Below are 109,320 nucleotides of genomic sequence, written 5' to 3'. Positions count from 1 at the left end.
AATGAAGAGAATTCGTTGCAGTAGTAATGGGTGACTTCTAGACCAGTGTTTCAGCTACTGTTAAGCAAAATGATGTGTCTCTGCATATCACCCTAGACAAGTTGGATGGGTCCAACTATTCCTCGTTGTCCCAAAGTGTCTGCATCTATATCACTGCCAGAGGCAAATGGTCCTTATGTCAGTGGAAAAAGAAGGCACCAGCAGAAGCCAATGCATCGTATGCTATATGGGAGGAAGAGAATGCCATGATTTAGTCTTGGCTACTCAACTCCATGACCAGATATTTGTGGGCCATTTTTCTCTGACTCTTTACTGCAAAAGATGTTTGGGATGCTGTTACCCAAACTTACTTGATTGAAAAAATGCATCAAAATTATATGAACTTCGCCGTTAAGCACTGGCGACTCGCCAGAATGGTGAGCCTTTATCTGCATATTATGGTAAACTTCAGCAAATAGGGCAAGAAATAGATTTCTTGCGTCTTGGAAAATTGAAATGTGCTGATGATGTTTGCTGCTCGAGAGACATAAATTTCAGAAGAAAGATTGTATGATTTTCTGGCTGGCCTTTATCCTCATTTAGATCATGTTCACAATCAAGTTTTGACTCAAACACCTTTGCCATATGTTCATGCTGCTTATGTTCTTTTGAATGTTGAAGCAAGTAGGCAAACCATTATGTTAGTTGGCCCACAAGTGGAAGGATCAGCCATGGTAGCTACTCCGTCTCGATTTCCCCATGGAGTTTCAAATTCTAGATCAGGTGGATCTAAAGCTACTGATACAAGGAAGTGTACTTATTGTGACAAGGAAAAGCATACTAGAGACACTTGTTTTAAGTTGCATGGATATCCTGATTGGTGGGTTCAAAAGAAGGAAAATCAAAAGAAAAGTGTTTATACCATACTTGACCAATCCCGAAACTACTGAGCACCGGTCAACGTTATACCGTCAAGGACTCAGAAAAGTTTCCCTCCAACCAGGAGGCCAATCACAGCGCGACACGTGTCGACATCAGAAGCCTATCATAGCGCGACACGTGTCAATGTCAGAATGAAACTAGAAACTCTCTTCTATAAATAGAGATCATTCTCTCACAATATTTCCTAATGTCATTTGTACTACATCATTCACTAATACTCACTAAAGGAGAGCTTCAACCTATGTACTTGTGTAACCCTTCACAATTAATGAGAACTCCTCTACTCCATGGACGTAGCCTATCTGGGTGAACCACGTACATCTTGTGTTTGCTTCCCTGTCCTTATCCATTTACTTACTTATCCACACTAGTGACCGGAGCAATCTAGCGAAGGTCATAAACTTAACACTTTCTGTTGTACCAAAGTCCTTACTGATTTTGTGCATCAACATTTGGTGCCGTCTGTGGGAACGACACTTATTCCCACTCTCTTCAGCTTTGTCAAGCTGGTTTCCACCATTCGTACATTCTCTTTTGACCAGGCATCCCTCTCCAACATGAGGAGCGAAGGAAGCCACAGTACACAGAATGACACATCTCTTGCACTTGTGCGAAGTAACGAAAGAATGAAGGAAAGAGGGTTGCTCTTCAAGCTAAAATCGATTAGCTAGAAGCTCAAAACAACAAAATAGCAATGAAGAATGAGGTCATCCAGGAGCAGTATGAGAAGCTCTTTGAGATGCTCCACGAAACTATGCGTACTCAAACACGCGAGCTTGTTACCCCTGTGGACATCAACCATAATCTGTGTGCCCCCCAACACGGAGGGTCACCTTCTTTCGACATAGGTATCCCTGATAAGGAGCGAGCTAATCATCAAAACATTGATCAACATGAGACTTCTCTCAACCCAACTACTTCGACCCGAAGCAGGAGAAGTGGAGGAAGACACCTCCTTGCAGAAGGGTTGGAAGGATCGAAAGTCGTTTATCGTGACTGCCGAGACTTCCTAAAGCAACGTCGAGAGAATCCCCTCCACATATGCTCGAAGATCAATGACCCAAGGGTTTCTGAAAGACTCGGTCCCCTCCCACGACCCAGGCCAACTGCCAATCTAGGGAAGGAACGACATGTCCTAGAGGAACATGAAGGTACAGGAGACTATGAGGTATTCCGACAGACTCGCCCTAAAAGTCAGTACGGCGAGTCTAAGGAAAAATCACAAGCCCTTGCTCAAACTTTCCTACTTCAAAGAGGCGATGGAGACTTACGAAAGAAAATCTCAGTGGTACATGACTCCACTCAAGACCCCTTTATCCTACAGCTCATTGAGGAAGTAAACAAGTTGAAGGCCGAACGTCAGGCCGAGATACCTGACTGGAACCAACCCAGGCTTGGCCCTCTCACAAGGAGGATCCTTGACACCCCCTTCAAGTGAAGACAAAACAAAAGCTTGGTTTACAACTCTATACTGGAAGGGAGGACCCAACTGAACACCTTAACCTCTTTGAGTCCACCACAGCATATCGGATGCACACCGACGAATAGCGATGTCTTCTCTTCCCCTTCACCCTCTCTGGCGGAGCTCTAAACTGGTATTGTCGTCTTCCACCTAAGACAGTAGACTCATTTGAGGAACTAAGGAAACTGTTTGTCTCTCAACACATCTTCCAGACCGATCGCTTGCATTCTGCAGATTACTGGTACACTATTCACCAGAAACCGGATGAGTCACTACGAGAGTATGCTGGTCGTTTCAGCTATGAGTATTCTCGCTGCGCTGAGGCAGATGACAAGACCGCTCTCAAGGCCTTCACGGCAGGGCTACGTGATTGTTTCTTCAAGTACATGATCAATGCCAACACTTGGAAGACTTACTCTGAGGTGATGGCACAGGCTTACAACCATGCCTCCGCCGAGGTAAGGACATATCAAGGGAAACCCCCCACAACCACCCCTTATCAGCAAGTAGGGAATGGAAGCCAGATCCAACCAAATGAGAAGACCTCGACTTTCTAAACGGTAGCGGTGCCTCCCCTTGCCTTACTTAATACTTTGCTAAGTCAACAGAGATATCAATCTCAGGGCAAAAAGAAAGATTTTCATCCTCACCAGTCTCATTTTAGTAAAAATAGTAAGGGACACTACCGTGATAACAAAGGGTATCGCCATGATAATCCCCGACCCCAGGCAGTCAACACAGTGGGTCAAGCACGTGTCAGGACAGCCCCTACCCTGAGGTATGAGGCATACACACCTTTGAACACCACATGCGTGGCCATTTACCCCAGCATAGCACATTTGATATCGAAGTCAAAGCCGAGGCACCCGGATTACAAGCCCACGAAGAACACGGGCATGTTTTGCTGCTACCACGAGCATAACGGCCATGACGGCGAGAAGTGTATCACCCTTCGTGATCATATTGAAGCTTTGGCACGTGAAGGAAAAATTGATCAATTCCTTCTTCACCCTCCAAGGGGTAACCGTAACCAATGCCAGGTAAATGTGATATATTCCATAAGTGGTGGTACACCCATATCTAAATCTTCCAACAGGGCCATGAAAAATAGTGAACGAGCTTTAAGGTCTGGCCACCAAGTGTTTCACGTGGAAGATATCAGGGGAGGTAAGTATCAAAAGCCTAACTGGGATCCAATATGTTTCTACCCTTAGAAAGAAAGAGGTATCATCTACTCTTATAACGACCCACTGATCGTGGAAGCTCACATAGCCAACTTTGAAGTACGATGAATCCTGGTAGACACAGGGGCTTCGGTCAATATCATGTTTGCTGAAGCTTTCAGGGCACTTAATGTAGCTGAACACTTGCTCGACCGCTCGATTTCCCCTCTGATAAGCTTCTCCGGTGATATCGTGCAACCTTTGGGGAGTATACACTTACCTTTCACTATTGGTACAGGCCCTTACACAGCTACCATTACCACTAACTTCCTAGTGGTTGATTGCCTAACGGCATACAATGTCATCTTCGGACGCACAAGCATCAATGATCTCAAGGCCATGGTATCCACACATATGTTGTTGATGAAATTTCCAACCCCCTATGGCAATGGTTACATCAGAGGAGATCAACTTAGTGCACGATCATGTTATAACACTTCGGTCAAGCAACAGCACCTGCATGTGCCCAAGGAAACCCTTTCTATACATGACTAAGTCATAAAGACCAGCCCAGACGAAGCCAACTTGGATCTTCACCGTGGCAACAGTCAACAAGACGATCCTCGAGATGACTCTTTCACCCAGCAAGCACAACCCGCTGAAGAGTTAGAGAAAGTCTCTATCTCAAAAGATTATCCGGATCGCATGGTGAAGATTGGTACCACCTTGTCACCACCCATTCGGTTGGCATTGATCTCTTTTTTGCAAGAGAACACTGAAGTATTCGCCTGGTCATACGAGGACATGCCAGGCATCTCTCCCGATATAATCTTTCATCGCTTAAGTATTGACCCCAAAACTAAGCCAGTGAGACAGAAGCGAAGATCTTATGACGATGAACAGTACGAGGTAATGAAGGCAGAAGTTGAAAAACTCAAAGGCATAGGCTTCGTCTGCGAAGTTAATTATCCAACGTGGGTAGCAAATGTTGTCCTTGTTAAGAAAAATCCAACCAAGGAAAGTCTCCTGCTCCAAAAGGTCTTGTGGTGAATATGTGTCAATTACACCGACCTAAACAAAGGATGCCCGAAGGATAGCTTTCCTCTTCCTCTCATAGACAGACTTATAGACTCTATGGCAGGGTGTGAACTTCTGAGCTTCATGGATGCTTACTCAGGATACAACTAAATCCTCATGAACCCTCTAGACCAATAACACACAGCCTTCACTACTAACAGATGACTATATTGCTACAAAGTCATGCCCTTCTGCCTAAAGAATGCAGGAACGACTTATCAGAGACTGGTCAATTCAATGTTCGCTGAACAAATTGGGAAGAGCATGGAAGTTTACGTTGATGATATGCTAGTCAAGAGCAAACATGCTAACCAACACATCACCAACCTATCTGAAATTTTCACCATTCTGAAGAGGTATCGAATGAGGTTGAACCCCAACAAATGTGCCTTCGGTGTAGGTTCTGGCAAATTATTAGGCTTCATGATAAGCCAACGAGGCATTGAGGCTAATCCCGAAAAGATCAAAACAATCTTCGACATGAAGGAATCGGTAACTTCAAAAGACATCTAGAGCCTTACTGGCAAGGTGACAGCCTTAACTAGGTTCATCTCTAAGGCCACAGACAGATGTGCTCCTTTCTTCAAAGCACTTAAGGGAAGTAAGAAGTACATTACATGGACTGATGAATGTGCTGAGGCATTCAAGAACCTCAAAGACTACATAAGTAAAGCCCATTTGCTCTCCAAACCTGAGATTGGTGACACTCTCATTATCTATCTGTCGGTATCGGCTTCAGCAGTAAGTTCCGTTCTCAAGTGAAGGAGTCCCGAGTGAAGGAACATTTAGTCCCGAGTGAATGAACACTTAGTCCAAACTGGGATGGACCGTTTGAAGTTGTTGGCATCAGTCGTCCTGGCTCCTACAAGCTTAGAAGCTCCGATGGCAAAACCTTGGCCATCCATGGAACGTTGATCACTTGAAATACTATTACAAGTAAATTCACATTGTACAAGTGTTAAGCTTCAGCCGTTCGGCATCCTATGTAACGAAGACTATTTGGCATGAATTCAATAAAGAGGCGATTTAGACAACTCGGTCTTAATCCTCTTACATTCCTAGCAATGAAACACTCGGGTTAAAAGCTTCGACATGAATGCTTCCAACAGGAAATCAAGTCTAAGTATATGTCAACAAGACTATACAAATAAACAAACAGTACTAGACAGAACTAGTACATCCAAGTTATGGCTTATATCTAAACAAAGGATTTACTCAAACATAGCCAGGCATTCATCAATGATAGTGCAAATACTTGGTAATTAACAAAAAACTAGTACATCCAGAGTACATTACACATGCCACACAAATAACAAACTAGTACATCCAAAGTACATGGTACAAGCCACATAAACAACAAACTAGTACATCCAGAGTACATGGCACATGCCACACAAACAACAAACTAGTACATCCAGAGTACATGGCACATGCCACACAAACAACAAACTAGTACATCCAGAGTACATGGCACATGCCACACAAACAACAAACTCGTACATTCAGAGTACATGCAGAAAGAGAGGGCACTACGAGTCATCCTCATCTGAGGCCAAACCCCTGACAATATCACTCTGTGTTTCAACCCCATCGTCATCACCACATTCCTCAGCATCTCCAGGACCATCCTCACTCTCCTGAGACTGCTCACTGATACTAGCCTCATTATCAGAGTCATCATCACTATTAGGATCAACTACGAGGACGAAGGCTTCACCCTTTTGTCAGTACTCATCCATCTCATCACGGTACTTTCGGATAATGCTTCCATTGTCGTAACACTCAATGAAGGCCATCAATTTCCTTTTCTCAAAATTAGCCGCTCGGATGCAGTGAGGTCTAAAAGCATCGTGAAGGGCCTGGGAACCTAAGAACTCCTGCACAGCAGCATCCCTCTCAGTTGGGATACTCATCTTTAGCCTAGAAACCTCAACCAAGGCACTATCCAACTCCCCTTTAACCTTGGAAACCTCAAGGATGGTTGTCTCCAACTGTTCCTTAGTCGCTTCCAATTGTTTCTTGAGCCTCACGTTCTCACCATTCCGCCTCTTCAAACTCTCAAAGTTTTCATCCTTAAGGCGAATGGCATCAGCCAAAGCTTTGCTCATTTTTCTAGCGTCATTCACAAGCTGTTTGTTCTCTTTAAACTTTGCCTTGTACCGCTCGACTTCTCGTAATCTGTCATTGTACTCGGTCATGACCTACATGACAAGATAATCATCACTACCAGGAAAAAAAGGGGAGAAAGCAAAGAAATGACAAAGTAACACTTACATAAGAAGATAGCCTCATCATCTGGTCATGATCTGATTCGTTATCATCTAGCGGCTCGCCAAGCTCATCAACAGTGGATCGACGTCCTACCAGGCAATTATTGACATACCTAAAACTACTTGGCTGCATGGCAACCTTCAAGTCCTTCCAATGAATGCTGCCAACCTCTTCCTTGTATTTTCTCTTACGGCTATAACTAGGGCCACCTTCTTGGTCAGTAGACTCATGGTTGGAGGAAATATGGGATTGATGATAGGAAGAGGAGGCAATAGTCGTCTCTCATCCCTTGCAACTATGGTAGCAGCACACCCGATGACCTCAGCTTCAGCCTTCTTTGAGGCAGCAATCTTGAGAACCTCCTCTTGCGACTTAGGTTTAAGGGTTGGCCCCACCCGATGCTTACGAGCTCCCTTGTGAAACAAAATGTCGTATAGGGGAACTAACATGGGTGCTTTCCCTTTCTTGGCGTTAGTCTCCCCTTTCTTGCCCACTTTCTCCACTGAACAAGAAAAATCAAAGTAAGGAATGCAACTTTGTAAAAGAAAGAGGGGGCGAAATGAAAGACACAACTTACTTGCTCGTCTCTAATAAGGGTCGTAGCTTGCCCAAATGTCTATCCTCTTTGGGCACCCTCAACACCTTCTCTATGTCAGCTAGCTCCCGTCCAGACAGCTTGATGGTCCCTCGTGTCACTGCACGAAGAAAAAATGTTAGAAGCAAAAGAAAATCACAACAAATAGCAAATAATGCAAACAATGGATACATTACAACCTACAGTCTAGAAATGAGTAGGAACACGTCGCTCAGGCGTGACACCTTTAGCATACTCCCAATCATTATAAAGAAGGCACCAACGGTTTTTCCAAGTGCAGTACGCCTTTTTCTTACCAAAGACAATACGCTCTCTCTCACTCCGACATGCACACTAGGCATACCCAGTGCATGCTTTCACCAGGCGCATTTTATAGCAGTAGCGCCATTGATGAAAAGAAGGCTCACCTAACCCGCATTCCATCCAAATAATATAAAACCTGATCAAGGTATCCCAAAAACCAGGGTAGAGTTGCCCAGGCGCATATCCAAAGAAAGACAGCATCCGTTGCAACCACGGGTGCAAAGGCAGCTTCACCCCTAAAGTTAATAATATCTGGGTATAGAACATAACATGACCCTTGGGTGGTTTAGAGGACAATTCTTCATGATGCACCAAACGCATTCCTACACTACGGGGGATACTACATGACTGCCTTAGGGCCTTAAGCTGCTTTTCGCTATCTAACAAGTTTTGCACTAAATGGTCTGCTGTGAACTCAAAGCGAAATATGGGTATGGCGTCACAAACAACCCTCTCACCCACTGACATTAAGGAGGAAGAACCAATATTGGCTAAGGCTTGGCAATTGCGAGGATCACCCAATCTTGAATTTTTTGTACAAAACTCCAACAAAGGCCCTGAAGACTCCAACATTGCAAGCTCAAACCTAGAGTTAGAGTTAGGGGAGCCCCCATCACTAGGACTTCCAAACTCTGACATTTACAACAAACAGAAACAAACTCTATCACCACATGAAAGATCGAAACATAAGGAAGTTCCTAGGGCGTGGAGAAAAGCTCAATCAGTTCATTATGTTCTCAACCAAATACATGAACACTCAAACAATTCAACAAGAATGAAAGCATGTGATCTAGTGGAGAAGATTACCAACTTGAAGATGGTGCAAAGCAATGTCGGAACCCCTCTCAACTATAAGAGCACTCTATCTCCAAAAATCACTACAAAATGATCAAATGAAGACAATGAAAAGAGTGAAAACTTCTCATTCTTATAGGGTTCAACATGGCCAAAGAAATTCAAAATTCAAAATTCAAACCATGAGAAAACCCCACATGGAAAGTCTTCAAACTTCCACACAAGCTAGGGAGTTTTCAAATTTCAAACTTGCAGCACCCCCTCTCCCCCTCAAAAAAAAAAAAAAAAAAAAAAAGGTGAACACATTAGCTTCATCAATTTATGGTGCCAACAAGAGCATTATCAAATGAGTTCAACCACAATTCTCAAAAACTTCACACACTCTTGATCAAGACAGTGTAAAGCAAAACCAATTTATGGTGCCAACAAGAGCTTCATCAATGGAGGGCAACCACCATTTTTAAAAGCTTCACACACTCTTGATCAAGACAGTGTAAAGCAAAACCAATTTATGGTGCCAATAAGAGCTTCATCAATGGAGGGCAACCACAATTCTCAAAAGCTTCACACACTCTTGATCAAGACAGTGTGAAGCAAAACCAATTTATGGTGCCAACAAGAGCTTCATCAAATGAGTTCAACCACAACTCTCAAAAGCTTCACACACTCGTGATCAAGACAGTGTAAAGCAAAACCAAATTATAGTGCTAACAAAAGCTTCATCAATGAAGGGCAACTACAATTCTCAAAAGCTTCACACACTCTTGATCAAGACAGTGTGAAGCAAAACCAATTTATGGTGCCAACAAGAGCTTCATCAATGGAGGACAAGAACAACTCTCAAAAGCTTCACACACTCTTGATCAAGACAGTGTGAAGCAAAACCAATTTATGGTGCCAACAAGAGGTTCATCAAAGGAGTTCAACCACAACTCTCAAAAGCTTCACACTATCTTCAAGATATTGTGAAGCAAAATCAATTCATGGTGCCCAACAAAGCTTCAACCTTAAAGCTTCACCTACAAAGCTTCAACACAAAAGCTTCATCAATGGAGGACAACTACAAATTCTCAAAAGCTTCACACTATCTTGATCAAGACAGTGTGAAGCAAAATCAATTCATGGTACCCAACAAAAGCTTCAACTCCAAAGCTTCACCTACAAAGCTTCACCCACAAAAGCTTCATCAATGGAGGACAACAAATTCTTAAAAGCTTCACACTATCTTGATCAAGATAGTGTGAAGCAAAATCAATTCATGGTACCCAATAAAAGCTTCAACTCCAAAGCTTCACCTACAAAGCTTCAACACAAAAGCTTCACCTACAAAAGCTTCACACTATCTTGATCAAGATAGTGTGAAGCAAAATCAATTCATGGTGCCCAACAAAGTTTGACCTACAAAAGCTTCACCCACAAAAGCTTGACCCCTAAAAGTTTGACGCACAAAAGCTTCACCTACAAAAGCTTGACTCACAAAAGCTTCACTGACAAAAGCTTCACCCACAAAAGCTTCACCTACAAAAGCTTCACACTATCTTAATCAAGATAGTGTGAAGCAAAATCAATTCATGGTGCCCAACAAAGCTTCAACCTCAAAGCTTAAACACCAAAGCTTCACCTACAAAGCTTTAAAAAAAAAAAAATATATATATATATATATATATATTTAATTTATTTTTTTTCGGAAAGTTGAAAATTTAAAAATTTGGAAATTCAAAAATAAAATATAAAAAAATTCGAAAAAAAAATAAAAAAAATTGCCTAGGCCTTCTCTTCTTTAGGCCTAACAACTTTCATAACAAATATATATGAAGAAAGAGTTTTGGGCTACCACTTAGAAAGGAAATGCCTCATTTGTCAACTCCCTCGACCGGAGACTTGGAGGACTCCTACCATATGCTACTGCACCTTGATACTCGGAAGTCTCACGACCACTCAGTGACTTTGATTTTTCAAGTCTCCAAACGAGAAGTTTTCCTCACTCGGGAAATTAAGGGAGCACTACCTCAACCTACATGTTTCACTCACAAAGCTTCAACATACAAGCTTCAACAAAATGAAAAATTCAAAGAACTTAGTGAAGAAGGCCTTGGTGTATTTAACACAATATGTTGAAATGAAGCAAAGCTTGTTTATTGATATCTCCGATAAGTTACAAATATGTACATATACATGAATCAAAATAAACAAACAAGAGGGAGCCTTCATAAAGGTTGCTCAGGAGAGGTCTCAGCAGTCGGCAGAGCCCCAAAAAGAGGAGGCACCAGATGGTGATTATTTGGAACCTCAGTACTAGGCAGAACCCCAGAAGGAGGAGGCACCGAAGGTTGATCATTTAAAGCTTCATTACGCGGTACAGCCCCAGAAGACGAAGGCAATAAATGCCTTTGGAACAAACCCATAAACCTCTAATGATCAAGTAAAATTTGACCATCAGATTCCTGCAGCTGGTCGAGCTTCCTATTCATGTTTGTAGCATAGTCATGTGTAAGCATGTGCAACTGTTTATTCTCATGCTTGAGCCTTCTGATCTCCTGTTTGAGACTTATCACTTCAGCCGCCAATGATTTAACTTGGCGGGTTCGAGCAAATAGGCGTTGGGCTATATTAGACACAGAACCTGCACACTGAACACTGAGAGCCAGATAATCCTTAATAGCCAACTCATCAGACCGTTTGGAAAATAGTATGTTATCTTTGAGAGTGAGAAGATTCCTGGCCACCACCGTAGCGGTCATATCATTCTTCATCACAGAGTCCCCAACGGTAAGAGGACCAGTAGGAGATAAGAAGGATGGGCGCCATATGTTGTCTTGAGAAGGCATTGCTGCCTCTTCACCAAAGTTCAAGTCAAAACGACGGTCGGATGGGCCAGACATTCTTAGAAATGATGAAGGAGAAATGAGGTGCAATAAATCTCTGAAGTAAGGGGAAAATTCCTACAAGCAATAACTCTCTGAATGTACTTCTTGCACACAATTGGTGCCCTTATAAAAGAAAGGGCAACATGGCCGTTGGTTCAAAAATCGAAGAGGCACCACTCTCCAGATTTCGAAGAAACACCACTTTCCACACGCAACATCAGCTCATCGGGTACCACTTATAACTTTGCCAAAGATCTCTGACAAAGTTTATACACATAAATTTTGAAGATCCAGCTACCTTACTATTACCCACAAGGGTAAAGGAATAGCACAACTGCTTGATAACTAGAAAGTCCCAATGTGTGTCAACCTCGGTGCTCCGTGGCAAGGCAGACTGGCAAAAATGCCTAACCTTTACTCACATTCGAGAAAACACTCCCAACAGGATTGCTTTCTTAAAAATCAAAGAGGCACCGTTCTTTGAATCTCGAAAGCCAGACTCCCAACAGGATTACTTTCTCAAAAATCAAAGAGACACTGCTATCTGAATCTCAAAAGTCAGACTCCCAACATGATTGCTTTCTCAAAAATCGAAGAGGCACCGTTATCTGAATCTCGAGAGCCAGATCCCCGACAGGATTGCTTGTTCGAAAACCGAAGAGGCACCGCTCTCCAAACTTCGAGAGCCAGATTTCCTTGGATAAAGCTTGTCTGCAATCTTCACACGCAACATCAGCTTTCCAGATACCACAGCCACTTTTTCAAAGCGCTATGACAAAGTTAAAACATGTGAGGCTTGTAGCTCCCACTACATTGCTATGACCAAGAAGGGTAAATGAATAGCATTATTACTTGCTCAAAAATCAAAGAGGCACCGCCTTCTAAATCTTGAAAGCCAGACTCCCAACAGGATTACTTTCTCAAAAATCGAAGAGGCACTGCTCTCCGAATCTCAAGAGCCAGACTCCCAACAGGATTGCTTTCTCAAAAATCGAAGAGGCACCGTTCTTCGAATCTCAAGAGCCAAATCCCCGACAGGATTGCTTGTTCGAAAACCAAAGAGGCATCGCTATCTGAACTTCGAGAGCCAGATTTCCTTAGATAAAGCTTGTCTGCAATCTTCACACGCAACATCAACTTTCCAGATACCACATACCACTTTTTCAAAGTGCTCTGACAAAGTTAAAACACGTGAAGCTTGCAGCTCCCACTACATTACTACGACCAAGAAGGGTAAAGGAATAGCATTACTACTTGTTGTTAGGGAGACTCCTATATATGTCGACATCTATCCTCCACGGACAGGCAGACCTACAAAAATGCTTAACCCTTCCTCATATCTGAGAGGGCACTCCCAACGAAGCCTCTCGAAATACTCAGCTTTCTTCCCCCTCCCCAAATAATACATATGCAAACTAGCCACACCAGAGCAAGAGTATCTCATATTATCATGGTCAAAAGCAAGAGTATCCCATATCATGCTTTTTCTCTCTCTTTTTCTTTGCCCTTGTTCTTACCTGCAAGACAAGGAGAAAGAGAACAATCAGTCAGCACTTTGAATCAAGCTTCCAGTTAGGAACTGACTGCTTGGAACCCCTTGCCTGACTACTTACCTGGCATTGCTTTCGAGTACTCATCTTCAACATCTTATGCTTCCAGAAAAGATACCACATCTGCTTGAGGAACAGATAGGGCAAGTGAGAATGATACAAGGAAGCATGTGGAGACAAGCGCAACAGAACACGTGCCGATTCATCCACTCCTTCGTCAACAGCAAAAGTATCCCATATCATCAAGGTCGAACGCACTTTTGATTTGATGGACTTGTTTTGACCCTCAAATTCTTGAGTCGGCCTTATACTCATCTTCAGCCAGTTTAAGAATAAGCATATGGAAAGTTACTTCTTCAAAAGCAAAAGTATCTCATATCATCTCTTCTCCATTTGCTTCTCATTATCCTTGTTGCTGTTTACGACACAAAGAGAATGAGAACAATCAACCGGAAGCCGAAGTCGAACCTTCGATCCAGGTTGCTTGCTTGGAAGTCTGATTGCTTACCTTGTCTGTTACCTCTTTCGGCAAATCTCCTAGCTCGGCGACTTGGGGAACTCCTACTATAGGGTTTTGTATCGCACTTGACCAAGCCCGAAACTACAAGTAAGCTTCAAGTGAAATTGATACATTACCTTGTGCATCTTCATCGGTTAAAGGTACCACCCATGGATGGAGGAAAAGTACTTCCAAAGAAGATGGCACATTTACGTATGAGACAGATAAGGCAAGTGAAAATGATACCACACTTCGGTACTTAGAAGTTTCGTGATTACTCAATGGCTTGGATCTTGCAAGTCCCCAACCGAGGAGCTTCCCTCACTCGGGAACTTAGGGGAGCACTGTTTGTACCATACTTGACCAATCCCGAAACTACTGAGCACCAATCAACGTTATACCGTCAAGGACCCAGAAGAGTTTCCCTCCAACCAGGAGGCCAATCACAACGCGACACGTGTCGACATCAGAAGCCAATCATAGCGCGACACGTGTCAACATCAGAAGCCATCACAACACGACACGTGTCAATGTCAGAATGAAACTAGAAACTCTCTTCTATATATAACGATCATTCTCTCACAATATTTCCTAATGTCATTTGTACTACATCATTCACTAGTACTCACTAAAGGAGAGCTTGAACCTATGTACTTGTGTAACCCTTCACAATTAATGAGAACTCATCTACTCCGTGGACGTAGCCAATCTGGGTAAACCACATACATCTTGTGTTTGCTTCCCTGTCCCTATCCATTTACTTACTTATCCACACTAGTGACCGGAGTAATCTAACGAAGGTCACAAACTTAACACTTTCTGTTGTACCAAAGTCCCTACTGATTTTGTGCATCAACAAAAAGCATTGTTGGATCACAAGCACACCTGACTACACCAACGCCTTCTGTGCCTCGAGTAGATCAACTGCTCACTCAGTTTCTTCTACTACTGCTTCCACTTCCTTAGTCGACGCAGGTAACTTTGGTTTTGCCTTGAACACCACATTTGGTGCTCCAAATAAACCTTGGATCATTGATTCAGGGGCTTCTGACCATATGACCAATAACTCTTCATGGTTTGCTTCTCACACTACTCCACCTTTAAATACTGTTAAGGTTGCTAATGGTATTTCCACTCCAGTGCTTGGAGCAGGCCCCATCTCATTAACACCATGCCTATCTCTCTCATCTGTTTTACATGTTCCTAATCTTTCTCACAATTTGCTTTCCATTGGTAAACTTACAAATCAACTAAACTGTCTTGCCATCTTTTCTCCTACCCATTGTTGGTTTCAGGATATTCGAACGAAAGCGTTGATTGGTCATGGTAGAGAGAGGGGAGGTTTATATTACTTGGACATACCACCAGATTGTAAGAAGACAAGTTACAATTATCAAGTAGAGGCTAAACAATTTGAAGCTTCTGAAAAAATTGGTTATGGCACAAAAGATTGGGACATCCTTCCTTTCAGCACCTGCAATATCTATTCCCTTCTTTATTTTCTAAAGTCAAGGTTTCTGATTTCCATTGTGAAACTTGCATCTTTTCTAAAAATCATCGTGTCTCATTTCCTTTAAGTTCCAATAAAAGTGATGTTCCTTTCTCTCTTATTCATTCTGATGTTTGGAGACCATTTCATATTCCTACTTATATTGGTGCTAAATACTTTGTCTCTTTCATTGATGACTGCACTCGAGTTTCTTGGGTATACTTACTAAAAAGTAAGAGTGAGGTTATGTCTATTTTTCCAATCTTTCATCAAATGATTCAAACCCAATTTAATGCTAAAATTCAAGTTGTTCGATCTAACAATGGGAAAGAGTATTTGAATTATGGACTTGGAACATTTTTTTCAAAAAGGTATCATTCAACAAACATCTTGTCCACATACTCCTCAACATAACGGTATAGCAAAACGTAAAAATCGTCACCTCTTAGATGTGACTCGATCTTTATGTTTTTCTATGCATTTTCCTATACGTTTTTTGGGTGATGTCATTCACACAGCTGTTTTTCTTATCAATAGCATGCCATCACGTGCTCTCCAATTTCAAACACCTATCCAAACCCTTTCCCAATATCATTATGTTCCTTCACCCCTTCATATTCCTCCAAAAGTGTTTGGTTGTGTCTGCTATGTCCACATCCACATGCAAAATCGTGATAAGTTGGATCCTAGAGCCATCAAATGTATGTTTATTGGCTATTCTGCTACTTATAAAGGGTATCGATGCTACTATCCTCCCAATGGGAAATTTTTAGTCTCTGTGGATGTTACATTTTGGGAACAAGAGGCTTATTTTTCAGAGGGAGATTTGGCCATTTCTCTTCAGGGGGAGATAGGGAGTAAGGAGGAAGAGCAGTTGCCACTTGACATTGGTGGTATGCATTTTTAAGATGAATACTTGTCTGATGCTAGTGATGGTGCAAATTTTCCTAATGATGAGGCAAAGAGTGGAAAAATATTGAAGGTGTATGAGAGGACAAGAAAAAAGGGAGATAAAGGAAAAGAAAAAGAAAAGGTGGATGATGAGATAGACCACCCACAGACAGATCCCCTCATTGACCAACTCTCTAAGCAATCAGCTGCTACTCGCACGAATTATCCTGAGGTAACTACTTATTCTCCCTCTCTTCAACCTACTATATTTGATGAGTCCAATCATGAGATTTCATTAAGTGCTGATCCAAATGATTCAAATGAACCACAACATAAGTCTCAGGGTTCTCGTTATCCTATTCGAGAAAATCAAGGATACCCCCTATTCGTTATGGTCATTCTTCTACAAAGGGTATTCAATATCCTATATCTAATTTTGTTTCATCTCATCGTTTGTCAGACTCTTATATAGCTTTTGCAAACCAATTGTCATCAGTCTCAATTCCTAATAAGTTACAGGATGCTCTTAAAAATCCTAAATGGAAAAAAGCTATGATTGAAGCTCTTCGAAAAAACTCCACTTGGGAACTGGTTAAACTTCCTGAAGGCAAGAAACATGTTGGGTGTAGATGGGTGTTCACAGTAAAGCATAAAGGTGGTGGTTCGGTGGAGAGGTACAAAGGTAGATTGGTAGCCAAAGGTTATACTCAAACCTATGACATTGATTATCAAGAGACATTTGCTCTGGTTGCGAAGATCAACACTATCAAGGTTCTTATGTTATTGGCAGCAAATATAGGGTGGCCTTTACGACAGTTTGATTTGAAAAATGCAATTTTACATGAAGACTTGGATGAAGAGGTATACATGGATCTTCCTCCTAGATTCACTACCACTTGCAATATTGGCAAAGTATGCAGGTCTAGAAAGTCCTTGTATGGATTGAATCAATCACCAAGGGCATGGTTTGGCAGGTTCGCTCAATCAATGAGAAATTATGGATTCAAGCAAACTCAAGTTGACCATATTTATTTCTTAAGCATGATAGACGTAAACTTACAGCCTTAATTGTTTATGTGGATGATATGGTGGTTTCAGGTAATGATGTTGAGGAAATTCAAAAACTTCGAAAGTATCTAGCCAAGGAATTTGAAATGAATGACTTGGGTATTCTGAAATATTTCTTGGGTATTGAAGTTGCAAGATCAAAGCATGGCATTTTTCTTTATCAAAAGAAATATGTTATAGACTTATTAACTGAGATTGAGATGTTAGCTTGTAAACCTACAGACACACCAATTTAGCAAAACCATAGTTTGGGAGACTATCCTGATCAAGTTCCGGCTAACAAGGAAAGATACCAAAGATTAGTTGTGAGGTTGATTTATTTGTCTTATACACGACCTGACATAGCCTATGATGTAAGTGTGGTGAGTCAATTTATGCATAGGCCAAGTAAAACCGACATGGATGTTGTACAACGCATTCTCAGGTATTTGAAATTTGCTCCTGGAAAAGGCTTGATATTTTCCAATCATGGACATCAAGAAGTTGAAGGATACACTGATGCAGATTGGGCTGGGTCAATAATTGATCGCAGATCGACTTCTGGATACTTTACATTTGTTGGAGGAAATCTAGTTACTTGGTGCAGTAAGAAGCAACATGCAGTGGCTAGATCCAATGCTGAAGCTGAATTTAGAGGTATGGCACATGGCGTGCAAGAATTGTTATTGCTCAAGATTTTGTTGAGAGAATTGGGTTTCAATTATACAAAGCCATCAAATTTTTATTGTGATAACAAAGCTGCTATTAGCATTGCTCATAATCCAATTCACATGATCGTACTGAACATGTTGAAGTGGATAGGCACTCTATTAAGGAAAGGTTGGTTGATGGTACCATAAACTTGCCTTATGTGAATAGTGATGACCAGCTAGCAGATATTTTAACGAAGGCACTGTCAAGTAGGATTTTTCATCTTTCACCTAGCAAGTTGGGCATTCGAGATATTTATGCACCAACTTGAGGGGGAGTGTTAACTGAAGTAGCCATTGTTGACTAAAGAATTAGGAAATCAGACATGAAATCCATTGTAATTAATAGAGTAGTTGTAAGCAGTAAATTTAGATATAGACAGTAGTTTCATAGCAGTTTTTTATGACTTCTTGTACTGGTTTCATACATGATCATCATTGCTTGTATTCCTATATAAATCCTCCGACTAGGAGATGAATATATCAAGAAATTAACTCTATTTTGGCAAACCCACACCAATAATCTATGCAATTCTTAAAGAATTATTAGTTAATTGTCACATTAGCATCTGCACATATGCAATGTCGTCATCGTTTCCATTAGCAAACACTTGTTTCAACATAAGCCATACAAAATAATGACCTTCATCGTTCATTCAGTAATTGTTATTTATAAGATTTGAATTCAGTCTTCGAAGCATGCACAGAAGCAGTAAGTTCTGCTAGTAAAATCTTTTGGGAAACTTCATATGTGACATCATAATTTATACATGAGTTGTAATATGCCACCTCTGAAAAAACCATACAAGATTTGTTACTCAAATTTTACTAATTAAAAACGTGTTTCCGACACTAACTCCGTCTAGTTTCCTCCCATGATCAATAGGAATAAAGAGTGAGGGTGGAACATGCTTCCTTGCTGACAATGTGTGACCTACCCTATTCTAAAGCGCATTGTACAACTACAAAAACAGCCCCAGCAAGCTCTTACGTCGAAAGCTATTGAATCATCAGAGCAACGGCATAGTTCGCATTCGCATTGCAGAAGAACAGTTTTTCGTTCACGTATAGTGTTTCGGATGGGCTATGTTTGCATGAAGCAGAGACTTGAATGTGAAAACTTAGCAGTTCATGCTTCTCAAACCTGCTGTAATTAAGCTTCTTCATTTGGTTTTAATTTACTTGTTAATTTACCGTGTACATTTACATTCTTCGGTTCTAGCGGTTAAGGTAAATTAGGTTAAAAATTTGTATAACAAGTTTCATCTCTTCTATTAGTTAATTAAATCTACAATGGTTACAAATTTATGTTATAAGATTTTCATTTGGTAATTCGGTATCAATTTACGCATCGTTTCCTGGAAGAGTTTCAGCTAGGATTGTTCAGGAACAGCAAAACACAAAGTCTGTTTGAAGATGGTGTGAGCTTCGAAAATTTAGTTGCATTACCAAAAGCGAAAAATATACAACGCACTTTTAGTTGCATCAGTCGAAAATTTAGTAATGCCACTTGTATACTGAAATGTACAATTTAATTTTGTAAGCAGTTGATGCAGAAAGTATAGTTCCAAAAATTTCGAGAAGCTTCTCCGTTTGATCTTTGTTTTATAGAGAGTATGACCATTGCTGCAGCTTCTCTGTCGAATCAATAGGAGCTCGATACTACCATATCCTCTAAGTTCATCGGATAGCACATTTTCGCATGCAGGCCATTCCACACATTATCAGCTAGGATGGCATTGACTGCATCCGTTGGATGGAACTGATCCCACCAGACATGATTAGAAGCATCATTGCACGCCATATCTGGCGATAAACACATGACAAAACCCTTGTGCTCCCCCAACCCACAGCAGGCATCAGTAGTTTCATTGAAACCTGAACAAGATCATAAAATTCACACATCATTAGCATGCAGGCACCTCTAACAAATTTTTTGGTACCTGACAGGAATTTACAAGTTTAGAAAAACCTCTCACCGTAACGTGCAAAGTTCTTTATAATATCAATGGAACCTTCAAACACATCGCAGAAGATGATGTTGGAAGCGGGAAGCTCTTCACGTAGCTCCTCGATCATATACCTCATCACAAAATTGAACTCCATTACCATGTTGTTTATCTCCTCAATACATTGACCATCCTTCACTCTGTACTGAAATAAATAGTGAGGCGCACAGCCTATCGGTGCCAGCCCCATCACTACCACCTTCTTCACATTTATGTTGTACAAGTTCTGCACCATCAAAAGACCAAAATCTCTAAGTAATCGGTTAAATTCCAGATTGGGAAAATAATTCAGTATGATTAGGACTTTAGGAGATCATCACCTTAATTTCCTGCCTCAATGTGGATGCTAAAAACTGATTGAAACCCCAGGGCAGATACAGATTTTGCACGTTGGACACGTTACGCAAATAGTAATGTATGTAGTCGTTGATTCCAATCGAAATGTAAAGCACCGAATTTGAGACGAGATCAATTGCAGCTTGCTCTCCCAAACTTAATATAAAATGCTGATAGGTGTCTGTGAACTGCTGAACTTGCTGAGTGAAAGAAACATGTTGACCCTGTAAACAAATTACATTAGTACTATAATTAAGAAGCCGTAAATGCCAAATTAAACATATTAATTGAAGAGACTTATAAAACTGCTGAAACAATGATTCCGGCATACCAATTCTGAGCCACTGGTGAATATAATTCCGGCACCAGCAGACGCAAAATTCAATCCGTGAATCATCTCTTCCACTCTTCCGTTCTGCCCAAGATAACTTGGTACGAAAGGAAGCCCGAGACGGAGCGCTGATACAAAATTCCACAGATAAAAACACTTAAAAGAGAAAATCTTGATACAAAATTTCATCAGAAACATTTGTTCCATGGATTCTCAACACTCAAATTTCATTTTTAACTTAAACATTTCACCCAAAAAAAAAAAGTTTTGACTTCATCAGAAACATTTTTTCAAGAAAACACACTCAGAAATCAATCAAGTCCTTCAAGAAATGAAAATTGGTGACAAAATCCTTGAATTTTAGATTTCTTCCATTTGGGGTTCCAAGAAAATTAAAAAATCATCGCAGCCTCTGCATTTCTTAGAAAAATAAATACAAATTTACAGATGAATCAAGAATTAGATAAAACCCAGATGAAAAAACTAGAATTTAAGCAAGAAAATGGTTAAAAGAAGCAACATTTACCAAGATAATCGACAGGGATTCTACCATTGCAGAACCTCCCAGTGGGTTGGTGGGTATCGAAGTCTCGACCGTAGGGGAGGCGGTCGGCGCGGGCAAAGGTTCCGAGGAAATTGTTGGTGCCACAGTCGACGGAGGAGTCTCCGATGATGAAGAGCGCCGGGACGAGGGGAGTCGTCTGGAATGACTCGGTTGAAGCTGTTGGGGCCGGAGGGAATGAAGAAGAAGAAGGTGAGAGAATCGGGCTGATGGAATTGATGAGTTCTTGGGAATACGGAGGAGAATACGGTTGCGAAACGGCGGTGGAGATGAAAATGCAGAGCAAAGAAACAAGAAGCTTGATCGCCATGGTTGTGTCGTTTGGAAGGAGAGAGAGGAAGAAGAGGGGGTTTTGGCGGGTAAAAGGGGGCAGTTACGGAATGCAAGTTGCAATCTTGCCATTGGGTTGAATACCACGGGCTTATGATTTCATCTCTGACCCAAATGTTTTTGTGGGCTGGGCTTTGCAATCGTGGGATTTTTCTTTGTGAGATGTCGTATATTCAAATATCGTGAATAACTTGTTTGTTACCAACATTCATTTCTTTTGCTTTTTATCATGAATATACATCATTGTATAAAAAAATTAAGAGTCAATCTCTTAACTTGAATTTGCTCTAATCAAGGGTGAAGACTGAAGCAATTCAAGTGAGGCCTGGAGAGTCACGCCTCTGCTTGATTTTTTTGTTCCTTTTGAAAGAATTTACATGAAAAATATTGGCATCTTCTAGCGCATCTAGGAAATAGTCTTTTTTATCCTCATCACTTGAGTTACAAGTCATCATGATAGTACTTCTCATTTACTTACTATAAGAATAAGGATGTGTACGAGTCCTGCTACCTTTCAATGTTTAAATTAATGATGTCCACTTAAAGTCGAGAACTAAGTGGGATTCTCACTTCTTCAAATCTCCTCTCCTCTTTTCTTATTTTTCTCTTTTTCTTTTTCTTCCTATAAACAAGTCAATACAAGATGTTGACGCGGCTTAATCATGATCGTGCAAATAAGAGAGGATTGGAGGAGAAGAAATTTTAGAGAAAAGAGAATCCTACTACGAACTTAACAAAGGTGCCCTTATATTTTTTTGGGTGATGCTATTTAGAGTCAAAACTGACGGGTGACACACTCTTAATCTCAAATAAAATGTGGACACATGGTACAACCCACCTGTTATAGAGTGTGTTAACAAATGGGAGAAGGGCAATTTGGATATTATGGAAGTTTCACCCTTTTTGCTTGAGAGTACAAGACTCACTCTAGTGGCATATTTTTCTCACCCATAATATAATCCCACCAACAATGAAGTCTCTACAAATAAATGACACTCCAAAAGCTCTGCCGTTGGGTGAAAAATTATCCCATTGAGTTGTGAGTTCGTTCTAGTGAACTATATAAACATGCATAGCTTTGTTTTATGGGGAACCTTATTATTATGCACTCCAATAACTACCAACAATATTAAATCATCATCAGTTGCTAGCTTCTTACCCTTTAAATTGGAAAGTGCATCCACACTTTTTTCATTCCAGAATTCCTTTTATCCTTATCTTTATGTCTTTTTTGGTGATACGGCTTACATATTGTCTATTCCTTTCACAACCCAATTATGATTATTATATATATAGGGCTCATGTTACTTTTTCGCGTCCAACCTATTATAATATTATTGTTATATATATTAAAGTCTTTATCAGCCATTTTATAAATGAGAAAACTTGTAATTAAAAATTTCTTTAAAAAGTGGATGGGGAGATAAACAACCCATTAACAATTAATACACAACCTATTTATAGTTCAAGCGATTAAGATCGTTTATCATACTTTCAAGTTCTATGTTTCAATTCTCGAGTCTTTCGATATCAGTTGGGTGAGGAGATTGATCATGGTGCTACAATAGTAGTGGGCATTTTGAGCATGCTTCAAAAATCAATTTATGTAATGCTTCTTGATGTGAGGGTTTAGATATGAAGTGTAGGGTTGTCTGGCACATGAAGGGCCATGATACAATGCAATCAGACGACTCATAAAGCATGATCTTCCTACACTCACTTTTAATTATATTTTTTTCCTGATCATAAAATAATGCAACCACTCCAATTAGCTTTGCCCCAAATAAATTTAAAGAGGAAAGTTAAAGGTCCACACATCAAGCATTAAGTTGCATGACAGACTATAATGTTGTTCTATAATTAAAGGTAAAATTATTTGCACAACAAAGTGAACAAATCGCTTATACATCTTTTCATGAAAATTGTGAACTTATTGATAGAATTACACTTAAAAAATTATTATTGACACTTTAAAGCAGTCGTGCTTTATCTATTGAAACGCAATTTTATCTTTATATTTTTAGGATTTATGAATTAATACGACTTCTAAAGTGTCAATAGCTATTCTCCAATATAGTGTATGTTTATTAATATACTTAGAGTTACAGTGCACTGAGAGTCTGGGACGAGTGGTTTTAAAGTTCTATGAAACTTAAGTTAAATTTTTAGAAATGCATTATAAAAATCAAAGATGGACCTGAAGTGAATTTGTAGTGTTTTCGTAGTTTTTTTTTATTTTTTTTTATTTTTTATTTTTTGGAAATTTGATCCATTTCTGCAGTACTTATCTCAATGCAAACGTAGAATATACTATATAAAGTGATTAATTTGCACCCACCAAAGCACATCTTAATGATACCAAACTTAGCTTAAAGGCATCCCAATATTATTTTAGAAATTGGATCCCATCCCATGTTCAATGTATCTACCAATTCTTTCGAGGAATCCTACCTTCTTTAGCCTTTACAAGCATACAAATGCCAGATGAAATGAATAAGCAATGCTTAAGCTAAATAAGCTTAAGTTATCATATTTTCCAAAAAAAAAAAAAAAAACTTAAGTTATCATTACTTTGGTAACAATTTGTATTTTATATATTATATTTTGGATTCCAACTCAGCATATGGCTTCAAATATTTGTAAAGTATGAGAACCAAAAAACATCAAGATACGATTTGATAAAAAACCAAAAGAGTGCTGATTAAATAGGGGACCCTATTCGAGTTCACCGGCGATCAAGTTGGTTATTGGACCCTAATCCTTATTAACATAAATTTATAGAATAATTAAGGAAGGGGGTTTGAACCTCAAACCATGTGAAATTTTGTACGTTACTTTGATTAAAATTTGTTATTAAAAATCGTATTAATCTTTCTGCTAAGCTAGCTAGAGACAAATTGGTACACTTTAGCTTTATGGTGATGATAATTACACGTCTGTGGACAGTGCACATGTGGACTAATTATTTAGAAACCGACCACATAATTACAAATTATACTAAAGGAACTGTACTTTTTAATATATAGAGTAAATTACATTAGACTACCTCAGTTTTGAGTCATATAGTAAATTCATACATCGTCTTCAACTTATGATTTATTGTAATGTCATACTTCCGTCAAATTTTCTGTCAATTTAATCATTAAACGATGACATGGTAGATGCGAGGCACACTCCCTCACACAAAATTTTCAAAAATAAAAAGGCAAATTACATTTTACCACCTTAATTATGGGTCACATAACAAACGTATACCTCATTTTTTACACATTGCAATGTCATGTATCAACTTACGAATCCGTTGCAATGTCAAACATTGTTTCCTTGTCGGTCAATTTGTCTATTAACTGCTGATGTGGTAGACACGGAACCCACTTCCTCACCTTATGGAACTCCATGTTGCTCATATGTCCACTGTGAAGTGTGGCCAATGGCATTCGTTAAGTGTATCCAAAATCTCCCAACAGGATCCTCTCCAGATCCTTTTGGTGAGGATCCTGGGGATTCCTGAATCATGTTTATTCATCGTACATCGTGCAGTTAGTTTTTGTCAGATACTGTTTGTGTTTAATTTTTAAATAAAAATAATTAAAATAATTTATGACCGTATGATGTATGATGAACAGACAAGATTGACGGATCACCGGAATCCTCACAAAGAGGATCCGGATTCCAAAATATCCTCCATGTCCACCCATTTCTCTTGTCTTTTTCCAGTTTCCGCCACGTGGCTCCCTCTCTCGCTTCCGTCCTCGGCTATTTCCTCTTTCCCTTGGAGGCAGATTGTCTGCCCTCCTATTTGGATGCCTTTCTCATCCCCTCTTATTTGTGCGGTCACGGTTAAACCACGTCAACATTGTATAATAATTTTTTTACAGAGATAATAAGACAAAAAGCAATAAAAATATAAAATGTTGACGTGGCTTAACCGTGACCGCACAAATAGGAGGGCATGGGAAGGGCACCTAAACAGGAGGGTAGACAATCTACCTCATTTTCCCTTGTTCTCTCCCTCAGAAAATCTGAACCTAAAAAACCGTAAAGATTTTCAGAGCAAACAAAAAAAAAAAGAACTTGAAACTTGAAGCTTTTTTATTACCTTATGAGTTATGCAAAAATGGTGAAGGTTTTTGAAGTGGGATTGAAAGAGGATGAGACTGACTCGGATTCAGGATTGTCGATCGACGACCACTTTAAAAAAATTAGAGAAATCGAAGCTTGCCAACATGTTCAATTTAGAGCGGAGAGAGAACAATTCATCAGAGTCAGAAAGTCCGCTTGTAGATCAGCAGATGAAGCAAGAGATGCAGGGGTTGAGAAAGCATTAACTGAAGAGAAAGTCGAAAGAAAAGTGGGGGGCAAAATAATTCCCAAACAGAGGAGCATCCAACGGTAAAGAAAGAGAGGTCGGAGACGAGACAAATGTGAATCTAAATCTGAATTTGAGCAAAGACAAATGGAACTGCACTACCCGGTTCAAAAACCGAATCAATACCCATACCTGCCAATTTATCAAATGGGATATATTAGTGAATAGGATTAGCCACACTTCACCGTGGACAAGTCAACAACTTGGAGTTCTAGTGGGCGAGGGAGTGGGCCTCGTGCCTACCACATCAGCAGTTAACAGACAAATTGACGGACAAGCAATCGAGGTCTGACATTTCAATGAATTCGTAAGTTGATGTATGACATTACAATGTTTAAAAGATGAGGTACAAGTTTGTTATGTAACCCAAAGATGAAGTCGTAAAATGTAATTTTCCAATTTTTTTTTTTTAATTTGGGTGAGAGAGTGGACCCCGCGCATGTCACGTCATTATTTAACGGTCAAATTGACAGAAAATTTAACAGAGGTTTCGCATTGCAATGAATCGTAAGTTGATGTATGACATTACAATGTTTAAAAAAAGAGGTATGAGTTTATTATATGACCCAAAATTGAAATAATAAAATATAATTTACCCTAATTTATAATATTTTTCTCAAAATTAATATGTGAATATGTTGTTGATACATCGTTCATATATAATTTTTTTTTTTAAGGAAGACAACTGGTGGTAAGCTATGGTTATCCACCCATTTCGGGGGTTGGAAAGACTCATATAGGCATTTCATCCTTTTCCTGGCCACAAGTCTGGCTTCCACACCAGTAGTGGATTTCGAACCTAAGACGTTCAGTTGGTAATTTGAAGAAATTCTCGTAATCCACCTCTATCATTAGACCACCAACTCGTGGTTCATCGTTCATATTATTGATATTGTTCATAGTCCATACTTCAATCCCCGATTTATGATATGCAGAGATAAACTTGACCACACTTAAGAAAAATTAACCACTTTTCAGAAGAAGCCTAAAATATTAATTTATAAAAAAATAAAAAATAAAAAAAGAAGAAGATTCATGTATCATCTAAATGCTCATGTAGTGTTGTATAATACCATAGTAATAATACAATAAAGTGTGGACTACTCACTTAACTTATTTGTGCTTTGATAGAATTTTTCAGATATTGTCGATTACTAAAATATTATAGTGACAAAAATTATTTCGTGTAAAAATATCCTTCTTAGTTCCAATATAATATTCCAACCCTCACTTAATAATGTCTGCCGTTTATTATCAGTGTGACCAGTGACGGAGCTAAATTGTATTTGTTGAGACAACAAATAGCTCAATGGTGTAAATTCTTAAAATTATCCTAAAATTACATGCGCTTTGACGGTTTTTACTCCTAAAATTAGAGAGATTTTTAGGTTTCCTAGTCGGAACATCATATGTTATTATATAATTGAAGGTACTTAAAAAAAAAGTTCTTCAATTGTTTAATGACGTATGGTATTTCGTTTCATGTTCCGGGTACAATGATAAACCTCTCATCAAATTATCCTAACCCTAAATGACACACCCCGACCGAGGTCAAGACATGCTAGCCGTCACGTGAGAGTGACGTAGTCATGTGCACAGTGCGAAAGCGATAAAGATAGCAAATATACGAACAATTAAAAACCAGATTACTAGAGTGCACTTCTAAACATAAAGTGATAGGAGTATAGTACAACAGTAACACTCCTAGTCAGAACATAAAGTCTAGGTGCAGTCCAGTAGGACAAGTACTAGTTATACAGTACCAGGAATGTCCTACTATTATATGGATGAGTTAGAACTGCCGACGTCCTCTAGCCACCAACAACAATCTTACTTAAAACCTGGAGGGGCGCAAAACAGAAAACGTGAGTGGGCAAAAACAAATGTTTTACAAAACCATTTCATTTATTAACATAACTAACCTCTCGCTATAAAACATGTATTATTTTCCCAAAATCAAGATGTAAGCATATATACATATATATATATATATATATATATATATATCTGAAATCATAACCATTCAATTCATGCTTCACATAATCATTTTCATATGTATGCCATGCCAAAATATAATACGTAATAATCCAGGTAATAATGATTTCATAGAAGTATGACATGTTAGCCGGAACTCCTCAGTAGTTTGTACGGCTGAATTCATAGCTCAACTCAATCTAGCCGGAGTCACTATTATGACCTATACGGCAATATATTGCACATAAGTCGAAACCACTAAAAAGGGTATGTACGACAAGGTTGGGTGAGATACAGTTATGCTGAATTTTACTTTCTCAATACTAGCTGTGCGATAATACGTTAGTCACCTATGAGTCTGAACCAACTATAGTAGTCAGTACGACAAGATTGTGCACCTAATTGGATCCAATGTGAGCATATGGTGCGGGAGGTAACATAATTTACAGGCCTGTGCCAACTCTCTCTAATGAAATCGCAATCACCTGAGGTGCAGGTTGATGAGCTCATCGTTTCTCAGTCACATCTCAGATCCAACCAAACATGTTCATCAAGCTACTATATTCTTCAAATAAACTTATATCTCATTTATTTCATGTCATATATTTTATGGCTGCACTTAACATTTCGTTAGGCTACCTACGTACCCTAAACAGGGATCAAGCCGTTCGTAGTTCACATAATCAAACTTAACTACCTGAACTTACATGTGCCTCCACAGCACCACAACTATATATATATGCAACTATGAAATATATATTCAGAATATAAAGGCATTTGGCATATTATTTCAAAGCATACTTTCATTTAAAACACATTTCTGGGAAATATATCAAGTATATAATTATATACTGAAAACAAAAGCCCACTCACTGGTATGTCGACGGGTCGTAGCCCCCAAGTCGCCCGTGGATACGCTCGTCCTCGGAATAAGTCTCACCTATATGGGAATTAACTATAAAAACATTATTTTAAAGCACATAGACCAAACTAGCTAATAACTTCTCATACATTGCTCAATTTGGGTATATGAATATACCACAGTGATCTACTCGACGTCGCGGACGTCGAGATATTTTTAAAATAATTTTCCTAGGGCCCGCGCGCCCTTATGCGCCGGGGAGGCCACGGTGCCACGCGCCCCCCACGCGCATCATCTTCTTCGTCTAGACGCCGGAAAACTCACCGGCGCTAAAAAACTGGGCAACCATGTAATCGACGATTTCTCACTCGTTTCTACACCATTTTCCATGAAACAAAAGCCAAAATGAAGCTTAGGAAGTAAGAAACCAAACCTTACCACTTTCAAGCCTTAAAACTCACGGCATTTCACCGGAGAAAGTTCGATAATCCGGCTAAAAAGTGAAACTCCGTTCTACTGCTCCCCGATGTCCAAAACACCTTAACGTTGCACTCCGAGCATCGTGAGGACGTTCTAAAGCTCACTATGGTCCTGAAATTCAATGAAAACCTTCCGTTTAAAAGTTGATGAATAGTGACCATCTCGGAGATTCGATTTTTGGGGTTTTTTCACGTTAAACTTCAACCAAAATCATGCTAAATGACTAAGTAAAGAGACTAGATACCTTTCTGAACCTTAAAATTGAGTGAAACCTCGATAATCGAATCGATGCTACTGTGCTTCGACGGAGCCCTCATGGTTTCTGGATTTTTCAAAGATGATTCAACCAACTAAGGGTATGGTTGGATTCGTACTCTTGCAAGGAATGCAATGGTGGATCCTGGAAGCTTGATATGTGAAGGAATGGAGGTCAACGGACTGCGTCCGTACAATTTGCAGAGAGAGAGAGTTCAATGGGAGGAGAGAGAGAAGGGATGTGGATGTGTGTGTGTGTGGTCCAAATACAACTAATCTCAAACTAAGAAAAACTTAGTTCCAATTGGTTCCAATTATTTAGGACATAACATAATTGGCCCAATTTTTTAACCCAAAACACAAACACACCCACGCTCAAGGGCATTTTCGTCTTTTCACATCAACGATAACAAAATAATGTATATTTTCGGGACGGGTTGTGACAATCTTCCCAACTTATAAAATTTCATCCTCGAAATTATACATAACAAATACATCCACTAATAATCATAAAACAAGCGTGGATACATCTCTCTCATCCGATCCTCTATCTCCCTAGTAGCTTCTTCCACTTAATGATTTCTCCATAATACCTTCACCAGGCGCACAGTCTTGTTCCTCAATTCCTTATCTTCCAATCCAAAATTGTCACTGGCTCCTCATCATAAGTTAAGTCCGGATTGATTTCCAAAGGTTGAGGAGGAATCACATGCGAAGGATCTGAAACATAATGTCCAAGCATCGAAACATGAAACACATCATGTACCTTGGACAACTCTAGAGGCAACTCAAGCCTGTAAGCTACTTCACCAACTCTCTCGGTGATCATATAAGGTCTAATGTACCTAGGGCTCAGCCTTCCTTTCTTTCCGAACCGAACAACACCTCTCTAAGGCAACAGCTTCAAAAACACCCAATCACCCACTTTATACACTCGATCAGTGGCATGCCTGTCTGCTAAACTCTTTTGTCGATCTTGGGCCGCTTTCAGGTTAGACTTAATTATCTGAACATTTTAAGTGGTCACATCCACAATCTCAAGGCCCACTAAAACTCTTTCGTCAACCTCTGACTAACGTAGAGGCGTACGACAAGATTTCCCATAAAGTGCCTCAAATGGTGCCATACTAATGCTTGAATGAAAACTGTTGTTGTAGGCAAATTCCATCAAATCCAAGCAATCATGCCAACTATCTCCAAACTGCAGTACTGAAGATCTCAACATATCCTCTAATGTCTGAATGGTCCTCTCAGATTGTCCATCTGTCTGAGGATGATATGCAGTACTATAAAGCAATCTCGTACCAAGAGCTTCCTGGAATGCTATCCAGAACTTAGAAGTAAATCTGGGATCCCGATCCGAGATAATATTAACTGGCACACCATGGTACTTCACAATCTGTGAAATAAATAGCTTAGCTAATCAGCTTAACGAATACTTCTCCCTCACTGGAATAAAATGTACTGACTTCGTAAGTCGATCAACTACTACCCAAATGTCGTCATAACCATTCTGTGTGCGAGGAAGCTTGTACACAAAATCCATAGTAATATTTTCCCATTTCCACTGTGGAATGGGAAGTGGTTGCATCAACCTAAACGACTTTTTCCTTTCAGCTTTAACCTGTTGGCAAATGGCACACCTACTCACATATTCGGCAATTTCTCTTTTCATACATGGCCAAAAGTAAAATGGTCTAATGGTATGATACATCTTAGTGCCTTCTGGATGCATCGCATATGCCGAAATATGTGCTTCATCCAAAATCTCTTTCTTTAACTTAGCATTGTTTGGCACATACAGTCTGCTTTCCTGCATAAGCATGCCATCAGATTCTCGAATCTCAAAATCTTTCTTTTTCCCTTGATTCCTTGCTTGAATTATTTCCTAAGTCTCCTTATCAATCATCTGAGCCTCAAACACATGGTCAATTAAAACTGGCCTAACCTGAAAATTAGCAAGCAAGGTTTTTTCTTGATCTTCCACTCCTAGCTCCACTCCAGTGGACCTCAAATATGCTAAAAGAGGAACATGACAATCATAGATGGCATTAAGTCTGGCTGGAGTCTTCCTGCTAAGTGCATCAGCCACTGCATTTGCACGACCAGGATGGTACTCAATCGTGCAATCATAGTCACTAAGTAACTCAATCCATCTCCGCTGACGAAGATTAAGATATCTCTGAGTAAACAGGTACTGGAGACTCTTATGATCTGTGAAGATCTTACATTTCTCACCATAAAGATAATGTCTCCAAATCTTCAAGGCAAAGATGATAGCTGCTAACTTCAAATCATGCGTAGGGTAATTCTTCTCATGAAGTTTCAACTGTCTCGAAGCATAAGCAATTACCCTACCATGTTGCATCAATACGCAACCCAAACCATTTAGAGAGGCATCACTATAAACCTCATAATTACCGATATCATCTGGAAGCGCTAGAATAGGCGCATGAGTGAGGTAATACTTCAACTGCTGGAAACTTTGCTCACATTTACTATCCCACTCAAACTTAACATCCTTCCGAGTCAACCTCGTCAGTGGCAAAGCAATTACTGAAAAATCCTTAACGAACCGTCTATAATAGCCTGCTAAGCCAAGAAAACTCCGTACCTCTGTGACGGTTCGAGCTTGCTCCCAATTCTCCACAGCCGCTACTTTCTGGGAATCTACTTGAATGCCTTGAGCAGAAATAACATGTCCCAAAAATGCCACTTGATTAAACCAAAATTCACATTTGCTAAACTTAGCATATAGTTGGTGTTCCCTCAAACTACTTAACACCAACTTCAGATGTTTAGCATGCTCAGCCTTAGACTTAAAGTATACCAGGATATCGTCAATGAAGACAATAACAAACCGGTCTAAGTATGGCTGGAATACTCGATTCATCAAATCCATAAAAGCTGCAGGTGCATTAGTTAACCCGAATGGCATCACAAGAAACTCATAATGACTATATCGAGTCCTAAATGCGGTTTTTGGGACATCTTCATTTTTAATCTTCAACTGATAGTATCCAGACCTCAAGTCAATCTTAGAAAATACACAGGCATATCTGAGTTGATCGAACAAATCATCTATACGAGGCAATGGATAACGGTTCTTGATGGTTACCCGATTTAATTGCCTGTAATCGATGCACAGTCTCAAAGTTCCATCTTTCTTCCTCACAAATAAAAATAGAGCTCCCCAAGGTGAAGTACTCGGCTGAATAAAACATTTATCCACTAACTCTTGCAACTGCACTTTCAGTTCTCTTAATTCAGCATGAGCCATTCTATAAGGAGTCAAGGATATAGGATTCGTACCTGGAAGCAAATCAATAACAAACTCCACCTCTTTATCTGGCGGAAATCCAGGCAAATCCTCAAGGAATACATCCAGAAAATGTCTGACCACACGAACATCATCCACACTACTAGAAGTATCATCATTCAGCACCACATGAGCCAAATATCCCTGACAACCTTTCGACTACATTCTTTTTGCTTTCATGGCTGAAATAATACCATGTCTCACACCACTAGGCTCTCCTACAAACGTAACTTCAGGTAATCCAGGACAATGAAACGTGACTGTCTTCCCATAACAATCTATCTTGGCACGATTATAGTGCAACCAATCCGTGCCCAAAATCACATCAAAATCCAAAATATGATAACATCCTCTACTATCACTGGACATCCTGAATATACCCGTTCCACAAAACATCTATCCCCTATAGGCATAGAAAACTCTAAATCATATCCTAGCGATGTAGGATAGGGTTGCGTTACTTGAGCAAATGTATGAGAAATAACATAATGTGTAGCACCACAATCAATCAACACTCTAGCAAAATGACCAAGAATATTTAACGTACCCATGATTAAGTCTGGATTATTTTGGGCATCTTGCAGTGACATGTTGTGGATACGCCCCTGACTCTGTTGTCGTCCACTACGACCTCTGTTGGCATGAACACCATGTCCCTGCCTCTGCTGACCTGACTGCCTCGAAGATCCTGCACTACTAGCAGCAATCTCTCCCTGCTAGGGTAGTCCCCCTTGATACCACTGAGATCCTTCGACTGAGTGAGGCTGATAAGACATAGATCATCCCTGGTACTGAGGATACCTACTCTAATACTGAGGATCCTGAGAGTACTGCTGCTGCTGTCCTGAGGTGTAGGGAGCGGTATCGCCCTAGTAGTGATAGGCACCTTCTCGTCCCGTCTGAGTATAACCACTAGATCCTGAAGCATACTAGGTAGGTGCAAGTGGTATGAATGAAGGTTGCTGAGATCTCTGCTAACTCTGAGGGCATTAAGCAACCCTATGACCCATCTATCCACAAGTATAACATCCATGGCTACCTCTCTTACACTCCCCAAAATGCCGATTATTACACATGTAGCATAAAAGAGCACCAGATCCACCTAAACCACCAAAATCTCTCTGCCTCTGGATCCTAGGGCCTCCAGTAAACCTGCCACCTCTCATCTGCATATTAGTACTCAATCCCCCGCTAGAAGACCTGGAACTGCCACCACTCATCTTAAAGTTCTGAGTTTTGCGAGGTCCCTGAAATGCTTGCCCTTTTCCTTTGTCATCACGTCTCTGACCCACATTTTTTCCTTCCTCATCCTCACTTTCACTAGGCATGTTCTCTAAGGCCTCAATCCTCAGTAGAATCTCATAAAACTCTTGGTAAGAGGCACAGTGAGTCGATGTCGTTATAGAACACCATTTCTTTTTAGTACCCAAACTGAAACAGCGAAGCATCTCTACCGGATTAGCAGCAACCTCCGGATCATATCTAGACAGATCAATAAACATCATGTAATACTCATTAGCAGACATCTTTCCTTGCCTCAAATGAGTAAACTCATGTTTCTTAAGGTCGATATAAGCAGGAGGAATGAACCTTTTCCGAAATCGCTCCTTAAACACTCCCCAATCCACAATCTCCTCCGAGGTTATCTCGTAAGACTCATGTCTCCACCAAGATGCAGGTTGTTCTCCCAAAAATCAGGTAGTCGTCTTGACCCACCCATTAGGATGAAGATTTCCTTGACTCTGCATCACCTGGAAGGTCTTCTCTACATGATTCAGCCATTTTTCTGCCCCCTCATGACCTTCATTACCCATGAAGTGAGTCAATTTCAGATTATGAACTGTCTCAAAAGGTGTCCTCTGAGGAGTACGGAATGCTGTCTGAATGGCAGAAACTATAGCTTTCCCTAATTGAGCAATATCAAGGAAACTAGATTCAGCTGGTTGACAGGGCTCTCTATGAGGCGGCATAGTTCTGACATAAAACATCACAATGATTAGAACATTCAAAAATTATACATGACTGCTAAACCTAGGCTCTGATACCAAACTGACACACCCTGACCGAGGTCAAGGCATGCTGGTCGTCACGTAAGAGTGACGTAGCCATGTGCACAGTGCGAAAACGATAAAGATAGCAAATATACGAACAATTAAAAACCAGATTACTAGAGTGCACTTCTAAACATAAAGTGATAGGAGTATAGTACAACAGTAACACTCCTAGTCAGAACATAAAGTCTAGGTGCAGTCCAGTAGGACAAGTACTAGTTATACAGTAACAGGAATGTCCTACTATTATATGGATGAGTCAGAACTGCCGACGTCCTCTAGCCACCAACAACAATCTTACTTAAAACCTGGAGGGGCGCAAAACAGAAAATGTGAGTGGGCAAAAACAAATGTTTTACAAAACCATTTCATTTATTAACATAACTAACCTCTCGCTATAAAACATGTATTATTTTCCCAAAATCAAGATGTAAGCATATATACATATATATATATATATATATATATATCTGAAATCATAACCATTCAATTCATGCTTCACATAATCATTTTCATATGTATGTCATACCAAAATATAATAAGTAATAATCCAGGTAATAATGATTTCATAGAAGTATGACATGTTAGCCGGAACTCCTCAGTAGTCTATACGACTGAATTCATAGCTTAACCCAATCTAGCCGGAGTCACTATTATGACCTATACAGCAATATATTGCACATAAGTCGGAACCACTAAAAAGGGTCTGTACAACAAGGTTGGGTGAGATACAGTTATGCTCAATTCTACTTTCTCAATACTAGCTGTGCGATAATACGTTAGTCACCTAGGAATCGGAACCACTATAATAGTCTGTACGACAAGACTATGCACCTAATTGGATCCAATGTGAGCATATGGTGCGGGAGGTGACATAATTTACAGGCCTATGCCAACTCTCTCTGGCTAAATCGCAATCACCCAAGGTGCAGGTTGATGAGCTCATCGTTTCTCAGTCACATCTCATATCCAACCAAACATGTTCATCAAGCTACTATATTCTTCAAATAAACTTATATCTCATTTATTTCATGTCATATATTGTATGCCTGCACCTAACATTTCATTAGGCTGCCTACGTACCCTAAACAGGGATCAAGTCGTTCATAGTTCACATAATCAAACATAACTTACCTGAACTTACCTATGCCTCCACAGCACCACAACTATATATATATATGCAACTATTAAATACATATTCAGAATATAAAGGCATTTGGCATATTATTTCAAAGCATACTTTCATTTAAAACACATTTCTGGGAAATATATCGAGTATATAATTATATACTAAAAACAAAAGCCCACTCACTGGTATGTCGACGGGTCGTAGCCGCCGAGTCGCCCATGGATACGTTCGTCCTCGGAATAAGTCTCACCTATATGTGAATTAACTATAAAAACATTATTTTAAAGCACATAGACCAAACTAGCTAATAACTTCTCATACATTGCTCAATTTGGGTATATGAATATACCACAGTGATCTACTCGACGTCCGCGACGTCGAGTAGATCACTGTGGTATATTCATATACTCGACGTTGCGGAAGTCGAGATATTTTTAAAATAATTTTCCTAGGGCCCACGCGCCCTCACGCGCCGAGGAGGCCATGGTGCCACACACCCCCCACGCGCATCATCTTCTTCGTCCAAACGCCGGAAAACTCGCCAGCGCCGAAAAACTGGGCAACCCTGTAATCGACGATTTCTTACTCGTTTCTACACCATTTTCCATGAAACAAAAGCCAAAATGAAGCTTAGGAAGTAAGGAACCAAACCTTACCACTTTCAAGCCTTAAAACTCACGGCATTTCACCGGAGAAAGCTCGATAATCCGGCTAAAAAGTGAAACTCCGTTCTACTGCTCCCTGATGTCCAAAACACCTCAACGTTGCATTTCGAGCATCGTGAGGACGTTCTAAAGCTCACTATGGTCCTGAAATTCAATGAAAACCTTCCGTTTAAAAGTTGATGAATAGTGACCATCTCGGAGATTCGATTTCTGGGGTTTTCTCACATTAAACTTCAACCAAAATCATGCTAAATGACTAAGGAAAGACACTAGATACTTTTTTGAACCTTAAAATGGCGTGAAACCTCGACCATCGAATCAGTGCTACTGTGCTTCGACGGAGCCCTCGTGGCTGCTGGATTTTTCGAAGATGATTCAACCAGCTAAGGGTATGGTTAGGTTCGTACTCTTGCAAGAATGTAATGGTTGATCCTGGAAGCTTGATCTGTGAAGGAATAGAGGTCAACGGACTGCGTCCGTACAATTTGCAGAGAGAGAGAGAGAGTTTGATAGGAGGAGAGAGAGAAAGGATGTGGATGTGTGTGTGTGGGCCAAATACAACTAATCTCAAACTAAGAAAAACTTAGTTCCAATTGGTTCCAATTATTTTGGACATAACATAATTGGCCCAATTTCTTAACCCAAAACACAAACACACCCACGCTCAAGGGCATTTTCGTCTTTTCACAGCAACGATAACAAAATAATGTATATTTCCGGGACGGGTTGTGACAATAAAGCAGGTTTATCTTACAATGATTAATCAATCCAGAAAACATAAAACTGGAAAACAAATTTGGATATTACAACCAATGCTTACATGCTCATCTAAGCTGGATAATACTCTTCTTCCTTTTTACCAAGATTGTCTTCAGATTTATATGCTACCCTATCTTAGATTGTCTATCTATAAACAAGTTTTAAGTCTTAATCCATGACTTATTCAATCTCCTTATTAAACAAGTTTAACGGAAAAACGGAAACTTAAGTTTGTAACATAATACGTCAGACATATGTGAGTTATGTTCGAGGTTAACAAACGAAATGCAGTGAAAACGATTCATCCATAGCTTTGTAACAATAGATTTTCTCTATATTTTAGATTAACTAGCATAATTTTGATTTTTCAGTTAGAATGGTCATTGAGATTGTCACAACTCTTTAGTTTGATCCCTGAGAAAATTGATAGAAGTGGTTCTGAGATTGTCCACCGTCAATCATTTTCATCATTCTATGAAAAAACAATCTTCGTTAAATTGAAGAAACCACTAATTCAAGAAGAGGGGTTGATTTGACAAAAATAGCCTTAATTTAACAAAGTTTTTTTACAGAAAGACTAAAATGATTGAGGGTTTACATTATCAGGGACTACTTCTATCGATTTTAAATTTCAAAGATCGAATTGAGGAGTTATGTCAATCTCAAGAACAATCTTAAGAAGAAAAAAAATCCATAATCATTTGATTATTATCTTTTACAGCAATAATCTCAATTTTTTCTTCTCTTTTTTCATTTTCCCGGGAATTTCCTACTTACCACCTAAATGTGCTCCCCCACCCACAAGACAAACAAACAGACGGCCGTTACAAAAAAATAGTTAACGTCGTCGGTATCTCGGAATTTTCAAACACACAAAAAACCGGCTAGCACCTCCCGTTATAGTCGTTCTGGTCAAACCTTTATAAAAAGCCAACGGCTATAATTCAGTGCCCTCTCTCTCTCTCCTCCCTTCTTTCTCTCTCCTCATTTCTTCAGTCTTTCACTCTCTCTCTCTTATCGACGACAAAATTTTCAGACCCAGAAAAACTCGGGAGAGAAGATCGCTCGAGCTTAGACTTTATTACGTTCCATTCTGGGAAAATGCAAAAACTCGGCTGAATTACCCGGCAATTAATCGCCACCCCTGGAAGGTCATGCAATTTAAGCTCTCACCCCATGCCCATTTCATTTGATTCTTTCCCTTAAGGTGAGAATCCACTCTCTCCTCAAATTGCAATTCTCTGCCCCCCATTATTTTTTATGAGAGTTTTTCGATTACCCGCGCATTAATCTAATTAATTTTTCGATTTAGAGAGAAGAATTCCCAATTGTGTGTCCTAATTTCTAAAGACCCCAACTTTCACATCGTGATTGGATTTTGAATCGATTGAATATCTGTGGGAGCTTTCAAGAACAAGTTGGAGTTTTAATTTTTTTTTTTTTTAATTTGATTTAGGGATCTGGGTTTGATTAATCAAAGGGTTTCTCTTGAATCCCGGGGATTTGGAATTTTGGATTTGCGAAGTTCAATTGTTTCTGGGGATTTTCGATTTTTTCCCTTTTGGTTTGGTTTGGTTCTGTTTGTACAGATTTTGGTCTTTGGGTCTTGTTTTAAAATTAATTTAGCATCTGGGTTTTTGATCAATGTGATCAAAGGGCCTTGGGTTTGAAGGGCCTTGAATTTGGATATCAACAGGTGAAAAAAAAAATTAAAAGGGAGGGTCCTGGTTTTTATTTTTGATTTGGGGGTTTGAATTTGAAAGAAGAACAAAAAAGTTTTGTCTTTGGAAAATGTCTCTTGCTGATGTTGCCCTGAGCCCGGGACATTTTGCTTCTGCTGCTGATGGGGTTTTCGAAAGCCAGCAGGGGCATTGTTCTAGTGAATCAATCATGTTGTATCTCAGGGTTGCTGGCTCCGTGACCCCTATGCATGTTTTGGACTCCGATTCCATTGCTTCGGTGAAGCTAAGGATCCAAACGTGCAAAGGGTTCGTGGTGAAGAAGCAGAAGCTTGTTTTCGAAGGCAGGGAATTGGCCCGGAACGACTCTCTCGTTAAGGACTATGGCATCACTGGTGAGAATGTGTTGCATTTGGTTCTTAGGCTTTCTGATCTTTTGCATATCACTGTTAGGACCATTGGTGGGAAGGAATTTGATTTCCATGTAGATAGACATCGAAATGTCGGGTACCTCAAGCAACGGGTTTTGAAGAAGGGGAAGGCTTATGATCCCGAGGATCAGGAGCTTTTCTGCAATGGTGAAAAGCTTGATGACCAGAGGCTCATTGATGATATTTGTAAGAACACTGATGATGTCATTCACTTGGTGGTTCAGAAATCTGCCGAGGTTAGGGCTAAGCATTATGAGAAAGATTTGGAGCTTTCAGTTGTGGCACCGCTTTCGGATGAATGCAGAGAAGAGGTCAATGGAGTGGCCAACCACCGATCCGAGAGGGTTCCATTTGTAACATGCCAGTTACCTTTATTCAATCCAGATTTCTTGTTGGAACCAATTGTTGTGAATCCCAAGGTTAAGCTTCCCTCTTATGTATGGGACATGCTTAATTCCACATTTGATGGTTTGAAGAAGGGCAATCAACCTATTAGGTCATCCGAAGGCACTGGAGGAACTTATTTCATGCAAGATTCCTTCCAGGAGTTTATTTCTGTTTTCAAGCCTGTGGATGAGGAGCCTAATGCAGTGAACAATCCCCATGGCTTGCCCGCATCCCCAGATGGTGAAGGTTTGAAAAGGGGAACAAGGGTAGGAGAAGGAGCAGTGAGGGAAGTGGCAGCATACTTGTTGGATCATCCCAAGAGCGGGCCTCGCAATTTATCAAACGAGACCATTGGCTTTGCTGGGGTGCCTCCGACCATTTTGGTTAGGTGCTTGCATAAAAGTTTTAATCATCCGCAGGGGTATGATTGCTCATCAAAGAATGTTAAGATGGGATCATTGCAAGTGTACATGAAGAATGATGGAAGTTGTGAGGACATGGGTCCTAGTCGTTTCCCAGTAGAGGAGGTGCACAAGATTAGTGTTTTTGATTTAAGAATGGCAAATGCAGACAGGCATGCTGGCAATATTTTGTTTAGAAAAGGGGAAGATGGTAAGATACTGCTCATTCCTATTGACCATGGGTACTGCCTTCCAGAGAATGTAAGTGTCTGTTCTTTGCTTTCTTGCTTTCCCATCTTAGTGATATTTTTAAATGCTTGCATCTTTGTTTTCGCCATCTCTTTCCTTTCATAATTTTGTGCAAATCATGAAACTTTAACAGTGGAATTTCGTAGATGGGCAGTGAGGTTCACTCAATCTCCATGTGGATGCAATGCAATCTAGGTGTGCCAAAAGTAGGGTTCATGTTAGACAGACATGTTGAAATTTCAACTAACAATAGCTAGTGTTTAGGTTGGGAAAGATTGTCTAATGCGTAATTGAGTTTTTCAACTTAAATTAGGGTGGTTTTTTGGTTCCTGCAATCTCATATCTATTTAGTTGTAGTAGTATGTGTTAATGTGAACTTTGTTTTGATTCGATGTTTTTTCTTTACCTGCTAGAATGATTTCCATACACATGTTTTTTTTCTTTCACTAGATTTTCACATATATAATTGGTTTAATTATTAGTAAACTTTGTTCTTCGCTGTCTCTGCAGTTTGAAGATTGCACTTTCGATTGGCTTTATTGGCCACAAGCTCGCCAGGCTTATTCTCCTGACACCATTGAGTACATAAATTCTTTGGATGCTGAACAAGATATTGCACTTTTGAAATTTTACGGGTGGGACATTCCAATTGAGTGTGCCCGCACGCTCCGTATCTCCACCATGCTTCTGAAAAAAGGGGTAAAGAGAGGTCTCACCCCTTTTGCCATTGGGAGCCTCATGTGCAGAGAAAACATAAACAAAGAGTCAGTGATTGAGGGGATAGTGCGTGAAGCTCAGGATTCCTTGCTCCCGGGCATGAGTGAAGCTGCATTTCTTGAAGTCATCTCCGAGATCATGGATTCCCAGCTCGACAAGCTTACAAAGTAAATTTCTATGTTATAGGTACATATATGTATGTAATGAATGAATGACCAGTCCATTTTTGGATGGACTGGAAGGTTGTATGAAATGTGGATGGCTTATGTAGTTTCGTATAATAAGCCTGAAAGTTTCGCTTTCATTTCTGTCAACTGACGGAGATAATACAAAGACTTATGTCAACTGTTATTTAAGATGGTCATGAATAAGATCTATTCCTATTTATGGATTACACAGGATTGTACTACATCACTTGATGATATAGGATTTTGAAATGTGGTGTATATACACATCTTTATCACCAAACCGAGAGTTGAAGCGTTTCTCGCAAATAGGGTAAGTTCTGAACTGGAAGCACTTGTGTTTTAGATGTTGTAACTCTTGTGTTTTATACATGAAAACAGCAGAGGTTGAAAGCACTCTGAAATTTCTTGAACTGTATTGTGGTAAATTCTGCTTCGGTTTGATGGATACCTTGACGGAGGATTCTCAGGTACAGCAGGTTTAGCTGTGTACATTCATATATACCCCTCTTCATTGACATGTTGATAGTTGCTAATTTCTTGTCGATGCGCGATTTAGATTGTTTGATGCAGGTTTTTAAACAAGAGACTCCAGTTTGTTCAGAAATTAGGAAGTTGGTAACTTTTCTTCTAAATTCCATTAGTTTCTATACTGGCATTGTTCCTCTTAAGGAATTAAGCCAGAAGACATGGTATCTTCTCACCTATGATTACCATCCTCCATGGGCTCAAACTAATGAGAGAAATTTCGATAGGACTGCTTGACTCCCGGTGGGATTAGTGGGGTCGGGTGTAACGCTTACAATACGAGGGGTTTCTATTAAGTGAGAAAGCAGTCAGACAATACACGTGGTCCAGTTTCGCTGCACAAGTTTTTCTCCAAACTCTAAACTCAATATTGCTTCAATTCTGCCCTTCAATGATTAACTGGAGAATGATAGTTACTGGTTGGTTCTCTGCCAAAACCCATGTGAGTTTTCCGCTGTTAGGAAAATTGAAACCATCTCCTTTGGCACTATATGAGCCCCAGAAAAAAAGTGTGGGAAAAGTGCTTTTGAATAAAGTAATTTTGAATTCCTTCATCTATTTTTTTACGGAAATGGATTCTCTCCTGAGCATTTGCAGATGCTCGGGATCCTACTGACCCACACACAAGGGCTGTTAACGGTTACAATTATTATAACTTTAAAGAGACCTTCTTATTTGTAACCGTCATCCAACGGTCCTTGTATGTGGGTCAGTAGGATCCTCAGCGGATGCTTAGGAGAGAATCCATTTCCTTTTTTTACCCCCACAAGTAAATTACAACAAGAATATTATGTCAAATAGAAGCTGCAGTATCGAATTTGATGTAACTTCTACTTGCTGAATATGATTGATATGAACTCAATTCCTCAGCATTTTCAATCTTTTAATTAGTGAAAGATTAGCATACCAACTTGAGGGAACATAATCTCCAAAAATAGGGTTTAGGTGGGCCCCATTGCAAGAGATTATCAACGTCAAATTAAGATTCTAAACCCTTCCACCCCTTTTGTCCACAACTTTTAGGCTAATGTTAGGAGACCGCTATTTAGACTGAATTTTGTAAACCGTATAACGTGATTATTAATAATTGAATTATTACTTAAATATTGATTAAAGTCTTTATTTTTTCATTAGTGACACATCACATTATTTATAAATTTGGTCCAAAAAATTAGTCTGTCTAACATTACTCAAATAAACCCACATAAATTTGTGTTTTCCATTCATTACTAAAATAAGAGTTGTTTATTCTTAATACAGACATATTTGAGTGAATTAGAAAACAATATTGTTGATATAAGAATAAACGCTCTTAACCATTTGAAGAAATTCAAAACTTCAGATGGAGGAACAAATGCTCTTGACCGTTGCGCTGCAGAGGCTATTACTCTTCTGCATTAATAACACCTTCCGTTTTGGCAAAAATATAACTAGGATTCAAAGTGTAACAAAGCTATAAGATATAAGTTTTTTGTAGTCCACCTTTTTGGGGACCGAAAAAACTTACAAATGTATTTTAGCCTCCTCTTAATTATCATCATATGATTTATTCAAAATTGAAACTAAAACGTGCTGTTTAAAGTACCAAGTCCAGAATTTATCCTCAACTGCTAGATCGTACCGCGATAGTTAAACTTACATGGATATAACATCCCAACTTGTAAGAAAAAAAATGTAAAGTTAAACCTATCCGCATGCTGTAAAATTGGACATTGCTTGTACAAACTTGTCAGACGCCCACTTTCCTAACTTTTCTTTGTTGGGCCCACCCTTCCCTTTAGTCCTTCAAACCTTCAAGTTATGGACCAAAGTCTATGCACTAGAGAAGAGATTTTTTTCGAATCTCTTTCACCAAGGTTATCAGATCAAGTAATTTAGATTTTAGAAATTTTATTCAACGATAAAAAATTATTATAATTTCTAAAGGGTCAAAGCTGACAACCATACAAATAGCAAAAGCCCACTATTCACCACCCCCGAAAAAGAAAATATTAAATGTCTCCCTCTTTCCTTTGTCCCCGCTTGTTTTTACTTTTTTTTTTTATTGTCACAATATATTTTGTTAGAATAGTATTGACGGAGTTTGAATCTATCCCGTCATGTAAAGATGCAACACTTTTCCACTATTGTAGTAAAGCATCACTAGCCCATGCTTGTTTTACTTTGCTTTGGCTAATTTAACATGAAACTAACTCAAAAATTGTTGTGGCTCAAATTTCTTTGGATTTTTGGTTATCTTAACTCTATTAATGCTGACATAACAACGTCTTGTTAACTTGTCTTACATGCTCGACAATATGACACTCCTGCCAAAAATTCTCTCTAAGCTAAATGCTATTGGAGATGTGAACTAAACAAAAGTGAAAGAAGATTCATAACATTTTTTGTTACAATGTGTGGAGTGTTACATTCACCATTCATCTTAAATTTATCAAATATAAAAATGGAACCAAACAATATAGAGGATTCAAGTTCAAAGAAATGTTTCTCAAATCCAACACTCTAACAACGTAAAGTATTTTCGCGACAAAATTGTGAATTTAAATTAACGATCAGGTTAATTTGATCCGATGAGGTGAATTTAAATTTAAAAAAATATATATTACACTCCAAATTTAAAAAATTAATTAATTATATAAATAAATAAAAGACAAAGACAAAGACAAAGTGTCTCTCTCTCACACACACAATTTCACACTTTTGTCCCGACTGTGAAGACGACAATATTTACTCCCAATCCCACCTCCAAAATCTCCCCTAAATCCTCTCTCTTTCTCTCTCTTTCACACAACGATCCCACTATTCCACCGCTTCTCTTAATTCCACAATTAAGCTCAATTAATCAACCATGAGCAAGCCTCAGCGGCCCAAACCGCCGCCGTCCGGCCGCACGAACCTCGCCTCCTGCATCGTTGCCACCATCTTCCTAATCTTCGTCGTCATCGTCATCCTCATCGTCTACTTCACCGTCTTCAAACCCAAAGACCCCAAAATCTCCGTCTCCGCCGTCCAGCTCCCTTCCTTCTCCACCCAAAACTCCACCGTCAGCTTCACCTTCGCCCAATACGTCTCCATCCGCAATCCCAACCGGGCACCCTTCAACCACTACGACAGCACCCTCCAGCTCTTCTACTCCGGCAGCCAAGTCGGGTTCATGTTCATACCCGCCGGCAAGATCGAAGCGCGTCAGACCCAGTTCATGGCTGCCAACTTCGCCGTCCAGTCGTTCCCGGTCTCCGATCCCAATCGGGCTTCCGGGATGGTCCAGAACCCAATGGAGCCCACTTTCGGAGATGGGTTCAGCGGGTTGAGCGGCACCGGCGCCGGACCCAGCGGGCCCACAATGCAGATTGAGTCGCGGTTGGAGATGGCGGGTCGGGTTCGCGTCATGCACTTTTTCACCCACCATGTGGAGGCAAAATCTGAGTGTGAAGTTTCCATTTCTGTGAGTGATGGATCTGTACTGGGTTTTCACTGTTAGCTGTTAATTTTATTATTATTATTTTTTAACATTTGGTGAGTGTGAAATTAGAGAGAGTAGCTTTTTGTAGATTTTGGCAAAATTGGTAACTTTGGGTGTCCAATTTGTTAACACGTTTCATCAAGGGAAATGAAAAAAATAAAAAAAAAGTAATTTTTTGACAAATAATTTAAGTGGAAGTCTGATGCATCTGGGTTGGTTGGTTGGTTTTTGATTTGGGGAAGAATTTAGGGTTCTTTAATCCTTAATTAATTAGGCTAGGTGGTTTAATTCATAAAGTTGAAGCCTTTGGGTAGCAGAAAGCGTACTAGGCTACTAGTAGTAGGTGGGGATGATTGGGGTTCGGCAGTGATGGGAGGATAAGGATCCGGATTCTCTGCCGTTCCACTTTCAATACACTTTCATCTTCTCTTATTTTATGCAAACATAGTTAAGTTACGTCAATATTTTATATTGATTTTTTTTATAGAAATAATAAGATAAAAAACAATAAGAATATAAAATGTTGATGTGGTTTAACCGTGATCACACAAATAGAAGGGGATGGGGGTGTATGTGAAGTGAGAGGGCAAATAAGCCAAGTTCGGAGGATAAGCTCAAAGGATAGAACTTGGCTGCTGAAAGAATCAGCAGCACCCTGCTGTTCACCAATCACAGCTAGTTGTGATTAAAAAATCAACAATTTGAACACGTGTTCAATTGTGATTGGTTATCAGCAGGAGGTGCTCTTGATTCTTCAGCAACCAAGTCCCAAAGAAGAAAAAAGAGAGAACCCCTAATCTCTATTTATGACCGGTTACAATTAAAACACATTAACTTTTTATATTAATTTTTTATAAAAATAATAAAACAAAAAATAAAGTACGAGAAGAGGAAAGAGAAAAAGATGAAAATAAGGGAGAGAATCTTGAGAAGCAACTTAAATAGAACGGTGTTCTGTTTACGTAGCGTTAGCGTTCTAATCTAATAATAATAATGTATTAGCAATTTAACATGTACAAATTTCTCTTTTGTATAACAATGATTACTGAACTGCAACGGTACAACAACGGTTTTAATTAAGTTGAATAAAAGGGAAGGAGGGAACAGTGGAAGGTGTGGTTCATAGCTTTATTTATTTATTTTATTTTGATATCTGAAGGGCGTGACTAATCTCGAATGAGGACCGAAAAAGCTAAAGGTTTCAACTTTTTTCTTTTGACATTTTATCATTGGGTTTAATGAATGTGGAGACTTGAGAATTGAGAGATGGATTAATTAGTGTTTAAGTAAAGTTTGATCCTACGATATTCCCCAGTGGAAATGTTTAGCTGATCAGATTTTTAGACCATGGTAAATAAAATAAATCTGCCCAATTAATTAATTATTTGGGGGGTTTAAGGCAGAGATTTTGGGTTATGGGTCCCGACTCCCAATCACCAAGTAAAGAATCTCATTTGTGCCTAATAATTTTGTTACATAATAACATTTAATTAATTTAAAATACTATCACAATGTATTGTATTACGCGGAAATGGTAATTCAGTAAACACTTGTCTTTTATAATTATGTAGTAGGGTGTGAAGTGTGAATTCATCACTGATGTAACTAAAGAGAGAGAAAAACAAGATTTGGCTACTCAAAATATGAGTAGAAACTCCTATTCAAAATTTCTTAAAATTATTTGTTGTCAATTTATAGAACTTCGTGTTTATAATCAGAACGTTAATATTATAAATTACCCTGTAAAGATCGCCTTTGCAAAAAACTAATTAAAATTAAGGTCGTTTAATCATCAAACTATTTAAAAACAAATAAACGATATTGGTAAAAGCATTACAAACTATCTATGTATTTGCTACAATCTAATACTTTTACCAATATCGTTTATTTGTTTTTAAATAGTTTGATGACTAAACGACCTTAATTTTAATTTATTTTTTGCAAAGATGATCTTTACAGTGTGATTCATAGTATAAGCAGTTCTGATCATAAACATAAAACTATGTGATTAAAATACTAAGAGTTTTAAATAAGAGTTCCTATTCATTTTTTAGTAACCAAGTATCGTTGGAAAACCAAACAACAAATTGGCAGAGTTCAATGGAGAGCCAAACAGTAGACAGGACTCCAACGATGCCCGGTTGGTCATGGCATTGAGATTCGAGATTGCTTTTTTCACTATTTCCTTGTTTGTTGCACACTGTCGCGGTAAAAAACAGTAAAAAGGAAAGGTTGTACGTAATTATCTGCCTTGTCACTCACATGTCACTTTGTGTCCGGTTAACAGAGAAGCCATCGCCACGACGGAGGGTCCCAACCGGTAAAAGGGATGTGTTTGTGTCCGGAAAACTGAGAAGCCATCGACACGACGGAGGGTCCCAATAGGAGTTGCACTTTCGATTACAAAGTACTTATGTGTCCATACTATATAAAGAATTGTACCCTTCATTTCGGAGGAATTGGAACCTTTCGAGAAGTGGTATACTAACTAACTCTAGAACAACGAATCACGAATGCAAACTTTCACGTTTACCATGATGCACTAGAACAAAGGCATTTTAGTAACCATCAATATCCGTCACGGTGCGGTTAAGGTAAATGAATAAACAACTTATATGAGATCGGTATCATTTCAACTTACTCCGATTGTTGAAAAGTTCAGTAAACCGCTTCACATCTGAGTAATGTAGGATACCCCTTGTATGGAGAACTCTTCAATCTCCAATTGCTCTTCTTCCTCATTTCTTTGCTGTGTTCTTTCCAAACTATTGGTTGATGTAAACAAGCTTGGAGGCTGCTGCTTTACTGCTCACCATAATACCGAAACGCTATTTGTATCTGTGGACCTCAGAAAGCAATTGCAGGTCGTCTCTCCACCACTGATGAATTCCATGGGCTTCTTTCAGATCCCTTGAAGGGGTTAAATTAACAGTCAGCTTTGCAGAAGGAATGAGGTGCAATGGCGGCTCAGGTGCTGCCTGCTTTCCCATTGCGTGCATTAGTAGACCCCCCAGAGAGTTCTGGGTTGCTAACCGCTCAATGGCTCCTGCTCCAATGTCCTCCATCTTTTTCCTATGTTCGAAATACCCTATATATTCAGAGCATATGTCATCAGCTGGATTGACAAATAGACCTGGGAGCCATGCAGCCAGAGTAGTGAATGGTTCGTCTTCTGGTTTACTTCTATGTTGTTGTTGTTGTTGTTGTAGCTGCTGCTGCTGTTTAGCCTTCATAGCAAGAGCGAGTCCAGCAGTAATCACACTGCCTGCAAACCGAAGCCCATGCTTCACTCTCGTATCCTGAATCCTCTCTATTGGGGCCGACACAAATGGCGGATTGAAGAGAAAAGATTCAAGATAATTGCCAGAGCTAGCCATAGTTTTTCCAGCAAGCATTGCCATGGCTGACCCCAGGGAGTGGCCAGCTAACCAAACAATTGAAGGACCTGATGTAGCAACCATATTTCGGACAGCTTGCATAGCAATCTCGAAGCGAGATGTCCTGTGAAGTCCATTTCGGATCACCTCAACATCCAACTCAAGATCTCGTGAGACTGAGTCATACTTTGTTAAGGTGCCTCGGAAGGCAATTACATAACAAGGGCTTCCTTCCGATGGACGGTTACAAAGAGACGGTGGAGGTTTAAACTCGTATAAGGCACCAAAGATAGAGAAACCAACATCATCCACAAGCTTACGGAGCAGCTTAAAATGGAAGAACTCCCACCAAGGAGGAGCGAGGGCTTGGGGCCCTTCTCTTTCCTCTTGGCGGTCCCGTTCAAGAACATAGACACCCTGAACCAAACAGGCAGCAACAGATCCTTGATGCTGAGTGTTCTGCCTGCATAGGATGACACATATTTTAAATCCCATACCATCTTTCAAATTCAAAGAGAAGGAAAAGGTAGCTTCTAAGAGATAGTACTGGAGGCAGTGGAATTCTAGATAGAAGCAATTTTCATCATGACCAACCTTGATAACATATAGACAGGTACACAATCATTTTAAGTTTCATGCACGAACTTTGTACAATTGGAGGCTTCTTGTGTAAGATAGAAAGCAACTTCCAGATCTTACATACTACATGGAAATGTGAATAATATTAATATGACATAATCGTGTGTCCGAGTGCCAACGCAAGTTACATAAATTGTGCAGATAGACTACGTGCGATATAAAAGAATACATTAAGTACCGATCTCAACCAAGAACACACAAGCCAGTATATTGAACTTCTTGTAGTCAGTAATTGACATTGAGATAACCATAACATAAGGACTAAAATTCACATCTTCATCTATACTAGCTTTTCACTTTGATAAAAGTCGAGGTGTTCGGATGGCTCAAACAAGGATGCAATTAATTCATGTCGACAATTTGGAAGCGGATTGCCCTAATGTTGGAAACAGAACGCCTTCAGCGATAATCGAAATTATGAGAGTATGATCGATGATTACATAATCTAGTAAACATCTCACTTCAAATAACAAGGAACTAGCTCTACACAATCCATCTTCATGTAGCTATGTTATCATCTTAAGATACAAATCCATTAAAAACATGCTCCATACCATTTTCGTAAAGATAGAAACGAATATCAGATTCATTTACACCATACGCTAGGTGCAGTCGTTTAGAGTTTAAGGGTTTAGGTGCAACGATCTTACCAGTCAATGGAAGTTAGGTGCAATGGTCCTGAAAGGTCGAAACTTTCCCTCTCCGAGGCCATTTACGCCATACGCCACTCTCCCCGTTTCCTCGATATCCTCCAAAGTCTTTCGGGCAGGATTTGCACTTCTGCATTCCACAATTCCACAAGGAAAAAGTCACTACTCATTGATACAAAAACTTGAATACTAAATCAAAAGCACACAATACACTACAGAGAAATTGAGATGCACAAACAGTATGAACCCAATTCGTGCTTCATGCTTTTTGTCTAATTTGATTAAGATCTGACCACATCCATTAACTTACATAATTTTGAAACTAATTAAAATTTGCTAAACCGGGCAGATAAACAATTGGAAAATGAAGGAGATTAAAAAAAATGTACCTGAAGAAAATAAACGAGATTTCCTATGAGGGCTGAGCCGGCTGGTGCTTTTTACAGAATAGCGAATCGGAATAATATGAGATCCGAAGCTTCCTTTGGGTCGGGTTTGGAAGTTCAAACTGTCAAAACCACCCGCTTTCGAAATCTTGGTCCGCTTTGTCGAAACGACCCGCTTGGCTTGACCTGTTTTGTCTCCGTGTTGTTTTCTCCTCCTCGTACGTCGTTGGGTCAAAGGTATGGTAGTTATATTCTCAACGGTATGTCGTTCGCTCCCCCTCCCCTCTCCCCTCTCCCCTCTCCCCTCTCCCCAGCGGCCAACGAAGCTTACTTTTCGCATTTGTCATGGACCCATGTCATGTTTGAAATGAAGATAAATAAGTAGTGTAGAAAGCGGGACCAACCGTTAAGTAATACCAGTTTATACAAAATCTAACTGTTGCATAACTCAATAAGATCTCCATATGTCGAAAAAGCTTTCTCAATCTTTAATCCCATAAGATTCACCGTTCATTGGCCCACTAAAAGCCTTTCCTCTACCACCAGCGACAACTGAGGCTTCACCCGCAATTGAGCTCTCGGTCTCACCTAGCGTAAAAGAGAATCGATTCTCTTGAGTTAACCGTTGGAAAAGAAGACCGTCAATTTTTTGCACAATTCAAAGATACATACCATAGAAAAAAATTTGCAACAATGAAAAGTGTAGAAAGTTTTCCTGTGTTTCGTAGGGTGTTGATAATATTTTCATTATTTAAAATAGTGAAAATTGACAGCTAATAGCAAGTTTGCCCTCTATCTCAATGGTGTAGAAGAATATTACCCTTGCATCATAACATGGGTTTAAAGTTTAAACTCCATCAACGACTAATCTAACAAAATCTCTCGTTTGAAAAAAAAAAATAGTGAAAATTGATAATTGGCCTAAAACATTTACCAATAGTGGTTCAAGTTCCGACTGCTCTTCTTGCCGAGCTCGTTTTAAACTTCCATTTTTCTATGCACCTAAGTTCGAATCCCACATATTTAAATGGACAACGGAGTGTCGTTCGTTAAAAGGCCCAACTTGCACCACAGGCACGCTCGAAGCAGAAGCAAGTTGCAAAAATGGCACATCTGAAGCAAATCATATATATATACTATAGAAATGTTGCAGTTGAAAAACAGGCATAGCGATATCAAGTGAAAGATGGCATCACCTCACACAACTCGTTAGTACATGAATAAAAATAAACAAGATGCCTCCGAACCCGCCTTCCTTCCCACCATTACAACTAAATCGTAAATGAATGAATCGTGTGGCCATCTCGACAAAATCCACGTTCGAAAGGTATAGCAGATGTGTGCTGCAAACACATCTACTTCGCCCAAGCAACTGAATCCATTTCTGCTTGAGCACTCCTGTATAGCTCCAGCCTCTTTGCAAGGGAAGTACGCCTCTCCATTACTGCCGGATCCTCATTCAGTAACGACGACAGCCGCTTTGTCTGTTCAAAAAATTCAGAGTTAATCCAGAGTCAGCATCTCTCTCTACAAGGACCGTCAATTTTCGACGAAAGGACAACTAGCAAAGACGGGTAGAGGATATCTCTACTTACCTCCAGTTTTCCCAAGTCAGTGAAGAAATGGTCAAGTAAGCTTCGTTTCGCCTCTCGAACTTGGCAATAGACCACAGACTTGGGGATGGAGTTACGCAAGCTTGCGCATACCATATTGACATACGCCAGAACATTAGACCCTGTTTTTTATGAGCAAAGAATTTACCAACAGAATAAGGTGTCTAGATATTGGTCCAATAGAAAAGAATAGCAATGTGTAAACCTCCATAGAATACAAGTGAGCCTAATTTTTAATTCATGAGACTCACCAATCCGCCTGAGATATGAATCATTGTATCTATCAAAAAGTGAATGCGATGGGTTTCCGCCCTTGTCAATGTCTTGGGGAAGTTTACGGAAGAAATCAACCGTCAGGTAACTGCATTCCATATCAACTAGCTGTAGTGTTGCCTTCTTGCTTTGTTCTCTCATTCTCTCGAGCGACTCAGTAGCTGCATTTGTAACCTCTACTCTGAGAGCAGGATACTGCTTTAACTCCTGTAAGACAATGAGGGCAGCGTTAATACAAGATGAAAACAAAAAACAAAAACGAGGAAATGGACAGTAAAACGAGACTAACACCAAAAGATAACAAAAGGACAGAAAAATCAATGGAAGAACTAATTGAACATGGTTGTGAACATACTGGAGTCTCACTGATAGCCTTGTGAACCAGATCCTTCAAAATGATGTGAACCTGGTATAACAAAAAGTTCAAAATAACTCATCTTAGCACAAGCAGCGTGATAAAGTAATTACCAACATTTTGCACAGAAGGAAAGGAAACCTATAATCATACCGCATCAACAGCTGCCTCAGCAGGACCTCTTATGCTAACTACAGAGGATTCAATGAGACGACGATAACCTTGTTCAGGAGCTATAAGATGAGGTTGATATCCATCAGCTTCAGTAATGAGCTTTCGTATATTTTCCATTGAAAGCTGCTTGTCAAATTGCAATCTTTTCAGAGCAGCAGGAAGCTGATTATCAAAAACATTGTAAATCTTATCACCACCTGGACGCCTGTGGATAAGAAGAACATATTAGTATAAGACTATAAAATCATAACAGACAATAAATATTGAGCCAAGCACCAGTATTGTAAAAGATTAGTGTGGTAGATACATACACGCCATCAAGATGTTCTTTATATATCCCATCAAAAAAGCGACAAATCTCCATGATGGTATACAGTTTACCCTGCAAGGCCAAAGCAATCAATCAGTAGCAACTCTTGTAAAAGTTAAAAATAGAGGTCAATCTTCATAATCACTTGACTTTAAAAGCAAGACATTTCAAAAGAATACAATGAAAAACAAAGCAAACTTACTCCAGCGTCAGCAGAAATGGGCTTTCCAAGACGACTCAGTTCAGTTTCAAGTTCAGCAACAGTCTTGCTAATAAGGGACTGGATGCCCGGAATTTTTGACTTAATTACAGTTTCCAAATGCTGAGACAGTAACCATCACAAGAATTTAGTGAAGGCAACCACGATTAACCCAAGGTAAATATAAAAGAGCTACTAACTTGATTTCTTGTTATAGTATACCAAAATCAGATTGAAGTAGGGTATCAGTTTCATACCTTAGAAAGCATTTTTGCTAGATGCTCAGAACCCATTCTGTGAGCAAGGTGCTTGTATTCTGGGGTGGTAGAAAAATACTCACGTTCTCTACGCCTGGCAGCAATCATGTCAACATTCTTGTTAATATCTGCTTGTGAGCGATTCACAACCCCAACCCAAGGAAACTTTAGCCGATATGACTTTCCTTCCAATATCTAAGAAACCCAAAAAGGAACAGAAAATCAGGAGTCAGGATATAAAAATGCAAAATTATGCAGCTTCCATCTATTAAATAAGGTTATCCAAAATGTATGTATTGCCAAGTGACCACTAAAATTTGAGATTTGCTACTCATTGTGACTCAAAAAGAGACTAAATATGTATGTTTATATGCAGGCTTGATCTGGAGTGGACACTGTTATATGTATGTCATAATTGAGTCTAGCACTCCATAAAAAAATAATAAAGAAAATCTCAAAACGGGAGGAACTTGTTGAAGATATAGACTTTATGGACTTGTGATATATTTGAACTCTCATAACAAAACCAAGAAAATGTATGACTAAATAAAACTTTTCATATGGATTGATATGAATCAGCCAAGATACCTCTTTATCCTAAACGATTCTTGAAATATGTAGCTATAAATAAAACTTTTCTGGACTATAAAAAAGTCAAAGAAAGATATTTTGAGCAATAAACCAAGAATTCTTTAATACTTTATACTTGTTAATGGTTGTTTACCAAATTATCCAGTCTCAAACATTTAAAACAAGATACTAGGCCAACTTACTTCAACTGCATCAGTACCCTTGTCCATAAGATCAATCTTTGTCAAGACTCCAAGTGTCCTCTCCCCTGCAAAAAGAAAGGGAATATACTCAATCCTTCCACATCTATAGTTTCCTACATACTTTTGCAAGACATGGTAGTCAATTGTGGCCACGACTACAAGATATCACATTTCAGTATATTGATATAATGATTCCTTGATTAGCTGAACCTTTTCTTAGAAAGCATGATGCACAAGAATATGAATATAGCAAGAGAATATTTACAATATTTAGAAAATAGTATTAGGGTTACCTGTTGGATCCACTTCGCGAGAGATCCTAATTGCATCAGATGTAGCAAGATCTTGATTGGCAGGTGAAATAGCTAGAATTATACAGTTGGGCTGCATAAAATGTTTATCAGACAATATGGTTCAGGATAGTAAAAATTTGAAAAAGAAAACATTCCAATGGATATTACCTTCTCAATGTAGGAGCGAACCATGTTTTCAATATCTTGTACAATATTTTCCGATTGACCCTCTACATTCCCACGAAAGGTTGTTAGAAAATCTTTTATAAAGTGCCTACATAATAATTGCCAAATCTATGAGATCCAAGATACTTACCAACAGCGACTTTTGTAAGCCCGGGAAGGTCAATAAGTGTCAAGTTGACAACTGCCAAGAATCAATATAAATTTGATACATCAGTAAAAGAGATCATCAAAATATGCATACATAAAACAACATTACATGAAAATGTTATACTGCGGACGTATTAAAGAAAGGAAATGCTGGACCTCATTCCCTGATATTCATATTTCATTAGCCGAGGCCCAAGGCCTTAATATTTTTTTAAGTGGACCAAGTAGAAACATCATTCGAATTTATCTGTTGTCTATTGTTTTGAAAATAAATGCGAAACTAATACGTACAGGACTTCAGCAAACTGATATATTTAGTGGGGAGAAAGGCCGGTATTATAAAAAGACATTTGACCCAGGATTGTCTTATCACATTCAAACTATTAATCAAACAATCTATGATATTTAATTTGAGTCTACCAACTCTACCCCAATTGTTCCTTGTTCCAAGATACATGGCAGTACCACATTCTCATTCCCATTCCCTAAACCATGATGCTCCAAGTTTTAGGTAACTATAAGCCACCAATTAAAATAAAAAGAAGTAAACAAGTCAACAATCGCTTATCTTACCATTAGGAGAATATATGCTAAGATGAATTGGAACGCTAGAGATTTGTTTACTGCGGCCGGTTTCTCGATCTGTCTCGTCTGAAATCTCCTTTCTCACAGCAGCTGCACAGATGTTAATTATTTAAAATGAAATAAATATGCAGATAGCTCTGTGTGTAAATTTACACAATAACATAAATAAAATATAAGTCTTCTTCTTTGTGATATAACTTTGAAATTTTCATATGGGGAAAATCATCTAAGATGCAAAATCTTTACAGCAAAATCTGGATACCAAGAAAATTAGTGGCATTTGTCACATTGCGACAAAAATGCAAACAGGCAAATTAGAACGAAGAGAAAGAAACTTACCAAAATCGGTGAACCTCTTCCTTGGAAGATGGAGAAACTCCGCATATTCTCTGCTTCCTTCGTCAATCTTATGAAGTTGCAAGACAAGTGGACGCCGAGTAACAATTCCTGCAATTATTTCCCATTCAAAAATATCCAAGAACAATAGTCCATGTTAAAAAGTACATACACGAGAACTAACACCACAAGAACATCTAAGAAACTGAAGTCAACATACTGAACGACTAAACAAATATCACCAACCAACAGACAACCAAACCACACAAAACTAAGATTGCTTGGGATTTGATAAACTTACCAGAACCACGCGGTAAGAAATCCTTCCCAACAATGCTCTCCAAGACAGAAGACTTCCCGGAACTCTGCAGAACAGAACAAAATCATAAGGACACATTATATATACGAAAATAAATCCATTCCCTCTACTTTTTCTTCTACAATTTGCTATTGTATTCGACATGCCTTATCTCATTTTCATTTTTGCTCCAAATTAAGCTAGTTTCAAGTTTCAAACTTTGGATCCAAATTTTTGTAGATCTGTGAAAAATCAAACTAATTTACAACTCCGCACCAATTTGTGCAACAGTGTTCAAGCAATTAAACCAAACCGCCATAATCAGCACTGCTAAATACACAATTAAGATCTAAGCTACAGAGCGATTGAACACACAACCAGAATTCATATGCATGAATCAATCGTAGAGGTAAGATTGAAGGTGAGGGATCGGGAGCTGACCTGGCCACCGACGACGGCGATGGCGGGAAGAGAGTCCCAAAGAGTCGGTAATGCGCTACCTTCGCCATAGTCACCTAGAGCAGTACAAGCTCTCTGGATTTTGTTCACCAACGAGATCAGGTTCTCCATTCTTGGCTTCGGAAGTTGGTGGCAGCGGCGACGACTACGGCGTCAGAATCAGATCGCCTGGATCTGAGGCGAGCTCGAAACTTTGACGTTCAAAGACCTAGATCTGCGGTGGTGACGATGATGACGGGCGAGGAGAGAGAGAGAGAGAGTTAGCTTTGAAATTTCGAAATGTGTTTGTGTTTTAAAAGGAAAGTGATATGAAAGTGCGACGGGTGAGAGAGCGGTTCGAATGGGAATAAACGACTCAGCGTTGCGTTGAATTGAACCTGAACTCGACACGACTCGACTCGGCTCGACTCGCTAGATCCGCGTTTCCTTGTTACTCTTCACTCTCCACTATTTGTGGGTTGGACATTTTCTTATTTTTATTTATTTTTGAGAATTTATGTTTTTTTATATAAGGTCGAAAAAATGATGAGTTTGATTCTAATTTTATAGAAATTAAACTCGTATTTTCATCAAAAAAAGAAAAGAAATTAAACTCGTATAGTGAGTTAGAAAAATTTGAGTTTTATGATAGCAATTTCAATTATTAAGTTTAATATATTAAACACATGACCAATTATTTTACCGAAATAAAAGTGAATAAACCAATCATAAATATAAGAAAAATAAATAAATAGATCAGTCGCATGATTAATAGATAGAACTAAACTCTATCAAATTCATACCATTATAGCAATAGTGTTATAAGAATTAAACTTAAAGTGTTATATATAGAGTCAAACTTACGTAAATGACGGTGGAAGACCTAAGAAAAATAAAAGCCGGTTTGGGATATATAATATTTTTATACAACGACATAAGAGTGACGGGAATAAATTTGTATCGAACTTAACATCTACGATATTTGAACCGAACTATCACCCTACTACTCTACTCTCCCTATCCGAATCGATCCTCTCCCCTCTTCCCTCTCCGTTTCTCTCTTGATCCTCTATTTCAATCCATTTTATGAAAATGAAGGTCACGAGAAGAGGAAATTGTTACTCAATAGAAAAGGGGAAGGGTGTGTGATCATTGGCATCTTGCCCGTCAACTTCGATTGGTCTTTTTCTTTCCCTTTTAAATTTAAAAGTTCGAAAACAACTTTTATTTCCCAACCAAAAAAGTTTTTGGATCTTAATATTCAACTTGAAAATACCTCTTCTTAGAGTCATAGTTTCCTACTTACTACTAAAATAGAATACCAAACGGATCCTAAGTTATTAACATTAAAAAACAATACAGAAAAATAAACAAAAAATTAGAGCACAAATAAAACTCGGTGACACGTTCATGCTTATTGTTGTAATGAACCTTTACAAGGCGTGGCCCTCTACTACAGTAGTGGAGATGAGTGTTGCCTTTACACCACAGCATGAGTTCGAATCTTGTTGGCTTTCTAATCTAACATTTGACCTAACAAAACTATCGTTTTAACATAAAAATAAAGGGAACTTTAACGAAAAATTTTCAATATTGTTCACTTTAACAAAAAACCACATTTTTACACTAAAAAGTCAATTCTGATATTTACTTTACCCTTTATTTTGTCATTTTTGTTAAAACTCAAAGTTTTCAAGCTATTTTAATTAGTTTTCCTAAAACTAAATAAATTAAATAAAAAACACATTTACAAGATTCATTAGACGTCTTATAACTCATTTAACAATTTTTGTTCCCCTTGTCATCCACATCATTTTAATTTCACGTTAAAAATGTCAACAATCATTTAGTACTACAACATAGTAGTATTTTTTTCATTTATAAGTGAGAGATCTTAATTTCAACTCTCATTTTGTTAGACACATTTTTTTCATCAATGTGTGCAAACTTAAGTCGTTTTTCTCGGAACAATCTTGAGATCTTAAAACGATAACATAAGATTGACTAACAAAGAAGAATATCGAAATTTACTTGGCCTACCAAAATCCCTACCAGTTGTTGTATAAGGTTATCAAACACTAAAAAGAAAGAAGGATTTCAATTGTAGTGTGCCAAAACCAGTGTTGGAGTTTGAATCATATCCTACTATTGTTGAACCGGTGGGCACACTTTTCCATACACAATCATTCTGCCTTCTCTAATTTCATATGTTATTTTTTAATGAACATTTTTTATATGTACAAATTTTCCATTAATGCGTTGCGATAGTTCGGTTAAGTTACACAATTAGCAGTCTAATTTGGTATCGAATTCGCCATCCACGAGATTCGAACCTAAGACTTCTCACTTTCGAATGAAGAGGAATAACACCAAACCGTAGTCCTGAGTGACTGCGGTTTTAACAAAGTTAAAAGCGAATTGTCCAATTATAGACAGCCAATATTCTTTTTTTATTTTATATACCTTGGTTCAACCGACTAGTCTAAAATTGTTTGAATTCACATCCTTGTACTTTAGTTTTCCAATAGAATATTGCTCGAATAAAAAACAAATTGACAGACAACAAAAGTCAAATAATGACATTGAATTATAAGAGAGGCGCAACATGCAATGGCCACAAGACGAAGGAACCCATTTTTTTGGAAGACGGTCGGCCAAAGGTTCAACAAGATTCAAGAACTAACCAAAACAAACTGCAAGGGGCCTTGGCCGACGGCCATGACATGAGAGATCTCAAGAATTGGTGACGTGATACGGTTGTCCGTACATAAAAATTTCTCCTTGACTACCTTGTACTAATAAAACGACGCATAATCTTTGCAAGGCCACTAAACCTAAATATAAAGCATAAGAAACCATCACCCTTTGGAAAGCATAATAATCATTAAGAAAACATATGAAATTCAATAAATTAAGAAAAAATATTAACGTAATGAGAGTAAATTTGAAAAAAATCTTTTCAACTTTCCAATTCATGTCTATGTGAATTTGAATTTGTGCTCTATTTTGAACAATAAAGAAGGAAGGTCCCCCATTTTTTTGGAAGTTCAGGTGCATGCTATATTCAAACTCCAACCCAACGGCACAATGCCAAGTCCCATGAAAATGTCTCTTGTTATTACCTCCTTTGTAACGTTTAAATCGTATATGATATGCTAATTCAGTTCAGAGATTCGTTTAACTCGTTAATTCAGTCTATATATTTGTCCAATCTAAATAGGAGATAGAATTTTGAACTCTCGAGCATCTTCAAATTTATAGAACGAAGTACCGTCACACTAAAATCGAGTTGTCCAATGTGATTCCAAACACAAACCTCAGTACAATACTCATAACTATTTGTATATGTTTCTTGATATGAAATCGTATTTGTATCCCACTTATATATGTAGCCATCTTCCCAAATGATGGTTACATGCCCCATTTCTACTAGTTTCGAAGAGTATGTTGTACATTCTCTGCACTTTAGTTTGAATTTACCTCGTTTATATTATAGTGTGGGCTCATCTCTTGACACATCACCATGGAAGAATTGTTAACGAATGGTTATATTACAGTTGGAAAAGATCCGTTGGCCTTACAAGGTCCATTCCTGCTACGTTAACGAGAGCAATTTATATGGCACGAATACACCGACGCCATAATATCCCGTATCAATAAATCAAAGACATGTGAACAAAAAATTGTATGTCTTCATTGGTAAGAAAATTACTGTGTCATATAAGTCTGCATTGAGTTTACCAAAAAAACGACGCTTTGACTTATAACTTCATTATCGTTAGATGAAGACCTATCTGACGAAGACTTATTCAACACACAAATATCTTGTTTTGTAAAGCACATGATACAAACACGCTCTTTTACTTGATGGGCTGTCCAGAACCGCACATTTGACGTACCACACCAAGGTCAGTAGGCCTTTCTCCTACACTCTCCCAAATTCTATGTATACAGTTTTGAAAAGTGTTACCTACACATTCATTTTCTATTTCTCACACCCCTTTTAATTCTTGACGATCGAATTAAATGAATTTTAGAAGATCAATAGCTAAAATGGGTGTGTGAATAACATGATCCAAAGTTTTTACATCTCTAATTTAATGTATGTATACACTCAAATATAATACAAAACTACAAAGCGTACACAAATTCATGGTGCCACACGCATAAGCAGCACGAATGCAGCCCATTGGTACATGTAATTCTACATGTACAAGTTAGTTGTGTTCGTGTTGCTTCCGGGCGTGCCATGGTGCCATCACGCAACAGGCCGATCCCCATTGGAAGGAATGAGCAGTCACTTGTTTCTGCTTGGCTAAGGGTTTAAAGATCAGATAAGTTTCTCGTGTCTGTTTTATTGTGTTTTCTATTGCTTTAGAACCACGAAATTTTTTATACACTGCAGTTAATAGTGTACCTAATTTGACTTGGAAAATGCTCGGAATTCGAACTCCGAGCATTTTCCAACTTAACTTGAGAAAACAAGGGTAGCCAAGCAGTACAGAATAGTTTGGTCATGGCTTAATTATCTAGTAGAATATCGCGCAAGGATGAAGGAACCCAGGCACACAACAGAGAGATGACAAATCAAAAGCATATATGTATCAAACAACACGGTCTCTTCCGGAATTTCCGAATTCATGTATTGCAAATAACGGTAAAAAGCGGTTCGATCTCATGAATTTATTATTCAAAATACATGTAGGAGCATCAGTAACAGCGATTGGTTAGAACTGCACTACTAAAACTGTGATGATCAAGTAAAACTGTAAAACCAAAACATAACATTAACTGGCCTGAATCGTAACACCGCTGTGACCTACAGCTTAAAGATCTACGATCGAAGCTCATGAGAGAAAGAACCTAATCTCTGCAAGGCCACTAAACCTTTACATCGAGGGTGAGAGATGACGACCACTAAACCTAAATATAAAGCATATGAAACTATCACCTTTCAGTTGCTTAGAGTCTGCATGTCCAAAGCTATACGGATTTTTGGCTAGTCTAGTTCCACTGTCGATAAACACTAAACTAACATATAAAGCATATGAAACTATCAGCTCTCAATTGCTAGTCTGAAGTTTCATAGCCATATGGATTTTTGCTAGCCCAGTTCCACTGATCCCGGCACATGTCGTCAATGGAATATTTCGCCCTGCAAGGTAATTACAAATGTAAGATATAAGGGTTGATGGCACACTGCATAATTTTTTCACAAACACTAGGTACTCACTTCCAGTTCAGCTCTCTCTCCGCCTTTTCTGTCGATGCATAGACAACTTCCGCATCTCCAGGACGCCTCCCAGACGTGAGAACAGGAAGTTTCTGAAATATTAACAAGTACACAAATAAGCTTAACCAAAATAATAAATGGTCGAACATAACCAAACTAATAAAAGCTTTTCTGTATACTGTGGAACTGGAACAAGATCAGAGATTCTTCCAAAGAGTGAGTCGATCAAAAGAATTGAACACAATATTCTCCAACTATATAAATTCTAGAATTCGCTTATTTAGAATAATCTCATGTCAAAACTCTGAAACGTTAACCACACTTTTGTCCAATTTGATATAAAATATTTGACTACGCAAACACAAGTCACCTCTATCCTAAACAAAATATTTGACTACACACTCACATAATGAGACCCCAATTTTACATGCAGCACAATGTTCACAGCAGATTAGGGTCCAGAAATCAATACAACAACCGATGTTTCTAAGCACGGAAATGTTTCTAGGAACCAGGAGGATAGCGAGGGAAGTAAATGGGAAATATTTGCAAAAACAAACCTTTCTAGATGCCTTTTCAAATGCTGCAACCATCTCCAAGACTGATGTTCCTTTACCCGTTCCTAAATTGTACACCTCACAACCTGTGGATTAATACAGTGTGTTAATAGATTCATCATCTCTGTGAAACAAAAGCAAAATAAAATGTGAAAGTTCAATATTGAAATTTGTCTGAACCACATTAACATGAGATAAATAAACACCAAAACATCACATTTGAGGCAAGATTTTTTAAATAGTCTGAGGGTGTGGTCTTGCATAAAATAATCTCCGGGTCAAACTAACAGAAACAAGACAAGTATTACAGACAAAGAAAATGGTGATATAGAACCCCTACCCATAGTATCCTCATCTAACTTGTGCAATGCAGCAATGTGACCATCTGCCAAATCACATACATGAATATAATCACGTACCTGAAAAGGAACAAACACCATCAGAATTAAACCTCCAACAAAAGTATTCAGCGTAAGACAAATAGAAAAACCAAATGATACCACCCTAAATCCCCATAATTCATGATTAATCAATACCAGAACAAAGATGAAGTATTCGAGATATCTCAAGTAATCAAGTAAACTGAGCATCTATATAAATTCGGATATAGCCCAACCAAGTTATTGCAGACATGAAAAAAATTGCTTAAAGCAAAAGGCTAAAATGAATACATACCCCAGTACCATCTTTGGTATTATAGTCAGTTCCAAACACTGTCACGGCTGGACGCCTGCCTACAGCAACTTGCTGCACAAACGGCATGAGATTGTTTGGTATCCCACGGGGATCCTCACCAATAAGGCCACTAGGATGTGCACCGACTGGATTGAAATATCTCAGCAATATGATTTTCCAGTCAGAGTCTGAGCTGTAAATATCTCGAGCAATTTCTTCAATGAAAAGCTGAAAGATAACCTCATTAGACCTCATAGAAAAATATACAGGGGATGAACAAAAGGTACATCTTCTGAAGAAAGAAACTGCTAGTGATGCTCTCACTGAGAACTTAACCAGACATTTTGAACTAGATGTACATTATTCTGGCCGTATTATACCTTCGTTCGTCCATAAGGATTTGCTGCAGCAAGTGGGAAGTCCTCTGTACATGGGACCACCTTCGGCCAACCATAAACAGTTGCTGAAGATGAGAACACAAGCTGAAAACATTCAAAGTATGCGAAACCCGTGTCAATGAACGATCATATACATCCAAAATCTGCATTTAAAATATTCTCCGAAGAAGTACCATCTATATAATTTGGGAACTTGAAAATGATAAACAAGGTGTTTGCAATCAAAATTATATCAAGGCTGAAGGAACATAAGAGAGAACCTTTTTGCATCCATGGGCAGCCATGACTTCCAACAGAGTAATTGTCCCAATTAAATTGTTGTTATAGTAAAGCAATGGTTTCTGAACACTTTCACCAACTGCTTTGAGTCCAGCAAAGTGTATGACAGCATCAAATCTGCAATTTGGAGAGATGAACAAGGGAGGTTACAACAGGAACACCATAAGTTAGATGGCAAAGTCAAGATTGGGGGCGCTTTTAGGTGAAGATGCTTACGGTGTTGAACAAAAGAGATTATCGAGTCCCGCTTTGTCCCGGAGGTCCATCTGCAGGTGGAATTGGAAACAGAGTTATGATAAATCATGATCATCCATGAATCAATGAAACAGTATGTCTGTCTAATATGATACCTCAGTTCTGCATAACTTTCGCAGCAGTTATATTAAGGCACAAACATCAAGAAATTTCCTAAATTTCCCTAATTTTCAAATATAAAAACACAAACTTGGAAACCCAGAAAGCAGAATTAGAGTTCTCCAAAAATACCCACCAAAACAGAAAATTAGAAGTAACCCAATTGTATATATTTTTGTTGTTTATCCAAGCCAATTAAAATACCAATTTCTGAAACTTGGGTATAAATATTCAGTCCAAAAACCCAGAGTGTCGGTTTCTGCCAATTGAAAATTCGAAACTACAACTGATCAAATTAAACGAACAATCACCCGATTATCAAAATTAAACACAAAAATTCAAAACCCAAACCTTGTGGAAGGAGAGGTTTTTGCCGAATTCACGAGCGAGTTCCCTGACGCGGTTAATGGCGACTTCGGAGGAGTTGTCGAGATTATCAACGACGACGGTTTTGAAGCCGCCGAGTAAAAGCTGAAGCACGGTGTGGCTGCCGATGTAACCGGCACCGCCGGTGACCAGTATGCACTTGGCCATGGAAGCAAGCGAATTAGGGCTGTCAAACGACAGCGCAGTACACGAGGCAGAGGAGGAAGAAGAAGTGGTGGGAATGCTGGAAAGCGTGAAGATCTTTGGGTGCCGCAGCAAAAGCATGAAAAGAAGACCAATATATAGGAATCGCCAATGGTACCAGTCGCCAGCGGTTACTTTAATTAAACAATTAATTTAATTAATTAATTGATTAATTAATTTTCCAGAAGGAGGACGAAGAAGAAGCAGCAAAAAAGCAGTTTAAAGTCTCTCTCTCTCTCTCTCTCTCTCTCTGAGAGAGGGAGTAACTGAAATTTTGGAGTAATTAAATGATTAAAAAACGTAAAGAAATTAAAAAGGCGGTTTCGGGGTGGACCAGATCTGACACGTGGAGCGATCTCGGGTGGGGTGGGGCTTTGTGAAGGTTCGAAGACTCACATGTCCACCAGCGGAGTGATGGCGAGGACTTGGGTGTAAAGTTACGGAGGCGGAGGAGGAGGCGGCGGGCGGTGATTGGTGACTGCTTTTGTTTTAGGTTAAAATCTGGGATTAAAAAAAAATCTGGGATTAATTGATTGAGTTTAAGGTTGGGCCCATGATCTCTTGTGTAATCGCTGGCATTGATTGGGTGAGATTGGGAAATTAATTATGGCGTTTAACGTTACTATATTTGAGACAAAGAAAGAAATTGACATAATTTGACCTTGTTTAAGGAGAACTGTTTAATGTTTGACACTACGGAAAATGAAATGAATGATGAGAAAAGTCACGTTTTTTAGGAAAATATTATGGAATTATTTTTTTAAGCTATATTTTATAAATTACATGATGTTACTGTCGATGATTAGTTTCAATTTATAATGGTTAAAAAAGGAAGTCGAATCATAACCTGCTACATAATATAATTTAAGTGAATGATCTCTTTAGCATCATCCTATTTTTTCATGGAATCGATTTTAAAAACTCTTTTCCTTTCGAATATTGTTTATCAACAAAGGGAGTGTGAATATGATTCTTATTGGGAACTTTTTACAATTTCATTACACTAAGAACTAGTTTTTTCTTTTTGTCTAACCACCAAGAACTAGTTAGTTTAACATTTTTTTTTTCCAAGGGAAACCATTGAGGCTTCTTTCCTCCTGCTAACAACTAACTATTTCAGGCTCGTTTGGAAACTCTTTTAAAATGATTGAAAGTATTTATGGAGAAGTGTTTTTGAGTTCCAAAAGTACTTAAAGTGCATTATGCAAGAAACACTAATTATGTGTTGGTGTTTCTTATAAGAAGCACTCCAAATTCTTTTCAAGATGCAGGCTTCGGGTACATCGTAGATGCTTCTGTTTTCAGCCATTAAATATGCACCCTATCCTACTATTTGTACGTATTCTATATCAATCTTAATGAATATTGTACTTTTTTTTCTCAAAAACCTCTTACCAAAAACACGGTAAATGCTTCTGTTTTTGTTGTCCTACAACATATAGGCTTTGGGATTATTGTGCGTATGTTATTCACCTATAACTTTTTTTAAGATGATTGAAACCGCTTTTAGTAAAAATATTTTTTTGGTTTGCAAAAGCACTTAAAGTGTTCTACAAGAAGTATCAATTATGTGCTCCTTGCATGAAGCAATAAAGCGTTTTTCAGGATTCACTTGTCATTTTATTATAAATTGATTTCAAGAACACTTTCAACCATTATGAAAACATTTTCAAACGATCCCTTAACATTGTATTATTCATTGCCATATAATGACTCCAAAACTATTGTAAGTGGATGCAACACCACATGATGTGCTAGCTAACATAAGCGTTATGCATTCCATACCAGCCATAAGGTTGATCATTTTCATATTAAGTTTACATATTAATATTAATAATAATAAAGGAAAACTAACGAAAATAGCTTAAAAACTTTGAGTTTTAACGATAAGGACAAAATAAATGGTGAAGTGAATAGTACCATGATTGACTTTTTAGTGTAAAAATGTGGTTTTTCGTTAAAGTGAATAGTACCATGAGCTTTTCGTTAAAATTCCCTAATAATAATTGTACAAGTGCTATAATATAAATGAGCTCATAAAACACTATGTCAACATGTCATATTGTGAATATTATCTCAGTCGATTTTGCACCATATATAAAAAGAATATAATTTTATTAGCTTTATCTAAATTTAAATGAAATGATGCTTGGATGTTTACATAAGTGATTGATATCAAGAATTTATTCTCTTTCATTTTTCATGGCTAAAAGTTGAAGAACATATTCTAGATATTGAAGATATCTCAATTAATTCCGTTTCAATTTTTTGATTCGCTTTTTAGAGCCAAGAGTACAATAATAATGCCAAAATCATTCTAAAAAGGTAAAAATCACTTTTTAGTATGTTAACAACTAATAACACACCCAACAATGATAGTGTTTAATAGTTCGTTTGGAAGCGTTTTTAAAATAACTAAAAAAACGTGTTAGGTAAAAATATTTTTGGAACCAATCTTTAGTAAAAATTAAAATGAATCTTGGAAAAGAACTTGAAGTATATCCTGTAAAAAAACACATAACTGGTGTTTGTTGCAAGAAGTCTTTCAAATGTTTTTGGAACACAAAAACATTTTCTTTGAAAGTATTTTCAATTATATCAATTGCACTTCTAAACGAGCCCTAAATACGTTGAAAACTAGTGCTTCTTATTATTTTTTTTTCTAACAAACTATATTATCTACATTAAAGGGGAGGAGTGAGCTTTGCCTCGCAATGAGATAACAATAATATGGTCAAATTTGCTTTTGACGAGAATCGAACTTAAAACCTCTTACATTCCAGTGAAAAGAAAAACACTTTAAATGATTTTAGAACTAAAGAATAAAAACTTTTTCATTTATTTTATTTACATTTCTAAACGAGTCTTAAATACATCATGAAATTACTTCACTATCCAATAATTCCAAAAAAGGAAGGAAAAAAAAAAAGGAAAAGTGGGGGTGGATATATCTTTTCAAGTTTTGGAAGTATTGGGTGGCTTTTTGGATGACTTTGAAATTGTGAGTCACAAGGAAGTGTATGGCTTTTTGTGGAAGTGCAGGACACGTAACTGCAACAACAATGTCAAAATCGTGAATATTCAGGAAGCAGGTAGATAGATCATGACATTGTCACCACCCCACTCAACATGGAAGAAGTTATAAAATTCTACGAACTTTATCCATTCACCAAGTAAGCCAAAAAGTCTACGTAACTAAGGCCGCCTAAAAGGATTGTTAAGAAGATTGTAACTCAATCGATTATTATTTTTTTAAATATTATCTTAACCTCATAATGGATTAGTATTAATGTTATTCAAATTTGCATTTGACGAGAATTAAATCTAAAACTCTTTACTTATAAGTTAAGAGGAATGTCACTAGACCGTAGTATTAAATAGCTGAAACATAATCGATTTAAAATGTAAATTATGTATTTGAGATTGTGAATTTTTAGTTTTTACTTGAAACGACATACAATTATAAATAAGCTCCTCAACGTATTTTTAAACCACACGTCTAATTCTAATTCTTCTAACTTTATTTATTCACCAAGTAGGGCAAAAGGTTAGCGAAAATGAGTTGACGTAAAAGGGTTGTCAAGAGGTATGTAGTTCAATTTGCTTAGAATGTAAATTATATACTACAGATTGTGAATTTTTAATCATTTTTCACTTGAAACGACATAAAATTATTCATAAAATTCATCAACGTCACATCCCGGTCCGGGGTGGACCACTTCCCGAGCCCGCTCCACCACCGTAGCACGATATTGTCCGCTTTGGGCCCCGACCACGCCCTCACGGTTTGCGGTGGCTTAGTGTACTAATTCTTCAAATCTTGAAACGTTTTCTTTCAATTACTAACACCATTAGCATTCCCTTAGGACCTGGAACAAAGCCCAAACATTAGTTTGAGCATCGGAGTGGTTTTGGAGGTCGAATTGAAAACACTCATTTCTAGGATTCTTCACGGGTTTGATGAAATTGGAGCATTTCCAGGCCAAATTGGCCTTGACCACAAGTATAAAGTTTACTCTACTCATTGAGATCTTCATTTCTGTAAATTTTGCTAATTTTTGGAAATCGTTGGATTTTCCGACGAGCCGTGACGGCCAACACGTCTTGATTCTAGGATCAGGGTGTGTCAATCAACATATTTGTAAACCACACATGTCTAATTCTAATTGATAAATTATATCACCAAGATAAATTAACAAATCATACTTAAAGATGGTCGTATTTATACCCTAGCTTAGCCAGTTATCTGGTTTCGTATTTGAATATTATTCTTTCCATTACCCATTTAATAACTATTTTAACGTCAAAGATTTAAGAAAAGAAGTAAGAAGCAAGTATAGTACTAAAAAAAAAAGTGACGTAAATTGGGTAAAAGGAGAAGGAGATAAATAATTAAATATTTTAATTTTACTATAATGTATTCGTGGAATGGAAGCTACTTCCTTCATTTCAAGGATCTAAACTAATCAAAATTCGAAGTTTTTTTGTTGTTGAACAAGTGATATTATTTACCCTAAGGGGAGAGGGTGAACTTAGTCTCACAATGAGTTAGTAATAATGTGATTCAAACTCGTCTTTGACGAAAATCGAACCTAAGACCTCTTATTTACAAGCGAAGAGAAATATCACTAAACCGTAGTACTAAGTGGCAATTCGAAGGATCTAAACTAATCAAAATTCAAAGGTTCTAAACATATTTAAGAATAAATGACGTCACATTGTATCAATCTCCATGTGGATTGTGGGAGTATTGACAAAAAGGAAGAAGAATAAGGAATCGAATCTCCACGTGGAATTGTGATTACCATATTGGCACATTCTCATATACAATAACTCCACATTCTCTAACATTCTTTTATTTTCTTTGTTTCAAGAACGATTTTTTTTTTACACTCTTTTGCTGCTACTTACGGTAACTTTCAACTGCTAGATCGAATAAAACAAAGGATGATCAAATGACTGAGATAAACATAATATACAAAAACAAGCAGAGACGAATGCGCACTGGGACCTAGGTGGTTCGAGGACCACTTGGAGTTTTAAAAAATATACTTGTGAAGGTCTTTGAGGACTGCCCGAATGTTTTGTATAGGTCCTTTTGTACTTACCAAGTGTTTGATGTAATACTTGCAAGGCATATCTAGACAAATTGCGTGAACAACACGACAAATTATCTCGATATCATTAATTAAGTGTTCGACAATGCTTCAGTGAATAAACTAGAAAAAAAAATTTTGTGCATTTTGAGCTGTAATTTCTATCTAAAAAACTTCGGACCTTTAAAACTGGGGCCATCCAAAATTTGAATCTTGGATCCGCTACCATTAACGAAAAAAATAAAAGTGTGCATAAGTCACTTGTAACATTTAGAAAGTATAAAAACTATTAACGTATAAAGTTTGTGAAATTTTTTCACATATATTTTCTTCTATGCGCCTAAAATAAGACTATGTGAGTATGTAGCATTCCAAATCAACATAGTTGAATTAGTGGCATTGATTATCTTGATTCTTGTGTTGAATTTCACAATTTGTCAAAAATAGTTTGGCATTGATTACCTGTGAAATGTCAATACCGTTTGTTATATTATTTGATTGCATAGAATATTCTCTTGTCAAATAATTTGCCAACATAATAAGATTGTGGATCTGATCAAAGGGCGGGTCCACATAGGAAACAAGATGGTCATTAGATGACTCGGAGGCCTAGAAACACGACTGTGAACAATCTCTAGGAACCTTCCAACTAATTATTTGATATAATATTTGCTAAGCATATATTGGTAGCGTTCATCATGTTGCATCGACAGTTACTCTTGACAACACTCAACAGATTGCTTGGACAAAAGTCAAAATCTGTTAACTTGTGTGCAACATAACTTGTCTCACGACTACAAGCCTACCAAATATTCAACGAACCCGCAGAACAATATAAAAACATATTTTTCTTCTAAAAAGCTTAAACATTCAACACTTTGACCCCCACAATTTGAATCCGAATCCTGATTCTGCCCCTAGATCTGAGTCAATGTGAATCACTTGTTCAGGTTGATTGTTTGGCAGCAAAATTCAGGGTACTGTAACATACGCGTTTAACCGACAACACAAATGTAACAAAGACCTTTCTCCGACATTTCAATTCACACACATTTGTGACCTTCATCACATAAAACTAGATAACAAATATAATAATAATAATAATATGTACTGTGCACTACGACAAACGTGGCTGGCTAATGCACATTACAGCTCCTCATCAAAATAATTAATCACACTTAAGCCAAATGTCACACCTGTTTACAGCCCATAATCCTCAAATACGACAAATCATTCCCTGTCGTAAACCAAATGATTGAGTCCGGTAGCCCAAACTTACAAAGCTCATAGGCCCAAATAAGGCCCAAAGCCGGCCCAATCAAGCCCAAAGGTTTCGGTCCATAAATATTCTCTTCTCTTCTTCCGGTCCCTGTGTCGTTGCCTGACACTCGTCCTTCGCTCATTTCTTCAACATGTAAAACGATGTGGAGGAGCACCCGCGTCCCCTACCGCCATGTATCCCCGAGGGAATATTCTCGAATATGCCCTCCGCCGCCCGCGGGCGGCGAGCCGCTCATCCGGGTGTCAAACCACGTGGCTAAATTGGGCCCGCCGAAGGAAGGCCCGAAGCCGAGGCAACTCCTGTCTTTGCCGCCTTTTCCCGGCCACCCTTTGCCGGGGAAGAGGTCACACGAAGACGGCGCCGTTTCGCGCGTCACCGCCGTCAGCTGGGTTAAGTATTACTTCGACGAGATTCGTGACTCTGCCATTCAGTCCCACTTCAACAAAGGCCTTGTGAGTGAACTACTGGAGCGTAATTATTTTTAAATTTAATTTTCAAAAAGATCTAATTATTTAATTTTTTGAATTTCATAGGTTCAGATGGAATGCCCAAATTTGATTGAAAAGGAAGGGCGAGTGAAACCCATGAGACAGGTAACGATGCTTGCTTGTAAATTTGCAATCTTTCAGTAGCTTGAGCTTTTTGATTTGTGTTTGATTTGAATTTTGATGCGGGTTTCAATTCATTTGCAAATAGATTAGGCCTAGTGATGTAGTGGATGTTGGGGCAAGAGTGTTTGTGCCGGTTTCGGTTGCCGAGAGTAGGGTTTCGAGGAGATTCGACTGCATTCCAAGCGGAACATTAAACCCGAATGCTGATGAGATTAAATACTTGCAGAGGCTTGTCAAGTACAAGGCATGTTTTTGAGTTTAATTCCTACTTAGTCTGTGTTTGTTTGATGTTTTTAGTGCAGGCATTTTGTTTTTTCAGTGCGTTTTTGCTTCTTACTATTGTTTTTTTTTTCGTGAATTTTCAGGACTCTGCTATCATCGTGCTGAACAAGCCCCCGAAATTGCCGGTCAAGGTTGGAATCTATATACAGTTCCGTTCGACGTGTGTTCAGTGTTCTACTGTTTTATTTTACCAGCTTAGTGTTACCATTTGATTTCTGAAGTTCAATGATTTTGCTAGGGTAATCTGCCTGTACATAACGGCATGGATGCATTGGCAGCGGCAGCGTTATCTTATGATTGTAAAGAAGGTCCTAAGTTGGTAAGATTTTAATTTAGTGACTCCCTTCAAATAAAATTGCGAGGAAGGCTAAGAAGCAAATTTGTTCCTTCATATCGTAACGACTAGTTGTATTATTAAACTGTTTGTATGAGCAGTCTAGGATTCTTGTTTTCCTTTGAACTTATTTCATTCTCCAATACATTTAGCGGTTGTTGATTATCTTGTTTTCGGTGTGCATATTCATATCAGGTTCATCGGCTTGACACAGAGAGCAGTGGCCTCCACTTAATGGGGAGAACAAGAGAGAGTGTTTCTCTTCTGCAATGGTTATACACTGACATCAATAAGGGAAAATCGTCATGCAAGGTAACATACCCCATATTGCCATGCACTCTGTGTTATACCAAGCAGTGACATATAATATCGGATATTAAATTATGGTAACAAATTTTATTCTTAAGGCTGATATGTTTCTGGGTAATTTTAGGCATGGAACAATGCATGCGATGCAAAATATCAGAGTTATTGGGCATTGGTCATTGGCTCTCCGAAGGAGAAGGAAGGCTTGATCTGTGCTCCTCTTACAAAGGTTCTCTATCTTTCTCTATCTCTCTCTAAATTCAGTTTCCTAGTTTCTAATTTCTAATGTGTTGAAAGAAAAAATGTGTTTGCAGGTTGTTCTTGACGATGGGAAGACAGAGAGGGTCATCTTGGCTCATCAATCAGATTTCCAAACTTCCCAACAGGCTATAACTCAATACCGGGTACTTGGTCCTACAATAAATGGATGCTCATGGATTGAGTTACGTCCACTCACTAGTCGGAAGCATCAGGTATAAAGTATAGTAAACATTGGCCGATACTGAATTTTGGGGTGTCACTGATTTCATTTCTTCTGCATTTGTACAGCTCCGTGTCCATTGTGCTGAAGCCCTCGGTACGCCAATTGTGGGCGACTTTAAGTACGGGTGGTTTGTGCACAAGAGATGGAAACAAATACCCCAAGTTGATATTGAGCCAACATCTGGGCTACCATACAAGTTGCGGAGGCCAGCAGGCTTGGATGTGCAGAAGGGAAGTGTTCTGTCAAAAGTTCCTCTGTTACATCTACACTGTAGAGAGCTCGTACTTCCGAATATTGCCAAGTTCCTTCTGTTATTGGATCAGAAACTGGACGACCAGCACCCTGCAGTTGTTTCGAAACCAGATCTCCTCCGGTTTTGTGCCTCAATGCCTTCCCACATGAAAATTAGTTGGAATCTCATGTCATCCTACTTAGTTTAAAGAAGGGCAGTTCGCGTTGTAGAACCTGATTTTCGATACCGTAAACATGATTTTCGTAGGGTCTACTCTTATTGTATGTAAATTTGTTGACTTAACAAATTATTTACAAAGAATCGAATTTTATGATTGCTTTCAGAATTGACGAAAACTAATAACAGCGATCAATATTTCGATACGTCAATTACATTGAAAGAATGTCTGAACCTTTATTCATAATCTTCACAAGAAGAAACGAAAACTCTTATGTATGTCAAATGGGGGCTCTTTCTTTGAACACTTACAAGTGTGGTGATTAATTTGAAATTTGTAATGAACATTAGCCTTAATCCTCCCTTAACATGAAATTCCTTCGTAAATCGAACACCGACATTTACTCAGTGTCACAAAGACGATCTCCAGGAGGACATGAACAAGCAGCACCTACATGCTGAACTGACCATCTTCTTTTCCCGGAGTCATGCTTAATATTGATTCCTTTCCCGGAGGTATGATATTACCGTTTGCTTCATCATTTCGCTTCATTTTTTTGGAGTAAAAATTCTAAACCTGTTCTGTTGGCATCGGTTGGGAACTAAGAAGTCTTTCTGCCTCATCATTTGCTTCAACTTGTATTCTCCATCTCTGCAGAGAAAAGCAATCGATACACAAACAACATGGATCAGAGGAATGCGATATTCGTTCTCAAGGTTACGAAAACGAGAGAATTCGAAGTGAAAGGGGATGCCTCTTCAAGGTTTTCTAGCTCCATGGTTTGCTGTATCTGTTCAGCAATATTTTCCTGTGAACAAGGACCCCCTCGTTAGCTTGTTAGGCATATACAGGGAGAGGAACAACTATGTAATCAGTTTGAGCTTACCGCATTGCTTGCTGCTTCAGCAGCAAGAACATCGGAGTCCAGTTCTACCTCAATTTCGATCATTGATGAAATCTGATAAGTGGATGGCATGACTATATTAGTTGATAACATATTTTGGGGAGAGAGGGGTGGTTAAGTTGTGTCTAAAGAGAAGAATCATACCCTTGCATAGCTGTCAATAAGTTCAATTCGTCCCTTGAGAGAATTTTCCAAGCCTTCTCGGACCCTTTTGACTTTACTTCTTCGAGCACTAGATATTAACAAAAACAAAAGAACATTGTATCAGAGTAGCGAACTACATCAGATAAAAAAAATTATCACACAGGCGAGCTAACTTGCTATTCGCTGCATAGCTTAAAGGACGAGCAATAACGTTGAAGTGTTTTACCGATAAGAAGGCTCTCCTACAGCAACAATTTTGTTCTCAAGTTGGCACATCCGAGCCAACATCCAGACCTGCACAGGAAATAAGTGATCATCTATCTGATATCTTCAATACATTCTGTTAACTTATGCATGAAAAGAAAAGTGCAAAAATTGATTGGTGCCGCAAAATCGTTGAATGACAATTTCTATCATTGATGAATACCTCTCTTAGCAACTATTTTGAAATATTTCTTCAGATTTGTGGAGACTAGGTTACCTTTTTATGATCATAAAGCTACTCACTTGAAAACTTTACTAAAGACCCACAACTAGCATGGAGCTTACCTCTTTTTCAGCAGATTCTTTTAGGCCCCTTATACGAGATTGGAGTGTGTCATATTGCGATAAAAGTTGCTGCTTGATGGCAACTGTATCCACTATTCTCCGAGGAAGCTGACAAAACAACCAAGTATAAGAACAACATCCATTTCTCAGTTCAAAACTTTCTTGACTAGAATATATAGACTGAGCAAACAAAACTACTTGCATTGCCCGAAAACATCTAGAATAACTTAAGAATTTAAAAGTTAGATCCTCAAAGAAGGAAACAGATACTAGTCGCGAGGAAACTGAAATCTAAAGAGCAAAATTATTTTTCATTTCCTTTTGAAAAGGGGAGGACGTGATTTGGGAATCACCTATTACAGTTTTTATAGAAGAAAAAACTAGCTTACTGCTTACACGATTTAATTGGGGGACAACCAATGTGTTCAGAGTAACTCCAACAGCAAGAGATGCTACTGCAGCAACTGGAAGGAATTGGGGGAAGGTGGGGTCTATAACTCCAGAGGCGGCATTTCCAGAGGCCAAAACAGCAACAATTGGAAAAAGTATGGAGGGGTTAGTTAGCAACGATCCTCCATCCTTTAAGGGGGCTCTTAATAGTTTTGACTCCCGGCCATCTTCATGGTTTGTCAAGCAGATAGGCTCCCCAGGGTAAAAATTTGGTGCCTTAGGACTAAATTTTAAGGGACCAACCTCTCTGTAAACACTTGATGGAGCTGCTAGAGCAATTGTTACCCTTTCCCCTTCCTGTGCTGGGAGATCAACTGTTTCAGTAGCAAACCTGTTTGTACGAGCTATACCAGATGGGGTTTGTACCTGAAAAAAGAGAGGGTAAATGATGATCAACAATAATCCAACATGGTCCAGGAATGCTGTGCATCTAAAATCGGAAATTGAACATTCATAATGAGTATAGTATACCACAATGGAGTGAACAGCCGCAGGAATACTTTGCTTCATTATGTTCAGGAATCTTAGTCCCCTTTTCCAAGCTGGAACATCCATGCTGCGTTCGTCATGAGGAGATCCTTAGAAAAATTCAATATCCCAGGATCAACACCACACACATATTAGCTGTGTGATTTACATAGAATTAGAATGTGATAAGTTTGATGTATATTCCCAATATATAACACTACTTACTGTACAAATGATTTTGGCCATGTTCACAAGCATAGATAGACAATAGATAATGCTAAATTTAAAGCATATAAGAATTCCAACCTGATTTCTTCCGACTCAATGCTAGCTATGTTGCCAGAAATAAGTTCGTATTGGTAGCAGCACTTTGCACACGACACTACCTGAACATTAACTGGCATGAGCAGCAGCTGCTTTTCGAACAAAAAATCCCAACTAAGGGAGTAGGATTAATCGTCAGAAGATGGGTTCAAAGATTTTTGTCAAGGATACCTGAATACCATGCTGTGGTTGTGCAACAGCAACAGCTATCATACAGCTAGGACACCTAACAACCTTCCCAAATGGAACCTGCAAACACCAAATCAAGTGTGATGGTCTTCACGTGGCCAAGAAAAAGTGAATAAAAGAAAACAAGACTAAAAGGTGCATACAATGCTTTCTGACTAACAATTTTAGGAGTCCAAAGTATAAAGCTCAACACATTAAAACCAACACAGCCAACATAAGCCAGTGAGAGGTAGTTAAAGCTAGCAATTCTGGTTTCCTTAAAAAGTTGCAATTCTAATTGCTTGGAGCAAATCCAAACGTGGAAAGACAGAAGCAAAACAATAATTGCTTTTACCTCCTCAGCAGGAGATACTCCAACTCGGCAAACATTGTTGATCATCCTCATGGCATCAGAAACCCTAAGTGACGCAGCTAGACCCAGAATCAATGATGTGTAAACACGCACATCTGGTCTGGACCATTTCCACCTCTCAACAAGAGGGCCATCTTCATTAACACCTGCCCAAAAACAAGTGAGCAACAAATTCAATGCCCCAAGATAAATTCCCCACCCAGTAAATTCCTAAAAACACCAGATGTCAATAAATTAAATTCATAAAAAAAAAAAATTATAACAAACACATACAATAGCCTAACGAGTTAGTAAGTTAATATGGTGTTAACCACTCATCTAGACCCTATCCATTATGTTTTCCATGAACTGAACCGATCATTGTTTACTTCATCATTCAAAGATCATCCATAAAAAGCTCATTCAAATAAAAAACCGTTCAGTTATCTAACTACAAACAGATAAATACACAGGCACGGTGTTGATAATCAATGAAATGTTCATAGCAATAATCAATCACATGGGTACACGTTTTAGTGAAATTTTGCAAGGATGATTTTTGAACGAGGCCCTAAAATAAGAAGGGTTCGAATCATGAGATTAAACTGTCTGTCGGGCTAACCCAAAATAAGCGGTTAGTGCTGTATTAAGTTACCAATCGGTTAGTGCTAGAGTGCTATTGTACATATATGTGTGCAATAGCTAGGCAAACTTTGCATAGAAGAACACTAATGGCCAAACCCATTTCCTTTTTGCATCCAAAGTTGAAATCTTTGAGTTTAAATGCTGGGTTATCATATAAAACAATTGAGCCTAAAACCATACCTTGATCAAAACTCGCACGCATTTCATAGAAAACAGAGAGAGCCAAGTCGCGGTTGTTCCGCTTAAGGGCAGCCGATATAATAGCACAGCAATCAGATACACTCACTACACCACCATTTCTGTCAGGCATTTCAGCGATCAGCTGGAGTGCTTCCTGGGCATCTTTAGTACCCGATACTCTTCCAAGCAACTCAGCGTCCAACAGCTCAGAAACAGAGTCCTCTGCCAACCCACTGCCGTTTTGGGTCTCCCCCAATGAGGCTTTTACTCTGAGGAGCTTTGAGAAGTTGATGGAAGTGGATTGAATATTTCTGAACAAAAAAGTGGTGGTGGGAAAGATGGGAAGGGGCGGAGAAGGGTGGTGAGAGAGGCGGGAGAGCCATGGGGAGAGGGAGCTGAGGTTTATTAGAGTCATATGTGAGATGGGTTCGAAGCATTAAGCGTGGAGAACAGAGGTATAGTCTGTAATGGTGGAGGTCTCTATCTATCTCTAATCTCTCTGTGTGTGTATGGGCAATGGGGGTTTGTGGTGATAAAAGATGAGGAACGAGAGGTGGTTGTTGCAAGTTAGGAGTTGGGACAAGACGAGCGACGGGTATGGAAGTTTTAGTAACGCAGCATGAGGAAATATTCGGAAATGGATCTCTCCGGATCCATTATGTGGGGATCCTAAGAATCCTCACATCTCAGCCGTTCATCGTGGATATAAATTATTTGACTTTTATTATTTAAAATTAAACATAAATAGTACATGATGAAAACTAATCGTACGATATACGATAAACGGTTGAGATGTGAAGATCACTAGCATACGGATCCAATATTCAGCCATCGGAAGAATAGGTCCAACATTTGAAAGAAAATTACACAAGTAAGCAATTTGTAACTTAATTGGTTAAAAGTTTCTTATGTCTTCATCCCTATTCATTTGCATCTTAATGCATAACATGATACATGACAAAATGTGTAAGCTTGAAATACATTGTTAGCATATTCTCTGATGATTTAAGCTTTGAAGCTAGTGGTTGTCTCCTCACAAATGCTGAGAAACCAATACGTAACTCTTCCTTATACCAAGAAAACTTGTGTGATACAGAAAAAACTTGTGTGAGATTGTTCTTGTTACGTGACAATGTTTGAGTAGAAAAACTTAATGATGGTACATAGTCCCAAAGTTAATGATAATTTTGAGTTTAAGTCATGTGTTGATTGAATTATTCTCCCACTCAACAGTACCAAGCGACAACACAGCTTGACACAAGATTTCAACATTGTCTTATCATATTGTAAACAAATGAGTTGAGTTGTTGCGTTTTCATTTGTTATAATTAAGCTTAGAAAGATCTAGTTTTTCAATAGCGTCTCCCTAAATACGCGTTTGGACATTGGATGGATGAACGATGACGGAAGATCAAGCACTGTAGAGCAATATTATTTAACTGGACGCATGGCGAATGATGAAATCATATACCAATTAAGAATTTGACTTGATCAGAAATCGAACGATTTTAAATGATGCGGCCAGATATCGTAAAAATACCTGACGATATCAAGAAACAATGATATATTTGAAAGCATGGATTGCTAGTTCACAACAGAAGAGACCACTACTATACACACAATTTTGATTGCGAATGAAACGAAATGAAAACCCTGAGTGTTGCAAAGTCGCGTAAAAACAGAAAAAATGAAGGTGACAAAAGTCGGTCAGCTACGATACATTCTGCATATCATCTACACACTTGCATCCAGACGTAGACATCAATTCTAGCACTTTGCCTTCTTCCTTTCACCAAGAATAGAACCCCTTTCCAGCAGGGCATTTTTTGCGTATGATGAATTAGTTGCCAAACCGTCCGCCTCTTCCCCAAGGGGGCCTCTGCTGGCCACCCCTATTGGTGCGTGGTACGCCATTGTTCTGGCGTGGTTGCGCTCTCATCCTCTGCTCCTTCATGTTTGCAAACAGCAAATCGAGTGTTTGAGGCCTCTGCTTAGGAAGTGCATTCTCTTGCAGCCGAGGGTGCTGATGCTGCTGCTGCTGCGGCAGTGGTAGCTGACAAAAAATAGAGACTTCATAAGACGGGACATTAAACATGATTTCACGTAGCAGTTCTGACGCAGACCACCACTAATAATACAAGTTAAAAGCCATTTCTAGCGGATGATCAACTATCAACCAATGCCATACATGTACGGGACTCTACAATACACCAAAGAATCCCAAAGCACAGTTCTAAATAAACAGAATAGTGTGTTTATACACCAAAGAATCCCAAAGCCACAGTAGTAACAGAACTGTACACTATGAACTTATACACTAAAGAATCCCAAAGCCATGACTCCAACCGCATTGATGGAAAGACACACTTGACAAAGGAAAGCCAATCGTTTACTACAAAACCCACTAATACTCAGGCATGTCAAATGGGAAAGAATAACAGAGGTCAAAATGAAGAATAATAATACCTTGTTACCAAAGCCAACATTTGCAACCCTTCTTTGATCAAATGGTGCACCAGCCCTGCATCCAGAAATGGAAAAACAATGCTTGAGGAATTAAATACCATGTGCCTTCAGCAAGCAAACTTTGACAACAGAGAGGATAGCTATTACTATGCCTATATCAACACCATGTAATTGCAAGAGGATCACGAGTAGATATGCATTCGCCTGGATGAGAGGTTAAAGTGCCTTACCATTGTAATTCTAAATAAATCCAATTAACAAGACAAACCATTAGACGACAAAACAGTCGTAGGAAATTATGATGTTTTCTCAGCAGTGTGACTCCATCTTAATCTGCGGAAGGTCTCTCTAACCAAACCATAATCTGAATTCGAGCCTCACCAAGCAAACATATTATCCACAGAAACACTCAAGAAAAGACCTTCACATGAAGCAGAATAGGTGAAATCACAACAGAAGGTTCCGTCTTCCAATCATTTAAATGAACAGTCCATTCAGTCAAATGAACAAAATTTCTTCCCCAAGGAACTTCCCATCCCCGCTTAAGCAGGAAAACACGTCGTGAATGGAAGCCCTACTCGAGACAAGTTATGGGTTCTTGAACTACTTGTATACCACAAAGCATGCTACAGGACCAACACAGCTTCAACCAAAGCAACAAAACTTCTATACAGAAAAAACCTCAAACACAACTTTTGCTTAGTTTTTCATTTGTAATCTGGAAGTGATGCTTGGTTCCACAACTATCCATTTTAATTCCAGCCCATGGCAAGTTAAAGTAGATGAGACTCAATAATCCACTTAGACGTCAAGAAACCAGGGGAAACAAAGAGCGCAGTGAAGTATAAGTCAGCATAAACTAGAAACAGTGAAAGTTTCCATCAATCAGAAGCCTCCTGAATCCCCTGTCTCACAACAATGAAACTGAGCCCTCAACAATTGCCTCCCGGATCATCAACATCTTTTAATACTTATTTGCAAGGCCAAGAACTGAAGAGATTAAAGGAAAATGGGTTGGATAGCAGGACTTATCACATCCCGAGGACTAGTGACTCACAAGCTTGCAGGAAAGCCAGCACATTCAGCATGAACTGAAAAACTGGACAAAGTGATAACTTCAATTCAAAACCAAGGAATGTGTGTCAACTTCCAGACCCGTAAAGGAAACTACAGAACACCGACTTGACATAGAATAACATGTAAACAAGTTAATCCTAGCAAGCATTGAGCAACTTAGAATGCACAACGGTTAGTAGTCCTCGGCAGTCAGTACATCCCGTAAAATATGTTGCATAATGCCCGCACTACATACTACACACATCAAGTACACAAACTGAGTTGAATTTTTTCCATCTCCTGCAAACTTTATCGCTATCCAAGTCTTGTGATCCCATTACTGAACATTCAACTTAACCCCACACTTCTCCAGTTGTAAGAATATCCCTTTATCATAAGAGATGGACCACTCAACATATGGCAAACTTTGCAGATCAGAAGCACAGAATTTATAATGCAGATATACTATTGTCGATGGCATCTACAGAAACAATCAACAAGTTGACACACTCCCAAAATGACTGCTTGCTGAATCAACAAAACATATGCAGGAGTTCCAAAATAATGGGAGTTGAAATGTTTTATCCGAGGCAAATGGCAGAAGGTCATCACTAATAATAGAAGCACCAATATTTACCTGTGGTATATTCAAAATCAAATAATAACATTAGGTACAAATTATGGGGACCTACCAAGACTTAAGAACTAAAAACCAATAAGAATTTTCATACTCAAAAGCTAGAAGGTAATTAAAAGCATACCTTGGTTTCCAGTTGGGCACCCGGTTACGATTAAAAGCTCTATTGCGAGGAGGAGCAACTGCTGCCTTTCGCGCAGCCTCAGCTGCTATGGGGAATTGGTTTCTCTGAAAATTTGACCTTCTCTGAGCTAGAACCCCCTGGTTACCATAATAGAATCAAATGAAGAAACAAAAACATTAGTGACATTGCACATCATAATCCAAAAAATTATGAGAAATCAACTTTGAAATATCATCCTAACCTGTCTAATGGAAGATCTTGAGTCCATAAAGCGCCGCAGCTTTGTTGGTTTATCTTGAGCAGCAACCTTTGCAAAATTCTGAGATTTATTCTGCACGGAGAAATTTGATACTACTCAACAATTTGTTCTACAAGAATATTTAAGAAATAAGTTTTCTTTCTTTTTTTAAAATAGGAAAGAGTAAGAGAAAGAAACTTACCGAAGCTCTCCGCTGGTTCTTACCCTTGGGAGCAACTTTCGACATTTTAATGATATCCTCTACATCATCAAACATCACCACAGGTTAACACGAAAGGGTTGAAAAAAAATGCACAATTATCTTAAATCGACTAGCGGGAGTACGAAAGCATACCCAATGTCATGTCCATCTTCTTCTCTGTAAGAGCAATTGCTTCAGTTGTAAGTGGTTTCGTCGCCATCTGCAGAAAAACCGAAAAATAAGTTCACACATCTAAATCGACAGAAAGGCATGAAAATAAACACTATATGCGATAATAAACCCAAACAATCATGAAAAAGTTAATTTTATAACCGAAGATGAAAATACAACAATAATACTGCTTGGGTACTAAGAAAGTTACAAAAATCAGAAACAGAAATCAAAATAAAATATCAAATTTATTATTCGTTCAATAAAAAACCCTAAAAATACCTAAATCGAATCCAAAGACTCAAATTTTAAGCCCTCAATCGCAACCAAAACTAACGCATGGAAAAATCAAATTGCTTTCCTTCAATTTTTCTCAGAAACCAAAGGGATAATGCATCTAAAACTTCAGCTGGAAGCTGCAAAACCTTGCACAAATCAACACAACATTACAGAGGCTTTGGAAACGGAAGGTTACCGGTTATTGGGGGGCAGAAATTCGATTACGAATAGTGAATCGAGCGGAGATATTGCACAGAATTAGGGTTAGGGCTTTGGGGAGATTGAGAGAGAGAGAGAGAGAGAGAAGAGGGGGGTGGGGGATTTATAGAGAGGCCGGAAAGGTGTGCTACCGCTGGATGTCTTGAATTTTGGGAATCCATTGAGAGAGATAAATGGGCCTGTGATTTAAATAAAGGCCCATGCTGACTTGGCATTGGATGTGTCAACCCAGTTCATCGATATAGGAAAGGGATACGGGTATTTGAAATTTGATCCAACGGCTAAATTTATTATAACTTTTAAAGTAGGTCCGTATTTTTAGCCGTTGGATCAAATTTCAAGGATCCGAAGAAGATCCCTTTCCATCAATACATATTCTAAGGCCATCTATAACTGAAAATGGCTAAATATAGTTTTGTCAAAATCATAGCCATGTAAAAATTATTTTTAAATAAATATTGTCAAACCATACTTATATATTATCTGCAACTGAATGAGTTAAACATAATTCCCTCAATCATTTATTAATTTCAAGTTTATAATTTATTTATTGGTTAATTTAATTAAACTTCTTTTCAATTCTAACCATTAATTTAAATTAATTATTACAATTGAGGATATGAGCCAAAAAAAAAAAAAAACTAAGGGGGCTACATTTGGGCACTCTGATGCCCCTTTGGTCAAAAAATGGTCTTGTGGATTTTATAGAATTATAACTCAGTCATAAATTGAATATGAGTTTTTTGGGTTTTGGACATGCAAACCCTCTCCATTGGAAATGGCTTAAGATTCTCATTTTGAGGACCTGTGATGACCAAATGCATATTAGCCACAAAATTATATTGTTTAGGTTTAAAATGTCACATCCCAGCCCAGGCCCCCACCACATCATGGGCTCGACTTTGCCGTAGCACGATATTGTTTGCTTTTGGCCCCGACCACGCCCTCGTGGTTTTGTTTCTGAAAACTCACACGAGAACATAACTTCCCAGTGGGTCACCCATCTTGGGAATGCTCTGGCCCCTTTCTCGCTTAACTTCGGAGTTCCTACGGAACTTGAAGCCGGTGAGCTCCCAAAAGGCCTCGTGCTAGGTAGAGATGAGAATATACCTATAAGGCTTATAGGATCCACTCCCCTAGGCGATGTGGGATGTTACAATCCACCCCCTTAGGGGCCCGATGTCCTCGTCAGCACATTTCAGGCCAAGGATTGGCTCTGATACCAAATTGACACACCTCGATTCGGAATGTCCACTAGGACTCCGAATCAAGCTGTGTTGGCTTCGTCACCTTCTTAGTGTCGGCCAGCACAGCTCGATTCGGAATCGTAGTAGACATTCCAAATCGGGGTGTGTCACAAAGGCATAAAATATTTGACAATTCAATAAAGCAAAACTAACTTAAAATCCATAAAGTTGTCTATAGAAGAAATGAGTGCCTTTAGCCCAGTTGAACTGAACTTGAGGTAGTCTGAACTCTTGAAGATAGGTCTTGCTTATAGAATTCCAGTTTCAAAGCGAGCTAGTCACTTTCAGATAGGTCATTCCTTGCTCCAGTTTCAATAGGCTATCGATCGCCTTTCTTCTTTTGGTTCCCGCTCTTTTGACCTACCAACTTCATCTTGACTAGAGTTCCTTTCCCGCGAGTACGTTCCTATCAATCTAACTTTTTATTACATAAAGCATTTCCTTATTCTTCTTAGCTCACAACTTCTCCTTCTATGAGAACTGAAGTGGTGAAATATTTTAAGCATTGAATCTAAATTTATATAGTTTGTAATTGGTCCTCACAGGTCCTCAAAATAAGACCAAAATTTGCTCAACCATGGATGGGAAAACTTGTACTATCTCCAACCGATCCCAAAATTTAGCCATGTATTTTTAACTGTTCATTCATATGTATGAGGTTGGTTAGCTTTTTCTTCCAAGGTAAAGGACCTATAATTCTCACCCTCAACTTTTAATTCGTTAACTTTTGTATTTCTTTAATTTTTTTTTTGTTTCCTAATAATTTTGAAATTAGTTTTTGTATTATCTATCTTGTTTTATTTTTACGAACCTTTTGATGTAAAAATTCAAATTTCAATAAAAAAAAATGATTTTTCTATGGATTACACTTAAATGGATTGGAATTTTATAAAGTTTTGGTGTTGGATATGATTTGAATTAATTAATAATAATATTTTGATCGTTGGATTTAAATTTGAACCATTGAAATTTTTATTACCGTTAAAATTGATTAAATTAGATTATAAAAATAACCCAAGAGGTGCAACAACCGATGGATGACAATGGTCATAAAATCACTTATGCACATTTTCGTTCTACCGTGTGCTGTGCCACATTGGATAATCGCGTGTTAGTAAAATTAATGCACAAGCCCTGTTGTTCGAGAGATTTTTCAGTGTGACCATCACACGAAATGGTATACCACGTGTCTCTATATAAATGGTGGGTTATGTGTGTTAAAATGTTAATAACTTAAAAATTAAAATTTTCCACCACTTAAATAAAAACACGTAGTGTACAATCCGTATTCCCGTCACAACTAAAAATTTCTCGATGTCTCATTTTCACAAGGGTTTGCTAACAAGTAGTAGGCCCCATTTCCATCCAAAATCTTATCCATCCAGGGTCGATACAAGACTCAAATATCCACCCTACGCCCAAAATCTTGCTTTTCCCACCCCCAAAAATATAGTAGGAGAACCAACTAGTTGGTCATGCCACTCCGTGCATTGATGATTATAGCTTTGTAATTGGTTTTTGTATAATCTATCTTGGTTTATTTTTACTAACGGGATTTTTATCACAAATGGTTATTTTAGGTTAATATGAGGTCGCTAACTCCTACAAACAAGATGGCATACCTTTGTTTAGGTTTGTTGATGCACAAAATCAGTGAGGACTTTGGTACAACAGAAAGTGTTAAGTTTGTGACCTTCGCTAGATTGCTCCGGTCACTAGTGTGGATAAGTATGTAAATGGATAGGGACAGGGAAGCAAACACAAGATGTACGTGGTTTACCCAGATTGGCTACGTCCACAGAGTAGAGGAGTTCTTATTAATTGTGAAGGGTTTACACAAGTACATAGGTTCAAGCTCTCCTTTAGTGAGTACTAGTGAATGATTTAGTACAAATGACATTCGGCCATATTGTGAGAGAATGATCTCTATTTATAGAAGAGAGTTTCTAGTTTCATTCTTACATTGACACGTGTTGTGTTGTGATTGGCTTCTGATGTTGACACATGTCGCGCTATGATTGGCTTCTGATGTCAACACATGTCGCGCTGTGATTGGCCTTCTTGTTGGAGGGAAACTCTTCTGGGTCCTTGAAGGTATAACGTTGACCGGTGCTCAGTAGTTTCGAGATTGGTCAAGTATGGTACAAACAGTGCTCCCCTAAGTTCCCGATTGAGGGAAGCTCCTCGGTTGGGGACTTGCAAGATCCAATCCATTGAGTAATCACGAAACTTCTAAGTACCGAAATGTGGTATCATTTTCACTTGCCTTATTTGTCTCATACGTTGCTGTGGCATCTTTTCTGGAAGTATTTTTCCTCCATCCAGGGGTGGTATCTTTAACCGATGAAGATGCACAAGGTAATGTATCAATTTCACTTGAAGCTTACTTGTAGTTTCAGGCTTGGTCAAGTGTGATACAAAACCCTATAGTAGGAGTCCCCCAAGTCGCCGAGCTAGGACATTTGCCGAAAGAGGTAACAAACAAGGTAAGCAATCAGACTTCCAAGCAAGCAACCTGGATCAGAGGTTTGACTTCGGCTTCCGGTTGATTGTTCTCCTTCTCCTTGTGTCGTAAACAACAATAAGGATAAGGAGAAGCAAATGGAGAAGAGATGATATGAGGTACTTTTGCTTTTGAAGAAGTAACTTTCCACAAGCTTATTTTTGAACTAGGCTGGAGGGTTTTCTGGTTTCCTCTAGAGTATAAGGCCAACTCAAGAATTTGAGAGTCAAAACAAGTCCATCAAATCAAGAGTGCGTTCGACCTTGATGATATGGGATACTTTTGCTGTTGACGAAGTAATAGATGAATCGGCACGTGTTCCGTTGCGCTTGTCTCCACATGCTTTTTTGTATCTTTCTCACTTGCCCTATATGTTCCTCAAGCAGATGTGGTATCTTTTCTGGAAGCATAAGATGTTGAAGATGAGTACTCGAGAGCAATACCAAGTAAGTAATCAGGCAAGGGGTTCCAGGTAGTCAGTTCCTGACTGGAAGCTTGATTCCAAGTGCTGCCTGATTGCTTTCTTTCTCCTTGTCTTGCAGGTAAGAACAAGGGCAAAAGAAAAGATAGGGAAAAATCATGATATGGGATACTCTTGGCTTTGACCCTGATGATATGAGATACTCTTGCTCTAGTGTGGCTGGTTTACATAGGTATTATTGGCGGGGGAAGAAAACTGAGTATTTCGAGAGGCTTCGTTGGGAGTGCCCTCTTAGATATGAGGAATGGTTGAGCATTTTTGCAGGTCTGCCTATCCGTGGAGGATGGATGTCGACATATATAGGAGTCTCCCTAACAACAAGTAGTAATGCTATTCATTTACCCTTCTTGGTCGTAGCAATGTAGTGGGAGCTGTAAGCTTCACGTGTTTTAACTTTGTCAGAGCACTTTGAAAAAGTGGTATGTGATATCTGGAAAGCTAATGTTGCGTGTGAAGATTGCAGACAAGCTTTATCCAAGGAAATATGGCTCTCGAAGTTCAGAGAGCGATGCCTCTTCGGTTTTCGAACAAACAATCATGTCGGGGATCTGGCTCTCGAGATTCGAAGAACGGTGCCTCTTCAATTTTTGAGAAAGCAATCCTGTTGGGAGTCTGGCTCTTGAGATTCAGAGAGCAGTGCCTCTTCGATTTTTTGAGAAAGTAATCTTGTTGGGAGTCTGGCTCTTGAGATTCGGAGAGTGGTGCCTCTTTGATTTTTGAGTAAGCAATCTTGTTGGGAGTGTTTTCTCGAATGTGAGTAAAGGTTAGACATTTTTTCCAGTCTGCCTTGCCACGGAGCACGGAGGTTGACACACATTGAGACTTTCTAGTTATCAAGCAGTGGTGCTGTTCCTTTACCCTTGTGGGTAATAGTAGGGTAGCTGGATCTTCAAAATTTATGTGTCTAAACTTTGTCAGAGATCTTTGGCAAAGTTATCTGTGGTACCCGAGGAGATGATGTTGCGTGTGGAAAGTGGTGCCTCTTCGAAATCCGGAAAGTGGTGCCTCTTCGATTTTTGAACCAACGGCCCTGTTGCCCTTTCTTTTATAAGGGCAGCAATTGTGTGCAAGAAGTACATTCAGAGAGTTATTGCTTGTAGGAATTTTCCCCTTACTTCAGAGATTTATTGCACCTCATTTCTCCTTCATCATTTCTGAGAATGTCTGGCCCATCCGACCGTCGTTTTGACTTGAACTTTGGTGAAGAGGCAGCCATGCCTTCTCAAGACAACATATGTCGCCCATCATTCTTATCTCCTACTGGTCCTCTTACCGTTTGGGACTATGTGATAAAGAATGAGATGATCGCTACGGTGGTGGCCATGAACCTTCTCACTCCCAAAGATAATAGACTACTTTCCAAACGGTCTGATGAGTTGATTGTTAAGGATTCTCTAGCTCTTAGTGTTCAATGTGCAGGTTCTGTGTCTAATATGGCCCAACGCCTATTTGCTCGAACCCGCCAAGTTGAATCATTGGCGGCTGAAGTGATAAGTCTCAAACAGGAGATCAGAGGGCTCAAGCATGAGAATAAACAGTTGCACAGGCTCGGACATGACTATGCTACAAATATGAAGAGGAAGCTCGACTAGCTGTAGGAATCTGATGGTCAGATTTTACTTGATCATCAAAGGTTTGTGGGTTTGTTCCAAAGACATTTATTGCCTTCGTCTTTTGGGGATGTACCGCGTAATGAAGCTCCAAATGATCAACCTTCGCTGCCTCCTCTTTCTGGGGTTCTGCCTAGTACTGAGGCTCCGAATAATCACCCTCTGGTGCCTCCTCTTTCTGGGGCTCTGCCGACTGCTGAGACTTCTCCTAAGCAACCTTTGTAAATGCTCCCTCTTGTTTGTTTATTTTGATTCATGTATATGTACATATTTGTAACTTATCTGAGATATCAATAAACAAGCTTTGCTTCATTTCAACGTATTATGTTAAATACACCAAGGCCTTCTTCACTAAGTTCTTTGAATTTTTCCTTTTGTTGAAACTTATATGTTGAAGCTTTGTGAGTGAAACATGTAGGTTGAGGTAGTGCTCCCTTAATTTCCCGAGTGTGGAAAACTTCTCGTTTAGAGACTTGAAAAATCCAAGTCACTGAGTGGTCGTGAGACTTCCGAGTATCAAGGTGCAATAGCATATGGTAGGAGTCCCCCAAGTCTCCGGTCGAGGAAGTTGACGAATGAGGCATTTCCTTTCTAAGTGGTAGCCCAAAACTCCTTCATATATATTTGTTATGAAAGTTGTTAGTCCCAAAATAAGAGGAGGTCTAGGCAATTTTTTTTTTTTTTTTTTTTTTTTTTTGAATTTTTGAATTTCCGAATTTTTGAATTTTCGAATTTTCGAATTTTTGAATTTTTGAATTTCCGAAAATATATATATATATATATATATATATATATATATATATTTTAAAGCTTTGTAGGTGAAGCTTTTGTGTTGAAGCTTTGTAGGTGAAGCTTTGAGGTTGAAGCTTTGTTGGGCACCATGAATTGATTTTGCTTCACACTATCTTGATCAATATAGTGTGAAGCTTTTGTAGGTGAAACTTTTGTGTTGAAGCTTTGTAGGTGAAGCTTTTGTGGGTCAAGCTTTTGTAGGTGAAGCTTTTGTGGGTTAAGTTTTTGTGGGTGAAGCTTTTGTGGGTGAATCTTCTGGTAGGTGAAGCTTTTGTGGGTCAAGCTTTTGTAGGTCAAGCTTTTGTGGGTCAAGCTTTTGTCGGTGAAGCTTTTGTGGGTCAAGCTTTTATGTGTCAAGCTTTTGTGGGTGAAGTTTTTGTAGGTCAAGCTTTGTTGGGCACCATGAATTGATTTTGCTTCACACTATCTTGATCAAGATATTGTGAAGCTTTTGTGGGTCAAACTTTTATAGGTGAAGCTTTGGAGTTGAAGCTTTTGTTGGGTACCATGAATTGATTTTGCTTCACACTATCTTGATTAAGATAGTGTGAAGCTTTTGAGAATTTGTAGTTGTCCTCTATTGATGAAGTTTTTGTTGGTGAAGCTTTGGAGTTGAAGCTTTTATTGGGTACCATGAATTGATTTTGCTTTGCACTATCTTGATTAAGAGTGTGTGAAGCTTTTGAGAATTGTGGTTGCCTTCTATTGATGAAGCTCTTGTTGGCACCATAAATTGGTTTTGCTTCACACTGTCTTGATCAATAGTGTGTGAAGCTTTTGAGAATTGTGGTTGCCCTCCTTTGATGAAGCTCTTGTTGGCACCATAAATTGGTTTTGCTTCACACTGTCTTGATCAAGAGTGTGTGAAGCTTTTGAGAATTGTGGTTGCCCTCTATTGATGAAGCTCTTATTGGCACCATAAATTGATTTTGCTTCACACTGTCTTGATCAAGAGTGTGTGAAGCTTTTGAGAATTGTGGTTGCCCTTCATTGATGAAGCTCTTGTTGGCACCATAAATTGATTTTGCTTCACACTGTCTTGATCAAGAGTGTGTGAAGCTTTTGAGAATTATGGTTGAACTCCTTTGATGAAGCTCTTGTTGGCACCATAAATTGGTTTTGCTTCACACTGTCTTGATCAAGAATGTGTGAAGCTTTCTACGAGTTGTAGTGTTTGCATTGTTACATAGGGGAAATGTTTGAAGCAGATGCAAGAGGGCTGAATAGCTTGATCTTCGTATGCCATGCAATGAAGTTGTTGTTGGCTTGCAATAAGACTTTGTTGGTGACTATAACTTTTGTTGGGCATAAGTGCTCCCCTAGTTGAGTTGTCAAGCTTCAGGGTTTTTTATTATTTGTGAATGCTAAGAGTTCACATGCACAAGCTGTAACACTCGTCTTCTGGTAGGTGGAATGAATGGTGAGTTGTTTTCATCACTTGGTTGGTGGTACGAAGGTGAGTTCCTTCATCACCTTTCATCACATTTCATCACCTGGTTGGTGGCACAAGGATGAGTTCATTCTTTACCTGGTTGGTGGCATGAATGGCAAGTTGCCAAATGATATTAGAGTACGGTTTGTACATTTCATCACCTAGTTGGTGGCATGAAAGAGAGTACGGGTTGTACATTTCATAAAATAGTTGGTGGCATGAAGATGAGTTCTTTCTTCACCTGGTTGGTGGCATGAGTGGCAAGTTGCCAAATGATATTAGAGTACGGGTTGTACATTTCATCACCTGGTTGGCGAGAATAAGGGCAAGGTGTCTAGGCACATTGTAGCAAGTGTCGAATGACACAAAGTATGTTGAACCCTTTCAAAGCACAGTTGGCTTATGTACGAATGTGTTGGAATGTATGATTGAATGAATATACTATGAAGCTGTTCGTTTATTTGTATAGTCTTGTTGACATATACTTAGAATTTGTTTCATATTGGAAGCATTCATGTTGAAACTTTGAACACGAGTGTTTCATTGCTAGGAATGTAAGAGGATTAGAATCAAGTTGTCTAAATCACCTCTTTATTGAATTCATGCCAAACAGTCTTCGTTACATAGGATGCCGAACGGCTGAAGCTTAACAGTTGTACAATGTGAGTTTACTTGTAATAGTACTTCAAGTGATCAGCTTTCCATGGATGGCCAATGGTCTTGCCATCGGAGCTTCTAAGCTTGTAGGAGCCAGGACGACTGATGCCAACAACTTCAAATGGTCTATCCCAGTTTGGACTAAGTGTTCCTTCACTCGGAACTCTGTCGCAGAGTAATCTTTTCTTCAATACCCAATCCCCCACTTTGAAAGAACGAGGTTTGACCCTTGAGTCATAGTAGTTGAATATGCGCTGCTTGTAGGCGACATTCTTCAAGTGAGCCTGGTTTCTGTGTTCCTCGACTAGATCTAAGTTGAGTGTAAGTTGTTTGTCATTTTCGCTTTACACGTAGTTCTGGACTCGGAACGTTGCTTGCTCAAGCTCAATTGGGACAACTGTCTTTGTACCAAAGGCAAGTGAGAATGAGGTTTCTCCTGTTGATGTTCGATACGAAGTGCGGTATGACCAAAGAACTTGGGGTACAAATTCTGGCCAACAACCTTTAGCCTTGTCCAAGCTGGTTTTCAAAGTTCGCTTGATTATTTTGTTGATGGCTTCAACTTGTCCATTAGACTGGGGATGAGCTGGGGAGGCAAAACATAAGTTGATGTTGAACTTAGAGCAGAACATCATGAACTTATTGTTGTTGAACTGTCGCCCGTTGTCAGTGACTATAGCATTGGGAATGCCGAATTTGCAAAGGATGTTCTTCCATACGAAGTCTTTTATTTTTGCCTCAGTATTGGTTGCCAATGGTTCTACTTCGGCCCACTTTATGAAGTAGTCAACTGCAACGATTGCATAGCGAACCTTGCCCTTCCCTGCAGACATTGGGCCGATCAAATCAAGTCCCCATTGGGCGAAGGGCCAAGGGCTGATCATAGGAGTGAGCAGCTCGGGAGGGGAGTGAGGAATAGTTGCGTAGCGTTGACACTTATCACAGGAGCGGGATATTCTGATGGCACCTTGGTGGAGTGTTGACCAGTAATATCCTTGACGAAAAGCCTTGTGTGCTAGGGATCGAGATCCAACATGATCTCCGCAGACTCCTTCATGTATTTCCCGAAGGACAGTTTTCGCCTCTGCTGGCGTAAGGCATCTTAGGTATAGTAGGTTAAAACCCCGCTTGTAGAGTTGGTCATTAATGATCAAGTAACGGGTAGCCTTGTATCGAATCTGCTTAGCTTGGACTTTGTCATTTGGAAGGGTGCCATGAGTAAGGAATCTATAAATCGGGGTAATCCAACTATCTCCTTGTTGTAAGTTGCACACTTCCGCAGCCATGGTGCTTGGTGCTGCCAACAATTCGACCTGAATTTTTCTCCCAATCTTGTCTTCCATCGCTGAGGCGATGCGAGCCAAAGCATCTGCATGATTGTTTACCGCTCGAGAAATTTGGGTGATCTAGTAGTGAAAGTGCTTGAGCAACAATTGTGTTTGTGCCAGATATGCTGCCATGGAGCTATCCTTAGCGTCATAGTTGTTGGTGACCTGGTTAACCACCAATTGGGAGTCACTGAAGATATCAATTCGTTTAACCCCAAGGTGTTTGGCCAAACGTAAGCCTACTATGAGGGCTTCATATTCGGCCTCATTGTTCGATGCCTTGAATTTGAAACGAAGAGCATACTCCATCGCCACTTTGTCAGGGGTCGTAAGGACTAGTCCTGCTCCACAACCCTGTTGGTTGGACGAGCCATCAACAAATAGACTCCATGCTAGGGCTGTTACTTCTATTTTCTGAGCTTCCAAGGGTAATGAAACCACTTATTTAGGCGTAGAAACAATGTCAACAGGATATGTGAAGTCGGCGATGAAGTCTGCCACTGCTTGGCCCTTTTCAGCTGGCTTTGGTTGGTAGGAGATGTCAAACTCATCCAATGCTATTGCCCATTTGATCATTCGCCCGGAAGTGTCAGGACTTTGAAGTATTTGTCGAAGAGGATGATTGGTAAGCACAATGATAGAGTGTGTTTGGAAGTAAGGGCGAAGTTTTCGAGCAGACATGACCAATGCTAGAGCTAATTTCTCAATGTTGGAGTATCGTGTCTCCACATCTTGTAAGGCTTTGCTAGCGTAGTAGACAGGCGGTTCGACATTACTATTATTTCGAATGAGAACGGAACTTACTACTGAAGCCGATACCGACGGATAGATAATGAGAGTGTCACTAACCTCAGGTTTGGAGAGCAAAAGGGCTTTACTCATGTAGTCTTTGAGGTTCTTGAATGCCTCAGCACATTCATCAGTCCATGTAATGTACTTCTTACTTCCTTTAAGTGATTTGAAGAAATGAGCACATCTGTCGGTGGCCTTAGAGATGAACCTAGTTAAGGCTACCACCTTGCCAGTAAGGCTCTGGATGTCTTTTGAAGTTACCGGTTCCTTCATGTCGAGAATCGCTTTGATCTTCTCGGGATTAGCCTCAATGCCTCGTTGGCTTATCATGAAACCTAAGAATTTTCCAGAGCCTACGCCGAAGGTACATTTGTTGGGTTTTAACCTCATTCGATACCTTTTCAGAATGGTGAAAGTTTCAGATAGGTTGGTGATGTGTTGGTCAACATGTTTACTCTTGACTAGCATATCATCAATGTAAACTTCCATACTCTTCTCAATCTATTCGGCGAACATTGAATTGACCAGTCTTTGATAAGTCACTTCTGCATTCTTTAGGCCAAATGGCATGACTTTATAGCAATATAGTCCCCTGTCAGTAGTGAAGGCTGTGTGTTCTTGGTCCGGAGGGTTCATGAAGATTTGGTTGTATCTTGAGTAAACATCCATGAAACTCAAGAGGTCACATCTTGCCGTAGAGTCTATAAGTCTGTATATGAGAGGAAGAGGAAAGTTATCCTTCAGGCATCCTTTGTTTAGGTCGGTGTAACACACATTCTCCACAAGACCTTTTGGAGCAGGAAACTTTCCTTGGTCGGATTCTTCTTAACAAGGACAACATTTGCTACCCACATTGGATAATTGACTTCGCAGACGAAGCCTATGCCTTTGAGTTTTTCAACTTCTGCCTTCATTGCCTCATACCGTTCAACGTTATAAGATATTCGCTTCTGTCTCATTGGCTTGGTCTTGGGGTCAATACTTAAGCGATGACAGATTATATCGGGAGAGATGCCTGGCATGTCCTCGTATGACCAGGCGAATACTTCAGTGTTCTCTTGCAAAAAAGAGATCAATGCCAACCGAATGGGTGGTGACAAGGTGGAACCAATCTTCATCATGCGATCCAGATAATCTTTTGAGATATAAACCTTCTCAAACTCTTCAGCAGGTTGTGCTTGCTGGGTGAAAGAGTCATCTCAAGGATCGTTGGGTTGACTGTTGCCACCGTGAAGATCCAAGTTAGCTTCGTCTGGGTTGGTGTTTATGACTTGGTCATGTATAAAAAAGGTTTCCTTGGGCACAGGCAGGTGTTATTGCTTGACCGAAGTGTTGTAACATGATCGTGCACTAAGTTGATCTCCTATGATGTAACCATTGCCATAGGGGGTTGGAAATTTCATCAACAATATATGTGTGGATACCATGGCCTTGAGATCATTGATACCTGTGCATCCGAAGATGACATTGTATGTTGTTGGGCAATCAACCACTAGAAAGTTAGTGGTAATGGTAGCTGTGTAAAGGCCTGTACCAATGGTGAAAGGTAAGTGTATGCTCCCCAAAGGTTGCACGATATCACCGGAGAAGCTTATCAGAGGGGAAATCGAGCGGTCGAGCAAGTGTTCAGCTATATTAAGTGCCCTGAAAGCTTCAACAAACATGATATTGAATGAAGCCCCCGTGTCTACCAGGATTTGTCGTACTTCAAAGTTGGCTATGTGAGCTTTCACGATCAGTGGGTCGTTATGAGGGTAGATGATACCTCTTTCTTCCTCAGGGTAGAAACATATTGGATCCTAGTTAGGCTTTTGATACTTACCTCCCCTGATGTCTTCCACGTGAAACACTTGGTGGCCAAACCTTAAAGCTCGTTCACTATTTTTCATGGCCCTGTTGGAAGATTTAGATATGGGTGTGCCACCACTTATGGAATATATCACATTTACCTGGCGTTGGTTATGGTTACCCCTTGGAGGGTGAAGGAGGAATTGATCAATTTTTCCTTCACGTGCCAAAGCTTCAATATGATCACGAAGGGTGATACACTTCTCGCCGTCATGGCCGTTATGCTCATGGTAGTAACAAAACGTGCCCGTGTTCTTCGTGAGCTTGTAATTCGGGTACCTCAGCTTTGGCTTTGGTATCAAGTGTGCTATGCTGGGGTAAATGGCCACGCTTGTGGCGTTCAAATGTGTGTATGCCTCATACCTCGGGGTAGGGGCTGTCCTGACATGTGCTTGACCCACTGTGTTGACTGCCTGGGGTCGGGGATTATCATGGCGATACCCTTGGTTATCGTGGTAGTGTCCCTTACTCCTTTTACTAAAATACGACTGGTGAGGATGGAAATCTTTCCTTTTTCCCTGAGATTGATATGTCTGTTGACTTGGCAAAGTATTAAGTAAGATAGGGGGAGGCACCGCTGCCGTTTGGAAGGTCGAGGTCTTCTCATTTGGTTGGATCTGGCTTCCACTCCCTACTTGCTGATAAGGGGTGGTTGTGGGGTGTTTCCCTTGATATGTCATTGCCTCGGCGGATGCATGGTTGTAAACCTGTGCCATCACCTCAGAGTAAGTCTTCCAAGTGTTGGCATTGATCATGTACTTGAAGAAACAATCACGTAGGCCTGCCGTGAAGGCTTTGAGAGCGGTCTTGTCATCTGCCTCAGCGCAGTGAGAATACTTATGGCTGAAATGACCGGCATACTCCCGTAATGTATCGTCCGGCTTCTGGCAAATAGTGTACAAGTCATCTGCATAATGCAAGCGATCGGTCTGGAAGATGTGTTGAGAGACAAACAGTTTCCTCAATTCCTCAAATGAGTCTACGATCTCAGGTGGAAGACGACAATACCAGTTTAGAGCTCCGCTAGAGAGGGTGGAGAGGAAGAGAAGACATCGCTCTTCGTCGGTGTGCATCCGATATGCCATGGTGGACTCAAAGAGGTTAAGGTGTTCAATTGGGTCCTCCATTCCAGTATAGAGTTGTAAACCAAGCTTATGTTTTGTCTTCGCTTGAAGGGGGATATCGAGGATCCTCCTTGTGAAAGGGCCAGGCCTGGGTTGGTTCCAATCAGGTATCTCGGCCTGACGTTCGGCCTTTAACTTGTTTACTTCCTCAATGAGCTGTAGGACAAGGGGGTCCTGAGTGGAGTCATGTACCACTGGGATTTTCTTTCGTAAGTCTCCATCGCCTATTAGAAGTAGGAAAGTTTGAGCAAGGGCGTGTGATTTTTCCTTGGACTCGCCGTACTGACTTTTAGGGCGATTCTGTCGGAATACCTTAGAGTCCCATGTACCTTCATGTTCCTCTAGGACCTATCATTCTTTCCCTAGATTAGCAGCTGGCCTGGGTCATGGAAAGAGACCGAGTCTTTCAGAAACCCTTGGGTCATTGATCTTCGAGCATATGTGGAGAGGATTCTCTCGACGTTGCATTAGGAAGTCTCGGCAGTCACGATAAATGGCTTTCGAACCTTCCAACCCTTTTGCAAGGAGGTGTCTTCATCCACTTCTCCTGCTTCGGGTCAAAGCAGCTAGGTTGGAAGAAGTTTCATGTTGATCAATGTTTTGATGATTAGCTCGCTCCTCATCAGGGATACCCATATCGAAGGAAGGTGACCCTCCGTGTTGGGGGGCACCCAGGTGATGATTGATATCCACAGGGGTAACAAGCTCACATGTTTGTGTACGCCTAATTTCGTGGAGCGTCTCAAAGAGCTTTTCATACTGCTCCTGGAGGACCTCATTCTTCATTGCTATCTTGTTGTTCTGAGCTTCTAGCTCATCGACTTTAGCTTGAAGAGCAACCCTCTTTCCTTCCTTCTTTCGTTGCTTTGCACTAGGTGCAAGAGGGGTGTCATTCTGTGTGTTGTGGCTTCCTTCGCTCCTCATGTTGGAGAGGGATGCTTGGTTAAAAGAGAGTGTACGAATGGTGGAAACCAGCTTGACAAAGCTAAAGAGAGTGGGAATAAGTGTCATTCCCACATATGACGCCAAATGTTGATGCACAAAATCAGTGAGGACTTTGGTACAACAGAAACTGTTAAGTTTGTGACCTTCGCTAGATTGCTCCGGTCACTAGTGTGGATAAGTATGTAAATGAATAGGGATAGGGAAGCAAACACAAGATGTACGTGGTTTACCCAGATTGGCAACGTCCACGGAGTAGAGGAGTTCTCATTAATTGTGAAGGGTTTACACAAGTACATAGGTTCAAGCTCCCCTTTAGTGAGTACTAGTGAATGATTTAGTACAAATGACATTCGGCCATATTGTGAGAGAATGATCTCTATTTATAGAAGAGATTTTCTAGTTTCATTCTTACATTGACACGTGTTGTGTTGTGATTGGCTTCTGATGTTGACACGTGTCACGCTATGATTGGCTTCTGATGTCAACACGTGTTGTGCTGTAATTGGCCTCCTGGTTGGAGGGAAACTCTTCTGGGTCCTTGACGGTATAACGTTAACCGGTGTTTAGTAGTTTCAGGATTGGTCAAGTACGGTACAAACAAGGTTGAGGTATTCAATATGGAGGCCTATTACTAGTATAATTCTCCTTTCCCGCCAACTATGCCCTAAATAGGTATGAATGCTGGTGTCCTAAAATGCCTTGTGTTATGAAACATCCCTAAATAGGGATGGGATGAACAGGTTTTGTAAAAAACATGGAGGGCTTCCTATTACCACCCTGTTATTCCTAAAGTACCATGCGTTATGTAGCCCTTCGTTTATTTCCTCCATTCTCTATCGTTCTGCCCTACCATAATAACCTCCGTTCTTTATCATTCTGTATCGTTCTGCCTCTACGATATCTGTTGGATCTCTCTACGCTAGCTACTCCCCTTGGATTGATATAAAGGGGGTAACAGAGAGTAGAGAAATCCAAGGGAACTAAAAAGAATGGGGGGAAATAACCGACAAAAACGAGGACCAGAACAAAAAAGAACAGAGAAGATTGTATGGAACGAGATGGCTGAGTCGAAAGTCACAACAACCTAGTAAAAAGGTGTCCACATCAAATCAAAATCACCCGTGCTTGACTTTGGCAAACTTCATTCTTTTGGAAATTTTCACATATACCAGCTCTTGTAACTTTGTAGGCAATCTTTTTTATTCATAATATGCTGGTTAGTAATGTTTTAGTCTTATTCGTTTACATGCTCACTCAAATATATGCTTTTGTTCATAAATCATCAGGTGAGTCTGCAGAAAATAGTAGATTAAAAGGTCGTACCCAGTGCACAAGGCTCCCGCTTTACGCAGGGTCTGGGAGAGGTGAATGTCGGCTAGCCTTACCCCCATTTATGGAGAGGCTGCTCCCAAGGCAGAAAATAGTAGATTAAGTTAGCAAAATGTGTAATACTTGTCGCAATCCATGTTGAGAGAGAGAGAGAGTATTACTTATTGCAATCCATGTTGTTAGAAATAGGGAAACTGAGATGTTCATTACATTGAATGGGAATGTCTGGGATACGGGAGGCTACGTAAGGAGTTTGATATGCCCAAGCCATGTCCTCGATGCAGTGGCATATAACACTCGGTGCATTCTTAAATTTTTTGGCCATCCTGTTCAATGTCGTGACAGAGGTGCAACACTCAATCGATACATCAGATTCTACCCCCGTAGAAAAACCGAAGCAATTGCTGAACTCATGCCAAGCTTGCTCGTAGATATGCGATCTTGCTTGAGCATTGGCGAATCCACAAACTAAGAGAAAAATGGTCATCGCACAAAAACCCAACGGGAGAGCCATCGAACACAAACTATTCTTCACTAATTTCAAGCTCTATATATATATATATATATATATTTGGAGAGATATAAAGATAAACACATTAAGCTTGAATTATTCTTAGTAATCCAAGAAACAGTTAATCAGTTAGTTTGTTGGTTGCCACCAAACAAATCATCATCATGCATGCTACATGATGAATGACTTAATTTTATATTTTTAGTTAAGAGAATTTCGTGGCATTTGGGCTCTTTAACAAATTGAAGTTATGATGCTCCTTTGAGACGTAGTTGTTGTTGGCTGCTGTGGAGGATCTTTGAACCATTTGCAACTCCCCGGCCTTTTCTCTCTCTCACCAATCCTCTCAGTGAATCCTGCAGAAAAAAAGGATAAACTTGGGTTAACTGCTAATCACATCTCTCTCATGTACGTACACAAATATAGATCACACCTAATTACAGGAGAGATGTATGCATCGGGATTAATGTGATCAATGATGTGGTATGGGAGAAACAAAGAAAGAAATGAACGTTACCTGAAGCAATCCATGCTATTAGAAATGAGAAAACTCAAGTGGAGTTGGCATTTGGTTGTGTCGAAAGAGACGTTGCTCCAATAAGACAAGTTCTCGATGCATTCGCAGATCATTTGTGGACCACCTTCATCATGTCTGGCAATCGTGTTCAAAGTCTAGACGGAGTCACAGCACTGCTTCAACGGTTCAGAAGACAATCCCGGGGCAAACGACTTGCAAAAGCTGAACTCGTGAAACACAGTCGCACAGTTCAAGGCCGTCTGAGCCTTTGCTGCTAATAATATTGCACAAAGCAAGATAATTACACTGGCAAACCCAATATAGCGAGGTGGATGAGCCATATCGATCACTATACTAAATTATAATTTGTATATTCCAATCACTCAATCTAAATGGTACGTACTTTTGAGTTTTGATGGAAGTACTGGTAGAAAATGGAGTTACTATCTACCGCAATTTATTCACTCGAGCAATTTCAGCAACGTTAATCCATCGGTTAGTTTGTTAATTCAATGTAAATAATAAATTAACCATGCTTCTTGCTTGACTGAAAAGTTGTAATGGTAAGAACTTTGTGTCTCCTGATTCTGTGGACAATTACCGATTACATACTCGCAAAATAAAAGATACGTGAATGTATTAAAAGCAGATCAAACTATAATACTCGCAAAAATATAATTATATCTACAAATATCAAATCTTAGCTAGCAAGCAAAGAGAAAGAAGGGTTGTAGGCCTCACATTGCTGCTGCCTTTCCAAAGGCATAATTTCCTTGTCCATGGAGTTTAGCTTGTCTGCATTACATTGTCGAATCTTCTCCGATGTTCTTCGTAACCAGGAGAATTTATCATCAGCAATAGCTTTTCCAGTTCGAGTGCGTGTTTTTTCATCTTCTTGCGGATTTTTTGGGGTTTGCCGCTCTTGCAAATTTGGGAAAACCAAAAGATTTTCGTTTACATCAGACATCGCATATTCAGTGGATTCGGTAGGGGTGCAAAAGCTGCTGTCACTCCTACCGAATACCGTCAAAGATGACAAATGCGCAAGAGCTTTGATCTCCAGTTGACGGCTGCAAATTATCTCCCAATCCAAATCCTTCCAAAAAATCACAAATGCTGGATGCCTTTCACGACTTTCTTTCGCAAGTGAATGGAGAGATTTCACAACAGACTCTACAAGGTTCATCTCAGACTCCACCCTTTTGTTTGTCCAGCACTCTATAGCGATGCATTCGCAGATCATTTTCGGACCACCTTCATCATGTCTGGCAATCGCGTTCAAAGGCTTGACGGAGTCACAGCACTGCCTCAACGGTCCAGAAGACAATCCCCGGACAAATGACATACAAAAGCTGAACTCGTGAAACACAGTGGCACAGTTCAGGGCCGTCTGAGCCTTGGCTGCTAATAATACTGCACAAAGCAAGATAATTACACTGGCAAACCCAATATAGCGAGGTGGATAAGCCATATCGATTGCTAATCCAACCACTAAATCTAAATGGTACTATTGCTAATCCATATCGATTGTAACTCCTTTTAGTAATACGACTTGCCGGTCTTTTCTTCTCGCCAGACAGAGTCTCGGGGTGCTCTGCGTTTTCGTCTTCGTTATCCCAACTCCTTGCATTCATCATCTTTTTGCTGGTCGAAGTAGAAGCAGCAGCCTATGCTTGCTGCTGCAGAGCTTTGTCTAAAGCTCTCTTTTCTTTTTTTTTCTATTTTTCCGACTCTCTCTTTTGTCTTTGCTTCCTTCTTCTGTTTCTTTATCAAATCTTGCTCTTCAATTCCGCAACCAGAAGACATCACTGGCAGTGGAGACGCGATTCCGCGGGGATGAAGAAAGAGATCAAACCCAGTATCAAACTGTCCTACTATTCCAAAAACCCTCTGCTTTTTCCTATAAAGTGATGGAAAATTCCAAATTATATGAATCGGCGCAGGCCTTTGTTTTGCAGAGAGGCGCAGGCCTTTGTTGTCGCAGACAGACGCCGGCAAGCGGTGGTTGGTTGGGCGGAGATGTTTTGCTGGGGTTTTTTTTAGGGAACTTTAACGAAAAGCACCCGGTACTGTTCACTTTAACGAAAAACCACATTTTTACACTAAAAAGTCAATCCTGGTACTATTCACTTTAACCTTTATTTTGTCCTTATCATTAAAACTCAAAGTTTTCAAGCCATTTTCATTAGTTTTCCTTTTTTTTTATTAGCACCCCCACATAGCCGTTGAATGCACCTCACATTAAAATTTAATATTAAGTGGCTTATGTAATCTATTATGAGTTGAATATCAGAGTATGCAACGAACGAGACTAACAAAATAATAGAAATATTATTAAACTAACGAGAATGCCGGAACGGTTACAAAACCCTAGAAGACTACGTTGTGACTGACTTGATTTCTAATGAATAACAAAGCACTCTATTTATAATAAATTAACTCTAACTCAAATGCTAATAGGCTAGATCAAAACTAAACTTATAAAAAAAACTCAAACAAAATAATTCCTAAAATATTAATATATTCCAACACTATGTAATGACAATTTTGAACTTACGAGGTTTAAAGAAAATAAGAAATTTCTAAATACACACCAAATTATTTTTAACGTATTATTTATCTTCTTCAACTATGAAAACCCCTCTCACCCTCCACTCCATTGTTGAATAAAATTCTAACTATTAAAACTATCAACATGTTGATTGAGAAAAAAATTAACAAATGGAACACAATATCAATATTTCGAGAGCTTCAAATGAGGTAAATTTTCATATTTCTCATTGTTTTAATTATTCAACGACATCGGTAATTATTTAAGCCCGTTTTTACTTTCCATACTACCCAATTTCATAGGCAGCCAACCCAGCAAACGCCTTGTCTGTTCTTATTCATCTTTTGAGGTTTACTTTTGCTTTGTTAGGTTCCTACCCGTTGCCATTTTTTATCAGAAATATTTTTTGTTAGCAAAAGGCTTAAGAGACAGAGAAAAGGAGATTGGTTGTGATGACCCAATGAAACTCAAGCTCAATTGTAGACTTCTCTTTTTAGAGAATGTTAGGGTTTTAATCCCAAGTCAATTTAATTTATAAAAATTGAAAATAAGTATTATAAGATTTGAAGAATGTGGGGTGGGTGTATAGAAAATGAGGAAAGCTAATGAAAAGAATTTGAAAACTTTGAGTTTTAACGATAAAGACAAAATAAATGATAAAGTTTATGGTATCATGATTGACTTTTTGGTGTAAAAATGTAGTTTTTCGTTAAAGTGAACAGCACGGGGAACTTTTCGTTAAAGCTCCCTAGAAAATGTGGGGTGTATGGAGAAAATATTAGGTGTATGAGAATGTAAAGTTCCCTAGAAAATGTGGGGTGTATGGAGGAAATATTAGGTGTATGAGAATGTGGTGTAAGGGTATTATGAGAAAATATGTGGGGTGTATTAAGATTATTTTTAATTGAAAAAGCAAATATGAGGTGTATTAAATATGTGGGGTTTAATAAACAATATATGGGATGTTAATAAAATAAGTCTTTGCTGGGCCTTTTTTCTTTTTTCTCTTTTCTCTTACACTTTGGGAAGAAATTTAAAATTACTAAAAAAATTTAAAATGATGAGATTTTATTTTTTTTTTAGAATTTGTCAATTTTCTTGTTTGGTTATTGTTCTTTTAGGTTAATCAAACAAGAAAATTCACAAAATCTAGAAAATAAAATTCTCTCATTTCAATTTCCGTTATTTTAAAATTCCTTATTAATTTTAAATTTCTTCATCCAAACATAGTGTGAAAGAATAATAGAATTGAATAAGGAATTTGTTATTTCTAAACTGTCAATCATAGAAATTGGGTAATGACGCCTATTTACATGGAATTTAAACTTAGGAATTAAAGGTCCCAAATTCCAAGTTTTTTTTTCCACGCTAGGATTCCTAAATTTCTATGTTTATGAATCTAAACAAGGGAACTTGTGCATGTCAATTTATAAATTCTAACTTTTACCCAAATTCCAAGTTTATTTCCCTCGTCCAAACATAATATTAGTTTTCATTTTTTAAAAACATTAAATACATAAAACCTAAATTTGTTTCGACAAGGAAACCTAAATTTACAATGATAATGAAATGTTACCTGCCAATATTATCAATTAAAATCAAAACAATATTGAGCTTCAAAATTTTCATCCATCCCGCTAATGTGTTACTTACCAATATAATAAAAATACAAAACTGTTGTAAATATCATGCTTATTATTAGAAAGCAGCGAAGAATTTTATTGAATAGAGTACTAAACAGCAGCGAATGATTTCACTCACCTCCAATTGAAATTGGTTTTATTCTAACAATAATCTTTACTTTCGCCCCACGCTTCATGGGGAAGACCTACATTGCCGGAACATCAAGGAAAACAAAAACTTTGATTAGTTTTCTCCATAGATCCACTTCTCTTGGTTGCTGGTGTAACTAACCAACTCATTTGGTTTAAACCACAAGTTGATTTCGTCCTTGGCAGTCTCCGGACCATCGCTGCCGTGGATGATGTTTCTGCATGGCATTGTGGTATCAAAGTTAGACTCGGAGTGAACAATACAGAGATTGAAAACTAAATATAAGATAAAAGGTAAGTACCAATGCGATAAAGTTATCAAGATCAAGCTATTACCTTCCGACAACAACAGCTAGATCGCCTCTGATAGTTCCGGGTTCTGATTTTTGGGGGTCTGTAGCTCCAATAAGTTTTCTACCGTACTTGATCACACCCTCTCCTTCCCAAACCTGCAATTGTTAGGAATATGAGATTGGCGAGATGAAAGGATATTGCCCTATTCAAGCGTATGATAGTCCTACTAACCATTGCAATAACAGGGCCGGAACTAAGGAAGTCACAGAGGCCGCTAAAGAATGGCCTCTCCTTCAGATCATGATAATGCTTTTGCGCAAAATCCTTTGTAGGAACAACCACTTTTATGCCTACAAGTTTAAAACCTTTCCGCTCAAATCGAGATATGATTTCTGCAATCTGGGAAAAAAAAAAGGGCTTAGCACAAAAAAGGTATAAAACATGTCATGGTAGCCATAGCACATGCTTCAGCGAACAATCTTAGGTCAAACAGTTAACTTACCAGTCCTCTTTGAACTCCGTCTGGCTTGATAGCAATGAATGTGCGTTCCAACTGATTGAATGAACAATTTGTAAATAACTAGAATAAAAAGAAGTATTAAAAGTGAGAAAAAATGGCACAGAAAGTATCCAAAGTACCTCTGCAGCATGAACCTCCTGGTCGACGAGCATGTAAGCTAGAGAGATCAGAGAAAAGAAACAAAGGATGTGTTAGGATTTAGTTTGTAGAGACTGAAATTAAAGAATCATCCTGCCCATGCTATTATAAAGATGTTCGTCTAGTAACTTTTAGACCAGAAAATGTACCAGAAGGTTTTCCAGTGCGGATGTGCATGTGCACGTGAGAGACGAAAAGACAGGAAGGAGAAGTAGAGAGAGAAGAACCCATAAACATAAATGGAACTACATAAAATTTGATGAGTGCAGAGTTTTGACAGTAGGTAACATATCTTTGGCGGTTCATGTATAATGTCAGGTTGGAAGAAATTAAGGAAGAAGGTCAAGTCAAAAACACATCCCAAGCTAAACAATTCCAACCCATTACTGTGCTTAAGCACAGTTTAATTGTTGTTGAAGAGGATCCGGAAGCCACAATTCTAAAACTTGGGCAAGGGACAAGGCCCTTCTTCACTCGGACCCAAATTAATCGACATCACATTTTAAAGATAAAGTACTGTACTTTTACTTCTACATCATGTCCTTCTAAATGTTTATACAGCAACGCAAACAGAGGTCACACTTTTGAAACAAGATCTAACAATCTAAAAAACACAATTAATTGTATTACGAGACCAGATATGCATGAAATAGAGTTTTAATCCGCTATACCTGCTGCAGGAACGGCAATGGCTCCAGAAATCCATCCTTTAGATGCATTGTCAGAACCAGCTCTTCCAAAACTTGAAGCAAAGAAAGGAGCCTTCGAACCCAGCGCTACTGCTGCTGCGGTAGCTACAGCTCGCCCTTCTGCAATGTGGACGACATGGTACACGATAAAATAAAATAAATTTAAAAAAAAAAAAAAACTTGCATTCCGATTTACTCAAACACAAGTATCATCCTAATTTTTACAATAAACAAGTGAAATAATCACTGATTTTTTATGTCGGAAAGGCCTAACGTAACGCATACAAAGCCACGACCTTTATATGTACAACAGTTGATAGGAATAATCACTGATTTCAGATGCATTCCTACTTATCAATCATGGAATCAAAAATCAAACAATCAGTACATCAACTGTCGGTAGGTGAGTCGCACAACATCGATGTCCCACTAAGTGGATCATCCATGTCAAATCCAGAGACGACAGATCAAATCAAAGAAGCAAAGAAAAACCCAATAATTATTTCCCAAAACAAGGAGACAAAAGCAATGATTCATGTAAGAAATATTTCATTTTTTTACTGTTTTTGACGATAAATCAATTCATGCAAAGGTAAACAAAGTTGAACCATCCAAACAATCCAATAACTAGAAAGAAACCAGTCATTTCTCGGTCAAGCTCGAATTCTTATTCATTTTCCATGAAAACAAACAGATTGGCGATTCATGACGTAGATCGTCGATCGAGTTCCGAATTTGTGAGAATCAAACATTTGATCGAAATCAATATAGTAGAAAGCTGAAACTTAATGAACACGGAGAAGTCAATGCTGAAAACAATAGGTGAAAAAACAGAAGGGAGATGAAACGTTACCGGAGTAGGAGCGGGAGGAGGCCTTGGGAGCAGAGAGGACGGACCTCGCAGCTCTGGAAGCGGATCTGCAAATCTGAGACCTCATCTTCTCAGTTCAGTTCTGATCAGAGAGAGAATCAGAGAGAGAGAGATGAGAGGGGGCGGGTGAGGGAGTGAGAGAGCTTTTAGCTTGTGGTTAAGTCAAAAAACCTATCCGAAGAATGAGGAACGAATGCCTGTGCGGACGCGAATATGATACGATGCGTAAAAGCCTTTTACGCCACTAGGTTTGTTGTATCGGATTGAACTAATACCAGGAATTAAGTTGGATTGGTTTAGATTAGGCTAAGTTTGACTGGCTTAGATTAGGCTAAGCTAGACTAGCTTAATGAAGCGTTTGGTGCAGTGTCGTACTAAACTACAAACTAAAATATTTTTAAGACCCATAATATTTTATTATTATTTTTAATTCACTTTCAAATTATAAAAATAACAAAATAACAATTATATTATAAAAATATCTTTTGCCATTACATTTTTTTCTTCACTTCCTCTTTCTCCCTCTTAGAATAGAAAGTACCGATGCTCATCCCAGTCACCGTCTATAAAAGCTTACCCTCTCATAGCCAAGCAAAACAAACAAATCATACAATCAACAGAGCCCATGGCGCGATTTGGATTTTGGAGGTGCTGGAATGACTGATGTGCGGCTGATGGAGTGACTGGGTTTCAGAGGAACAACGATTTTGTAAATTTTCTAGTTGCATATCTTGTTCCAGCGTCATCATCATCTCAGCCAATTCACCACTCCAGCAGGACTTTCTCGGTTCGTCGAGATCATCATCGTCGATTGCAGTGGACCCCATCATCCAGATGCCAATGCATAGATCGCAAGGCAAATCGGGGAGCTCCAGGCGACTGTTTCACATGGCGGTGACAGCCTCTGACTCCGTCTACAACACGTGGCAGTGCATGATCATGTACTTCTGGTTCAAGAAGTTTCAGAACGAACCTGGCTTAGAGATGGGCGGGTTCACTAGGATTTTGCACAATGGGAAGCCGGACAAGTACATGGATGAAATTTTTTTTTCTGTTTTTTGTTTCGAATTCTGGGGTTGGATGTTTTGGGTTTTTTGATGTGCAAGGCAGTGAGGAAGAAGTAAATGAGAGCGGCGAAGCAGGGGGAGACGATGCGCGGAGTAACTAAGAAGAGAAAGTTGCAGAGGAAGCCGTGATTTACGAGGACGCGGCGGTGGTCTTGGGATGGTCCGGCGAGGTTGTCGAGTAAGATAAGGAGTCGAGCAGAGCGGTGAGGAGTCGAGCAGAGTAACGGTCTAAGCAATCCGGTGGTATTTGGAGGGTCTTGCTAAGACTATCTAGCGAGCCCCGTAGTCGAGGCGAGTGAGGTTTAATCCCACTAAAGCTAGTCCATTCCTCTAACAAACATGGGACTACACTAACACCTAATCTAGTCTAGTCCAGTCACACTTAGTGAGGGCAAACAAACACCCCCTAACGGTTTACAATTGGAAGGAATTGGCCCATTTAGGTGGACGTGGGCTTCTCTAATATGTTTTACATTAAAATGAGTTTACTGTCACATAACGTTTTTATTTAATAATATATTGTTATGTGAAAAAGAAAAAAAACATGATCATGTATTATTGGACAAAAAATGTCATATAGTGGGTGTACCTGTTCCATAGTATGAGGAACGAATGTCAACACGGATGCGAATACGATACGATGCGTAAGAGCCATCGACCGGTTTACAATTGGAAGCAATTGGCCCATTTAGGTGGCATTGGGCTTCTATACTGTGTGAGAACAACTTACACAAGATAAGCTCATTGTTACGTGACATCTCGATTTAATAATTCATTATCACATGGAGAAAAAATTGCACACAAACATGTATTAGTGGACAAAAGGCGCTACATAACGAATGAACTTTTTTCATATAAGTTATTCTTCTTATGTTTGGTACGAGTAAAGTAAGGTGCGACATCATATCAAAAGTAAATATTTGCTAATAATTGTTGTTTTTAAGGCATTCAATATGTAACGTTGTTCAATGAAAAGACGTGACTCAAATGATTTAATTCATGTTTTTTATATTTGAGGTTCTAGATATGATATATATATATATATATATATATTTTACCACTGTCCATGCATAAAAAAAACATGATACTTCTTCAGTTAGTTTTATATTGATTTTACAATTTCAGGTAATGGTTTTTTTACCAATAAGTTTATTAGCAGCCCATATAACCAAATACAAGTAAATAATCGTAATTCAAGTTGAAATTTGGATAAGAGAAATATGCAGTATACTAATTGTCCTAGATCAATGTTTTAAAAGGTGAAGGTGTAGGTGTGGTGCTCCATGGATAGCTCCACCTAAGCGAAAGTCTTGAGGTGTGAGACTTCGGGACAAGAAATAAAGTTTTGCTAATTAAAATGCTAGGTGGCGAACCTGAACATGCAACAATTAACATTAAAAAAAAAATAAAAAGGAGTTAGAGTTAGACTTTGTCACGTAGGATTTGGAGAGCGAA

The 109,320-nt window shown here is 39.0% G+C and overlaps 10 protein-coding genes, 1 long non-coding RNA gene and 1 pseudogene across 16 annotated transcripts; 3 read left to right on the top strand and 9 right to left on the bottom strand.

The window, feature by feature from the left end:
• Nucleotides 1–5,955: 5,955 nt before the first annotated feature.
• LOC126627335 (uncharacterized) lies at nucleotides 5,956–7,343 on the bottom strand (annotated as a pseudogene).
• An 11,721-nt stretch (nucleotides 7,344–19,064) lies between these two features.
• LOC126626866 (GDSL esterase/lipase At5g08460) lies at nucleotides 19,065–21,375 on the bottom strand. Of its 2 annotated transcripts, none has more exons than XM_050296265.1 (5): nucleotides 20,867–21,375; nucleotides 20,317–20,444; nucleotides 19,970–20,209; nucleotides 19,620–19,875; nucleotides 19,065–19,518 (listed from the first exon to the last, which is right to left on the bottom strand). In XM_050296265.1, the coding sequence occupies exons 1-5, from the start codon at nucleotides 21,186–21,188 to the stop codon at nucleotides 19,286–19,288; spliced, it is 1,179 nt and encodes a 392-aa protein (XP_050152222.1). In that variant the 5' UTR covers nucleotides 21,189–21,375; the 3' UTR covers nucleotides 19,065–19,285. The 2 variants fall into 2 exon arrangements, with proteins under 2 accessions (XP_050152222.1, XP_050152221.1); XM_050296264.1 differs by having other exon boundaries at nucleotides 20,843–21,372.
• A 16,643-nt stretch (nucleotides 21,376–38,018) lies between these two features.
• LOC126626735 (phosphatidylinositol 4-kinase gamma 2-like) lies at nucleotides 38,019–41,329 on the top strand. Its single transcript, XM_050296133.1, has 2 exons — nucleotides 38,019–40,230; nucleotides 40,729–41,329. Exons 1-2 carry the CDS (start codon nucleotides 38,863–38,865, stop codon nucleotides 41,104–41,106), a joined length of 1,746 nt encoding a protein of 581 aa, XP_050152090.1. The 5' UTR covers nucleotides 38,019–38,862; the 3' UTR covers nucleotides 41,107–41,329.
• A 3,012-nt stretch (nucleotides 41,330–44,341) lies between these two features.
• On the top strand, nucleotides 44,342–45,160 carry LOC126626734 (uncharacterized). Its single transcript, XM_050296132.1, has one exon. The coding sequence runs from the start codon at nucleotides 44,497–44,499 to the stop codon at nucleotides 45,127–45,129; it is 633 nt and encodes a 210-aa protein (XP_050152089.1). The 5' UTR covers nucleotides 44,342–44,496; the 3' UTR covers nucleotides 45,130–45,160.
• A 2,325-nt stretch (nucleotides 45,161–47,485) lies between these two features.
• On the bottom strand, nucleotides 47,486–50,455 carry LOC126626732 (GDSL esterase/lipase At4g10955-like). 2 transcript variants are annotated; one of them, XM_050296131.1, is made up of 4 exons: nucleotides 50,167–50,184; nucleotides 49,778–49,907; nucleotides 49,083–49,190; nucleotides 47,486–48,951 (listed from the first exon to the last, which is right to left on the bottom strand). In XM_050296131.1, the coding sequence occupies exons 3-4, from the start codon at nucleotides 49,091–49,093 to the stop codon at nucleotides 47,940–47,942; spliced, it is 1,023 nt and encodes a 340-aa protein (XP_050152088.1). In that variant the 5' UTR covers nucleotides 49,094–49,190; nucleotides 49,778–49,907; nucleotides 50,167–50,184; the 3' UTR covers nucleotides 47,486–47,939. The 2 variants fall into 2 exon arrangements, with proteins under 2 accessions (XP_050152088.1, XP_050152087.1); XM_050296130.1 differs by lacking the exon at nucleotides 49,083–49,190 and having other exon boundaries at nucleotides 50,167–50,455.
• An 822-nt stretch (nucleotides 50,456–51,277) lies between these two features.
• On the bottom strand, nucleotides 51,278–56,718 carry LOC126626731 (dynamin-related protein 5A). Its single transcript, XM_050296129.1, has 16 exons — nucleotides 56,404–56,718; nucleotides 55,966–56,029; nucleotides 55,668–55,775; nucleotides 55,317–55,418; nucleotides 54,727–54,777; nucleotides 54,579–54,640; nucleotides 54,411–54,501; nucleotides 54,118–54,182; nucleotides 53,345–53,539; nucleotides 53,091–53,210; nucleotides 52,890–52,960; nucleotides 52,558–52,783; nucleotides 52,405–52,455; nucleotides 52,028–52,256; nucleotides 51,759–51,898; nucleotides 51,278–51,647 (listed from the first exon to the last, which is right to left on the bottom strand). Exons 1-16 carry the CDS (start codon nucleotides 56,530–56,532, stop codon nucleotides 51,519–51,521), a joined length of 1,833 nt encoding a protein of 610 aa, XP_050152086.1. The 5' UTR covers nucleotides 56,533–56,718; the 3' UTR covers nucleotides 51,278–51,518.
• A 4,303-nt stretch (nucleotides 56,719–61,021) lies between these two features.
• On the bottom strand, nucleotides 61,022–64,721 carry LOC126626730 (UDP-glucose 4-epimerase GEPI48-like). Its single transcript, XM_050296128.1, has 9 exons — nucleotides 64,248–64,721; nucleotides 63,759–63,808; nucleotides 63,524–63,659; nucleotides 63,246–63,347; nucleotides 62,866–63,093; nucleotides 62,531–62,609; nucleotides 62,194–62,276; nucleotides 61,634–61,725; nucleotides 61,022–61,555 (listed from the first exon to the last, which is right to left on the bottom strand). Exons 1-9 carry the CDS (start codon nucleotides 64,545–64,547, stop codon nucleotides 61,471–61,473), a joined length of 1,155 nt encoding a protein of 384 aa, XP_050152085.1. The 5' UTR covers nucleotides 64,548–64,721; the 3' UTR covers nucleotides 61,022–61,470.
• Nucleotides 64,722–70,925: 6,204 nt separating this feature from the next.
• LOC126626729 (RNA pseudouridine synthase 3, mitochondrial) lies at nucleotides 70,926–73,439 on the top strand. Its single transcript, XM_050296127.1, has 9 exons — nucleotides 70,926–71,296; nucleotides 71,378–71,437; nucleotides 71,541–71,699; nucleotides 71,821–71,868; nucleotides 71,976–72,056; nucleotides 72,267–72,383; nucleotides 72,505–72,606; nucleotides 72,692–72,850; nucleotides 72,927–73,439. The coding sequence occupies exons 1-9, from the start codon at nucleotides 70,985–70,987 to the stop codon at nucleotides 73,299–73,301; spliced, it is 1,413 nt and encodes a 470-aa protein (XP_050152084.1). The 5' UTR covers nucleotides 70,926–70,984; the 3' UTR covers nucleotides 73,302–73,439.
• Nucleotides 73,401–78,034, bottom strand: LOC126626728 (uncharacterized). 3 transcript variants are annotated; one of them, XM_050296124.1, is made up of 12 exons: nucleotides 77,456–78,032; nucleotides 76,634–76,797; nucleotides 76,282–76,359; nucleotides 76,093–76,199; nucleotides 75,790–75,874; nucleotides 75,265–75,684; nucleotides 74,869–74,976; nucleotides 74,546–74,613; nucleotides 74,320–74,407; nucleotides 74,158–74,229; nucleotides 74,026–74,079; nucleotides 73,401–73,922 (listed from the first exon to the last, which is right to left on the bottom strand). In XM_050296124.1, exons 1-12 carry the CDS (start codon nucleotides 77,868–77,870, stop codon nucleotides 73,842–73,844), a joined length of 1,740 nt encoding a protein of 579 aa, XP_050152081.1. In that variant the 5' UTR covers nucleotides 77,871–78,032; the 3' UTR covers nucleotides 73,401–73,841. The 3 variants fall into 3 exon arrangements, with proteins under 3 accessions (XP_050152081.1, XP_050152082.1, XP_050152083.1); XM_050296125.1 differs by having other exon boundaries at nucleotides 76,093–76,172; nucleotides 77,456–78,031; XM_050296126.1 differs by lacking the exon at nucleotides 74,026–74,079 and having other exon boundaries at nucleotides 77,456–78,034.
• Nucleotides 78,035–79,004: 970 nt separating this feature from the next.
• Nucleotides 79,005–82,987, bottom strand: LOC126626727 (uncharacterized). 2 transcript variants are annotated; one of them, XM_050296122.1, is made up of 7 exons: nucleotides 82,825–82,987; nucleotides 82,332–82,398; nucleotides 82,179–82,237; nucleotides 81,980–82,069; nucleotides 81,739–81,875; nucleotides 79,922–79,976; nucleotides 79,005–79,508 (listed from the first exon to the last, which is right to left on the bottom strand). In XM_050296122.1, exons 2-7 carry the CDS (start codon nucleotides 82,396–82,398, stop codon nucleotides 79,296–79,298), a joined length of 621 nt encoding a protein of 206 aa, XP_050152079.1. In that variant the 5' UTR covers nucleotides 82,825–82,987; the 3' UTR covers nucleotides 79,005–79,295. The 2 variants fall into 2 exon arrangements, with proteins under 2 accessions (XP_050152079.1, XP_050152080.1); XM_050296123.1 differs by having other exon boundaries at nucleotides 82,632–82,956.
• Nucleotides 82,988–99,451: 16,464 nt separating this feature from the next.
• On the bottom strand, nucleotides 99,452–103,304 carry LOC126625321 (uncharacterized). Its single transcript, XR_007624382.1, has 3 exons — nucleotides 102,176–103,304; nucleotides 99,964–102,010; nucleotides 99,452–99,802 (listed from the first exon to the last, which is right to left on the bottom strand). It is a non-coding gene; the product is annotated as an uncharacterized LOC126625321 (long non-coding RNA).
• Nucleotides 103,305–104,189: 885 nt separating this feature from the next.
• On the bottom strand, nucleotides 104,190–107,001 carry LOC126625316 (nucleoside diphosphate kinase III, chloroplastic/mitochondrial-like). Its single transcript, XM_050294404.1, has 7 exons — nucleotides 106,781–107,001; nucleotides 105,910–106,047; nucleotides 105,220–105,257; nucleotides 105,083–105,133; nucleotides 104,812–104,979; nucleotides 104,623–104,735; nucleotides 104,190–104,504 (listed from the first exon to the last, which is right to left on the bottom strand). The coding sequence occupies exons 1-7, from the start codon at nucleotides 106,863–106,865 to the stop codon at nucleotides 104,381–104,383; spliced, it is 717 nt and encodes a 238-aa protein (XP_050150361.1). The 5' UTR covers nucleotides 106,866–107,001; the 3' UTR covers nucleotides 104,190–104,380.
• Between the last annotated feature and the right edge of the window lie 2,319 nt (nucleotides 107,002–109,320).

The sequence above is a fragment of the Malus sylvestris genome, chromosome 6, assembly GCF_916048215.2.
Source record: "Malus sylvestris chromosome 6, drMalSylv7.2, whole genome shotgun sequence".
Taxonomy (NCBI): domain Eukaryota; kingdom Viridiplantae; phylum Streptophyta; class Magnoliopsida; order Rosales; family Rosaceae; genus Malus; species Malus sylvestris.
Note: the sequence above shows the minus strand (reverse complement) of the source record. Positions and strands in the feature narration are given on the sequence as shown.

Excerpts from the sequence above, each read along its gene's own strand:
- LOC126626727 (XM_050296122.1), bottom strand. The coding sequence starts at position 82,398 with ATGGCGACGAAACCACTTACAACTGAAGCAATTGCTCTTACAGAGAAG. Across the intron at positions 81,876-81,979 it reads CAAGATCTTCCATTAGACAG|GGGGTTCTAGCTCAGAGAAG; the intron begins GTTAGGATGATA and ends TATGGTAACCAG. Across the intron at positions 79,509-79,921 it reads ATGTTGGCTTTGGTAACAAG|CTACCACTGCCGCAGCAGCA; the intron begins GTATTATTATTC and ends ATTTTTTGTCAG.
- LOC126626730 (XM_050296128.1), bottom strand. The coding sequence starts at position 64,547 with ATGCTTTTGCTGCGGCACCCAAAGATCTTCACGCTTTCCAGCATTCCC. Across the intron at positions 63,348-63,523 it reads CTGCCCATGGATGCAAAAAG|CTTGTGTTCTCATCTTCAGC; the intron begins GTTCTCTCTTAT and ends GAATGTTTTCAG. Across the intron at positions 62,277-62,530 it reads GTTAGATGAGGATACTATGG|GTTGTGAGGTGTACAATTTA; the intron begins GTAGGGGTTCTA and ends ATTAATCCACAG.
- LOC126626731 (XM_050296129.1), bottom strand. The coding sequence starts at position 56,532 with ATGGAGAACCTGATCTCGTTGGTGAACAAAATCCAGAGAGCTTGTACT. Across the intron at positions 52,456-52,557 it reads CTGAGGCAGCTGTTGATGCG|GTTCACATCATTTTGAAGGA; the intron begins GTATGATTATAG and ends TTGTTATACCAG. Across the intron at positions 51,648-51,758 it reads CTGACTTGGGAAAACTGGAG|ACAAAGCGGCTGTCGTCGTT; the intron begins GTAAGTAGAGAT and ends TTTTTTGAACAG.
- LOC126626729 (XM_050296127.1), top strand. The coding sequence starts at position 70,985 with ATGTGGAGGAGCACCCGCGTCCCCTACCGCCATGTATCCCCGAGGGAA. Across the intron at positions 72,607-72,691 it reads TCTGTGCTCCTCTTACAAAG|GTTGTTCTTGACGATGGGAA; the intron begins GTTCTCTATCTT and ends ATGTGTTTGCAG. Across the intron at positions 72,851-72,926 it reads TCACTAGTCGGAAGCATCAG|CTCCGTGTCCATTGTGCTGA; the intron begins GTATAAAGTATA and ends GCATTTGTACAG.
- LOC126626732 (XM_050296130.1), bottom strand. The coding sequence starts at position 49,839 with ATGGCCTCGGAGAGGGAAAGTTTCGACCTTTCAGGACCATTGCACCTA. Across the intron at positions 48,952-49,777 it reads CACCTAACTTCCATTGACTG|GCAGAACACTCAGCATCAAG; the intron begins GTAAGATCGTTG and ends CATCCTATGCAG.
- LOC126626866 (XM_050296264.1), bottom strand. The coding sequence starts at position 21,188 with ATGGCGATCAAGCTTCTTGTTTCTTTGCTCTGCATTTTCATCTCCACC. Across the intron at positions 20,210-20,316 it reads TCACCAGTGGCTCAGAATTG|GGTCAACATGTTTCTTTCAC; the intron begins GTATGCCGGAAT and ends ATTTGTTTACAG. Across the intron at positions 19,876-19,969 it reads CATTGAGGCAGGAAATTAAG|AACTTGTACAACATAAATGT; the intron begins GTGATGATCTCC and ends TTGATGGTGCAG.
- LOC126626728 (XM_050296124.1), bottom strand. The coding sequence starts at position 77,870 with ATGACTCTAATAAACCTCAGCTCCCTCTCCCCATGGCTCTCCCGCCTC. Across the intron at positions 76,200-76,281 it reads AACCACAGCATGGTATTCAG|CTGCTGCTCATGCCAGTTAA; the intron begins GTATCCTTGACA and ends TTCGAAAAGCAG. Across the intron at positions 74,230-74,319 it reads TTATTGACAGCTATGCAAGG|ATTTCATCAATGATCGAAAT; the intron begins GTATGATTCTTC and ends TCCACTTATCAG.
- LOC126626735 (XM_050296133.1), top strand. The coding sequence starts at position 38,863 with ATGTCTCTTGCTGATGTTGCCCTGAGCCCGGGACATTTTGCTTCTGCT. Across the intron at positions 40,231-40,728 it reads GGTACTGCCTTCCAGAGAAT|TTTGAAGATTGCACTTTCGA; the intron begins GTAAGTGTCTGT and ends CTGTCTCTGCAG.
- LOC126625316 (XM_050294404.1), bottom strand. The coding sequence starts at position 106,865 with ATGAGGTCTCAGATTTGCAGATCCGCTTCCAGAGCTGCGAGGTCCGTC. Across the intron at positions 105,258-105,909 it reads CATTGCCGTTCCTGCAGCAG|CTTACATGCTCGTCGACCAG; the intron begins GTATAGCGGATT and ends TGATCTCTCTAG. Across the intron at positions 104,505-104,622 it reads CTAGCTGTTGTTGTCGGAAG|AAACATCATCCACGGCAGCG; the intron begins GTAATAGCTTGA and ends AATGCCATGCAG.
- LOC126626734 (XM_050296132.1), top strand. The coding sequence starts at position 44,497 with ATGAGCAAGCCTCAGCGGCCCAAACCGCCGCCGTCCGGCCGCACGAAC.